This window comes from Podarcis raffonei, chromosome 1, assembly GCF_027172205.1.
Source record: "Podarcis raffonei isolate rPodRaf1 chromosome 1, rPodRaf1.pri, whole genome shotgun sequence".
NCBI lineage: Eukaryota > Metazoa > Chordata > Lepidosauria > Squamata > Lacertidae > Podarcis > Podarcis raffonei.
The window spans coordinates 46,461,765-46,605,943 of record NC_070602.1 but is presented as its reverse complement, the minus strand read 5'-3'; the positions used below and the strand labels follow the sequence as shown (position 1 = coordinate 46,605,943).

General features: G+C 41.5%; 2 protein-coding genes and 1 long non-coding RNA gene across 8 annotated transcripts in view; 2 read left to right on the top strand and 1 right to left on the bottom strand.

The window, feature by feature from the left end:
* MAP3K9 (mitogen-activated protein kinase kinase kinase 9) overlaps positions 1–38,881 on the bottom strand; it is a 39,936-nt gene extending 1,055 nt beyond the window's left edge. Inside the window, exons 1-11 of one of the 4 annotated variants that reach the window (XM_053384575.1) lie at positions 38,280–38,881; positions 33,504–33,917; positions 23,975–24,155; positions 22,042–22,190; positions 17,650–17,825; positions 15,245–15,485; positions 14,226–14,348; positions 13,594–13,750; positions 8,372–8,481; positions 6,514–7,317; positions 1–3,478 (exon numbers count right to left, since the gene is read on the bottom strand). The exon at positions 1–3,478 is cut by the window's left edge and continues 1,055 nt beyond it. In XM_053384575.1, coding sequence (XP_053240550.1) covers positions 3,006–3,478; positions 6,514–7,317; positions 8,372–8,481; positions 13,594–13,750; positions 14,226–14,348; positions 15,245–15,485; positions 17,650–17,825; positions 22,042–22,190; positions 23,975–24,155; positions 33,504–33,917; positions 38,280–38,703 — 3,252 coding nt within the window. In that variant the 5' untranslated portion in view covers positions 38,704–38,881 and the 3' untranslated portion in view covers positions 1–3,005. The remainder of the gene's footprint in view (positions 3,479–6,513; positions 7,318–8,371; positions 8,482–13,593; positions 13,751–14,225; positions 14,349–15,244; positions 15,486–17,649; positions 17,826–22,041; positions 22,191–23,974; positions 24,156–33,503; positions 33,918–38,279) is intronic. The other 3 variants (XM_053384582.1, XM_053384591.1, XM_053384600.1) reach the window with 3 other exon arrangements.
* Positions 38,882–53,206: 14,325 nt separating this feature from the next.
* Positions 53,207–132,020, top strand: PCNX1 (pecanex 1). 3 transcript variants are annotated; one of them, XM_053384560.1, is made up of 36 exons: positions 53,207–53,485; positions 68,988–69,196; positions 69,837–69,942; positions 71,123–71,168; positions 72,117–72,206; positions 75,940–77,625; positions 85,759–85,888; positions 91,790–91,974; positions 99,722–99,812; positions 101,825–101,882; positions 103,373–103,590; positions 104,422–104,575; positions 105,412–105,444; positions 105,640–105,811; positions 107,484–107,594; positions 108,694–108,785; positions 109,674–109,783; positions 110,161–110,266; positions 110,620–110,712; positions 111,461–111,611; positions 111,915–112,056; positions 112,325–112,502; positions 113,152–113,260; positions 113,660–113,789; positions 114,986–115,044; positions 115,765–115,980; positions 116,403–116,656; positions 117,595–117,825; positions 118,118–118,218; positions 119,447–119,597; positions 120,646–120,876; positions 121,321–121,595; positions 122,420–122,628; positions 123,445–123,884; positions 125,382–125,522; positions 131,504–132,020. In XM_053384560.1, exons 1-36 carry the CDS (start codon positions 53,333–53,335, stop codon positions 131,642–131,644), a joined length of 7,002 nt encoding a protein of 2,333 aa, XP_053240535.1. In that variant the 5' UTR covers positions 53,207–53,332; the 3' UTR covers positions 131,645–132,020. The 3 variants fall into 3 exon arrangements, with proteins under 3 accessions (XP_053240535.1, XP_053240525.1, XP_053240539.1); XM_053384550.1 differs by having other exon boundaries at positions 85,756–85,888; XM_053384564.1 differs by lacking the exons at positions 85,759–85,888; positions 91,790–91,974.
* Positions 132,021–137,407: 5,387 nt separating this feature from the next.
* LOC128402476 (uncharacterized) lies at positions 137,408–140,822 on the top strand. Its single transcript, XR_008327709.1, has 3 exons — positions 137,408–137,877; positions 138,044–138,129; positions 140,527–140,822. It is a non-coding gene; the product is annotated as an uncharacterized LOC128402476 (long non-coding RNA).
* The last annotated feature ends 3,357 nt before the right edge of the window (positions 140,823–144,179 follow it).

The window sequence follows — 144,179 nt, the reverse complement described above, 5'->3', positions numbered from 1 at the left end:
CAGAGTTATACAAATGGAATCTCCAGGTATGCACAGCAACCTCCAGAACCACAAGAATTTGGGCTGACAACCTAGGATGCCTGCCTTCTCCTCTCAGGAAGAGCTTGGGAGAAGAGGAGCAAGCACCTTTCACTCAGCCGTTGTGGAAGTAGTGAAGAAACTGCAAGAAACTCTTGCAGCAGAAAATGAAGAGGGGTGTTGTTTGATTGCACAGAGGACCATGCAAAGGTCAGTTACAAGTAGGAAACTTGCATACTGTGGGCTTATAGAGATTTCATACTAGGAAACTGATGTTCCTGAAGGACAATTTGGTGTCCTAAAAGGCAACAGCTTTAAAGAAATGGTGTACTGAAAGCTGCATTTGATGCAGAATGTACATCAGCTGCAGAGCTGGGATAGCTCAGTTGGTAGAGCATGAGACTCTTAACCCCAGGGTCATGGGTTCACGCCCCACATTGGGCAAAAGATTCCTGCACTGCAGGTTCTTGGACTATGATTATTTAAATCATAATGGTAATCACACAGTTTTAGTAATGGGCCTGAATTCTTTAAAAAGGTATAGTGCCTAAACATCACCATGAAGTGGGAACAGGGAACCTGTGGCCTTTCAGATGTTCTTGGGCTCCAACTCCCATCAGCCCCAGTCCTCATGGCCAATGGTCCGGAGTGATGGAAACTGTAGCCCAACAGTATTTTGGGGGCCCACGGGCTCCCCCACCCCTTTCCTAAAGTTCAGAGTTCAAGGGCAAGGGCAAGACCCTGCCAGGGCTCGTCTAATTTTTTTTAATGGATGCAATCTAGAATAAGGAAAGTTGCTGACTTCAAATTACCAGTACCAGAGTTAGGAATGAACCACCCTTGACTTGCAGGTGCTTATAACTGCAGTAAGTTAAATGCTAAGCAGGGCTTGACTCTCATGGAGTGAGCCATTTAGACAGTCTACATGTCTTCAAGAAAATATAGATTATATTGGCTCATCTGGACTGGCATAGAGCACAAACTCACCTTGAACTAGCAGATCACTTACATAGCACTAAAACTGCCAGAGGGGGACTGCTTCCTCAGCATATAGAACTCAATAAAGTTACAAAGTTGTATAGCCCCACTTCTATTTAAGGTGCACTGATATGGTTCAACTTGCACAATAAGACTACACTTCTGCTGCATGAGGTAGCTCTTGGTACAGATGGAGAAACTGAGGCACATATGGCAAAAGTGATTTGCCCAATGTCATACAGCAAGCTGGTGGCAGAACCAAAATTAAACCTGAACTAGCACAGATTTTCAGATTTTTATTATTTAGATGCTAGACAACAATATTTCTACAAGTTTACACAAAACCCCTTAAGAGTGACCACTTTTGATTCCTAGTAATGATCTATACCCACTTTTTCAACAGAGATAAGTAGTAAACTGCTATAGATACAATTCATGACATGTCAGGAACATAGGCAAAAGGGATTACAGCCTAGGAATAAAAAAGGAAACTTACATGAGAGAGGTTTTAAACACCTTTTTCAAAACTTCAGATAGGTCTTTATTTTAATATGGCAACAATAATTTAAAACCAGATGGGAGAAATAGATCTAGTCATACAAGAGTGTGATAGCAGCAGGGGTCCAGGGATTTTGGCTGGCCTCAGTAGCTTGCCAAAATTCATGCACACCAAAGGTCCTGGAAGGGGCCTTACATGACAAAATGCTGAACTTTGGAGGCATAATGTAGTCCTCCTGAAATCTGAGATGGTGGGGGAGGAGATTGCAGAGGGGGGGGGGTAATAAGCTCTGTTATGCTCTGAGCACTATTTGATACTAGACCAGTGGGACTGCATGTGCTCTTCAGTTCCTGCTGAGACCTGGAGACTTCTATTTGCTTTCCAAGTATCCCCAAGTCTTGTCATTAAGGTCAAGTGTGCAAGCTGTTTCTCTCCACCAGAATCTCTATAATGCTCACTGTGATTTTTCTTTTTGGAATAGAATAGCCATGTACATGGTATTGGGGGTGGGCTATTTGTCAGCTCAACAATGGGGGGACAAATTGATTATTAAATCTGGAAATTACTTACCTAAATGAAGTAAGATTCAGGGGGGAAAGGGCATATCCTGACTGGCAGTTTTTCATGCGATGTACTACCAAAATTTGTGAAAGAATGCAATGTTTCATATCAAATTACAAGATTAATCATTGTGTTTCACCACTTCCTGGTTGTGTCTCATTAAACTTCATGCTCATGTATGATGGGTCCAAGCCAAAATCTCAGAGTCCCACCTCTAGTTCTCCACTATCAGAGCTCCACCCCATTGCCCCAATCCTTTTGCACCACTGCAACCTGAGACATCCCTTTTTTATTTAACATTTACTTTCAGAAACTAAGAAACAGGTGGCTCCGCCTTTTTTCAGCACGATGCATAAAAAGTATAGAGGTGGGTGCTATGGGTCATTGGCAAGATCCTGAATGCCCCACCCCCCCAGCGGCCAGTTCTAGGAGGAGGAACTGTATGCATACCAAAAATGAGTGAACATTTGTTCTGGGACATCAAGGGAGAAAAGCTCAATCAAATGCAACAAGAATGCTGGTTCAGACACACTTAAACCTTTATATATATTCCTGCATTGTAACAGTGTAGACAAACACTGCTTATCATTGCATTTAAAAGGTAGGAGTTGAGGTTATTACAAAACCCATACCAACAGAGGGTATCTGAGTTCTTGACGGTCAAGAATGGAGGCTTACTTGCCCACATTACTTGTTGCAGTTTAACACTGTAATGAAAATACAAGGAAGACCACAGGAAACCCCACAAGAAGAGTCAGCAGCTCTGTGTAGCTTAGCTACATGTACTTACAAAAGGCCAGGTACCCCAATACCATATCTGTTAGTGGACACAGCACTGTGATATGACCTCAGCAGCATCTCTCTACTTCACCTGTCTTCAAAGTGCATTCTTAGTGCAAGAAGTAGAACTGAATCTAAAGGAGCTTACCAATCCCTTGTGGATTTCATGCTAGGACCAGAACTCTTGCTTGAGTTCATATGCTGCAGGTTTGCGTGTTCTGAGTTCAGTTCTGCATAGCGGCACGGTGCTGTCCTGGCTCTGCCCTTCAACATCCATGTCCAACAGTGTCCGCTCCTCTTCAGGCAATCTGACACGGAAAGAAAGCAGTGCAGGCCTCTCTTCAACAGTGCTGCTACTGCTGGCAAAGCAGGAGTCCAGGTTACTGGGAGTTTCAGTACTGGAGCTATTAGCAGAGGACTCGCCCCTAGCATTACTGGGGGATACAAACCACCAGGGGTCAACCCGCTGCCTGTTAGCTGAAGGGCGTGGCCTAGGTAGGAATTCCAAGGTCTTGGGTCTCTCCAGCATGGAGTCTTGCTGAGCATTATGGCGCCTGGGGGTTGGAGGAAAGATGAGGTTGGGGTCTGGCAGTCGAGGGACTTCATTTGGACCCTGACTTGGACTGGGAGTTTTTAATACACCTATTCCCCCACCAGAAGGAGGAAAAGGGGGGGGGACACAATGAACAGAAGAAAGGAAGGGGGAGGAAGGGAGAGAAGAAAGAGAAACCAACTGGTTAGACAACACTGATGAAGAGAGACACCGGGCTCATTAAGTAAACAAAGGGTGATGTCAGACAAAGGATTGATTCAGTTCACCTGATGCATGCAAACCACATGGGAGCTGCAATGATCTTCATGCTGATCCCTGCAAGCTAAAATGGTAGATGCTGGCAGTAGCAAGGCAGCAAGGCTGACAGAGTCCAGATATGTAACTGTCTAAGGATTGTTGTGTGAACGCACAATATGCATCTCTGTACCTCCTTTTTCCTTGATTTTTCTTCCCACACCAGCATCTTAGTGCCAAAGTGCAACCAGCAGTATGGATGCAGCCATAGACAGGGAAGAGGACAGCATGCTTAACGTTGAAAATATGTTGGATGCTCATAGTGAAACATGAATCTTATGAAGCTAATTTGCTTCTTTACTACAGAAATGTTACAATTACATTTTATTTACCAACTGTTCACAGCTCTTAGGTAGCTGTGTCTACCACTGGCAAACATATCCCAGGGCCAGAGAAAATCAGTGAAGATTCTGAAGTTTCTCCCCATAACCATTGCTGTCTCTAGGTAATACATACATATTTTCAGGGGAGGGTATAGGTTTTATAATTAGGAAGTGTTAACTTGTGCCCAGAAGCTCCCATTTTAGAACCAATTTTGCAATTCAAAAAAGGCAAATGGAGAAGGAAAAGACTCAGCTTGGAATAGATCCCATTTTTAAAGGATGGTATTGGGGAGCTGCCATTTCTACTTGCTGAGGAAATTTCACAATTCTTCCCAGAGGGGGTTGTGCAAGTGGCTGGGTCAGTGTACCCAAAACAGTCACACTCTACCAGATATCTTGCACCCACTTCAGTTTGCTTATTATAGTTGGAACTGTACAGCACTGAAACAGAATGTTAAGGCAGAATGAAGTGGTAGGAATGGTTAATCCCAAGAGATGACAAGTTAATGTTAACTGATTAAAGATTTATTTCCTTGACTGTCTGGATTTCAATCAAATTTATCAGTTAATTTATAGAATTCAAATGAATCTTTGTATTGCAAAGCCTAAAAGGTGGAAGAAAAGGCAAGTTTCCCTTAAACTGTAACTGTAGTTACACCTTTAACCAACACTACCATTCACTGTTTGAAGTAAAAGGAATGTTCAATTTCCCCCCATTAAAATAGGGAACAAAGCACTCCTATTACAGTTAACACATCTAGACCAAACTAACTTCAAACTAGAGTCACATTCAAGTTATTCTTAGGAGTGTTACTGAAGTTTCATGCTTAAGCTGCTAGTTATGAATGGCAACTGGAATCAAAAAGTAATCTTATGAGACAAGAAATGTAATTTTATTTTGCCATTCTTACTGTGATTTATTGTATTAATTTTATACTGTAAGCTGCCAAATCCAAACCAGATCAGTATATGAATGCTAAATAAAGAAATCAGGCATAGAGAAGGGAAGGAACTGATGCAATATAATTTATATGGCTACAGGCTTTCTCAACAATGTAAGAGTATTTACTTTGCTTTAGAAATTATATTTTATAATCTACCAGACCCTGTGTCTAAAAGGTTTCTTATGACAATAGCTAATATTCAGTTTAGGAAATAAATGCCTATATTGGATTCTTTTGCTTTGATAGTCCAAGCCTGTGTTGAAAATAAATCCCTCATTGAATGTCTATTACACTGTTAGTAAAGGGAATAGATTAGGATTTAATGTTGCAGCGGTGCTGTTCTACCCAAAGTAGTATTTCTTTTGAAATATGGCAGAGGGGATGTTCAGCGACTTGTCATTTACCAATAAGACAATAAATCAAGAAGCAGAAATTCCTACTGGCATGAAATTTAAGCACATTCAAACAATTATGGTGAGAGACTCTGAATCACTTCCAATGCCAAATCTGATGTTATTACATGCACCAGATAGGGTTAATTAAAGACATTTTTTAAATGGGAAAGGAACTGGGTTTGAGGAAGAGAAGGAAGCAATCATTAGGGTGGCAAGAATTCTTGAGAGGAAGAAAACACTTGAGGAGAACCTGGATACGTGCAATTTGTGTGGCGTGGGAAAAATGTGTTTAAGGAGGGAAACCATATTAAGGGAAATAGAGGAGGCGGGGAAGCTGGAACTAGCAGCCACACAGAAGGCTGCAAAGTACGAGGAAAGATGACTGAAGACCACACAAAAGCAGCCTTCATTACTCCAGTGTTTGGGGGATTCTTCTCTACTGTCCACCCTACCCATACATGGAGGACACCTCCATCCTCTGTTGTTGTAAGCATCTGTCTGTCTTGAAAGACAATGGACTGCGCCTCTGGGGGTGAAGTCAAACCACTGTGTTAGCAGCACCAAAGTGACCTCCCCAGAGTGCAAGCCAGGGCAGTGTGTTTGGAGGTCCTGGGCTGCCCAGATGACAAGACCCCACTCCCTGCCTCCCTGAGGTGGTCCAAAGGAAAGCAGAACAATACATTTGGCACCAGCTTGGCTGCAGGAGTTGCCAGAATTAGGCATACAAGGCACTTTCCAACCATCTTAGGGACTCCACTCCAGATTTGTGTAGGGTTTACTCATTAGTCTTGTGGCTAAGGAACAAGGCTGCAGAGATTCAGGATCGGAGTTTTCCTTCTCCTAGATTGGCTACTTACCCAGGTTGATGAGCCCCACCTACCCCTCACTTCCCTCTACATCTTGTGCAGAAACCGCCCTCTTGACTGCCAAATCCACTACTGGTCTCATCCGCTCATTCCACAGAGCCTGTATTCGCATGCAGGGGAATTCCCTAACTCACTGAGGGTTTGAGATCCTCAAAGTGCAGAAGTAAAAATTATACATAGTGCCTCTCGTTTCCTTCAGCTACTGCCTTCCTTCAATCTTACCGCAGAGGCAACATCTGCAGGAAGTGCAATGGCAGGAGCATTCACTTTCTGGAGTTCAAGGATGGAAAAGAATAACGTACCTGATCCTAATGCTGCTGCAGAAGAATTCCTGGAAGGGGATCCATTGGCAAGCGGACCAGTCACATTTATGGCACCATCAGAGGGAGTCCGTCTGTGCCCCCTTTGGCGGGCTTCAGAAGAGAGAGTCATATGTGTGGGAGTCAAGGACTGGTTGGGATCTCGCTTGAACCTTTCAACACAGATATTAACTAGTGGGTGACTAACTACTGGCAAGGGAGCCTTCACTGTCACGGGGCTGACTGGCATCTCATAGACCACAATCTCATCGCTGTCTGAGCGTAACAGGGAACGGGTTGAGTTACATTCAGAAATGGAAGACAAAGAGAGAAGGGTCAGGGAGTTGGATGGCTCGCCCAGCAACAATGTCGGCTCCTCTTTTTTGAAGAGCTTCCTTGAAGGTGGGCTGGTGCTCCGACGGGAACGTCCAGCCCGCTGGAAAATACTATCACGTTTCTTCTTCTCTTCCTTGGGGGCATCCAGCTCATCCTGGCTTAGCAGCTGGCACTTGCCAGCCTCCAAAAGATCAAAGCCCAGGCCAGCAGCAGCTAAGACAGCCCCACAGCCCAGAAAGGCAAGCTCGCATCGTTTGTGCTGGGAACCTCCACGTTTCAGGCTGTTAGTGGGGGTGAGCTGAGGGGTGCTTGTGGTAGAGTTCATAGGAGTGGTTTCCTCATTGGCATCACTGGACTGGCCATCCCAGTCCTCACTTCTCTGAAATGGGATGCAGAGGTATGATTGGTTAGACCCAGGTGATTGCTGCATCTTGGTCTCTCCGTTTTTCAAAGAATCACTGTCTTCATTCTCTGCAAAAGAGATACAGACACACACACAAAAGAGTGGGGCCTTGACATTTTAACTATGAATAAGAATGGGTTATGCTTCATCTTGTGTGTAAAAATAGAAACACCCTGCTACTATGGAAAAACATGTTTGCATTTTGAACAAAGAATATGGAAACTTCGCCCCTTTCAAATGATGGCAGCTGTCAAATGTACATGCCACATACAGTTTATTGGATTCCAATTTCAATATAAAAGCAATATAAGTTCAGATGATCCTCACTAAAAGGAGTTGAGATTTGAAATAATGCACAGCTAAAACAGAAATGAGCCACTTGTTGCTCAAAGCAGCCACACATGTTTCTAAGGACAGCTCCCTTCAGCCTAGCCGCTGAAGCAACGCAAACAGAACAGAGGGAGGAAAAAGGAACCCTCCAATATAAAAATCATGCATGGTTTGTGTGAGAGGGTGTGTGTACACATACACACATAGCAACTTCTCTCAAAATAGTCCACCACTTCAATGGATCATATATATCAAGGAGAAAACACCTGAAGGTGAATGACAGCACACAAATCTACCCAGGGAACTGTCTGAGAAATCACATTTTATAACACTGGAATTTAAGTTTTTATTTTGCCATTTAATCACTATTTTAATAGTGTGTTGTGCTGACTATGTGGCATACTGTATAGTTTCTTATTGTTTTAAATAACCATGTACTTAAAAGCCATAAATGGCTTTGGACTCAGGTAGCCTTTCCCCACATGTACTTGACTATGCATTAAGATAATTGTTGGACATCTTTATCTGAGTGTTCCCAGTTTCTGAAGTGACCTGATAAATCTGGGAGGGGAGAAGGGGAATTGCATTTGGTCCCAACCAGGCCAATGGTGTGAACAAAACTTTCATGATACTGTACATCTTATTTTAAAAAATAGGTGCAAGTCTTGAAATTTAAGACTACAGAAGCAGATTCTGAGGTTTGCTTTTTTGTAAGAGGTAAGTGTTGGTGGACAGAAACAAACATGAGACTGAATACAGTGCATTTAAGAAATTCATTTAACAGGTACTTACCCATCTCTGTTAGGCTTGTAAATCCTGGGAAAATGACTGGTGTTCTCTGAACTTTCCCTAGATTTGGCGCACTAGATGACCACTGTTTGGATCCATCCAAACACTTTAGACTAAAGTAAAGAGAAGAGAAGACACATTTAAATGCAGATACTTTATTTCCTCTGTCTGTTTTTATGACCAATATTTATCTCCTCATTCTTAACTATTCTACTCTATCACAAATATTAGTTTATTTAGAAAAATAAGCTCCCATGGTGACATATAGTTTAAAAAACCAAATTCAGTGATATATAAAAATACAGAAAAACAGCAGCATCACATTCAATAAGCCATATAAAACAAAGATAATTATTATGCATGCAAGAATATGTGGATGTTAAAAAAAGATTGCCTGGACTCAAAAAGACACAGCATACATCACACTAGCTTTTCTAGCATCTTTCCAAAATGTAGCATTTTGTCACCACCCTCCTAACTGCAGATGGTAGTGGGACTCTTGAGGGGGACTTCCGAGAGCCAAGCCTCAAGTCATTTAGGGCTTTGCGTATAACCATCAGCACTTTGAAATGTGCCTGGGAACAGACCATCAATCAACTGTTTATACAGCATATCTTGCCAGCTCTTCTAGCAGATCCTAGTTAGAAACTTAACAATCATATTCTATACCAAGTGAAGTCAAGCCTATAAAAGCTTGTTTAAAATGTATGGAGGCAGTCCAGTCTTAAGGTTACCAGGGTAACCTTACCCCCCCCCCCCGAGTATATGGTTACCCTTTGATGCATTTTCCATCACACCAGTAAGGCCCAGGGTCAGGTTAGAACATGCCTTTTAGCACACAGCTTTCCAAACTGTGTGTTGCAACACATTAGTGTGTTGGCTGCAGTGTGTAGGTGTGTGGTGCGAATGCTCCCCACGCTCCTCCCAGGGCCGGAAAGGGGTTAGTTTAACCTCTGGTTTGCTAGTAAAACTGAATTGCTGTGTCACAAAAAGATGCATGTCTAAAAAGTGTGTCACCAACATGAAAAGTTCAGAAAGCTCTGCTTTAGCATATTGTACCCTCACAATGAGCCTGTGAGATAAGCCCAGAAAATTCCAGTGAATTTATGCCAGTTTTATTTATAACCATATACTCAAAATCTTATTTTCTTTGCAGACCAACCTATTACTGAAGGAATCAACCCAACAGAAGAAGTTCATGTATTGCATATTTGCAATAAAAATTATATTTTATGAATTTGCCTTTGCAAGTACACTATTCTCTTCTATGTTTCATTCATCCTTAGAGATATAAAATTATAAAATATAATTATAATTATATATAAAATATATAATTATATATATAATTATAATTATATAAATTATATAAATTATAATATAATTATAATAAATTATTATTATATAAATTATAATATAATTATATATAAAATATATAAGAGATATAAAATGTTATTTATCATCTCATTTATACTCTGCTTTTTCTCTGAACAGCTCAGAAAACCTTTGATATGATTCACAGCTGGTTTCTTATCTAGGCAGTTCATAGGGCTAAATCTGTGTATGTTTAGCATTTGAACTGCAACATAAGCCTTACATTCAGAGCATTATATAAGGAGGACCCCAATTTAAGTACCTAGATAAACATCACTAAGCAGGCGACACATACAAAAGTGAAGTTAGCATGCTCACTTCAAAAATAAGAAGAGCCAAGGTAAAGTATGTAATTTGGGAGAAGGTTGTATTCTTATCCTCCACTCAGTTAGAAGGTTTACGTTGCATTTCTTGGTTTTGCCTACTACAGGCAAAACCCCCTCTCATATATAGAGACAAAGTGTAGCCTTCATCTTGGTCTTGAGAGTTACACAATATTCTGGGTTGTCCTTTGTAGCATGGCAGAGCAAATATTGCTTCCTTCATAAATGAAAACAGAGGACGACAATTCTTTGGCAAGCCTCAGCTGAGGAACAAAACCTGTGAGTTAAAAATTTTTTTTTTTCTTATTCTGGAAAAAGTATTCTATTTTCCTGGGTTGTAAAAAAACCAAGGTGGTCACTAGAGGGTGCTAAAAACAATTCAGTCTCTTCCCTACATAGCACAGCAATTAATTTACAATAAAGTAAATTTATACCTTGATTCCATAGTGCCCTGGAATAGGACTTACTCTGAGACATACTGAAAATGAGAGCCTATTTGAGCAGTGGGGTCAAGTATAAATTCCAAAGTATATAAAAATAAATTTCTGCCCGATTCACTGCCCACCTGAATTTCTGGCAAGCTAATATGTGGCAACAGTGCCCTTCCTGCCAATTCCATCATTGCTGCACTCCTTAAAGCAATCTCTCCCTGCCTGCTCATCACCTTCCCACATGGTCTTCCAGCACCATAGTGCTTCTTCCCCAGACAGAATAGCATGTTGCTGGTCTGCTCTATTACTTTCAAAGAGATGCTCCTTTCGGACCATCGATAGCAGGACTTCTGAACTATCACAGCTCTCCCCAGTTTTAAAGAGGCAGGAGAGGGAATATATTCCCATAAAATCCATTTTTTGTGCTGTGAGTGTTCATTATTTCTTATTTAGGGAGCACAGCCCAAAAATCTTTGAAGACTTTATTGTCTAAAGACCCCTCCCTCCCTTTACATTAGGGTTGACATACGTCTAGAATTTCCCAAACATAGCCAGGATTTGGCTGTCAGAAACAGTGTCTGGGCAGAAAATACTGAAATGTCCGGAAAATCCAGACGTATGACAAGTCATTTAGGAAGTGTCGATTTTGGTGAATTTCCTTAAATAGCAGGAAAACTGTTTTTTTTTTGGGGGGGGGACGGACTCAACAACTTTGGTGTCTGGATTTTCTCTTTTTAAAATATGTCAACCCTACATTACATGAAGATGGAATACTGCACTATTGCATTGAAAAATCTGAATGTCTAAAATGTAAATAAAGAACACTTGACATGATTATGTGGAGAGACTTTGGTTTTGATGCCTGACATAAGAAACCAAGTAATTCTTGGTTGGAAAGACCAACTAGCCTGAAACTTGAAAAATCCTGTTCTCAAGTAAAACTCAAAGAATAAACCGCACTACTGCTAGTGACTGCTACTTAACACCACAATCCAAAAGGAAAGCATGTGAGCCATCTCTCAAATTTGATGGGAGTTTTACTTGCAGAACCTGTTTCATCCGCATCCCCCATTTTCTGACCACATATACCAATTGTGTATCCAATTCAGCAATAAGCATCTTCTAGATTTCACTCTTACATATTTATGAAGGATGCGATCAGCTTTTGGGCGGATAGCCCAAAAGATATAGAGAACTGATTACATTAATAGCTGTTACTTTTCGCAGCGATACAGTGCTCCTGAGGGTCCTTGTAGTAATCACAATTTTGCCAACAGAAGGCTTAAAGATGAAGTTTGGCTGCTTTATTCTGAGCAAATGAGTCTGAATCATAAAATATTCCTCCGTCATCTTCCCTCCTCAAGGTAATCCTACAAACTGGTTGCAAACGTTACAGGCTGATAAACCACAAAACAGTAATCTGGGAGAATCCACTGCCCGAGGAGTCTCCACTAGATATAAGTCAATTATATCTAGTTATATAAGTTCTATATTATATTATATAAGTCACAGACTGAAGGAGTCCTTCTGTTTGTTGAACAGGGCTGAATCCACCCAATATGATTCTTCCATTATTCCTACCTACCACAACAGCCATTTGTATCAATAGATTTAGGATCTTGACTCATGTATACTTTATTACATAATGCAATCCGAAGTATGAGAAATGTAACACAAAACTCAATTGAAATGTGTGCCCGTTTGTCTCCTAAGAGAAATAGGTTTGTCCAAATCAAAAATGATACTACTGTATTAATAGGACAGATATTGCAAAGATGGCCAAAGCCCAAAGCACTCAAGAAGAGCTGGATGTTCTGCTTGGGTTTTTTGTTGTTTTTTTCAGGACAATTAGATGCCCAATTCTCTCCCAGCCAATTAACAGAAACGACTTCTGCCTTTCTCATTTCAGGAAAATGCCAGAAGTCCATCTATTTTCTTCTGAAGGACAGCAGGAGGGTCATGGTGAAAATTTTGGCTAGTTACCAAAGCAAGCCAAGATTTGTTGAACTTTGTTTTGAAAGTAAGCTGCCATGTACACACTGTTTTTGGCTTCATGGAATATTTGATTGCTGTCAAATAGACAACTGCCATTATTTGGCTGGTCAAATGACCAGATGGCCAACCCTATGACAATGAAAGAATAATTTATAGCTTGCGCCAGTGACTTTAGCCAAATTCTCTCTGTCTGCATTCACCTAAGTGCCAGACTACAGGACAGGAAAGAAAGGCATTTCTATACCTAGAAACTGAGTAATAAACATAATTCTGATTAAATGGGGTGGGCAAGGGAGCATGGAAATACTAAGATTACAGAACAATCTTTGAAGTAGCAGAGATGGTACTGGGAAATCAGACTGGCTAAGAGGAGATGGGATTTTGAACATGAATCTCTTGCAGATGAGATAGCTGATTTTGTATTTTTTATGCCTCTAATCTAAAAAAAATAGGAGGCAATCCTCTCCCCGTGTGTTAATGATCAACTAAAGAAATGATGCTTCAAACACCATCAGATTACATTGTTAAAATTGAGAGCAAAGAATACCAAGACCTTCTCTGAGATAGTTGTACCTTTGTGGAATAACCTCCACACAGATCCCCATGAGACCATATTGTTGTAGTATTTAAGGGAACATTTTTTTGTTTCAGGTTTGAGTGGGGAAAGTTTCAAGTATTAACACTCAAGAATGTTCTGTTTTAATTTTAACAAGTAGGCAGTGATGTGAACCCTTTTTCTTTCTCTCTCTTTTTGCTATCTGCAGTGGAGTATAAATATTATTATTTATTCAATTTATATACCACCCTATACCTGCAGGTCTCAGGACGATTCACAAGGTAAAATAACAATATAAAAACACAAAATACATAATCAAAATAAAAACAAAAACAATCCAATACCCCCCAACACATTTTAAAAGGGCATATTACTATTTATTAAATGTATAATTTATTATTGGAATAAATAACATGAATGTAAACTGCAATGAATGTAAACTGCTTTGGCAAACAATTATACCAGCTAAAGTATGGCAGGTTTGTGGAGAAAAAAGGAAGCTGGACTGAGGCTTTATGGCACAGTGGCAGCTAAGATTATGCTTCTCACCCATCCTCGCCTGCTGTTAGCTCCTTATGACAAAGAGAACTTGGGCCCCACGTGCGACCTTTCTTCTTCTGGCCTCTTTTTTCTTCTTCTCCTCCTTCCTCTTCCTTCTGGCATACAGAGTTGCGCCCCCATGTTTTGCAGCTTTCACTGGGAGTTACTGGGAGGGGGACAATAGGACAGAAAAACATGAGCATGCATTTATGCCATTATTTTGTATTACTGCAAGCAAATAATCAGACGCCCATAGATTTTATTCTTCACCCTATGTTCTTACCCAGCACTGATCAGTACCATACTGACTGCCCATATAATGAAAATAGACTACAGGGGAGGGGAGCGGGTATCCTTACTGTGGAAAAGATGGCCATTTGCCACTTTTGATCTTGATTTTTTAAAAGGTATTAATCTAATGGGTTTTTATTTTATTTTAATGTTCTTATGTGGGTTTTTGTTAATTTGTTGTTGTTTTTTAGCTGTAAGTCATTTTGAGTTGAGACCAATAAAGTATTATTATTATTATTATTATTATTATTATTAGCCACCCCGCTATACAGGAAGCATTGTGGAATCCTGTCCTAAACAGAAACCATAACCTATCGGCACTTAGCCAAATTTTATAGCAAACTACTTACACTGGATGGCTCTGAGCCTAGGAATGATGGTAGGGCTGGCAGGAGGGCTGGAGCAGCTACTGATCAAACTTTTCCTTTTATCCATCGTTGGAGAAGCCTGTACAGTGAACTTGTGCTGGAAATCTGTTAATAAAACAAGACCTGATATACTCATTCGTCACTTCACTATGACATCACCTAAGGAAATGAATTCCTTCTTTCTGCTATAGCATTTTAGCAGCATTGTAATATGAATTTAAATTTAAATCCCCAGTGAGATGTACATTTTTCACTAAATGATCCAGTATGTATTTTTAGTGAATGCACCTTTTTCACACAAGCCCAAGAGGTGGTAATAATCAATATGTCTTTCTTTGTCAACAGTTGCAAAGAGTGTTTTGGCAGGTATGGCTGTTTTCTACTCAGTTATAATAGGCACAGGAACCAGTGCCCAGTACCCTGCCTGCTCCCAAACAAGAAGGTGACAATTAAACAAGCAATTAAACTGCAGCCTGTAGAAAAATCACAATGCATTTTCAGGTAATCTGCAAGGCTATAATAAAGTAAGATGAAAATGTTAGCGGTCTCTTGCAGAGTACACAGTGAAGAATGAAGAATTTTTAAAAATGCATTATAGTTACAACGAAAAGCATGGGGAAGAGGCGGCTTAGTGGAAAAATGTTTGTTAACTTTGCACATACCCCATGTGATGAGACATTTGCCAGTCAGATACTTATACTAAAAATGTATTTGTAGTAGTCCTTTTTAGATATTTCAACCACTGTCACCAAGGTCACACAGAGCATATTCTATATACATGTCTAGAAGGAAGCTACAGCAAACGATTACCGTACTTTTCCATGTATATGCTTTTTTACTCTAAAATAATGTTCAAAATCTGGGCTCATCTTATACATGGATAATATCTCCTCCCTATTTCCCAAAAATAGGGGGTGTTTTACATGTGTCTTATAGACGGAAAAATACGGTATATGAGTGCAAGACAGAACTTTGTTTAGCCCTGTTATACTGGGACATACCAGAAGGAAGACTGATGCGATTGCCATCTTTCAACTTGAGCCGGTTTTTCCTGAACTTGCCCATACGTTTTTTCACACGCGGCTTCTCCTGACACAGTTGGTGGATAATTATGTTGAGTTCCCTTTCCAATATGTCAATCTCCCGCTCTGCCAGCTCCTGCTCCCGTCGCCGCAGAAACTCCTCATGGTTCTTTTGTTCAACAGCGGCTCTGGTTAATTCTTCTTCCCATGTCCGCAGTTCCTGCAAAGAAACAAGGCAATATTCCAGATTAGAAGTATCATATATTATCTCAGTTGCCCACTGAAAAATGGCAGCAATTATGATTGGTAATCTTTAGTTCTAAGGCCTATGAATGAAAACACTGGAAAAGGTTTACATCAGAGGTGAGGAAATGCATCTGGCTGGATCCTTAACTCTCCCACCTCGTGGGCCAAATTTATCAACCACCTGGTGTCACCATGACATGACGTGACCTGTTTTCCTCTTGTGTGGTGCACAGCACTTTGAAGCCCTGATAATCAGCTGTGTGGTGCACAGCTCTCTGCAGGAACCACCATCAGCTCTATCTGCTGGTGGATGGCCACACCGACTCGGCCCCGGACACACTGACCAGATGCTTGGAAGCTGTGGCTGGATGGTTTTGTGGGAGCCAACTGAAACTAAATCCTTCGAAGACAGAGGTCCTATGGCTGGGTCGGGATGGCATGGGGATGAGGGACCAACTCCCTTCTCTTACGGGGGCCCAATTAGTGCCATTGCCTTCCGTTAAGAGTTTGGGTGTAATCCTTGATGCCTCCCTTTCCATGGAGGCCCAGGTTACAGCAACAGCCAAGGCGACATTTTTCCACCTTCGCCGCATCAAGCAGTTGGTCCCTTAACTTTCCCACCCTGACCTGGCCACAGTGATCCATACGACGGTCACCTCCAGGCTTGACTACTGTAATTTGCTCTACGCGGGGCTGCCCTTGAAGCTGTCCCAGAACTCCAGCGGGTGCAGAATGCTGCAGCGAGGCTCTTCACGGGGTCTCTGCCATGGGAGCGTATTCACCCAGTGCTTTTCCAGCTGCACTGGCTCCCGGTGGAGTACAGGGTCAGGTTCAAGGTGCTGGTTTTGACCTTTAAAGCCCTTCACGGCCTAGGACCCTCGTACCTACAGGACCGCCTCTCCTGGTATGCCCCACAGAGGACCTTAAGGTCCATAAATAGCAACACCCTAGTTGTCCCAGGCCCTAAGGAAGTTATATTAGCTTCAACCAGAACCAGGGCCTTTTCAACACTGGCTCCGGCCTGGTGGAACGCTCTGTCTCATGAGACCAGGGCCCTGCAGGATCTGATTTCTTTTCTCAGGGCCTGTAAGACAGAGTTCTTCCGCCTGGCCTTTGGCTTGGAGCCAATTTGATTCCCTCCCCCTCTTTCTTTTTCCTTTCTCCTCCTGTGATGAGGCTGCATTTTAATGTTTCAGTATTTTAATGTTGTATTTTAATCTTGTTTTTAAGTTGTATTCATTCAACATGTTTTTATTATTGCTTGTTAGCCGCCCTGAGCCTGGCCTTGGCTAGGGAGGGCAGGGTATAAATAAAAATAATAATTATTATTATTATTATTATTATTATTATTATTATTATTATTAACAGTCAAATGCTGCGACTTGCAAAGACACACGTAGCACACAATACACAACGCTTTGCAGGTGCCACTGATCAGCTTATTGGTGGTGTCTGCAAACTCCTTCTTGGTCCACCCACATCTTTAACTTCTCCATGTTTAATTTCCCAGGGATAAATGGGGAGGCCTGGTGAGCCTAACTGAACTCACAGGTCCTCATCACTGTGCTGTCAAGCACTGCAGAGAAATGGTAATCAATGTGCTGTAGCTTCTGACAGTGGTTTAGTTGCGTATACGTATCATCTGAATAATAAGTCTAATTTATTTTTTAAAATAAAAGTCATTATATTGATCAGACTTTAAATATAGTACTACTGGATTATGCATGTCTACTTCAGTATTCCACTTCTACCAGCAGACTGAGGAAGAAATCTGGAGGAATCACCTTTTTTACAACCTTCCTATGTTCTTTTGACAAGTGCTCAGTCTTCAGGTAGAATTATATCTTTCATGTAGCCAAATAAAACATAGTGTTACACAATATCTCATATTTGATAAAATCCTTAACAAGAATTTGCTTTCAAAATTGAATATTCACTGGACATTTCCAAAAGATGTGAATATTGGCAGTTTCTGCTTGACAAATTTAGACTGTGAGTATACATTCATGCAAACCATTGACCCAAGATGCATTATTTCTACCAGCATTGCAAGATCAGCTCTGATTAAATAAAATCACTTAATTAATATAAAATACAATAACAACATTAGTATAAAATCAATATCCAGCCCCATTTACCTTTTCTTTGGCCCTGAGTTGGTCAAACATCTCCTGGATCTCAATTTTCCAATCTTCTTGCAAGGAATGGAATGAGTCCTTTGGCATTTCAAAGAAACCAGACTCCTCAATGTTGGTTAGATGGTTTAAAATATTGGCAAAGGAGGGCCTTGAATGTGGGTCAGCATTCCAACAATCTAAACAGATAAAGACAAGACAGAACAACAATCTACTTCAAAAGTTGCCAGGTTGCAAGAGTATTTCTGGGCCATGGCAACAACCTGTACTCTCTCAGTTGTTGATATCTTTAACCCTCTGGTCTACCACTCTTGAATACATATGATTATACCCCATTTGCCAACTTTTTTCTACACAACAGAATCCCAAATAATTTAAATTCTACACTAGAAACTAGCACGTTAGCATTATTACAACCATCTCTAAACAAAACTTCTTGTCATAGATCTCTCACATCACACCTACTTTGCCCCCATATTACAAAGCTTTCCAGAAACAATGCTAATTAATGCACACCATTCTACATCAATTACTCACTTACAGGTTCTCAATGCCTAATTCAGAAAAGTAAATTATATACTCACCACAATTTGCCCCATCATTCCTAAAAGTAAAAAGTTTCACAAAAGTACTTTGAATTTAATAAGGATCTATCTTGATGCCTTTTCATTCAAATATGTCACTACTGGCCTTTCCTACACCTCTGACTTTATACATTTCCTTACACAAATTTGAAATTACCTAAACCAGGGTGGTCCAATGCATGGCCCGAGGCCTTTTTTTGGTTGCCCTCAGCAAGATTTGCCCATGAGTGTAGTCATGATTTTGGTTAGGGGGAAGGCTTTGGGGGGGGGCAGAACCTCAGATTTTATTGATTTGTATTGATTTAGGGGGGCAGCTGCCCCCTACCCTCCCACCCTTAGCTACGCCCATGCATTTGACTCCTGAAGACCTTGCGCTTCCTTCCCAAAGCCAGGTAAGCGAGGCATTGGGCTCTGGGAAGGACATGTGTGGGCTCTGACAGGGCCATAGAGTTCTCCCGCCTCCTTCCCAAAGTCTAGTTAGTGCTTTCCCAGCTTGTCTCGTGCCTTGCTTAGCTAGCTTTAAGAAAGCAGTACAAGGGATGTGCAGGGTCAAATTTTGGCCTTGGTCCCCCATCGCCTGTGCAACAAGGCAGTATGAGGTCCACAGGTTCTATGTCAAAGTACTCATGCGGCCAACTTGGTATGAAAAGTTGGGCTGCCCTGATTTAAATACAGCTGATTTCTTACTTAATAACTTACTTGATTTCTAGTAAACATCCATGTTATTAAACCCACTGATTTCCATAGGGTTGTGCTTATAAAACTTCTGAAAGCATACTTGCTAAAGCGGAATCCCAGTAGTTATGTGAGTTTGTTACCTATCCTACAGAATATGCAAAAACTATGAAAATGAATGCTTTCTGGAGTCTTAGTTACAGAGTTGTCATCAGACAGTAACAATTTAGCTTGTTTTTATTTCTACTTCAGTTGTTAACTAGTCCCTGAACAGTGCAGTGAAACAAGATGAGAGAAAGGAAACAAGGCCCTGCATTATTACTGTTAGGATATTTCCGTTCCACCTTAAAAGGGGACAGGCTGTTGTGAGTCACAGCCTACGTATTTCCTGCTCACAGGAAGTTTCTGTTTTTGTATATAGCTGTTGTTTTTCTCTCTGTGTGTCTCAACATGCAGGCAGGCAGTCATGTTTTTATTTGTTCTGACCAACGCTGAATAAAGTTGTAAATAATGCTCTCCTGAGTGCATCTTTCGTTGTGCGAACTCTGCAAAGGGCGTGCACCAGTCCTTGGAATGTGGACAGATGTTTCTGAGGCTTGTGTCGCTAATTGACTGATACTGCGTTTCTACGGGAGGTTGATGGATCGTCCGGAGATGGCGTGGGGGCATGATGGCCTTTGTCTCCCTGGCAGTATCCCAACAACAGGGTTATTTTGGCTCACTTCACTTTTATTTCAAGATATTCAATAGTGTAACAAAGCAGCATGGTTGTTGTTATTTGAGAGTCATGCAGTGCAGAACAGAGAACTACTAATGATCTACACAAACATACCTACATTTAAAAGCCATTTAAATTGGATGGTCCCATGGACCCCCCCATTTCTATTTGGTTTTTCTTCACTGGGTTTTGTTTTCCACTATTGTGTCATAATTTAAAAAGCATCAGGAACTTCAAGGGCCTCATTTTGGATGTTCAGATATAAATATTTACACAACCCTTCAATTAAGAAAAATAATGGTTAAAGAGGGACGTGGGTGGCGCGGTGGATAAAACCTCAGCGCCTAGGGCTTGCCGATTGCATGGTCGGCGGTTCGAATCCCCGCGGCGGGGTGAGCTCCCGTCTTTCGGTCCCAGCTCCTGCCCACCTAGCAGTTCGAAAGCACCCTTAAATGCAAGTAGATAAATAGGTACCGCTTTCTAGCGGGAAGGTAAATGGTGTTCCGTGTGCTGCGCTGGTGCTGGCTCGCCAGAGCAGCTTCGTCACACTGGCCACATGACCCGGAAGTGTCTCCGGACAGCGCTGGCCCCCGGCCTCTTAAGTGAGATGGGCACACAACCCTAGAGTCGGACACGACTGGCCCGTACGGGCAGGGGTACCTTTACCTGTACCTAATGGTTAAAGTTGCAATCATAACCCCACTTATCTAGGAATAAGCCACATTGAATTCAATAGGACTTATTAACAGGAGTAGACATAGTTAGGATTGCACTATTAATTGGATCAAAAGTGCCACAGAAAAGGGGGAGTGCTACTTTTTTGCAAATTTTCCCTATTCTTTTCTCCCCTGTTATTAACCAGTTACTGGCAATCAGCAAAATAGATGTATCCTGAAGCAGCATTGTGCCTGCTTCTTTGCATCAGGATTATGACAAGAAAGGAAACATGGCATACTGTAAAACGAAGTGCTGCTGCCAACAAAATGCATGAGTGAGTAAGCAGGATAACTACAATGCAGGTGGCCTGTGCCTTTTCAGTTCCCCAGGCTTGAAACTGTCACAGTATTTGCACTAATGAGGACTGCAGTGATATCCAAAAACCTCTTTAGAGACAAGAAGGCAAGTTTGGTATTGTTAGCTTAGTGAAGCCCACCAGCGTAGTTAATGGAAGAACAAAATAAAAACTGAAGTTACACAGTGAGAGAATTAATGGGTTTGAGCAGCACTTTATAAAAGGACTGAAGTTATAAACAAGATCTTCATCTAGTTTTATTATTTAAAAATCTTGAAATAACTGCAATGCATTCCTCAGTTCTAGTAGAAACCACAAGAAGCCCTTTTGTTTTTAAAGAAATAATGTCATCTCTATTCTCAACTTATTTTGGTTTTAAAATTAAGACTATTGGCCTATTGCTATAAACTTAAAATGTTCAGTATTTTCTTAGGTTCTCAAAAGTGAACACAATGCATTATATAAACTGTATAATAAAACAAACAAGTGGGACCTGCAACAAAACATTACAGTGTGGAGTGCTTCTGTTCAGGGCTCCAGTCAGCCACTAACAACTTCTTAAAGCACACTCCATACCACCTCCAATTTTCTATCTCTTGCTCTCATCAAATCAATGTTCTGTGCCCACTGAGTATGCTCAGCCTTTATTGAATGGTTTGGGGTGTTTCCCCCACACCTTCACTTTTTTCTCTCCCCCCCCCCCGAACTTCTGGAAACCTTGGGTTCCTCAAGCCAGTCAACAAAAGTCTTACAGTGCAATGCTGTTTAGTCAGAAGTAAGTTAAACTGTTGAGTGAGATTTACACCAAGATTAAGTATACCGAAATATTTTTCTGGACACTGTTGGGGGAGAAATGTACTCATGTCAAAATTCAGAGCAAAGATAGTAATTCAAAAGCTGTATAAATGTAATTGCTTTCATGACAGTATAACTTGCCAACTGAGAATTGTAGATTTATATATGCAGCCTTTAGGAGTCAATAATGGATTACATCAAGTGCAACTCAAATCCTGGCACAATCTTTACTAGGTGCTACCCTCTCACGTGCAAAAGCTTCATCCATATAGCAATCTGCTATTGCAGCAGAATACATACAGTAGAAGAACAGCTTTCTTAAGAACATAACAGACTCCTGAATCAGGCCAATGGTCTATCTTTTCCAGCATCCTATTCTCACAGTGGCCAACCAAAGGCCTGTGGGAAGCCTGCAGACAACAGCACAACAGCATTCTGCCCACCTGTCATTTCTGGAAACCGGTATTTTAGTAGACAAAGGAAACAACATACTACCTACTTTGTTGAAAAACTACAGAAGCCAAATTGTTTTGCATCTTCATAAAATCAGTACTGAACTGTGTCCCAATAGTAGCATGTATCTTGTCAGGTCCAATGCAGTCAACACTTACCTTCCATCAGTCTGGCAAAAGGTTCCGGGCAGGTTGAAGGGATAGGAAGGGCAAGTTTATTCATGGCAACACCATATGCTACTGCTAGGCCATCAATTCCTCGAAATGGTACTTCCCCAGTTAGTAGTTCCCAAAGCAACACACCATAGCTATGAAAAGAAAAGTTTAATAATGTAATTCTCTCTTAAAACCAACCAATTCTCCTAGAAGTGACAGCAGCAATTAAGTACACATGGATGTAATGAATGAGTTCTGTGGAGATGTCACAGAGGGGATGGTCAGATCCTGAGGGGTTTGGGGAGATGGATGAACTTGTAAGGGTCCTAGGGGAATGGGGGAGGAGAAACCGGGACTCCAGGAAGTGTCTGAACCTAGGTAAAGGTAAAGGGACCTGTGACCGACTCTAGGATTGCGGTGCTCATCTCGCTTTATTGGCCGAGGGAGCCGGCGTACAGCTTCCAGGTCATGTGGCCAGCATGACAAAGCCGCTTCTGGCAAACCAGAGCAGCGCACAGAAATGCCGTTTACCTTCCCGCCGGAGCAGTACCTATTTATCTACTTGCACTCTGATGTGCTTTTGAACTGCTAGGTGGGCAGGAGCAGGGACCAAGCAACGGGAGCTCACCCCATCGCGGGGATTCGAACCGTCGACCTTCAGATCGGCAAGTCCTAGGCTCTGTGGTTTAGCCCACAGCGCCACCTGTGTCCCATCTGAACCTAGGTAGAGGGCCTGTATTCTGGAAGATAGACGGGTACATCCAAGCAAGTTGGTGAAGGAATGTTCCACCCCTGTGACATCAAACATTCCTGCCCAGACGCCTCTGCCTCTTTCTGTCTAGGGAGGGAGGAGCCTCCCCTCCCTCTAGGGAAGCAACTGAGAGTAAATCAGATGCTGAGCTGGCACCAACACCATCTTCCTTGACAAAGACACCTCAGAGACCAAATCTGTTTACTTGCCCAGTGTGCAGAGTATGGCTACTGTGCCTGCTACGATATTCAAAAGGAAGATGCTAGGGGCATGCCACTGCTGGATCAACATCCTAGTTTGCTAATAGCCTTCTGTCTACACCTTATATGTAACTGCTTCACCTTATAACCTGTGCCACGACCATGAACCAATCCTATTTATGCACTGAAGTCTTTGGCAGAAACAGAATTGGGATTTTTAGTTCTTTGCCCAGCAATGAGGGCCAAGATAACGGACAAAAGGTTAAGACTATAAATATAATACCTACACTATAAATATAAACACAATACTTGGAACAAAACTGGAACATCGGGTTTTTTTAAAAGGGCATTTTGGCGTTTGGTGATTCCAAGTTTTATCATCTTTGACAGAAAATTTATGAGTCAGGAAGTTTCATGCTGGAAAGAAGGGCATCTAGTTTAAGTAACTGACTTGAACCTGTACCTTGTTAAGTTGTGGGCAAACATATCAGACGACACAGCAATTCTTCCAAAGCAGCTCTTTATTTGTAAGCTGGAATAGAACTAAGCTGAGGAGCTCAGTCAGCCTGCTTATATAGAGCTCCAGAACAATGTAACTGTTGCCATTTTCTAAAACTATCCAATCACTGAACGTCACTTTTCGATCCTTCATTGCATAACTATCTACAGTATCCCCCTGCTGCCCCAGGGTGAGACTTCAGTACATAACATACCTGTTGGTAGTTTGTCTATTCTCAATACAGAAAACTAATGTATAAGCCAATGTACATCTAAATAAAAGTGTAAGAATTTAGAACAAAGCAATCAGAAGCACAGAAACAAAAACAGTATCAAAACAAGATGTGGGGGGGAGCGATGCTTTGGTAAATCAAGTGTTTAGGAATTCTGTTCAACAAGTAAACATAATTTCAAGCACAGAAAGTTAAAATAGGTTTCCAGGAGCTGCAAGTTAACATTCCAATGTGTTTAGTGCCAATATACTTACCTCCACACATCACTGCCTTTAGAAAACATGGAGGAACGGATGACCTCAGGAGCCATCCAAGCATACGTCCCAGCAGCACTCATTTTGGTCGTCCTATGCCATTCCCTGGCTAAGCCAAAATCTGTGATCTTCAAGTTCTTGTTGTTTAGGTCTCCATTTTCCACTTTCTCAAGTATCAATACTGGCACACAGGGACGAAAAAGGTTAATGTTTAGTGAACATACAATTTATACTTAATGCTTCCTCTAAAAAAAAAGTCCTTTTTTAGATCTTGTCTGTAGGTGCAGGGTTGGGTGGGGTGAAGAAGTGACAGAAGCTCTGCTACAGCACATGTCACACTGAATGTATCTAAAGTGTAAGGGTAGAGGAGAATTTCTTTTGCTCAGCATTTTTATTTAAGGTTATTTTTAAATTGCTTGAAATATAAAATCTCTAAGTAGTGTACATCAAATTATGAACACAAATATTACAAAAATATACCATAAAACAATCAATACAAGCTACTGATAAATATGCTATTATATGTTCCATTATTAAATCGTAATCAATACCATTCTTAAGCAAATCAACCTAATTCACATCTCCCCTAATGGGAATGTAATAGACAAGAAATGTACTGGTATTACAACTCTGATTCTATGAGATAGCTATGAGAAATATATTTGGCCTCTCTACTAAAGAGGCTCTCTGGAACACAGACAAAGTGGGTAGAAAGTGTCATTCCTGGCAAGCAAAAAGCCAGGCTGAGAACTAAGACACCAGCAAAGCAGCAGGCTGTATTCCTATGAACTTCCCACTATACTACAAGAACAAATACCCAACATCAAGGCACTGTATGGTAAAACATTATTATTATTATTATTATTATTATTATTATTATTATTATTATTATATCACCCTTTATCAAAAGATCACAGGGTGGTTCACAACATATACAAAATAAGAATACAAAATACACAATAAAACTAAAACAGCCCCAAACACATTTAAAATGCCAAAGACTTTTCATCAGTCAAACGTCTGGTTGAAGAGAGACATTTTTATGGTAGCTCCTGCAAATCGTTGGATATCTTATTTATAAAGTCTGAAAAATTTCATACATGTTTTTAATTAGATTTGTCAAACAGTCATCTATTAAGTACACTTTTTAAATACCTTTCTACAGAGGTAAGATGGAGGGGATAGAAACAAAGTTTTCACTTTAAAATAGTTAATTTTAAAAATAAAATAAAAACTGATTTAAATTGGGGGGGTGGGATTGAAAACATTATGCTTTGCTTTTAAGATACATAGCCTGAGATTGAGAGAGCCCTAAATCTATTTTCCTACAAATCTCATCCACCAACTCAAGGAGACATTCTCAGGCTGTCAGTCTTAGTAACAGCAACAGAACTTGAGGGAAAAGAAGCTCTTTGGGTATACAAGGCCCAAGTCATTTAGAGCTGCATAGATTTGAAGAGTGTGTCGAGTTGTACCCAGGAAAGCTACAGGAATTTGAAGCAGACACTGCAGCACTGATGTAATCTGCTCCTGACAAACCACTCTCTGGCAGGATGCCAAGCTATGTATACCTCGGCCCAGTGTACCTGAAGGAGTGTCTCCACCCCCATTGTTCAGCCCGGACACTGAGATCCAGTTCCGAGGGCCTTCTGGCAGTTCCCTCACTGCAAGAAGTGAATGAATGAATGAATGAATGAATGAATGAATGAATCTTTATTTGCGTCAGCCATCGGCCATAGCAGTAAAACAACAATACAATATACAAAGAATAGAAATGAAAAGTCAATTATATAAAATACATTTTAGGGTTTTGAAACTGCGAGAAGTGAGGTTACAGGGAACCAGGCCTTCTCGGCATTGGCACCCACCTTGTGGAATGCCCTCCCATCAGATGTCAAGGAAATAAACAACTATCTGACTTTTAGAAGGCATCTGAAGGCAGCCCTGTTTATGGAAGTTTTTAACATTTGATGTTTTATCGTGTTTTTATTATTCTGTTGGGAGCCACCCAGAGTGGCTGGGGAAACCCAGACAGATGGGCAGAGTTTATTTATTTATTCAATGTACCAGTTGAAGCCAGTAAATGGCGCCTTGGGGACAACACTCTACAGTAGCCAAGCTGGAATTTTCCGAAGGCTCCAACTCCCATCAACGTGAGTGCCAGCATAGCCAGTGGTAAGGAATGATTGGAGGTGCAATCCAAAGCATCTGGAAGATGCTAGGTTGGGAAACGTTATGCTACAGTAGCCCAAGAGGACTTCAAGGTTACAAAAGAAACAAATGAAATCCCTACTAAATATTTCTCTGTGGTGCAGTTCTGTTATCCCCAACCCATGCTTTTAAGATTGCTCAGTCTCCAGAGTCCAATTATGGCCACTTTGGGTGCTTTCAGTTTCTGGCCCCTGGGCATTATTTTGTTTAAAGTACTGCACTTGAATTAGAGAATGCTGGGGATGCCATGCACAAAATGGCTCCCATGGAAGCATGGCATAACACGAATTAGAGAGACAACAACCCCAATAGCTGACTTCCCATGGAAAGCATAAGCTTACACGCTCTCTCACTTTCATATGTAAACATACGCAAACATACACAAACACAAACAAACACATGCCACACAAAAAGAAAAGCTGAGAGACTGGAACACCTGCCCAGAGTGCCAACAGAAGCCTTCATGGGCACCATGGTGCCCACAGGCACTGGATTGGTGACCCTTGGTTTACAACCTAAAATGGTTGAAGACAACTGATCTAGGCCACTAGGACCACACTTAGAATTGTAGAGTTGGAAGGGACGCCGAGAGTTATCTAGTCTAATCCCCTGCAATTCAGGAATCTCAACTAGATCATACATGGAAGATGGCCATTGTATCTCCTCTCAATCTCCTCTTTATCAGGCTAAACATACCCAATTCCCTCAACAGTTCCTCATAAGCCTTGGTTTCCACACCCTTATCATCTTGGTTACCTTCTGCACACATTCCAGCTTGTCATATTCTTCTTAAATTGAGGAATGAGGACATGATGGGACCTTATGGAATAATGAATACCCATTAATGAAAGTCCTTTCCATAAGATCCTGTTCAAAATTAACTTTAGTGAAAAGCTGAGATAAAGCGATATTCTGTTCTCTTTAACCTGAAATGCTTCCATTTACACCAACAAAATGCCAATGTAACTGCACGCTGAGACAGATATGTGACTGCAGATATTTTGGATAGATGCAGCTAAACAAAAGCAGATTCAAACCCAAAGCTCCATCTACAAACTTCCCATCTAAAAGGCATCTTACCCAAGAGGGATCACAGTGATCCTGCAAAAGAACGCCTTTGGCAACTTGCATTTCACTGCACTTTAGCTGCCTGTGCTGCTTGATAGTTATCCATTTTTCATCTGCCTCTCCTATTGCTGAAACACAACACCAAAATGAATTGTGATAGATAGTAAATTGCATGCAGTGATGTCAGCAGAATGCATGCAGTAAGACAGACAGAGGATACTGAGTAGCAGCAAGTTCAATGCAGTTTCAATGAAGCATATTTACTCCTGTAAAAATGGTATGAAGCTAAGAAAAACTAGCAGAGCCAGTTAGAAAATATCATCATAGGAGGACCAACTAAAATATTATGGAGTAGAAAGCCACCTCTGTCTCAGTTTTGATGGCTGAGGCACTTGGAGAAGGATGCCAGATTATTATTTCAGCAGAATGGCAATATATGGAAAGCAAGCATTTCTTTAGGTATGCTTGTAACCATGTAGGGCTTCAAGAGAAGCATCAGGACTCTGGATAGCTTAATCCTTCCTCCTGGGTGGAACCAATAAAAATCACTTTCTTTAAATAGAAATATATATATATATTCAAAATGGTGAAATCACTACTGGTAGAAACAATGCTGGGACTAGGACAGGTAGGGGAAAGGATTCATTTCATTGTTTTATATCCCACCTTTCCTTCAAAGAGCTCAAGAAAGCATACATCCAACCTCACCCAAATTTCATCCTAAAACCCCGTGAAATTAGTCCATATCTCTCAGCCTAATTTACCATTCAGTAATATCCATGGCTGAGTAGAAAACTGAATCAGGATCTCCCTAGTCTACTATGACATTCTAATCACTACATCAAGCTGCCTCTACAATGATTAAGCTCTTACTCCCCACTTCCTGATGCTGCTTATGCTACCCACAAAGGCTATTATTTACATTTTTTATGCTGCATATGTTTAATGAATTCACACAATTAGCATCATATTAACTTGGGTAATTAGGCTCTAAATTCATTCAATATAATACAAGGTAGGGCTCCAGACACCTTCCTAAACTTTGCTACAGAACTATCTGTCACCAAGTAGAAATGGATATGAGTAATTTTATCCTCAAAATCTTTAGCAAACATGTCACAGCATACCTCTGAGGGTTCTTTCACCTTGACAATCCATCTGTGAGACTGTTAAACCACAGAGAAAAGTTCCAATGGATAATGCTCTGAGAATACGCACGTAGTGGAGAAAAACTGTTTTTCAACTCTATCATTGCCACAAAGTAGGTTAAAAATGAAAACTCTGTTTGGTTGCATCCTCGCTGAGTTTTGGGCTGGTTCATAGCCCCCAGTTCACTGGTAAAGCAGGGTGCCAAACAGACTTTGTACATGTCTGCATTATAAGCTGTGTTTTAAGCTGTATTTTAAGCAGTATTTTAATTAACTGTTTGTTTGTTTGTTGTTTTCTATTACGTTTTATTGTAATTCATATTTGGTGTTAGCAGCTCTGAGCCGAGCCCTGGCTGGGGAGGGCGGGGTATAAATAAATAAATTATTATTATTATTATTATTATTATTATTATTATTATTATTTCTTGAATAATATGAGGAACTAAAACAATAACAGGAACTGAGCACTGTTATACTTAAGCTGTTTTAGGGCAGGTGCTACCAATTTGTCAAATTCTACCTGTGCTTATCAGGTATGCATTTCATTTTACAACTAAGGAAGTTCACAATTGTTCTATTGCAATACTTAAGTCTGTAGCCCTAAAAATTTTACATCAACATTCTTACTCTACCAGCCTGCCAATATGCTACCATGAAACACAAAGTTGTCAACATATTAAAAGACATGCACTCTAATTATCATGTATAGAAGGTCCTCAACTATCCTATTTCAGAAATGGCAATTCAAACATTAAGATTTTGTGCAACAATATGAAAGCATTAGAGGTTGAGGAGTCTTCCCAAAGCAGTATGCAAAGAAATTAGAGCTCCTATTCACCTGTTCTTAAACAGATGGAATTACTTTGGTAGAACAATTTCTGATTACTCCTATGGAGATTAATCAGACACTTCAAAGAGGAAAATAATGCTTAATATATAGGTTAAATTCCAGCTTGGCAGCCACTTTACACAGTAGACCTACAACTTTCACTCTTTTAACCTGTGCGCATTCAGCTTTACACGCCTAGCAAAAAATAATTTTTTTTAAAGGGATGGACGTCCAGGAAAAAAAGACTTTGGCAATCCCACCCACCACTACACCCAATGTGTTTGACTATATGCAATTTTAACTTTATGTGCTAGCCCCAGAACGTAACCCCTGCATAAGTTGTGTGTCTACTGTACAGTACTGGAGACATACTTGTTCTAAATTAGTAAAGCCCACATTTAACCAATTATGAACTAAGAACAGGAATATGCCAGTTTTGCAAGTGAGTTCACAGAAGTAACTCTTGCTCACTTACCTACCTAGTGTAACCCCATTGTAACTTAATGACAATCCTTACCTACTGCAGGTGACCACACAAGTGGCTGTTTAAGAGCCTGAACCCCATCTTCAGAAACAAATTTGGGATGAAAATCCCAGCAGCTAATTTGTTATTGCAAAGCAAAACAGACTTATTTGCAGGTGAGAAGTAGCAAACAAGTGCCTAAACTTTTTCCTGTACACTTCTTCCCAACCAGACTACCTGGTACTCCAAGATTCACATCAGTTGCCAGAAAAAGCTAATGATGTTATTTTTCCTAAAGTGTTGCCCTTAAGATACTTTTACTCCTATATCCAGATTCATGTACTGTGGAAAAATAAAATGAAGACAGAGAACTTTGAAAAAATGTATGATGTCTGCTTTGCAACTATGAGGGACAGAAACTGGATTTAAACAAAAACTTGTGGCCACTTTGTTACACACTATGGATAAGGACATGTCACAGCTTCTTGCTTGTAGTGGAATTTGTCACATTCACTTCATGTAATATGGCAAAAATAATGCTACTGAGCACAACTGTTGTAGCCCTACTATACTTTGCTAGAAAACCTATTTGGTCATGTTTTGTAGTTTAATATTGAATTTCACAGATATTTAACTAACTAGTTTTACAAAAAAAAGGTTATTTAGTCACATCTCTTATCCAAAGTTGTGAAAATGTGAACACATCTTATAAAGCACTTATCTGAGCACTGAACTAACTAGTTCATGTAGATATCTCCTTAATACAAGGAACAACAAATACCTAAATGGTTCTAAGACAAAATTATTTCCAAGGTCAAAGAGATTTAACACACATTGACAGCTAGCATCCTGCTAATTGTATTGGAAACTGACAGAGAGGAGCTTTGCTAAGAGGTTTATTTTTAATTAGTTACACATCGGCTGCCAACAGTGTCTATTTTCTCCACAGTTAACAAACTTCACTTCTAACCAGTTTAATAAAACTCCTCACAAATTTAAGTGAGAAGCTGGTGTTGCACACACAAATGACAGGAGGGTTCTAACAAAATCAATTTTATCATCCTAGATATACTATACCAAAGAGGAGGAAAAAAGGAATCAAAATTAAGTTTGTTTGCTTTCTCCTCCACATCTAGGATGCCTGCTCACCAGGAGTCTCACAAGGCTATCCCAATTTGTGTTATACTCTCAATGTTACACATTCCCTCTCATCCACATGCTTGATTCCATCTTTCTAACGTGGAAGGAACAGTTACTTATTAATGCTGCTATACTGACCCATATTGAAAATTATCCAGATAGAGTATGCATGAAGTTCTAAGATAATTTAATCAGAGTAACTCTCCTGTGAAACCGTTACTTAACAAAACATGTGGAACTGCTTCAAATGTTATACTTTTAGTCTATACATAATTCAGGTCCATAATATAGATAACATTAATCTCCTTTCTACATCATTTATTTTAAGAGTAATTTGCTAAGATGCTTTTTACAAATCAGATTTATTCAGATATGAGAGAAAAGGCTTCAGTAACTACCCAGAGTTGCTGCCTAACCATTCTACTGTTGCCAGTCTCACTCCACCTTCTGGAAATATCCTATGGGCTAGACTGGCAGCAGGAGTAGACCAGTATAGTGGTATCTCTGGTTAAGAACTTAATTCGTTCCGGAGGTCCATTCTTAACCTGAAACTGTTCTTAACGTGAGGTACCACTTTAGCTAATGGGGCCTCCCGCTGCTGCCACCGCACGATTTCTGTTTCTCATCCTGAAGCAAAGTTCTTAACCTGAGGTACTATTTCTGGGTTAGCGGAGTCTGTAACCCGAAGCATCTGTAACCCAAGGTACCACTGTACTTGCAGCTTTCATATGGCAGCCCAGTGTTATCGAAAACTGCATATATGACTGTGTTGTCAAAGTAAGGGAAGTCATTCTTTCTTGATCCAAGTGACGAGAAAAGTGGTAAATTACAGAACTGTCTTCAAGGTTCAAAGACTTCATAGGTAATAGAAGTCTTGAAGTCTGGACTCCCAGACTGCTGATATGCTTCATGCTCATAGAAATGGGGCAGAAGGAGAAAAGACAGAAGAGGGGGAAATCAATCTACATCACAATGTTCTTGCCACTACCATTTTTGACATCCAAACAAACAAGGGCAATTAACCTTCCATCACCTTCACAACTCTGTTCTAAGTGTCACAAGTTTCTCTTAACATACCAGAGATGACAACTGGCAACAGTGCCTTAAAAGAAAGAGCAAGAAAGGAATTCACAATTGTGTTGGTAAAATCTTCAATACAAAAAATAAACTTCTAGGAGAAGGCTGTTCTCTAAACCACGGGAAAGGAACCATTAGGCCAGAAGTGTCATAGAATCATAGAACTGTAGAGTTGGACGAGACCCTGCAGAACATCTAGACCGACCCTCTGCAATGTAGAAATATGCAGGTGTCCCATATGGGAATCGTACCCGCAACCTTGGTGTTATCAGAAGAAGAAGAAGAAGAAGAAGAAGAAGAAGAAGAAGAGGAAGAGGAAGAGGAAGAGGAGGAGGAGTTTGGATTTGATATCCCGCTTTATCACTACCCAAAGGAGTCTCAAAGCGGCTAATATTCTCCTTTCCCTTCCTCCCCGACAACAAACACTCTGTGAGGTGAGAGGGGCTGGGAGACTTCAGGGAAGTGTGACTGACCCAAGGTCACCCAGCAGCTGCATGTGGAGGAGCAGAGACGTGAACCCCGTTCCCCAGATTATGAGACTACCACTCATAACCACTACACCACACTGGCATGCACTGTGTCATGAAATACCTTAGGAATTATCCTATAGCCTCCCCATCTCAGCTCCCTTCCCTAGCCCCAATCAGCAGTTGGGCTTAAGTCAACCTTCACATGAGTGGCAAAGTATTTTATCTAAGCCTAATTACAGTGAATGAGGATTTTCAGCTGCAAGGTAAGAGGAGAAAGGGAAGAAGAGAAAGACAAAAAATACATGGCTCATCACCAGTTCTGGCCAAACCCACATTACCTATGACCTCGCCAATTGCTGACTCCAACCCCATCCATTATAACTCCCAAGAGTTCTCCTCTGGGGAGACAACCCTCATAATCAGAAAGGTTCCCCATCCTTCCTCTAAAGAAGAAGAAGAAGAGGAGGAGTTTGGATTTGATATCCCGCTTTATCACTACCTGAAGGAGTCTCAAAGCGGCTAACATTCTCCTTTCCCTTCCTCCCCCACAACAAACACTCTGTGAGGTGAGTGGGGCTGAGAGACTTCAAAGAAGTATGACTAGCCCAAGGTCACCCAGCAGCTGCATGTGGAGAAGCGGAGACACGAACCCGGTTCCCCAGATTAAGAATCTACTGCTCCTAACCACTACACCACACTGTTTTCTTGCCATTCTCTTTTTGTTCATTAGCAGTTCCTTATTTGTTTATTATATCCCACCATTTCTCCAATTAGCTCGCATAGTTTGGCATACATAGTTCTCTGTGCTTTAATTTAACTCCTCTGTGAGGTAGTTCAGGCCACGACACAATGACTGGTCCAATACCATACAGTAGGATTAATGGCTGAATGGGGATTTGAATCTGGGCCTCCCCAATCCATCTGTCTAGCCACTACACCACTGGCTCTCTTAAGAGTAAGTCTCATGGAAAACTTTTATGCCCCTGCCTCTCATTCTAGCCTACTCATCAATTTTGTCCTCAAGCTTATGTGGCTGGAATATATTTCAAGTTGCTAACATTTTATCTATGCTGTCCACTTCTCTGTAAGTCCCAACATCACACCCGCTATACTCCCCACTTACTGTTGCTGGACTTCAGATCCCGGTGTATAATAGGAACAATTGCTTCATCATGCAGATAGTTCATTCCTCCAGCAATCTGGACAGCCCAATTCACTAGTATGTCTGGTGGGATTCTTTTACCAGACAGCACCCTATTCAGTGACCCTCCACGGGCAAACTCCATGATTAAGCAAAGGTTAGGTTCCTTTAGACATACGCCTTTAAGTGCAATTATGTTGGGGTGTTTTAGCATGGCAAAGAGCTTGGCTTCTTGATGGACATTCTCAATAGCCTCACTGATGTCTTCATCTGGATCATACCGAGCTGCCTTGACGGCAACTTCTTCTCCAAGCCAAATTGCACGATAGACCTTCCCAAAGCCTCCAATTCCAATGATTTCCTCCAGAACCAGCTCAGAGAAGTCAATCTCCCGTACTATAAATGGAGAAACAAAGAAATATAAGTTATTTTAGAATATTAAATATTGTCAGTAGATAGCTTCAGCATTATTCCTTGCCTTAAATAATATTATTCTGCCATTTAAATGTAACAGTTTCGGCTTGTGTCAACAAATTCTTAAGTTCTTATTGCTATCAGAACTTGTCTGGAAAAATTGTACCAAGGTAGTATCATTAAAATGCCCTATGCAATTTTGTTGTAAGCAACAATTCTATATACCTATTTTAGGTCATTTTATAATAAAGTTTTATTGGTGGCTTGAATTATAAAGTTGGATATATTCAGCAAAAATACAATGTTTCGTTGCTAAAAAGATACACACGTTTCACAGGTAGCTACAAATATATAAAAGAAAACAAAATGTATTTCAACTTTTCTTTGCTTGTGCTTAACATGTAGTTATTTCCATCAATATAAGCAATTGTTATAGCAATGAAGTTTTTTGTAAAGGCAGACATCTCCCTTTACTATTCTTTACTACTTTAGTTTACCTTGTACTACTCTTTTCATATGAGAAGCGTCGGCTATAAAAATGTATAGCTGCCAGCAGCCTAATTCAAGTGTGCCAAATAAACAGAACATTTTACATTTTCGTTAACTGGGCAAGTACCACACGTAACCTATTGGAATCAGTACTCATATTTAATGGCACTTTAAGGTTGCAACATGATATAGTACATATACTGCAATAAAACTATGTCAGTATGGTAAGACCTCCCCAGAAAAGGCAGCAGTATTATGAACAATTTGTTTATATTTTAACTCGCCTCCCACCTGAGTTTCAAGGCTGGTTATTTTCAGGTTAGACTACTGCAATGAATTTTATGAAGTGCTGCCCTTGGAGCCTGGTACTATTACACCAGTGTTGTATCAACTGCATTAATTCCCAATTTGTTTCTGGCCACAATTCAGACTACCTCTAATGTTTTAATAGTTTGGGGACTTTATGCTTGAAGGATCAACTCCCCTTGGATAAATCTATCCATATGCTGAAGTCTACATCTACCTCCACCCTGTAAGATGTGGAGGACAGAACACAGGCCTTAAGGCTATAGCACTCAGACTACACAGGACTAGTACGCATCTCTTTTGATGGTTGGTCAATTACATGAAACCTATTGTAGCCCATCTGACTAGGAGTCACTACTGAAGACTCACTAAAAGAGTTCTGAAACTTAAAATACAAAGCCACTCAGGAAATTTATGTTGAGAGAAAAACAGGAAATCTGCATGCCAGTACCAGGAAACATTATTGCCAACTCGCATACTTTCTTCACTTAGGGAAAAGGAAGTCGAAGTGTGTCATAATGCCTGACAGACAGCAGGAAATACAGTTCTGAATTCCCTACTTAAAAGTGCTTGAAATTACATTAAGTCCTTTGGTGAGCTATTTCAGGAGTAGTGAGAAGCTCTATTACATTGAGTAATACTTTGATGTGGCATACCATGGGAGAATTTATCAAACTGTAGGCCAAGGACCACTACTGGCCCTCAGCAGTACGACCTACCCCCATCATGCAGTAGTCTTTTCTACTGTCTTGGGAGTTTGAGCCATTTGGCTGTGCAGATGCTAGCAGCATCAGCTATAAAAGTAGTAGTGTAGTAATCTGGGAAATAGAGAGGAAGGGAATGAGAGGAAAGATGTCATAGGAGAAAGTATTGAAAAGAGGAGGAAGGCTGAAAGAAATTGGCAGTTTGGAAGTGGGTACAGGATACAAGATTGAAAGGAAAATATGGAAGAAATAAAATGTTTCTAGAGATATACAGAGGGTGGGGGAATAGATGAATTATTCACTACTTGAAACTTCTGGATCAGCAACTTCTGGCTAAAAGGGGAAGAGTGAGTCATGATACCTCCAGAGCCAAAGCCTGTGCTTAGCTTGAGGAAAGCTGAACTATGGAACTCCCTATAGCAAGGAAACTGCTGTAGTAAAGAATTTAGCAGTTTCCAAAGAGAAATGAGGCATTAATAGAAAATGGTATCAGTGATTGACATGATCAGCTGACAATCTCCACCTCCACTTTCTTATTGGCTCCGCCCCTGTACCCCTATTTTGGGACTGGTGGGCCTCCATAATTTGGGCCCTGGAAGTGGAATGTCTGCTGTAAGATGCACACTAAACATCTCTTGAGCATTCTTAGAGGGAAACTGAGGATCTAAACCAAACAGTGCTGAAGGGACAGCTCCTTTAATGTTACAAATGGTTGTTAACACGGCAGCCGGTATTCTTAACGGTCTAATGTAACCTTGCTGTTTTTGTGTTCTGAAGTGCCCATGATTTACCCTGCCTCAAATGCAAATAGAGTCTGAAAATAAAACATGGTGCTTTTTTGTGGGGGGAATGTAGGTACAAAAAGCCTAGCACACACCATCTCAGTTACTTTGCAAAATAGTATGTATAAAAAAAAATAGTTTAAATACATATAAAGTCAGTAAGAATGTAATGTTTAAGAGACACTATGCCCTCAGAACTTGCCTTTCACAGTTACTTGCAAACAAGTACTCAAATGACAAACCAATTCAAGCCCTTGTCTCTAAAGTAAAGACCAAGGTATATAACCAGGTCAACTTTTAACAGGTGAGCACTGAGCAGACTGCATGAACAAGTCAAGAGAGATGGGCCTCTGAACCATTAGGTAAGGCTGTGTTGTATGTTTTCCCTCTCTAACATCTACTGGCCTTCTAAGACAGAAAAAGTCTCATATGCAGTTTGTGATAGCAGTTACAGGAACTATGCTGCTGCTAATTGCCTGGTTTCCTGATCCTAATACATCAGTGATAATTTGTCCTATTCCTTTCCTACCTCCTAGAAAGAAACACCAATCCCTGGCCATGAATAATTTATAGATTAAACCCCAAAAGGAAGATACAAAGTTTTACAATCCCTTGCTCACAATATATTTATAATGAAATACTAATATTTCAAATATAATTTCATACAATAGAATAAAAGTCACAATCCTGCATGTTTGTGCTTCAGTTCCTTTGCATCTGCTTGCATTCAAGGACAGCAGTGCAACATCAACATTGACAGAAGGAAGACATCCTCAAAACAAGCCCACTCAAAGGCAGCTGATGCAGAAGAACTGTGAGCAATGGGTTAGATTTAGAAGTATATCCATGTGTAGGGGTGAGAAAAAAGGAAGGCCTACAAGACAGGACATACCCAAAGATACAGGAAGTTGCAGTCTCTTTGCAGCTTTATTGTAAGAAGTAATGTATCTTCCTCATAAACTCTCAAAATATGTTTTCTCTGCCTTCACCTAGCACTGAACTTTAGGCTATGCATTTCTTAACTCCTTCAGAACAAGTTACTTTAAAAATATGTAGTTAGCAAAAGTAAGAGTAGAATGTGGAGAATGAATCACACTGTGATGGATTTGAAAATGGAGAAACACCCTGGACATAACAAGATGTCTGACAATGAAGAAGAATAGTCAGCTGGACAGATGGAAAATGCAGCTATATTCTATAGTTTTCATCTCTACTGAGAGGAAGGACAACTTTTGTTTTCATGAATTATAAGGTAAGCACACATATACCCTCATTCAGTAACAGATGACAGTACTGAAAGCTGTCCTGGGTCTATCACCAGGTAGTTACAGTGAAAATACCATCAGACTGAATAACATTCATCTGACCTGAAGCAGCCTGGCATTTAATTAGCTTATTAAGACACCCAGATGAGAAGGGGGGGGACAGAAGAGCTCTTCACTGGTGTTAAGAGCAAAGCTGAGACAGAAAAAGCAGTGGCAGGATAAATATAACCCAGCGCCCAGTGCCACGCCCCTTCCTTCCCTACCTCTCGAAGCAGCAAGGTATATGGGCAAGTTCGCATCCTTGTAGTTTTGTTAAACAGGGAGAGGTAAAAAAGTAGGTACAGGGAAAACTGCCACCTCTAGGTAAAGATCCCACAATCGATCAAAATGAGCTAAAAATCACATTTGATTAACCCACATGCAGCTTATACACAGTGGCATAGCGTGGGTTGTCAGCACCCGGGGCAAGGCAAGTAATTTGCGCCCCCTAACCCGTGGATTTTAGAGAGAGAGCTGCAAGTGCGCCCCCCCCCATGTTGCGCCCGGTGCAGCCGCCCCCCCTGCACCCCCCACGCTACGCCACTGCTTATACAGATGGCACAGGTCGAAAACTCAAGCCACCTCGTCCTCTAACGCTGAAGGGTCGTCTGCAGCAGGGAGCCCCTGGAGCTGGGAGTCCAGCCTCTCCCAGGAAACAGGGGCCTAAAGGAATTAAGGGATAAGCACTGTTGGCTTCTCCCCCTCCCCACCCCACCCCCGTCATGCCCTCCCCTTCTCCTCCCGCCTTCCCTCTCCTACACTGTATGGCGGGCGTCTGCGAGTAGCGGGACTGGAGCTCGGCGGCGCCCCCCTGGCGGAGGCAGAGACGGCTGCTGCTGCTGCAGCTGCTGGTCACGTAATTGCTGGGGAAGATGCCGACGCGCTGGTCGAGCTGGCCGGTCCACCAGCCTTCGTCTCCGGACACCTGCGAGTCCTGCGAGAGCACCTGCACCACGTCGCCCGGGCGGAGGCTCAGCTCGTCCTCGCCGCACGCCTCGTACTCGAACACGGCCGTCCACAGCAGGCCGCCGCCGCCATCGCACGAGGCCACTCCCGACGCCGCCGTCCTCCAGCTGGCCGTGGCCGCCGCCGCCGCGCCCTCATCCTCTTCGCCGTCCGCGCCGTCCGCCGGCAGCGGCGGGTGAGCGGGGCGGCGCGGGCTGCGGGCTGCGAAAGGCTCCATGCGGGGAGAGGAGGAGGAGGAGGGCGACGAGGGAGCGGCTCCTCCATAAGGGGGGAGGCGCTGCCCGCGGGAGGAGCCGCCGAGAGCTCATGCGGCTGCCGGCGGCAGGTACGACCCTGAGGGGGCGCCTGGGCCTGGAGCGGAGAAGAAGCGCCTCTTCAGCCCGGGTGACGAGGCGGTGGCGGCGGCGGCGACACCCGGCCTCCCCGCCAGAGCCGCGTCTCTCTCAGCCGTCGTCGGCTCCACCACAGGCTGAAGCACCAACCGCGCATCCTGAGGCACCTGACTGACCGGCAAGCCGGAGGAGGAGGGGGAGGGGCGGCCTCTAAGGCCCGCCTACTCGTTCAGATCTCCATCCCCGTTCGCGGTTGCAGCAGTCCTTCAAGCTCCTCCCTTTACCTGATTGAAGACCGGCTGCCCAGCCCCCGCCCCCTGCTTAGCCGCAGCCCACTCAGCCGCGTACAATCCCCGCCCCATAGACTCTTACTCGCACTCCCCCCCCACCCGCACGCGCTCCAAAGTTGCCCTTCCCATTGGTCCGTTCCGCGCCGACGGTGGCTTCCCCTATTGGCTGGAATTTCGCCTTCTCCGCGCAAGGAACTAAGATTGCATCTTGGCTAAATTATCCTTTCCTTCAGCACTTCTCAGATAGAGTATGTACTGGAGCTTTCATTGGGCTGCGAATAAAAGCGCGTGGCTCAGAAAATGAAATACCTGTAGAGGGAAGGAGACGGGGCGGGGAGGGGAGACGCGTTCTATTTGGACGGCTCACAGGAACAACGCTTCTTTGTTTGCCATTGGCTCATTACGGGAAAGTATGTCCAATGGTTGGTCTATAATTCTATATTTCATTCGGCAAGGCCGTGTGGCATCTGCTAGGAAAGCTCAAAGGACTGCAGCTCTCTTACCTCTACTGCCATGAGAATAATTGTGATAATGATTTTTATTAGTTTTCAATTACAATAATCCAATAATAGCCTCATTATATCAATGCCAAAGGACAATACAATTCCCAATGTCAATCATTCAAATACCAAATTACATAATTTAGGTGGCACCCCACGTGCTAGAATTGATGGTTTGATGGTTTTCTTTATTTCTGCAGTCCAAAATCTTATTTCAATTACATTCCAGTCACAATAGTAATCCCTTATACAACAGCTGCAATATTTATAACTTTTACTCGTATTGACGCATTTAATGATTTATAAGTTGACAAGAGAAGACCTCATACTGTATCCTTGTTCTTCCTGTGTATGACATTTATTCTGTCCATGTTGTTTCTTCCTGTCCTTGTAAAATATTATGTCTATCTTGGTTGTTGCTACTGTCCGTCATGCCTTGAGCGGAGTTGGTGTCCCAATGTTATTCCAAAAGTTTCTCCCTCACTGCCACAAGATAATTGGTGCCTTAGTTCCTTGTTTTCAGGCAGCATGTGATACACGTTGGAATACAATTTAAATCCCTATGCACAAGGGTTATCTTTACAAGAACAGTCTCTTAAATGAATGTATATTAAATGCATAGAATTTCAGGCTGATTCATGGGAAACAAAATATATGTGCTGGGTTTTTTAAAGAGATGTATACAAATAAAGAGGAACACCATCAATCTCTTGCTCATGTATGCTATTGAATCGATCTTTCAAAATATGTGATTTCCTCCTTTATGGGTTATTTTATTATGCAAAATACATGTACACCAAAAACATAATATGAAGTTGGTATCATTAACTAGAATTACAAAACCACTAATCTAAAACATGCATTTAACTAAAGAAGGAAATTCTTTGAGGATGTGGTAACTTCCAAAGCATCCCTACACAACAATGATCAGCAATCTGTTTCTCCAATTCCTCTAGTCTAGCAAAATACTGTACTTTAATAACTAAAAAAATAAGCAGCACTGCCTTCTTGTGGTTGACATTGCAATAGCTTTTCAAACCTGATGTAAGAATTGTTTTTCTTGGCAAAGCAGAAAAAGACTGCAGTCCTCAAGTGGGCATCAATGCAAGCTCAGTTCACATTAGTGGAACTTTTCTTGTGCAGCACTGGAGGACGGGTAGAAACTATTCTTAATTAAATTGTACTTACCAATAGACAAACAGGGAAATTAAATCTAGAATTGCTTTCCTCACCTTCTTAAGTTAAATACTGTCCTAGTAGCAGGCTGCAGAAGATCCCATTGCTCAATGACAGTTTAGGGGCCTGAGGTTTGATTGGGAGGGAGCGAGGACTTAGAGGCACAAGTGCCATAGCGCAGCAGTAAAGCATTTGGTTTCTATGCAGAAGATCACAGGTTCAATCCCCAGCATCTCCAGGCAGCACTGGGAATATCCCTACTCTGAAACCCTAGAGCAGTGGTCTTCAAACTTTTTTCTCTAAGCCACACTTTCAGAATAAAAATTTGCTTGCGCCACACCTATTTTTGTATTGATAAGACATACATTGGAAAACAAAACTGGTTGCTGAAGTTACTGGAGGCAAAGCTGATATAATGGATTAGAGGAAAACTCATTGCTGACATTTATATAATAATTAGACAACCCATTTTGGACTTTTTTGTAAAAAATAAAATGAATTAATTTGAGACATTTGGGTCTGAAGATTGGGAAAATATTGCTTAACAGAAAGTAAAGCAGTTGGATTCATCCTAGAGCAGGAGTCAGCAAACTTTTTCAGCAGGGGGTGGTCCACTGTCCCTCAGACCTTGGGGGGGGGCCGCACTATATTTTGGAGGAAAAATGAACAAATTCCTCTGCCCCACAAATAACCCAGAGATGCATTTTAAATAAAAGCACACATTCTACTCATATAAAAACACCAGGCAGGCCCCACAAATAACCCAGATATGTATTTTAAATAAAAGAACACATTCTACTCATGTAAAAACATGCTGATTCCCAGACCGTCCACGGGCTGGATTGAGCAGGTGATTGGGCCGGATCCAGCCCCTGGGCCTTAGTTTGCCACCCATGTAGTGATTGTTTTGAATGATTTCTTTTATGTAACCAACAGGTGGAAATTGGTAATCCGTCTTTCTTTCTTTCTTTCTTTCTTTCTTTATTCTATCCTTTCCTTATTCCTTCTTTTTTGTTTTTCTTTGGTGTCCCCTGCTCTGGGCTGTTATTAGGGTCCAAGAATTACACACAGATGAAGGTGGTGGATGGACCCTGAGTGAGAGGCAGGGAAGGGAAGACCTCCCAGAGTGAGAGCCTGGGAGAAGAAAGGAAAGCTCCCAGGTGAGAGCTGGGAGGGTCCATCTCTTTCTGTGAGAGAGACAAGTGTTAAGACTTACCTATGAGAGAGAATTCTGTGTTTTCTTTTTATTTCTCTTTTTTTTTGTTATTTAGATTGGCTTCTTCTTGTATGCTGAAAAAGCTTTAATAAAATCTTATTTTTAAAGAGGAAAACAAAAAGAAACAACTCCTAACAGTGCCTGAATTATATAACATAGAACACAACCGCTTTATAATATGATCATGTGACATCCAAAAAGTATAAAACAATGCAGCTACTTAAGAACAGGAATCATTCCTAAAATTTAATTTTAGTCGTACCTTGGTTCTTGAACGCCTTGTGACTCAAATGTTTTGGCTCCCAAACGCCACAAACCCGGAAGTGAGTGTTCCAGTTTGCGAACGTTTTTTGGAAGCCGAACGTCCGATGCAGCTTCCACTGCTTCCAATGAATTGCAGCAAACTCCTTTTTTTTCAAGTTGTGTTTTATACAGATCAGTTTCATTTGCTGTGAGACATTAGTGTTGCACGCAGTATTAGGTTAGGAAGAAAAGGGGGGAAGAGGGGGAAAGGGGGAAAGGGGGATGGTGAGTGGGGTGGGGTCAGGTGGTTATGCTTCTATTCTTCTACTTAGTATATGTGTGGGTTTTTGTGTCAGCATCACTTATATGGGTTCTCTTACTATTTGCTTGTTGTATTTCCTTATGCATCCTATGTTTTTATGTTGTAGCTCCAGCTCTGGGATTGATTTTAATGATTATAAATCACATAAGTAAATGTAACTGAAGATTCTGCAGTGCACTCTTCATTCACATGGAGAGCCCCGATACATGCATGAATCTGGGTTTTTGCACTGCTTCCAATGTAAACTCAGAATTTACCCCAGAGTTTTCTGCAATATCCTAGACATAAGAGAAATCTGGGGCACCCACTCAGTTTGCAGGGAGACCTACAGCCTATGGTGGTTAAAAAAAATTAAAAAATTAAAACCATGTTAAACCAGCCCTGACTTCAGCAAAAAAAGAAAAAAGAAAAGTTGGAAGTTCCTTAGTTGATTATAATGTACACTAGCAGAATTCCTGACCTGGAAACTAAAGTAAGAGCGGTCTCATCAAAGCAGGAATCCTGAAGCAAACAGAAGCCAGATGCCTCGAGCACATTTCACAGTCTTTTCTGATAAAATTAATTTGCACTCATTTGTGTAAGAAAGCATAAATAATTTAAGAACCATTACTGTAGGTCATGGTAGAGTTTTATGTGGGCCGCAGAACACGTAATGACAACTGTATTTAGTAGCACTAATGCAAGAAAAACACTGTTAGAAGTATTTATACATTTCTTTACTGGATCAGGCCCACATGGAACAAGAGAGCTTGACCAAAAGTCGCCTCCCGCCCCCGTTTCATCATTTTGACTTTTTATAATGTTTATGTTACTAAAATTTATTCACTCTGCATTCCAGATCCCCGTTATGCCAAGCTGTGTAGGGTTTCCATTGAGCAGAGGCAATTCTCTGCTCACTTCTGCTGGCTCAGCCAGCCTCCTGTCAGTACAGACCTCCCCCATGCACTCACCAAACGGGTGGTTCCCTGTCAGGGGACCCTGAGGGAAGGTCTTGAAATGGGGCATGCTGAAGGCAGGGTGGGATTGGTTGGCATCCGTCTGTCTTGGGAGACTATGGAAGAGTGCGCCTCCGGGGGTGAAGTCAAGCTGTTGGAGAATTACAGCACCTGCCAAGGCTGTAGAGACCAATAAGGGAGAGACAGGTTTTGTTGCAGATGAAGTTGGGGCAGATGAAGGGGTCTGTTTGTGCTGATTCAGGTGTAGCATGGTGTTTCTTCTCTCTGCACTCCTGCCAGCAGCCATTTCTCTTCTGGCCACTGCTGTGGTTACACTACCAGTCTGTCTCCAGGTGCTGCGGTCATCTGCAAGGCATTTTTTGCAGGCAGGAGACGGAGCTGAAAATGAGCACAATGGCCCTCTTCCCACTTGTGATTCTTGACAAGTGGTATTCAGAGGCGTAGCACCTCAAATACGGAAGCATTATTCTTGTCAGGCTTCAGGGAATCTGATTCCCCTCCCTCACGGCATACTGCCAGTAATTGACAAGAAGCTCTTACCAAGATATTTTATTCAATACTCACAGAGAGAGATGTATAAATGCCGTCTCTCAGATAATGGCATTGCTCCAAGTAAAGTCCCACCCCCTCCGTCTCTCCTATTGGCCCGATTGGCTTGCTCTGCCACTGCCTGGGAGACAGGGAGGTCTGGCATGCTTTCCAATGACACTGAGCCTGTCAGCTGTCTCTCCCCTGGTGCTTTCTCTTCCTCCTGCTCCTCTCTCAATATTTCCCAGCTTCTCCCCTCTGTAGCCTCTGAACTGTGACCTTCTGCAAACCACTGTTGTAAATCTATGCCAGGCATAGGCAAACTTGGACCTCCAGGTGTTTTGGGACTACACTTCCCATCATCCCTGACCACTGGTCCTGCTAGCTAGGGATCATGGGAGTTGTAGTCCCAAAACATCTGGAGGGCCGAGTTTGCCTATGCCTGATCTCCCTCTTCTCTGGGAAGTGCAGGAGGAGGGCAGTCTCCACCATTCTTCCTCTGACAATTCTGCATGGGTTGTGTTCAACTTACCTTCATTCAGAGTGGACACACTGAAATTAATAACCATGATTAACATGTCTCTTCAATCACAAATTACTCATTCCTTGGCGCATGCATTGAAATGTAAATTGAATGCGAGAAGGGGCTGTTGCTGTGGGATCCAGCACCCAACACTGGTGGATAAGTTCCTTTGTCCTTTTAAGAGACACCCTAATCCTGGAGACAGGTCAGTGATTTGTATGCTGTATGGTAGTCATCTGCTCTGGAGACTCTCAAGGAGCCTAATATGGATCCCTGGGCTTATGCATGCTATCCAAGGCTTATGAACTTCAAATAAATGCAGCAGATCTAATCATTCTTAAGCATGGTATAAGTCTGGAGCCAAACTATAAGACACCAACTTTACTCAATTATCTATTTAAAAAATGAGAAACTACTGCCTGAGAGAAGAGGATATTTGAAAATTATATTCCATTTTAAAAATAGAATGTAAGTGGATTAACTTACTGCTCAGGATAATAAACATTGGACTACAACAATAAAGCGGTAGTCTAATAGTCATAACAGTTATTTTTCAGTTATTGTAAATGAGCAGTTAGCATTCGCCTGCTGTCTTTTTTAATATGGAAATACCAGCTGAAATTGTTTGCACTGTTAATTAAAGGTTGCTATGCAATTATATGACTCTTCTAAGCTCCCCCCACCATAAATGTGAGTTTTATGTTTGCCTAGCAACTAAAATCCAACATAGTCTGTTATCCCTTTTACCTTCTGCATGGTTCTAACTACTGATACACTGTATTAGGGAATTTATTTCACCCCTTTCTAGTTAAGACATAGTCTATAGCAGCTTTTGATAGCAAAATAATCACATAACAGTATTTTCTGCATAGGTCTAGTCATATATTTCAGTTTAGATGGAATAATGAAATAAATTTATAGTTACATTATGAGTTCTTTTATGTTTCTTTTTATGTTCTACACACAATGCCCTAATGTTACCAGCATTATTTCAGTCTTTTTTTATCTGAAAAGAAAATAAGCCAGAGATCCAGTGGATCATTAGTATTATTCCTCAAGCTTGATGACAACTGCTCACACAGCAATTAACTTTCCCTCACAGAGAAGGGTGGAAATGTAAAAATGTTATTTGCTGGATTAAGCCCCTTACTCATAAATCATGGACTTGTAAGCTATTCCTCTGTGGATGTTGCATACTGAGTAGTCACAGGCTTGTTGCTTGCCCAATCTGTCTTTTCTTAAACTTTGCTTTCAAGAAGATAAGTGCACAACATGACATTTCCAGTAACCTTTCAGAATTCATTTTTGGCTATTGTTCTCAGTGGAAGTGGAAATCTTCTAACCAGCAGGAGTTTTCCTTAATTGGCTACTCTAGTCTTAAAGGACCTCAATTAACCCAGTAGAAGACTGAAACTCTGTGTGTGAAGACATGTTAATGAAAGAAAACAGTTGACAGGTAGCTGCATAAAGGGCTAATCCTTTGCCCTCCTGGAAGTATAGCAACATGACATTCTGATCTGTTCAGCCCTGCAGTGAGTTCCGCCAGTTCTCATCCAGGCTGTTTTTCAGTGTCCTGGATCAACATGTAATTCCAATTTGGGTTCCACATTTCCCCTTCATCCTTGTATTGTTACTGGCCACCCCAATCTTTGCCGAGTGGTGCATGAGATTCCAAGGGGCCTTGGAACTCTTTGGGGGAAATGAGGCATGGTGGAGTCTGCTGTGTCTTTGAAATATGATTTATTTACACCAGAAGCTTTTAATGGAGAGAGATGTCACAGCATTCGCATCTCAGAAAGAGCCCATCCTTCAAAGCAGCCTAGCATTGAATTCCCAGACATCTCTGTGCCTCTCTCCCAGCCTGCCTTCAGTCAGCCCACCAAGATGGTTCTGGCCTTCACAGCAGCTCATTGAGTTCCCCTCCTTCTTTCCCAACCTCTAAATTTCAAAAGGGCATATTTTTCATGCCTCCTGTAACCTCACCATCCCAACTCTGCTATTTACTCAGAGCAGAGGGTCAATGACTGACCATTGTCCAGTAATTACACCTTGATGGTTCTTCTGCCCAAGAATTTCCTGGTTTTGCATGCATAAATATAATGTCTGGCGTCTTCCCTCCAAATATTATCTAAATAAATTCTACAATTTATTAATTTCTAACATTCTCTAACTCTAGCAGTTGTGGGTGGTCTTGCACCCCCAAACTCTGTTACCCTAGATCTAGAAACAGTATTAAGGTGGTATAGTCCACATCCATTTATTTCTAGCTCATCAGAACACAGTTACATACACACAGTAAGGTAAAGGGACCCCTGACCATTAGGTCCAGTTGCAGACGACTCTGGGGTTGTAGCGCTCATCTTGCTCTATTGGCCGAGGGAGCCGGCATAAAGCTTCCAGGTCATGTGGCCAGCATGACTAAGCCGCTTCTGGCAAAACCAGAGCAGCGCACGGAAACGCCGTTTACCTTCCTGCCGGAGCGGTACCTATTTATCTACTTGCACACAGTAGTGGCTGGCATATATTGAACCTGGCAGGGCTGCTAAGAAACCAAGGGGGCGTATAGCCATGAGACCACAGGGGTATGGTCAGTTGTTCTGGTTTGCTTCCCATCTGCCCCCCCTCCCGGATTTTTTAAAAGATATATACATTATAGATACTGTGGACACTTTTACCCTCACCAGTATCCTGTAAAGTAAATCAGAGTGCATTTTTCACAAAAAATAAAAAAGAACAGCAGCAGAACCTTGAAGACCAATGGATTGTGGCATAAGATTTCTTGAGCTACAGTCAACTTCACCAGCTCCATCATTCTTGGAAATAAATGAAAACATATGTAATAATACTATTGTGAGTTGGGGGGGGGGATTCTATTGTTGAATTAGCCAGGCTAGCTTATTGGTAATGGCCCCAGTTACTGGGTTGTGAGAAAGACAAAGGCCAGACTAGTGTGTAAGAGAACTGGGCTAGAAGGCGGCAGAAGTCTGAGAGTGAGAGCCATGCTTGATTACTGCTTGAATCCAAGGCTATGGCAAGACTATTGGCGAAACCTATTGGTGTTTCTCAAATTTCTGACTAGTTGCAGGACCTTAGCCAGACCTAGCAGAGTAAACGCAGAGTTCACGAAAGCAATTGGCAACTTGGCTGCAGACAGGATGGACGAAGCAGGAACTAGGAACTTGTAGTTAGGTGTTTATTATATACAGTGGACTATTTACAGGAACAGAACAGAACACAGATCTTTAGCTAACTCTCTCATACATGACTCACAACTCTTAACCTCCAACTCCTACACTGACACACTGAACTAACAGTTAGTAGGCCATTAATTATCACTCCCTTGAGAGAGATTGACCAATCATGGAGCTGTCTCCATGCCTCTGTATCACCAGGCAGACTTACTCCTTCACATGACCTTTTGGCTGTTTGCCAAACCTTAATTGACTCTGTGTGATTAGCTGCACATATTCATATTCCCAACAAAGACTTTCTGAGGTGTTAATGCTGTGAGCCCCTCCACCGTTGGCTCAGGTGTATAGACACGTAAATAAACCATATATCACAGTCTTCACTGCCCCACATTCCAAGGAAACTGGACCCTGAGTAAGCGCTTGGAACCCCTGGAATCTTGGACGGCTCAAAGATTTGGGTGGCATGCAACAATACATTTGCCAGCCTTTAAAGCACTGTTCCCCCCATCCCTGCTGTAAACACAATTAACTGGCTACCTCTTTGAGTGAAAGCATACCAGAGTAATATGCCCAATACTGCCTAATAAGGAGGAATTTTAAATTAGGTCTCCAGATCTTTTGGTGCAGCTGCCTAAAAAAAAGAAATGAAAAGATGTAAATGCAAGACTTTTGCCAATTGCCTTAAAGAGAAGGAAAATGTACTGACATTATTAGGAATGATGAGCTTCAGAAATAAATGACGTTAGTATGCACAGGGTGCACCTTTTTCACCAATATGGTCTCTGTTTGTTTTTAGTAGGATGATTCCACAACTGCCACTGCTGGTCAAAAAAATAAAATAAATGCATCCCAGCATAAAGTTTTGCTGCTTCAGGATTAGCAAACACATTTTCAAAACACACAATGTAAGTCCTCCAACTATCCCCATTCATAAAAGCAAATTGTCTTAGTAAAAAAAACCATTTGATTTTACAAACAAGACATTTGCAGTGTGTCCAGTGGGGGTCACTCATTCAGAAAGGCAGTGAGAGAAAAAGAAGCAGACAGGGAACAAACAGTCTTGAGGCTGGCTGCATAGGTGTGGTCTTTCAAGAAAACAGCTCTGAGCATCCTCAGAACACAAGTCAAATTGGCTCCTGGATCTACCTACTAACAGACTTGGTAAGGTTAGAATCCATGGCTGGATTGTCAGCACAAAATCAGGAGGGAGGGGAAAACTGCTTAACCAGAGCTAAGAGCCAGTAGCTCTGATAAGATAAAAAAAATTACAATCACATAGTTTTTCTGCCTGGAGACAGATGGGTGGGACATCCTGGCCACAGCAATACTCTTGGATTGAGATTGGCTGAGTGGTGCAGAGAGCTGATAGGCCAGAGCATGGGAAACTGACAAAAATAGCCCCTCTCAGTTAAAATGGATTACAGAAGGATGTGTGGGATAAGAGTACAGCTTTGAGATCTTTTGCGGGGAGGGGGACAAAAATAATTTTACTTGGTAGGGCTGAGCCCTGTTTTTTTTTAAACATATTTTTTATTAAAGATTTCTTGGTTTACAAAAGTATGTGCAATGTCTCTTTTTTCAAGTTACATTTTCTACAGAACAGTTTCATTTGTTGAGACATTAGTGTTACATTAGGAAGAAAAGGGGGAAAGAGGTGGAAGGGAGCATGGTGAATGGGGTTAGGGTTGCTTCTCTTCTACTTAGTGTGTGTGTGCGGTTTTGTGTCAGTGTCACTTGTGCGGGTTCTCTTTACTATTTGCTTGTGTTTCTTTGATTGTGAGAGAAGTTGGGGTTGGCCTAGGGTGTAGCTGTTTGTTTGTGATTGGCTGTGGTGAACTTTGTTTTCATGTGTGAGTGAGTGGTTGTTTTTGGATCAGGTTAGCCATATTGATCCACTTTCACAGAATTACGATTCCGATCGATGCCCTCGGCAGTGTTGGATGGACGCTACGGCAAAGTACATTATGAAGATAGACTTTGTCTGTGTGGGCAACCCTGTGTGGAGGACCTGTGCCACTATTTATTGGTGTGCCCGTTATATATAGACCCAAGAGACAGATTCATGAAACCCCTGTTTCCGAATGGAACTCACTTGAATAGGGTGGAAAGGGTGAAATGGCTGCTGAGTGATACTGATGACTTTGTAGCTTATAAAGTAGCACTCTATGCATTGGCAGCTAAGAAGATCAGGAGGAAAAAACTAGATAAAATAGTGGTCAACTGCAAAGAGGATTCAGATATATAATTTGGCACATTTTACTAGAGAATCTTCTGCTATTCTATTTTATGCAACAAACCATCTTAGTAGTTGCGACCATGGTTTATATTGTATGTGTGGTGCCTGATGATTTTTATGGTTATTGCTGTTATTCCTTTTGTTGTTTTTCTGAATGATGCCATGGCCTATGGCTAGCGCAATAAAAGTCTATGATGATGATTCATATGCTGTTGGCGGATTCTTGTCGTTGTCTTGTTGGGCTGTGTATGTGATAAAGGGGAGCCATACTGGGGTGAAGGCATCTTCTCCTATTTGTCCCCATGTCAGTTTCAGTTTATTGGCTAGTTTTTCCAATAAGCCTGTTTCCCATAATATTTGATACCATGGGCTGAGCCCTGGTTGTCTTACCATACCAGTGCCCATAAGTACTTCCTGCATTTGGGGGGGGGTGTACCTGCCTCTCCTATATATTTCCTAGGGAAATTATAACTCATGTAACAAACAGTGAGTGTAGTGACTAAGAGGCTGAGCAATGAACAAGGAATTTAGTAGTCTGAGTATCCCCTCTTGCATGAAAACTCAGCAGCTGCCCTTAGGCAAACCACTTTCTCTGCTCCTCAGCTTGTCATCTGCAATATGAAGATAATAATACTGACCTACCTTACTAGGCTATTGTAGTAAGTACAATATAATTTATGTGGAGTACTCGGAACACACACACACTGTATATGTGCTAAGTCTTATTAACAGTATTATCACCAACGGTATACTAACAACAGCACTTGCATCAATTACATTATCCCCCAGCTGAAGTGCATCAGCTGTTAAGGCTGCTGGGGCTCCTTACAGGTGAGACGCCTGCGGCAATTATCCACCTCATTGCTCGCCCACCCACAAAGCTTGCCAAAGTGACATATGCTTAAGAGAAATCCAAAGGAATGATTTAGGGCTCCTGAACTTGGTGATACAGTCTAGGTTCAAAGCTCTTCCTCCAAGAAGGAGCAGAAGGGACTAAAGATGGAGTCAGGCTGTTAGCAAAGGTGCCAGAGCAACTCACAGAAACCACTGATCTTTGTTGCAAACATGCTTCCTTATAGGAATAACGCACTTGAGCTGGTCTATGGAGGGTATTCCCTTACCTGAGCTTTTGCCCATGGGTACACTGTCCCAACACTCACAATTAATTCTATAACAGGAAACTGTCCAGTTATCATTTGCACCAGGCAAAAACACTCCTCTCCTCCCAGGCCTTTGGCTAATTAGGCAATCTAGAGCCTTTTAAAATATGTTGGGGCAGGGAGTGTTATCATTCTGTTTGTTACTATGTCTTTTTATAATGCAAACCTCCCTGTGATCCTTGGACGAAGGGCAGTATAGAAAGTTAATAAATAATCATAAATCCTGTTTGGATCAAGCTGCCATTTGTTGGATATTGTCCCTACATCCTCCCAGCATGGTGATCTTTGATGAAAGAGTAAGCACCCCTTGTCACAAAATGGACTAAAACTCTCATCATCCAGACTGGCTGGGGGAGATGGGATTTGGAGTCCACGCACAGCTACAGGGCCACAGGTGCCCCATCCCTGCAAAAAGAAAAAAGGGGAAAAAAGTAATTGAGATACGTAGGAATGTGGCAAGCAGATGCCCGAGGCTGGAAGACAGAACCTCGTCCGGGGTGGCTCACCGCTCCGAAGCCACAGAAGGAAGTTTCGAAAAGCGGGGCGGGCGCTCATCAGTCACTGCCGGGAAGAGCAGCAGCTCCGGGACCGGACTTTTCAGCGGGACAACCAGGAGCAAGTGTACGGAGGGCTGCCCTGTCGCCATGGCAACAGAGACGCTTCCCTGTGTTCTCGCAGGAGCACGCAACCTCGCGAGATGAGGGAGGGAGGCTTCGGGCGTCTGCAGCCGCTCTCCGAAAATATAACCGAGTTCGTTCATTTCTTCTAGTCTGATGAATCCAGTTCCGAGTGGAAACCCACGTTAGTCTTCAAAAAAAATTCTGCAGGCTTCGGAAACATCCCCCTTCGGGGGCCTGGGGAAGCGGGGTGCCTCTGCAAGGGTCACTTTCTGCACAGGTGTAAAATCAACAGGGGATGTAGCCTCCGGGGAGATCTGGGGCTGCAATCCCAACCGTCTCTGTTGGGATTGCAGCCCCACATCTCCCAGTTTCTGGATCTGCTTTAACTAAGGAGTGACTATGAAAATGCAGTCATAGCTGTCAACTCCCCCCCCCTTTTAAAGGGAAATTCACTTATTCCGAATAGGATTCCTCGCAAGAAAAGGGAAAAGTTGACAGCTATGAATGCAGTTTTGCCCATCACACTACAACCCTCAATGTTTGTTCAGCGTTGGCAGCTAAAACTCTGCGGTTGCACGGATCAAAAGACCAGTTTCAGCGGCCCATGCGAGGTGGGTGGCTGTGTCTCCGAGAAACTAAGCTGCAATCCTAACACCTCTTACTCCTGAGTCAGTCTCATTGGATTCAACAGGACTTGTTGCGGAATAGATGTGGTTAGGATCGCAGCCGTGTGTGTGTCTTCCGTATTTCGGCCCCAACTTTGGGGCAAAGCGGCAAAATAATTAAAATAATTAAAAACCAAAAAATGGCCGAAACTCAAACCATTGTTTTATTTTAAAAATTAAAAAAAGACATTCATCTGGGAGGTATTCGCTTGGCGGCCTTTTTCTGGCAGGAACTTCTGTCGTCTCACGGCTGAAAGCTTCCCCAGTGCTATGCATCGGGGCCAACAACAACAACAACAACTGAAACGCTGGGAAAATACGACGCGGGCTCCGAGCTGCCAACCCAAGGCCGAAAGGAGCGACGTCTGTAATGCCTGCGCTTCTGGGTGCTTTGCTGCATTCCCAATGCAGCCCGGGAAACCCGCCGTTGCCGAGCAGAGCCCTGGCTTGTGGCGGGGGGGGGGAGTCCCTCCAGCCGTTCGCCTGCTTCGCTTGGGGGCGAGCTAGAGAACGCGCTGAGCCGCCGGGGCGCCGCTCTTCGCCTCGGCGGCTCCTTGTCTCCGCGCGGAGGGAGAGGCAGAGCCAGCTAAACGCGCGCAGGGCGGTGGAGAGGGGTGTCTGCGGCCTGGCCGCGAGCGCCGCAAGGGCCGCCGGTCCATGGGCAGCCGAGTGGCGGGTGCGCGCGCGCGCGACCCCGGGGCCCGGACGTAAGATGGCGGCGGCGTTGGCGGGGGGTGGGGGGAGGAGGAGAAGGCGGAGGAGGGGGTGGCGGCTCCTGTGGCTGTCGCGAGGCTCGGGCTGTGGAAGCGGCGGGCAGCTGTGGCCGGGCTCGCAGGGCGGATAGAGCGAGCGGGGGCTCGCGCCTGGCGGGACCCGGGCCAGGGCGCCATGGGCTCCCAGGTGCTGCAGATTCTGCGCCAGGGGGTGTGGGCGGCTCTGAGCGGCGGCTGGTACCAGGACCCGCACCAGGGCGCCGGGGTCAACGCGCTGCACCTCTACCTGTGGCTCTTCCTGCTCGGCTTCCCCTTCACGCTGTACATGGTGAGTGAGGGGCCCGGCCTAACTCTCCTCGGTCCCTGCCTCTTCCCTTCAGGGGGGTCTCCCTTCCCAGGCGGACTGCGCTGGCTAGCTGCCGCCCGACCCCCTCAGCCGCTCTCTCCCCTTCACCCCGCGTTTCCACTTTATTTCCGAGGCTTTTTCTGCGAGGCGGAGGGTGGTTCTGTTCCACAGGTACCGCTGCCAGTCCGTTCAGATGGAGCGCTTGCATCTGGCGCGCCTGGAAATGTGAAATCGGCCGAACGGGGAGGCTGCTTCTCCTGCCACTTAAAAACGTAAACAGAAAATGAGTAATGGAAATGTGACATCTGGCCCGTCGGGTGTAATGGCTCTTTGGTGGTTTCTCCCTTTTTTTTTTTGTTTTGGTTTTAATATACTGTAAGGGTTGATCCGCTGGTTTGGGGCCGCTTTATGCGCAACAGAATTTATGCACAAAAAGTGCTTTGTGTAAGTGTGGAGGTGATGCTCCGTCTCTTGTGTAAATAGTAGTGGGTGGCAGTTTTACACGTGGGATCCTCTTGCTGTGTGTCTTGTGCCCTCTGAATCCTCTACTGGCTGCAGCTTCTCAACATGTGTACACTGCCCTGCACGCAGCAGCAGAGGAAGGCCTGTGCATAAATCACACCATTGCACATCTTTGCTGTGATTGTTATCGTTGTGGTCCCTAAAAGTACAGAAACAGCTGGAAGGGAAATGTTACTGCTAATGTTGCAAAATATATCTGTGAGGTCGGGTAGAAGATGTTCTCTCTTGCACAGAGAATACCACAGCTGGAGTTCTGATAAATACCCGAAGGTTCAGGCCCTGGCTACTCTTTTTATCTTTGGTTGTGCTGATGTCTGTTGCTAAGTTTAACTTGTATAAATGTGAGTTAAAAGGCTGAAGTATAGAATGCATTTATGTATGCCTTTGGTGGAATGTTGTCCTGGTAATAACAAGTATAGGAACACTTGTCTTTCTTCTAATGTGGAGGGTCAGCACTTAACTATTAGGATAGGACAAAGATTGCACACAATTCTGAAAAGCTACGGCACTTTCTGCTAGTATGGTTTAAATTTGGAGCCATAACTTTTCAGATGTTTTTGGATTGCAACTCTTAGGCACTGGTCAGGGATGATGGGAATCATACTTGAGCAATATCTGGAGGGCCACAGTTTCCCTTCCCCATGTATACTGTGAGTTAATACATGGGATGAATTATGTGGGATAGCAGTGAATCAAATTCTCTTGCCATTTGATATTATATACATATTAAATTACTATTAACTTGGGTCCAGTCATATTAGCTTGTAGCTATCTGTATCTGGATGTGCAATAAATTTGACAAGTGCAGAGTTTGAGACTCTGCTGCCCAGTCCTGGCCCAGCTCCTTTGTCCCTTTATTCTACCTTAAGGCACCTGCCTCCATGATGTATGTTGCTAGTATGCAGGATGTTTCTGAGAATCTTTTTTTCTAAATGCTTGCCTGCTGACATAATGACACTAACATTCTGGTGCCACTTTTGGTAATATAGCTTTCAGGATCCAAAATAATTAACTGAGAGTGTTGTGGAGTAGAATGGGGAAATGGGCACCTCTAGCTAGGGCATTCATATAGTGATATTATTTCACCCCCACTTCCATCGATGACTTTATTTTGCCTACTATGCATGAGAATAATTTTTTTGTCAGTGTGGTGTTGCTGTGGCAACCAGACACTGATCACATTTCATTCCTGGTAAATTCAAGTAAACATACAAGGCAAAAGCTGACTTGTAAAAGATGTATGTGTGGTTCATCAAATGAGACTCCAGGGAGAACCCTGCATGAGCTTGCAACTATAGGAGTGAAGAGCTCAGTGCAAGTGTCTACTTGTTTCATTAGCAATTACTGCAGTTTGACAGGAGAGTAAACTCCTTGCAATTAAAAAAGTATTGGGAAAGACTCCATGGCTATGGTTACATTTCTGAACTTCAGTCTTCTTGGCTTATTTCTTGTTATCACGCGTGTGGGGGAGGCTTTATCACATGATTGAAAGCAATATATTATTGGCAAGGAAATGGGAGACAGTGACAGCTCATGGCTTTCTATCCGAAGCTGTAATGTGTAATAGATGAGCAATCATAGTTTGCTTATGACTAAACATTTTCTAGCAAAAGCCGTTTCTGAAAGTTGCCTTATCAGGCAAGTTGTCTTTCTGAAGGATAGCCAAGTGTAACTGGGATCCAGTACTCTTTTGTTTCTCTGGTAATACTACAGACCATTAGAAATCAAACTGGAATATTTGGAATATGTTTTGGGTTGATTTGTACATAATTTGATACATGTATTTGCCTCAGTATGTGCCCACTTGCAGTTAACTTGTGCCTGTTGTGTGTCTACATCTAAAAACTTTGTAGTAGCATAGTCGATGTGGGAAGGCTAGATGAGTGATACAAACATGCTGAAGCAATTGCACAACTGTTTTGTCAACCTTTGTACTTAACCACTCAAGACACAGGCTCACTGTGTGGTTGCGAGGGTTTACTGGTGTTGGGTGATCCTTAAGGAACTTTTGTGTGGCCTCCACGCTCTTCTTAGCACCTCCCAGACTTAATGCTTCTTTAAAATGTGTTCTTTCTAGTTCTAGTGGAGAGAAGCATGAACCTCTAGAGTGGCATTTTGAAAGGCCTAATTAAGGGGGAAAGGAAGAACTCCTCCAAATGTGCTGTGTTTCTAAATCCAACAGTTTCAGTGTGGTCATGGTTTAAGGGATGATATCATGAGCACGAGCATTTTGCAGTGACAGTGTTTCGATTTCTTTTTTAGCCTTTTATATAGCAAGAAGACATGTATCAGCTGTTGCTGGCTCATTGCCCACTTTGTAAATGCAAATTGTTCTTGGTGCCTCAGTAGGAAATGCAAAAGATGTTGTCTACCCTTCTCTTAAAACCTATTGTACATCATTGGAGAATGCTAACCCAAGCTACTGTGACCGTAGGAAGCTGCCCTACACCATTAGATCATTGGTCTGTCTAGCTCAGTGGCTCTCCAGGGTTTCTTATAGGGGTCTCTCCCAGCAAAGCATATGTTCTACACTGCCCCGAACTGGAGTCTGCATGGGTAGGATATAGTTTGTAAAGGCCTGCTTTGCCAGGAGAAAAATATACAAGGTGATGGAATCGAGTTGACATTTCAGAGCTGTTGCTGGAGCAATGACTGTTTTAGAATCCTCTTTCTTCAGATGCATAAGAATAATTATTGTTAGTCTCTTGTGCAAATGAGGAAAAAGCAGGAAAATGATAATCTATTAGATTCTTTGGGGGGAAATAATTGTTGCAAAGCCTTGGATGGTAACAGGAAATATATAGATATAGATCAAATTAGTTGTAAGTTAAATGGTTTGACTCATTATTGTCTGTTTTAACTTTTTCATATTTTGCCATGTGTGTAGTCTAGACATATTTTAAATAGATAGAACCACTGTGGTCATCTCATTCCTTACTTTTTGAAGTGCTGCTTACTGTAGGCATTCTGGAGCTGTGCCCTTGAAGCAGTTGCACAATACAGAAATATTTACAGCACATTTTTGAGGTAACTGGAGTCGTTTAGGATGTGGTTTGTGACTGTGTACAGGATTGGTTAGCTTCAAAATTACAGTTTCTCATTTTTCAAGCACATTTCAGGGTAAATCCCCCTGCCCCAGTTGGCACAGTGGCATAGACCAATAGCAAGGGTTGGTGTGGGTTTATTACAGCCCAAGCTCTGCCTTATTTGTAATAGACCCTTCCCACTATGACCGGCAGTTTTAGCCATGCCTGTCTTTTGCCGTAAGATCTACCGCATTGCTTATTGAGGGGCAGAATGAATGGGGCTAACTGCTGTACATGGGTGTGGCTATGTTGGCTGTTGCATAAGAAATATCCAGATGTGTGCCAGGAAGTGTTTCACCATTGTTGGTGTTTCAGTTTGAGTCCTAAGCTTACGTATTTTTTCTTTCAAAAAGGGAGTTGTAGGGGGCAACCCTTTAGAAGGAACAGTAGTAGGAACAATTTCGAGAATTCAGTACGCTCACCTGAAGTTTAGCTCACTTTGATTTGATTTAATATTTGCATTCCACTTTTCCAACAACAAATTTTTGCGCTCAAAGTGGCTCACAGTAATCACAATAGCATGAGGAAAAACAGACTTCCATAATTGGGTGTAGATTCTGTTAATGATATGAAAAGCCTGAAAAAGTGTACAAAGGTGACTATAGATTTTTATACTTGATTGAAGAGCTTTGTCTGCATTATGAATTGATTGTGTGTCAGTGATGAATAGAATCTTACCTGTGTCCTAGTAGCAGTTCCTATTATGCAAATATGTGGGAACCAGTGTACTGCTGTCAGCAGTTGTATAGCTGCATTGTACAGGTTACTTTGCTTCAAAGAATGACAAACGTTCCTGTAGAGTCATAATGTCACACATGGAGATGTATTGGTACAGAAATTCTTAATTAATCTCTAACTTGGCTGTCTTCGTTGCCATGTGCGGGCTAAGCAGTTCTCAGCTTGTGTCCTCCCTTGTTTCCCCCACCCCCCCACCTGCTCATTTGCTACTGTTGGCCTTCCATATGAAGCAAAATATGTGTGTGTGTGTATACTGAGCCAGTTTTGTTTTGTTGGTTTGGTGTTTGCTTAGGGCTTTTTATGTGCCTTTACATAAGTGCACAAAATGCTGCATTAGTTCTGTACATTTCTATAAGCCTAAAAAAGTTTTTGAAAGGACTATATTTGGAAGTGGCAGACAAGCAGAACTCTTGTCAACAGAGTGGTAAAAGGAAATTGCATCATGAAAGCCTGGAGGTACATTGTCGGTGTAGAGATAGATCTTTGCTATGCTAACATAAGGTTTGCTTTGAGTTCTGCCACACAAAGAAATGCGCAGACCCTTAATGGGCATGTTAAGCTTCTCCAAACTGTCTTATAAAAAGCCTAATAAATAACTCTGATATTTAGCACACACAAATGTGTTATGTTTAGAAATGCTGGTTGTGTTTTCCCTCCCCCATTGTCCATTTCACATCAGCTGTTGACTTGTTCCCAGGCTACACAGACATAATGATGTAAACACACACACACACACAGAATTCAGTTTACAGTACTTTAAATTTGGATGCAGACAGAGGAAGGGAGTTGGCAGGGCATGAGAGGAAATTGTGGTGTAAAACTGGGAAAGAATAAAAATGTGTAGGGAAAGTAGAGGATCTCTATTAATGCAGAACTTAATTTGCAGGTTTAAATGGCTGAAGTGGCAAACCGGAAATAAGAGTCTTTTGGGGACAGCCATCTTATCTCCTCAAGAATGTCCCTGGGAATGATGCTACGTTATGACGTGGGGTCATTCCCAAGGGCATTCTGTTCCAGGAACGTGGCTGGAGCAGCTGCACCACTGCTTGAAGCAACAGCAAGGCTTTTATTAAAGTGAGAAGAGAGATCTCTTGGTGTATTTAAGGCAGACTTCCCCAGCCAGGTGTTTTGGACCCCAGCCAGCATGGTCAGTGATCAGGGCTGATGGGAGTTGTAGTCTGGAGGACACCAGGTTGGGGAAGGCTGATTTCAGGGTAGCATCATAAGATTAAAAATTCACCCTAAATTGCCAATTGTTCCTTCCAGTTTTGAAAGAGATTTTCAGTCCAGAACTAGTAAAAAAAAGGGGGGGGGAAGCTTTATGTTTGTTTTTGGTGTATAACTCAAATTGATAGGTGTTTCTGGTAGAAAAGTGTGGTACAAATAAAATAACAGTGAAAGTACAGTACAAATGTATCTTGCATAGGGTTATGACCTGGGGATGGTTTGTATATGCAAAAACGTTTATATTTGAACCATCCCTGTGTGAACATCATTACCTTTCTGGAGCCAGTGCGGTGATTGGGCCTTGCCCCCCCCCCAAGCAAAAGAGACATCTCACAAGAACACCCCAGAGTGCAGTAAGCAAGGCAAAACTTAGAGCAAAAAGAGCTTTGAAACTCTCTGCATTCCATGCATTTAATATGTGTGATTCCAAACAACTGGCCTTCAACCATGTAAGGTTGAAATCACATTAAATGTGTTTAAGAGGTGATTGTAGTAATAATAGTTTGCCATTGTTTCCTGGAAAGCCCTATATGCAGCTTGGTACCCAGGCATTTAAAGAACCATCTTTTCTCATGTGAAACCTGCAGTTCATCAGGGACTGCTTTAAAGGTTCCCTTCCCCTCTTTGGAGGTTTGATGGGTGGTGACCAAGGAGAAGGCCTGGTCTGGCTATGGAATAACTTTCCAGAGATGCTTGCAGGGCACTTGCTTTGTTTGCTTTGAAATTATTTGAATAAAGCTTTTTATCTGAGCATCGATACTGATTTTATTTTATATAGAATAAATTGGTAATTGGTAAATCTTTAAGGTGCCATGTTTCCAGCAAAATACTAATACAGTGATCCCTTTGGAAACTGATTTTATTGTTGCTTCTGATGTTGGATTGCTGTTTGTGTTCTTCATATAATGTTTTTTCTTTCTTGTGCTTTCTTGAGTTTTATTGATAATTTGGAATTAAACTTGGCTAAGGAATAACTAATAACAAATATTGTGACAGAGGGAGAGTCTTTTAAATCTTTCCACACCAGCACATAATTTTATAAACCTGTAATACATTTTCCCTAGCTCATATTTCTTAAAAATAAATACCCATAAATATTTCATCTGTAGTGTCCCATAGATTGGCAACCTGAATTGTGCACATTATTCCCAGTATGATGCTGCCATGCATTTATGTCACTGTGTTACGATAGTGGCAGCTTTATTTCCAGTTGTGTTCCTCGTACTGTACGACGCTTGCCTTTTCACCTCCTCAGCATATTTAGCTGATGTCTTTAGTGAACTGTTCACTCTTGTTCCAAAGATCTTACTTGAGTAGCCATAACCAGCAACTTTTCCTTTCTCTCCCCTTTCAACTAACTCCCTCATCTTTGAAAGATTTCTTTTTCTTCAAAGAAGAAACTATGTAACTATGTTACTATGTCGAATGTCCAGACAATTTTCTTTTCACATATATGTTGAATTTGATACTGTCATGGGCCACTGTTTATCTGTATAAAACCCATCTTTAATCAGGTCTGATGAGTATTAAACTGGGTCAAAACCCCTCTTGTCAGGTCTATGACAAACACTTTTTCTCGAAGGTAAACTCGAGGGGTCTCTGATATACAGTGCTGCAAAAATAATTTAAAAAACAGAGATCAAACATTCAATTCTTAGACTCTGGGCTGAATAAATATTTTGGATTCCTAAGCATCCTGGCAACGACATACATGGGCTTTAAAAAAAATCCATGGCAACTTCGGTTTGACAACTTCAGTTTTGTTTATGAGCACTCTGAGGAACCTTTACCATGTTGATTTGCATAATTAAAGGAGTTGCTGCATTTAAGTAGATATATCTCTGGGGGTGTTGAGGCAATTGGGTATTGCAGTGTTGTTTTCATCACCATGGTGCTTTAGGGCGGGGAGCGCTCAAGCTTGATCCAGTCTGGCAAGGTGAAGATGTTTCAATAAGTTATAAGGGGGCAGTCCTCCTAAGTCAGGGAAAGGGTTAATATGCAGGGGAGTCTAAGACTCAGAGCATTAAATTACTGGCGTGGTAAAAAGGTTGAATTATTAGTTACACATTTTAAAATGAAGGTTTAAGTCAAGGTACTCTTTGTGAATGAGAGATTGATGGCTGTTGGTGAAATCTCAATACAGAACATTAATCTATTAATAATAGATTTGCCAGAGCAATCTTGTTTACCAAAGAACTGATTCGCATGGCATGTTCAAGGCTTATGAGTAGCTTATATGGAAGTGCCTTTAAGCTTCACTTACTGGTGTGTCAACAGTAGCCTTTTTGGAGTGATGCAACTGGAACTCTAAACCAGGGGTCAGCAAACTACGGTTCCCGGGCCGGATCAGGCCCACCTGGGTCCTAAATCTGGCTCGCAACATGAAGCTGGAACTCACCGTGAAGCTGAGACTCCTGGTGATGACGATGGGAGGAAGAAGCCGAGCGGCGGTGTCTCTGCCAATCAAACACCGTGCCTGGTTTACTTCAGCGGAGTCATCCCCGTGCCGCGCTGAGGTAAACCAGGTGCGGTGTTTGATTGGCGGAGCCTCCGCTGCTCAGCCTCTTCCTTCCGTCGCGATCACCGCTGCCCTGGTGCTCCTATGGGCCAGAAAGTGGAGCGGACGAGCTCGCTCTGCCTATCCGCTTCACGAAAAGCAGCAGCAGTAGCAGCAGTGGTGGTGCCCAGCCCCTGGGAAGGTAAGCGCAGAACCTTCTTTCTCTAGGCGGGGAGGAAGCCCATTTTGTGCCACCGCAGCCAGCCCTTCGGCAAATGAGGCAGGGGGCAAACTGAGAAGGCGGGTGGGGAGGAGGACTACTTGCCCCCCTCACAGTGTGCATTGGAATTCGTTTTTGTTTGTTTGTTTGTTTTTTAAGCCCGGCCCTCCACAGGGTCTGAGGGACAGTGGACTGGCCCCCTGCGAAAAAAATTTGCTGACCCCTGCTCTAAACAGTATTCCCAGTGTGGCCACACGATAGAATTGTATAATGTTATTATAATATTGTCAGTTTTGTATTCAGTCCTTTGTCTAATGATCCCCAATAAGGGATTTTCCTCTTTCGCAGCTGTCACACACTGGGTCAACCCCAGTGTTCAAATCTCCTATTGTTCTAGGCATGGTTTGCAACAGGAATTTCATTAATGTGAGCAGTTTCTGAGCTTTGGGCGCAGTATTGCGCCCAAGATTTGAGATTAAAACTGCCATTGCTAGAAGGAAAGGAGGACCTTTTTTCTGCCTCCCCACTTCCAGCCACTCTCTCAAGACTGGAGAAGGGACCCTCATAAGAATATTAGGAGGGCGGGCAGGAGAAGTATGGCCCTTTTTGCCGTCTTCAGATGAGGACTAGACCACGTGAAAAATGAACATAAGATTTTAGCCACAGTTTATTATTTTTCAGCTTTGTATTCTTGTTATAAAAAAAGTGTGCCGGCCCTAGACACTCCATTGTGGTGCCCGTAACCTAGGTTTAAGGCACCATTTATCTCCTAGCTTTCTTATCTCAGTTTCTAACACCGGTCAACCCTGAACAATTTGGTATCATCAGCAAACTTGGCTACCTCACTGCTCATCTAATGATGGATCATTTAACTGCGGAACAGTCTCCCTCGGAAGATAGTGGACTCTCCTTCCTTGGAGGTTTTTAAGTAGCGATTGGATGGCCATCTGTCAAGAATGCTTTAGCTGAGTTTCCTGCAATGCAGGGGGCTGAACTAGATGACCCTCGGGGTCCCTTCCAACTAGTAAGATTCTAGATTCTATGAGCAATGTCAATCTCTGGGCAACTCCACATTCTCTACACCTGTAGATATGTTACATATTTCTACACCACTTGATTTTTAAAAACTTCAAAGTGCTTTACAAAAGATAAAACAGTGAACAGTAGTTATGTTGAACAAATTTCAGTAATGTTTCCCCCCCCCATTGCAACATGGACATCTTTTTATTTGCAACATAGTATTGTTTAAAATATAATCACGGAAACTTATTCTCTCCAGTTTCTGCAGAGCACTAACATTTTTATTATTCAATTAAAATAGTATTTATTATAAAGACATCTGAAGGCAGCCCTGTTTAGCAAAGTTTTTAATGTTTAATGCTGTATTGTGTTTTTAATATTTGGTTGGGAGCCGTCCAGAGTGGCTGGGGAAACCCAGCCAGATGGGCAGGATATAAATAAATAATTTATTATTATTATTCTTATTCTTATTATTACTATTATTCTCTTCATACCTTGCATGAATCTCCTGAATTGTCTGACAAATTTCTAGGCTTTCTAGCCTGTAAATTTGAAGGTACCTAACAGTAATTTGTGTGCTTCTATTCTCATATATCTGGGATGCGGGTGGCGCTGTGGGTTAAACCACAGACCCTAGGACTTGCCGATCAGAAGGTTGGTGGTTCGAATCCCCGCGATGGGGTGAGCTCCCGTTGCTCGGTCCCTGCTCCTGCCAACCTAGCAGTTCGAAAGCACGTTAAAGTGCAAGTAGATAAATAGATACCGCTGTGGCGGGAAGGTAAACGGCATTTCTGTGTGCTGCTCTGGTTGGCCAGAAGTGGCTTAGTCATGCTGGCCACAAGACCCGGAAGCTGTACGCCGGCTCCCTCGACCAATAAAGCGAGATGAGTGCCATAACCCCAGAGTTGGCCACGACTGGACCTAATGGTCAGGGGTCCCTTTACCTTTTTATTCTCATATACAGTAGTACCTCCGGTTAAGTAACCCTCTGGTTACGTAAACTTCGGGATGCGAAAGTGGCAAACCTGAAAGCATATTACCGGGTTTTGCCGTGCATGCAAGCACAGAAGCGGTCTACCGCCGCATGCGCAGCAGTCCTCGGGTTGCAGAAACCTCGGGATCCGATCGGACCTCCGGAATGGATCCCGTCTGCAACCGGAGGTACCACTGTATACCTATACTGAATAAATATGCAAAGCAGTGATCTGCAATTTTTGACTGGCTTTGCTAACCAAGCCACCAATTGTGCCTGTCAGGTTCCTCCCTCCTTCCCTGTTCTGATTTGGACCACTGTCACTGAGCATTGGTTGAGGAAGTTCCCCCCTGTAGAAAAGAGAGCTTGGCCTATGATCTTGGCTGTTGCTGGGCAGTACAACTTGAAGTGCTGCTGTTGAAAAATAAGCCCATCATCACCCTTCCCTAACTCAGAGCAGGAAAAGGGGGAAGCTGCTTACTGTGTAGCAGTGGTACATGTAATTATAAAGGTGCAAATATGACCTTGGTGGAGAAACAGCAATGTTTAGTAGTGGCTCAGAACTCTTTAAGGGGTTTGTTATTGATAAAAAGATTTATTTGATGCACCAGTATGTGCTTGAACTTTTTATATACAGACATTCAATAGTTTTTACTGATCCTTTAAAAATCAAGACTATGGCTCATTTTAAACACAGAAATGACTGCTAGGTCTGTAGAATTCTATGTCCCTTTGTGACTGTACAGAATCTGAAAAGTTTTGTAATGATACCTTATATATGGCTATAACATTGCAGTAGATCATAGTGGTCCAGATGTGTAGCCTAGAATAGGTCTGTACTAAAGCCTAATTGGGCTGCTTTGTTGAGCGAGATGAATTGTTCCAATGTTTAATGTGGCTGGAAGCTTGTCCAGTTGCTGCATCTTCAGAAACCTACAAAGTACAAAGATAAAATAATTATATTAAAATTTCTTAAACATGTTCAGTTATGATAGCTTGATCTTCTCTTCTATTCTACCCACTTATTATTTAACTCTCATTGCCACTGGAATGTTTAATTGGTTATGTTTTCTTACACTTTTATTTATTGCTATATTCTTAGCTGTGTGTGTAACAAAAAAAATAAATGCCTGAAAAATAAATGATTTGTACACATTTGTTAATTGGGCTAGAGAAGTACTTTTGCAGAATAATGTGAATTTTGAAGTTTCATAACACTTAGCTACCTTTATTTAAATAGCAAACTTTATTTAAAACATGTATATTTTAGATTCCAGGGAGGTATACAGTATGAAACCAATACAATAAATGCATAAGCAATCAACAGATAAAATATTTGGCTGATATGCTAATCTCTAGAGTTGAAGTAAAAGCTGTTTTTTGTTGTTGTTTTTGGAAAAATGGTTAATTGATGATAGCACTGTCGGAACCCAGTAGACCTGTTTGAGTAGGGCATTCCATTACAGTGGTACCTCAGGTTACATACACTTCTGGTTACAGACTCCGCTAATCCAGAAATAGTACCTCGGGTTAAGAACTTTGCTTCAGGATGAGAACAGAAATCACGCGGCGGCAGCAGGAGGCCCCATTAGCTAAAGTGGTGCTTCAGGTTAAGTACAGTTTCAGGTTTAGTACGGACCTCCGGAACGAATTAAGTTCTTAACCCTAGGTACCACTGTACTGGGATGCCATGCCAAGAAAGCCCCCTCCCTCGTAAATGATTGTTGTTTTTCTGGTGGAAGAGGTACCGGTAAATGGAGAAGAGCCCCAGCAGATGAATTTAGAGTATGAGTATGTTGATATGGGAAAAAGTACTGCTCCATTAATGGGGCCCCAATATGATGTTGTTAAATTTTTATACAGTACTGCCCTTCTTCAGAAGATCATAGGGTGGTTCATAACAAAAAAATTCAAAATGAGAACACAAAATACATGATAAAAAACAAAACTAAACTAATGATCCGCTCCCCCAAACACATTTAAGAGATCATACAATATTTAATCAGCCAAAGGCCTGGTTATAGCAAAACAGTAAGTTCAGGCTACATCTAGACAATCAGTTGTTTATATCTAAGGGAGTCAAATATTTTGAAGGGAAAGATAAAAGAATAAGAAGTAATTGTACTGAGTAAAACTGTGGTTGAGACTATCAGTTAAATGCATTATATAAAATATCCATTGTGAACCATTCATCAAACACTCCTGCAAATAACCTTTTCATTATATTAAACATTATATAAATGGAGAGTGCAAATTCTATTTTTAACAGTACCAATTCAGAAGCCCACTTTCCTCTAATGCATATTTTCTTGCCAAATGGTCTCTGTGCCAAGTCATTTCCCTTTTATAAGGCTTCCTAAAATATACTTCCCACATTCTCTGTCCTTCCAAGATAGTATGGGGCTGGGCCAAGGCTGGGCCGTGCAGCATCCTAATCTAAAATCAAGCTTGGTCAATGGATCTGTAGTCAGTGTTGCATCCTGCTCTTTTCTGTGTTGGAAGGAGTTTCTAGCACCTGAGCATGCTGTCACAAGAGGCTTAGTATGTGAAGTCTCAGGTGCTGGGGTTCCCAGTTGGGGCCATGGAATCCTTGACTTGACACTAGCACATTTTTTCTTTATGTAGCTATGAACTTGGAGTCATATTGGAGTCTGAGGGCTTTTGAATCATGAATGGATGGTTGAAACGGATGACCTTTAGAGTAGAGTGGATCTGATGTATGTAGCAAGCTGGATAGTTGAAGAAAACGGAAAATTAATTGGGTATCTAGACTCATAGAACTGTGAGGAATGTACACCAGGAGCTTGATAAAAGAGGCTGGATCTGTGCAGTAATAGCTAGAGGACGTTGCTGGAGTGAATCTGGCACATACTGTATATACGTTGTGGCATAAGAAAGTACCAGGTAAATAAAGTGACAGGAGTGTTGCTAGTTTTCCTTGGTGCATATTTCCCTGGTGTTGCCTTGTAATATCTTGAATAAGTACTGATGACCTGACACATTATATATGTGTGCATGTACTGTCTCATACTGTTTAAATTGGGAAAATGCATTGTTAGAAACTGTATAGTGTTCTTATAATTGCTAGGTGGTTGCCTTGGTACCTGCTTACAACTGTAGTTGAATGAATAAAAGTCATTTACATCTTGTCAGGAAAAAAAGTTTTTAATTAGTGTAGCCTTCTGACAGCTTTCATATGCATTAAGCTGCTGAAAAGCGATGGCTTGCTCAGGGTCTACAGTTTCTGATCTGTGCATAATCATTTGTTCATTAGAAAAAAAGGAGTTGGAAGAGGATATTATCAGTTGGGATGATAATGATACCTGTAATGAAAACACACATTTGATAGAATGATAATTAAGGGAATTTTGATGAAGAATCATACCCTCCCTGTATAATCTTGTGCAAAATCATCAGTGGATTATTATTTTTTAGTAAAAATTTTAAAATTTCATTTTGCAATATATAATAAACCTCTGCTGCCTTGCAGGTAAGGGTAGCTGACTTTGAGTTGCCTGTGTTAATGTGCGTGGTTCTTTTTGCTTTTCTTATTATTTGTCTAAAATTAATCATTACTTTCCGAGGTCACTGTACTTAGGTGATCCAAGGGTTATTTTATTATTTTGCTTTGCCGTCTACTAGTCACCTGAGCCAATGATCATTACCAAGGGGTTTGTTGTTTTAAAAGGGGGGGGGGGAAACCATGTAAAGCAATTCATGAGAGGCCTGTAGAATTTCTGCTCCAGGTCCTACAGGTGGAAGCAAAAGTATGTCAGTGGTTCCATTACATGCAACCTTAGTACCATAACTTCCTTCCCTTTCTCTCAGGGTAACATTTAACAAAGGATGCATTATAGCTAAAATGGATTGGTGTGTCTGTGACTAATCCTTTCTACCTCAGAAGCGGGAAAAACTATTTGTAAACGTAAACAGAGGCTAGGGATTCTTTATATGGCGAAATCTAAATTCTTTATTGAGAGTAATGAAAGCAATATGAGGGTGGGAGAAGGAGGAATGAGCCTGGGGGTTGATTATGGAACTGTACAGCAAAAGTCTTGTTTCGTGTTTCCCTATTTGCCTTAAGGAAGCTATTTAAGTCTTCAGGTGAGACTATTTCTGGCACTGTTACTTATGTTATTTTTTGTGTGTATTGTAGTCATGACCTAGAAATGGGCGCTTTGTAAAAAAGTCTTTTGGATAAGACCACCTTATCCCTTATATGTCCAGTAGATTATTGTGGCTACGTTTCTCCTGCAAGTTTCAAAGATCTCAGAAGCCTGACCAACAATAACTCACAGCAGGACTTTTAGTGTGGCTGCCCATGTAGTTTGGAACTCAGTTCCTGTTGAGAAGTAACAGGTGCTGACTATCAGCTCTTTCTGGAAACAGTTGACAACATTTTTACTTTGACAGGCTTTCATGGCTCTATAAATGGGTATAGGCTATGAATACCTACTTGTTTTGTTTTTGTTTTGTTATAAATATATATGGGGACTTTGGTTTATTTAAATGGTTTTTAAACTTTTTTTGGCTATTTTTTCTTGTACATCACGTTGAATGATTGTACAGAAGATGATTAATAAACTGATGATGGTGATAATAATAAATGCAAGATTTGATATAGAAAAATATTGCAGCCCAGAGCTAAACCTAAGAAACATTAATCCTCTTATTGAAAATTTCAAGAGATCTCATCGCTTTTGTCCCTGTGTTGTTGCAAATAAAGATGTGCTCTTCAGCCACTTTGAATAAGAGGTATCTATTTTAAAATACACAGGGAGGACATCCTGCTTCAGAAAATCACTCTTCACAAACAGTGTCAAGAACAGTCATATATAGGAGGTGGAACTAGCATGTTCATTCCCACTAACCCCCTCACATGTTTACTTAACTTTTAGCCTACCACCCAAAGAGGGCTGTCTTTTCAGTTGAATACATTTACTCAATTCAGCGTTACTTGCTAACGTTAATGAACTTGTGTGTGGTTAAATATGTGAATATGATTCAGGATTCTTCCCCATGACCCTAATATGTATAACAATAAGACCCGTTTTGGACAACATTGCATAGAATGCAGTATAAAAATGATATTTATAGAAGATATATGCAGATTGCCATACACAAACTTCAAGATCCTTGTGATAGGTGACTTTTTTGCTTGTATCCTTAATGACTTCATTTATTTTTGTCTCTTTTGAAAGGCCCTTCCTTCTTCTATGGTGATAGTAGCAATCTACTGCCCTGTGATAGCCGCTCTATTCATTGTTCTGAAGATGGTAAACTACCGTCTGCATAGGGCACTTGATGAAGGTGAGATTGTGGAGAAGAATGCCAATGAGCGTATGGATAGAGGTGCAAAAACAGAACAAGGGAACTCTTCTGCCAGAAGAAAGGACAGTAATGGACCTAGGTAAGGAAACTTAAGTCCATGTGATGGATACTCCCCACCCCCCTGTCATGACCTAAGACTTAAACAGCTTAAAGCATGTTGTAGTTCTGGTGAGGGGTATGACCTAACTGAGTGCAGCAATCCAGTTCTGTAGTCTTAACCCCTTCATGCACAAACTAGCACTCATGCATAGTTATGTTTGACTGCAATTTTCTGCTACTTTAGTCCCCTTGAACGTAGTTCATCAAGTCCATCCATTCTGTTAGAAAGGTCTAATCTGTTATTCTGATTTACATCCTAAATATAGACAAGCACTGTTGTCTAAGTTTATTTCGGTTGGAAGGAATTGAGCAAAATCTCTGCAGCCATATTTGAAACTTTGCTGCAAACTTTGATTGTAGTAGTGGTGTTTCTGTACCTGTAGTCCTCAAGGTGTTGTTGCACTCCTAACTATTAGCCTCAGCCATCATATTCAGTGATAGGAGTGATAATTGGAGTTGTTGTCTTACAGCATCTGGAGTATCAAAGGTTTCACAACCCTTAGTAGATGAACTCATTATCAGCTGTCTAAAGACTTGCCCCAGATGTGCCTTCTGACTTATTTGTTATGAACAACCAGAATACTGTAATAATCAAGATTTCTTAAACATTTCATATTTAGTGATCCTGGTGGAGGGATTGAGATGTCAGAGTTTGTACGGGAAGCCACTCCTCCTGTAGGCTGTAGTTCACGAAATTCCTTTGCTGGCCTAGACCTAAATAACCAGGTAAGAATTAATCATGCAACAACTGCTTTCTTTTTATATACCATTATAATGGATACTGTTGTTGTTCCAGTTAAGCTCAGCAGAAATATGCTCTAATACATGATGTTACCTTTATTTTTAGTTCCGTCTTCTCTGTCTGAGGACAGCTGAGAATCTCATTTTGCTAGTCTTCTAAACATACTTTATTAGTTTCTTGGTTTCAGCTTTGCAGGTTTTAGAAGATTCTTACATTTTCAAAATTGTGTGGATCAAAAATTGCGTAATTTCAAATGTTTCTAAGTTGCATGTTGAAGTTGTTCCTGCAGTGAAGTAACGTTGTTGGGGTTTTTTGTTTTTGGCTGCTGCCCTTTATATGTTTTGTTTTTAATCCTGAGCTGCTGTGGCTCCTTGAAACACATAATACACTCCTATTCTTCAGATGTTGACAAAACTTTGTGAAGATGAATTTGTGAGAATGGAAAGAGATTAAACCTGTTTGTTCTTTCACACCTAATTATTGCTATTGTCTGAGGCGCAAATGCTTTTGTGAGTGGCAGGGAAGGTGTGTTTGTGGAAAGGAATCTAGTTTTAACTCCTATCACTAAAACAGCAAACTAAAGTGTCCTCATGTATTGCAGTTATTTTGTGGCATTAATTGCCGGGGTTTCCTTGCTATCATGCCAAATTAATTACTTTGCTTTTTTCTCTTTACAAAAAAGTATTCTGTGAAGTCTTGAAGAATCAGTTTCTAGAAAAGGAGCAACACAGTAGCAACATAGTGGCTTTTTCAGAAAGAGAAAACAAGCAACTATGAGTTGCATCTAGTGACAAGCCACTTGGATCTAGTGAAGGCTTTCCATCAGTAGAAAAGGAGGGAGGTGACTTTTGCCAATTCCCCAGATCTGCTGCAAAAGTTTGGGGAACCCTTTAGAACAGCATGGGAGGTGGGACAGAAAACTGCAGAGGGACTTGGTGAAAGTCATCTCTCCTCATTCCACCTGCACAAGCCTCTGCTGGATCGAAGAGGCTGCGATCTGCACAAGGAGCACCAGGGGATGCAGCTCTTCAGTTTTATTATTCTTTATTATTCTTGCAAGTGCCATACTCCTGCTGCATACATGGGAGAAATTGGGTATTTCACTTGTCTTTGCGAGTCGTAATTGTTTAGGCAGGTAAATAAACTTTGTTGCTTCATTTTTAGATTGGATCTGGCTTATCTCGGCGTGGAACTACAGCTACCATTAAAGGTAAGGCCTAGTTATTAAATTCATCTTTAAGCACAACTGGTATCAAGTAGCCTTTTCAATTTATCAACATACAGTTGGTTCATGGGCAAGTGATGCATAGTGTAGGACTATCTGTAAAGATCGCCAAGACTTAGCAGAAAGTGTTATAATAGAATGCTATTGCAGCTTGTTCACTTAAAATGGCTGCACCCACCCATAAAGCAGATTGACAGGAGCCATATTTTTCTCCACTTCACATTTTCTCCTGTAGTCAGTGGTTGCAAGATTATGCTAACTTGCTGCTTGTATATGATCTGGCACATCAAATGGAAGTTTTCTGTTCTGCCAAAATATTTTGGATTAGATGACTTTATAAAATAGAAAATTAGCATTTGTTTGTCAGTGAATATATGAATTTCTGGATGTTTCATAAGTGTGTTCTGTGACCACTGAGACTCTAAAGCTTGCTGATCAGAATGTCATCAGTTCAAATCCCCATGATGGGGTGAGCTCCCATTGCTTTGTCCCAGCTCCTGCCAACCTAGCAGTTCAAAAGCATGCCAGTGCAAGTAGATAAACAGGTACTGCTGCAGCAGGAAGGTAAACAGTGTTTCCATGCGCTCTGGCTTCTGTCACAGTGCTCTGTTGCGCCAGAATCGGTTTAGTCGTGCTGGCCAAATGACCCGGAAAGCTGTCTATGGACAAACGCCAGCTCCCTCAGCCTGAAAGTGAGGGAGCACTGCAACCCCATAGTCGCCTTTGACTGGACTTAACTGTCCAGGGGTCCTTTACCTTTTTTGTGCTCATTTGGTACTTTGGCAGGATGGAATGTTGTAACTTACTTAAATAATACCACGTGCAGTACTTAAGTATCCCAGCTAGAAATAATGCCCCTCAAAGACGCATTCTCTTCTTAGGTTTGCAGGATACAGCTTTGTAAACTAACACACTATTTCTGTTGATGTGCAGGTGATACAGACACTGCAAAGACTTCTGATGATATCAGTCTGAGTCTTGGCCAAAGTTCTAGTCTCTGTAAAGAAGGGAGCGAGGAGCAAGGTAAGGCATATTATGTTGTTATGCAAGCTGTCGTATATTAAGCTCATTGAGATGCTATTTAGGTCAAGATCAACACTGTCTAGAAATTAAAAGTTTTGCATGGTGTTATTAGTTTAGCTGCATATTGTGCTGTGACCAATTGATAGGTTTAAGCATGCGTCATAAATCCGTTCCATAAGCAAATTGATGGTGTGAACCCCTTCTAATAAATTAGCACCCTTTAAAGGTTTTCTAACGCCTATTCTATTTTTCTGGCAAAGTGTGAAGGATGCACTTTACTGTGCTTTCCTCTGTGGATTCATATGCATAGAATATGAGTCTTCATAGACATAGGTTTGCAGTGAGTTAAAATGAAACACTGATGAGTTTCTTTAAAGTTTATCTGGAACAAAATTAGTGAAGAGATCTTCCCACATGACCATATGGCATTTTCACAGGCTTCCAGTTTGCAGCATTTTTTTTGCTCGGTAAGCTTATATACTTAACATGACATTCATACAACATTAATGATTGGATGTGCATAATTCTTTGCGTTGTGACACAAGACTTCACCAGAAAGTCAACTCATTACTTATTTTTCCTTTTTAAATATATTTTTACACACATACACATTTCTGTTTTCTCCTCCCTCCCCCAACAGTGGGAATTGCTGAACTGAGTGTATGTTGATCTCGGAACAGACATTGTAAAGTCCAGTCCACATATTCACTTACCAGAATGCACATCATGACCAAAGACATAGACAACTGTTCTTAGATTAATTGTATGTACCAAATAGTATGGGAAACAGCCCTACTGGAAAAATTAACTAATAAACTGAAACTGACACGGGGACAAACAGAAGAAGACACCTTCACCCCGGTATGGCTCCCCTTTATCACATACACAGCCCAACAAGACAATGACAATAATCCACCAACAGCATACAAATCAATATGGCTAACCTGATCCAAAATACCCACCCACCTCACTCACACACGAAAACAAAGATCACCACAGCCAATCACAAACAAACAATCACACCCTACGCCAACCCCAAACTCTCTCACTACCAAAGGAACACAAGTGAACAACACAAACAACGCTGACACCAAACTCTACATACACTAAGCATAATAGAAACACTGCCACCCGACCCCACCCCCATCCATCTTCCCTCTCTCCACCCCCCCTTTCTCTTTTCTTTCTTTTTTCTTCTCCCCCTAATGCCTCAACAAATGAAACGGATTTGTAAAAATGTTACATGGGAAAAAAAAATACGAGGCATTACACTTCTGTAAAACAAGAAAATCCTAAATAAAATATTAAAAAAAAAAAAAGATTAATTGTATGTGATGAAAGCCACTACTTATTATCTAGATAAATGCTTCTTAATACGTATATCAACAGTTTAGTTCTGTCACTGGAAAAAGCTTCCTATAAGCACATAGAAGAGATTGAAAACAGTCAGGAAAAATGTGCTAATTTGATGGCAGGGAGGGTATTATCTGTGGGCTTGTTTATATATTTATGTAAATGCAATGCTTTGCCTCTTGATCTGGCCCCAAACATTTTGTTCTCCCTTTCCTAATTTGTATCCAAGATCCATGAAATAATATTTATTTCAAGATCTCTACCTTGTACCGCTTTAATGCTTCCATTATTTAAGCTTTCTATCAATATGATGCATGTTACTTTTAACAGTGAAGAATTGCTGGAATTGACAAATCAGACTTACTTCCATGCTAAGTTAGCTTTGCATGCACCAAGTCATAAGTCTGTCCAGTTTTGTTTTTGTTTTCTACAGATTTTTAAAATAATGCACAGACATTTTGCATTTGAATTGCACATTTTATATGCATTCTTCCTCTAAGATAAAGCATTTTGGATGCTTTCCTGGCTCCCCAGGAAAAAAAATGCATGCATTTTTGTGTTAAATGTATTTTTTGAACCAAAGCAGCATCCCTAAATTTGGAGGTGCATAATATGATTGATAGCTGTATTTTGATTCACATTTTTCTCCCACATGTTCTGTACGCGCTAGGTAGGTGCACAAATGATTCTTCTTCCTATTGTTATTAATAACATGTATAGCAGTGTTTCCCAAACTTGGGTTTCCAGCTGTTTTTGGACTACATCTCCTATCAGGACCAGTGGTCAGGGATGACGAGAATTGTAGTTCAAACACAATTGGAGACTCAGGTTTGGGAAACACTGATTATTTATCCAGACCTTTGGCTGATAGCATAAAAATTTCTGGGAAGTTATCAGCATGAATCACAGAGGTTCAATGGCTATAGCTGACGAGACACCCTTAGCTGGGCATAAGTTCACTTTGCCACAGATCACCTGTGTTTCCACCAACAGCTGGAATGTCCCCAGATTGCATACCTCTCAGGAAGAGGGTTACCCCATCTAAAGCTGGTTCCTGAAACTGATTCACAGGATCCCCTTTAGTTCATTGACCCTTATCCAGCACATCAATTTTTCCAAACCCTGATTCAGCACGTGAACCCCTCCTGATTCAGATGGCATGGAAAGATAGGGTCATGTGGCCAGCATGACTAAACCGCTTCTGGCGCACGGAACATCGTGACAAGAGCCAGAGCACATGGAAACGCCGTTCACCTTCCCACACCTGTTTATCCGCCGTTGGGCGGATTTGAACTGTTGAGCTTATGATCAGCAAGCCCAAGTGGCTCAGTGGTTTAGACCTCAGCACCCCCTATACTCAGCGGAGTATATAGAGATATCAAGAGAATCAAGAGGGTAGTGCTCTCCCTGCCTTTCTTCTGATAAAGGTCATGGGTCAGGGTGATCAAGACTGTTTCACTACCATACCTAGGCCTGAAGCCAGACTGAAGTGAATATGGCTGGCTTGATTTAAAATGTAGACTGAACTAATTTATCATTCATGCCAAATAAAAGAGTTGATTGCAATCAACACTACTAGAATTGTGTGGAAAAGAAGGCCCCTAAAAGATGAACTTGCAGCCAAACCATTATTTGATTTCATTGTCTAATGCATTTTCTGTATTAGAAAAAAATCCCTCAAAAATAAAATGGACTTGATATCTTCACTTAAAGTAGCATGCACAACAACATTCACTATGTCTGTTCTGGCATTACATTCCAGGGAGAACACTCCACCTTATGTTAATCTTGGATGTGGCGTATTGTGAATTGTAAGGGGAATATAACAAATGAACTGAGTTGTACCTTATTTATTTGCACAGGTAGTTTGGAAGATAACCACATTCAAGTGGGTGCAGTCCACAATAAGTTCCTCCACAATAAGTGAGAAAGTGCGCAAGAACCCCAGACAGAGTTGTACCCTGAATATAATGCCCGAGAAAGACTTATCACCTACACTACTCTTAATTTAATAGAACAGTCACCTTAGTTACCATTGTTCATTGCACTGCATTGATGGGCTCTAATCTTTTCTCAAATAAGATTTGCTTATGTAGTGGAAACTTACAAAAAGTGATCCTGTCTCTGCGTAATTTAATAGTGGACACCAGAGTAAATGCTATGTGTACATGTTAGATTAAAAGGGAATATATTTAAAAATTTTTATAACCACTATTTAAATGTGAACAAGCAAACAGCAATTGTTTCATGTAGGAATTTACAAAAATATAATCAAATTGATTGCTTTCTTTGCCCGAACTTAAGCTATTAAACATAAAGCAACTAGCTTAATTTGCAAACATGCCTATACAACTTTCTTTTTTATTTATTTTTAAAACAGATTTGGCAGCTGATCGGAAGGCATTCCATCTGGTCTCCATTGATTCCTTTGTGTCCATTCAACCATCATTATCATCTGCACAGGAGTTGCCACGGGATAGCACTGACAAAGTGTGCCTCCCTAACAACCACCATGTAGATCAATCTATGTCCAATGCATGTGACACTGAAATGGCTTCTCTTGTGCCTTTGCATTCGCACTCCTATAGGAAAGACCATAGGCCACGAGGGGTGCCCAGGACTTCTAGTTCAGCTGTTGCTTTTCCAGATGTTTCGCTGAACGACTTTCCCCTCTATCAGCAAAGGCGAGGCCTGGATCCTGTCAGTGAACTAGAAGCTTCCAAGCCTCGATCTGGATCCAAAGAATCCTTAGCTGAGAACTCCTGCATTTCTGGAGTCTTTCAACTGGATGATATTCTGAAATGTAGCAGCCCACAGCTGCTGGCCAGAAGCTGCAAGAGCAAATCATTACAAGCGGACAAAAGTATAGACAGTCTAAGAAGCCTCAGTACTCGAAGTAGTGGCTCAACGGAGAGCTATTGTAGTGGCACTGATCGTGATACTATCAGTACTGTCAGCAGCTACAAAAGCGAGCAGACGAGCTCCACTCACATAGAAAGTGTGTTGTCGGAGCATGAGGAGTCACCTAAAGAGGAGAAGAAAAGCAGCAAGAAAAAGGACTGCTCTGTTGATTCTGATGATTGTAGTTTTGCTACTGACAAAAGGACTAGTAGCGAAAGAACTGCAGTAGAGATGAGCGTTGGCAGTAACATTCAAGAGCAAGGCAGCTTGAACGCATCAGAGGAGGTACACAATCAGAGGGCTCTTAGTACCTCTGCTTCAGAAGAAGCAAATAAGAATCCTCACGCAAATGAACTGACGACACAAGCAGACCAGCCTCCTGGGAAAACGGTTGAGAAAAGAGATGAGCAGAAAGAGAAATCTTCTGTGGTTGACTCGAGAACTTGTAAGGAGATGGTAGGGAAGCAAAAGGACGGGGATGTACGGCCCAAATCATGTAGCTTAATTCACCGAACAGCTTCAGCTCACAAGTCCAGCAGGAGAAGGACAGGGGAAAAACGGGCTAGTAGTTTTGACACAAGTCGACACAAGGAGTATATTTCCTTCCGAGGTGTCTCTGGTACCAAACCCCACAGTGCAGTTTTTTGTCATGACGAGGACTCAAGTGATCAGAGTGACTTGAGCAGGACCTCAAGCATGCAGTCAGCCCACCAGTTCAGCAGTGATAGCTCGTCCAGCACCACCTCCCATTCGTGCCAGTCTCCTGAGGGAAAGTACAATGCCCTAAAGACCAAATATATTGCAAAAGAGAGGGGCACAGACTTGGAGTACACTTACAAAATCCACCTGGCCTCTGAGGCAAATGGCAAAAAGCACTCAACACGACGGACTTCCAGCGCAAACAGTGCCAAGAGTCGTACCAGGGTATTAAGCTTGGATAGCAGTACTGTAGCCTGCTTGAACGATCCAAATCTAATGATGCCAGATACCATAAAACAACTAACGACTTCTAAATCTGATTTGGATGCCAAAGAGGGAGAGGTGCTTGATGAGCTATCTCTGTTGGGAAGGGCTTCACAACTAGAATCAGTCACTCGTTCTAGGAATAGCTTACCAAACCAGACTATTTTTGCTGAAGGGGAGGAGCAGGAGCAGGGAAGTGTTGGTAAGTAATCGGAGTCCTGGATGTAACCCTGCTGGTCATTGCAATTGTTTTCTTAATAGCACCATTTCCATTGTAATGAACTCCAGGTTTCTGTTTATGAAGCTAATGTCTTATATGGAGCCTCTGTATCTCTTGGATCATTTTCTGTTGTGAAACACTACAAGATCGCTTCCTGTCAGTATTATTTAGAGTTCTTTCGCTTTTGTAAGTAGTTGCGTGGTTGTCTCAACCGAACATTATTTCAAAGGATGATACCTTTTGAAGAAAATGTGTATGTGCAACCTTCTAGGATGGTTTAACTAGCATAATTACTTGCCATAATTTTGCTTTCCCTGAAATAATTTAGTTACTGTTAACAAAATAGCCTAATGTTGAAAGTGCTTGCAGTCCTCATCCAGTAACAAATCAGTATGCAATACAGTTACAATTGTGGTATTTTATATATATTTCTGATCATCTTCCCTGTAAAATTTGGCTTCACACCTTATTAGAGTGGCCGATCTGTGTGTACCATATAATTAGGCCTTGGTGTAGCTTTGTCTTCATATCCAGAACAGCACTTATTTGCACTAGGATTAATATCACCATCAAACTGTTGGATGTAACTTCCACTTTCATTTTATGTTTACTAAATGTAAAACTGAGCTTGTTTTCACCTTCTGAATTGCCTATTGGAGTAGTTCTTGTACTAAAGTAGGCCTAAAGAAGGTGCACACAATTTGCTAAAGTGGATTTACATTCATTGAAGGCACTGAGATCAGCTCTTTGTACTCACACGTTCTGGAGTCGAGAAAAACTTTTATCTTCCGTGCTTTTTCATCTTTAAAGTATGCCGTGAGCTATATCTTTCCTTTGTTTAGTCTTTGCTAGTCCTGGGCTAAGCGATGGCTCAGATTTTGCCACTCAAGTTTTCTTTTACTTTTTATTGTTATTATAGACGTTGAAAAAAATAACTTAATACTTGGGAGTCTCAGTCTTAGAGGACTGGTCCGTAGGCATAGGGGCTGTTTTGTTTTTTCTTGCAACCCTTCAAATGTATATCAGGAGCTTATGGGAGACACTCACATAATGTCATCCTGAGTATGAACATGCGCCTTCACATAAGGATTGTACCTAAAGATGCCAGCTTACATAATCAAGTATGTTCCTGTTTGAGCAACAGCCACGCAAATGGCAGCAGTCCCCATATGGAGATGCTGATTTATAAAACTGCTTCTTGCCCATGGGAATCTCCTGTGAGCTTAATAATAATCCCATGGGCTTTTGTTTGGTTGTTTCAATTGCGTTCCTGCAAGACATGGGTATGTATAAATGAAACTGTATGCATGCTTTTGTTGAACTGTTCACTTTTTGCTTAATTTACCAAATAGCAGATGTTTGGTATTTTGTAGGAGTGTGTTTAAAGTTAAGCCTGAATGCAGCATATTGGGCAGAATAATTTATTTTATCTTATGAAACAACTGTAACAGTTTATGAAAAATAAGCATAAAATTGCATTGGGAGAATCAGTGATGCAAGCATGCTTAATTTTCATCTAAGATTGCATTCTTGCCTTTATTATGCCTTTGTGGCAGGTTATTCCTTGCTTCCCATCTAATGCCAGCAAGAGATTAACTTGAATTTGGATTAGCAAGTGTTCAACCTTCACTTCTCTGATCGGCACACTGCTTAATCTAACCACAGTTAGAATATCTCTGTCTCGTGTACTCCTTCCCTTTTAATCATGATTAGACATGGGCTTGAAAACTCTGATCTGAGCTAACTGTGATACAGAGGTGGTACTAACCAGCTTTAGCTCCAAAAGTGAAAAGAAAGGAAGTGTGCAAGTTATGCAGGAGCCCATAGGGTGCTCCCACTCATGGTTAAGAACTTGGGTGGTTTTATGTCTGTGTCAGGCAAATGTGATGCAATAACCTAGAAACAAAGTTGGGATATTCATTGTAAACACCTAGGCAACCTTTTTTTCCTGTGAAGCGCCACATATTCTCTGGAGTAATTTGTTGGAGGCAACTTGGTGAAAGTGACTGAGGCCAGAGGTAAAAGTGACTACCCAGAGAGTAGCTGGGGCAGGAATGGATTGGTCTTGTCAGAGTTCTGACCTGATAGCTTGCAGAAGGCTTTTGAAATTAGGGCCACAAGTTGTCCTCTCCTGACCTACAAGGGGTAATAACTGACTAATGATTGGGATTTACATAGTACTTATTCTTGACAGTTAATCATACTTAACTTGGCACAGAAGAGTAGTTTACAGATAGTGGCATTACATGCAGCAGAGAGGAACTATTTCATTGCCTGTTTTAAAACTTCGGAATGGTGTCAGACCTTCGCTATGAATCTGTGAAAGATGAGTCTCATAATTGGACAAGATAGAATCAAGACTGCAGATATACTTTGTGGTGTACCTACATCCTTTTGAAATCAATTGGATATCGTTGTTAATTCTAGTTGTGGAAGTAAATTAACAAATTATTAATTTATACATCCTCATATGGAGATATCAAGCGGCATATTTATTATCTGTCAATAATGGTTACTTGGACGAACATTGGATACACCACCCTACCACTCATAGCTGCTAAAAGCAAACTAGAAAATATTGTTGTCAGTTAACATGGGAATTCTTTGTCAAGATGTGAGATGAAATTATTGCTCTGTGCACTTCTGTTGCCTGGTTGGCTGGAGACAAAAACCTTGCAAGAAGTTGGGTGTTGGAAGTATAATCTTGAGGGTCATAGAAAAGAAGTTTTGGCTCCTAAGCTTTCCTCTTTGCCAAACTTGCTTTAAATTCTCTCTGCTTCTGCTGCTTCTGCTTCTCTTCACTTCTGCCTTGAAAGGTTACCAAGGATTATTCCTGTACCCCTGGTCATTTTGCTGCTGTTGCCATGCTAAGCTTGACTTAGCGTGTACCGTATTTTTTGCACCATAACACTCACTTTTTTCCTCCTAAAAAGTAAGGGGAAATGTCTGTGCGTGTTATAGAGGGAATGCCTACGGGTGGCATGCCTACGGATTTTCCTCCTCTAAAAACTACGTGCGTGTTATGGTCGGGTGCGTGTTATAGAGCGAAAAATACGGTAATTTGAACCCAGGCTTGTGTTTCAGTTTTCCCAGCCCAAACCACAAGCTGTAAACAAAGAACAAACCTCGGTTACTGTTCACAGTTAGTCTGGAGAGAGTTAAACTATGAGACCAGCTTAGCGCAGCGCAGCAGCAAAACAATCCGGCAGCAGTGAAGTGGCCATGAACTCCCTGAGAGCTTGTGCTAAGCACTGGTTTCGTTTGCAGTCACATGCAAGTCAGGCTGTTTTGTATTTCCATGCACATAACTTTTTGGGGGCCAGCACTTCCTCAAAGTCAGCATCAGTGCCTGATCTCCAGCAGGTCTCCCCTCCGTGTTAACTATGTATGTCCATGCACACGAAAGCTTATACCAAGAACAAACTTAGTTGGTCTCTAAGGTGCTACTGGACAATTTTTTTATATATTTCGACTTCGTCAGACCACCATGGCTACCTATTTGAATCTATGTCCTTAATGGTTATGCATCCTTACTGGAATTTCCTGTATTGGTGCCACTGGTTTTAGAAATCAGTTTGTGACTTAATGAGAGCTCTGCCCAGTGCTGTACTTACTCTTTCAGTGACCCTGCATAGATGTCCATACTTTAATCTAAACAGAGCAAAGGTAATCCTCATATTTCAGTGTTCTTTTTTTTTTCTAGCCTCACTGTCTGGAATTAGACTGTTTACAACTTGCTTTCCTAATGCTACATTCACGTGCTTCATCTTTTCCATAAATTGTGAATCCTGTTCCAACATACCTGGCTTTTTTGTTATGTAGAGGTCAGCTACTTTGATGTATGCCTTCCCTTGAACATGCTACTTCTTTTGATGGTTTTCTGCCTAAAGTTCATGTAGAAGAATAGAGGGTGCTTTCATGTTCAAGGGACAGAAGGACTTTACAGAGACTTACAATTTTGCAGTGTGATTCTGAACAAAGCAGTGCACAAGCAGATTAAATGGGAAGGCTAGAGAGGATATCTGTTAACAACCACTACATCCTTTTCTCTGGCAGATGTAATGATCTCTCATACTTTTGCTTTGGTATAGAATCTAAGTGGAAACTGTAAGCCGCTGTTATCTAGAACTTTGAGAAGTTTTCTAGGACAAAGGCTATAGAAGATAGTACTGATCCTGGAAGAGAGTTAGTAAAACACACATTTGTGCTAATAGATATGAGGCCGTGAGTGTACTGATAATAAATATATCAGAAGCTGCAAGTTTGTCACTGCTTCTCTACCAAGCTTTTAACTGGGCTATGCATTTGCTTTGTCAAGTTGATGTGTTAAGTATCTGCCTGGAAAATATGTCAATACTTATAATTAAAATGACTGTTTGAACTTGTAATTCCTTTCTTAATGTTCCATAGCCACCTTGGATTCATTATGATTTGCATCAAAGAACAGCTTGATCAGTAATGCATATAGGGTTCTATGCAGGTACAATGGGGATGTTTAGAAATAATGGCTCCATAATACAGAGGGGCAAGAATATGTTGTTTGTATATTGCTCCACCACAAAAACATGCTTTGGCACTAAGGAGTCGTGTACAGAATTCCACAATTCTTTGTTGTTTTCCATCTAAGGAATGTATCTTGTATGCAAGATACAACAAGATCATGCAGAATTAAAGCTAGTCTGGTTCATTCCATCCTTGAGAGGGAAAACACCAACAGAATGACCTAAAGGTATATTAAAAATCCTATTTTGCAGCTTCCTATACAGCATATTTTATGCCAGGTGTGGGAAATCTATGATCTTCCAGATGTTGTTGAACTATAATCCTTGTCATCTCTTACCACTTGTCATACCGGCTGGGGCTGGTGAGATTGGCATCCAACATCATCTGAGAGACTTACAAATACCCATTCCTGCTTTGTGTAGTACATCATGTTCTTATGTTGTCTCTGTCATTTATTTATTTTTTAAATTTATATCTTGAAGTGAAATTCCTTATATACTTAATTTGGCTATTTATCCTCCATTAGTTGGAGCTTTTGTAAAAACACATTAGTGTTTCAGTTCTGTCATGGTTTTTAAAAATCCTGTTGCTTTCCCTCAAAACTCAGTAATTGGAAGTTTCTGCTACCTGTGGGAGAAAGATACAAGAAGTTTTGCTTGAATTTAAGAATTCATTATAACTCAAGAGAAATCTGGGTTTTTTATATAGTTACAGAAAACCAGGGTTTAGTTATTATAGCATTAGCTATAACAAATATTGGAGGAGATCACAAATTTTCTGGGCCTATAGATGCACATACAATTTTGAGAGATGGCCGTGGGCACACTCAGGTATCTTCCTTTCTGGCTGCCCCCAGGAGACAGACAGAGACACACTCTGCCTTTTCCTGGGGTCTGGGTAAAATAGAGCTCCATTTGAACTAAAATGTATCCTCTTGAATTTGCATGATTTTACGTGGGGTCCCACCAAAGATATTAAAAGAACTTAACACTGGTAGACACTCAGTAAATATTCTAGATGACAGCACCACTGCAACAAGGATTTAAGGCACAGATCTTCATGAATATTTTACATTAGATGACAACAAATGCACCAACAAATCATAGAAGACATCTGTTATGACCTATGATTTGATGGTGGTTTTGAAGAGATCCCTTGGGTGGGAGGGAATCAATATTTTTGCTTCACAGTTGATCTCGACAGCACCAAATCCATGATTTTTGCAGGTCAGTCAATGGAGACACATGTGATCTATGATTTTATTTTGCGGGGAGGGGGCATGTAAGGACCAAGCAATTCTTTTGTAAAACAGTGCATACACTTCCTCCTCTGAAAATTATGTGGAAAGCTTGCTGTGCTGTGGGGAAGTAGGTGGGAGAGTGAACATGCACAACCTAACTAGGAGAAGCTTCAACACTATTCTGACAATGACACTGCATCCCTTTGGATGACTGGTAGATTTTCCTTTTTTGTCCAAGCAGTGGCACAGCTAGGTACTATAGCAGCAGGCCTTTACATGAATTGTATCTTGATCTAACAGTAAATCTGTGCTTCACTTTTATATAGGCAGTGCTTGAAAAGTTCTGTGCTTAATGAATTGATCAGATAAAGTCCCATTCAAAGCTGATGAGCTACAAGAGAGGATTCTGCTCTCCAGCACTGAGTGGTGACTGAACTCATTAATAGGATTGCAGCAGAACTTGATGGTGTCTTCAGACAATGTTAAACCGTGATTTAGCACCAGTTGAACTAGTCCTGTTTTTGCACTCTTCCCTACCCCCTGTCCTAGACTCTGATTTGCCACAGGCTTTAATCCAGAAAAATGACCTTCCTTTAAAAGAGTGATGTATGGTTAAATGGGATTGGGTGTGTTCCTGCTTGCATAATGCTTTGATATTCATTTGCCGTTTTTAATGTAATGTTATGGTAAAATGTCAGTTTATAGAACAGTAGATAACAAACTTTGTAAACTACCTGCTTACTTGATTTTTTGCAAACCACTTAGAGGTTTTATTTATGAATGTTTAACATTGTCAATAATACGAAGTTAAAAACAGGCATTTAAAGAATATCAAATATGTAATTAAAATCAACAGCAAACTAAAATCAAAACACGTCAGCATCTACAGATCTGGATAGGCTTGCCTAAACAAACATGTTTTTAGCAGGCTTTGAAAAGAGTACAGTGAAGTTGCCTGCTTGAAGTCACTAGACAGAGATTTTAGTGCCGCCGCACTAAAATATTGTTTCTTACAAGTGTGGAATGAATATTAAGTGGCACCTGTAACACTGTCAGTTCTATAGACTGAAGTGTTTGAGTGGGCATATATGGGGTAAGGCAATCTTGCAAGTAAACTGGTCCTCAGCTGCTAACAGCTTTATATGCTAAAAGTAACACCTTGAACTTTGCCCAGTAGCAAATCTGTAACCTATGCAAGTCTCTGAGGAGAGGTGTTATATGCTGGCAGGGTCACACTCATGTCACCAACCGTGCTGCTGCATTCTGAATTTCTGGATCAATCACAAGGGAAACCCCACATAGAATACATCGCAGCAATCCAAACTTGAAGTCACTAATGGCTGAACTACTGGGGTCAAGCTCTACCAGATTCAGGAACATCCATACCTGTTGTACCAATGGTAAAAGGCTCTTCTAGCTGCAGAGGCTGCCTGGGCCTCCAGTGGCAAAGCTGGATTGAGAAGCAACCCTAGACTATATACTTGTTCCTTTCAGTGGAGTGCAACTCCATCCAGGGAAGGCAATTGACTGATTCCTTGGACATGGGAACCACTCAACCACAGTGCCTTGGTCTTGCCAGGATTCAAGCTCAGTTTATTTTCTGTCATCCATCCCACCATTGGAAGGAGGCTGGATTGATCTCCCTGCAAAACAAATTCTCTGACCCTTGGAGCTTATGTGTCATGCTTGAGCATATTGGAACCAGGATGGATTGAGTTAAATCATCAAAAGAAAAGACACAATTCAGATCGTTGATCAAAAATTATCCATTTTATAATTTATACATTTCCAGAGCAAGTATGTTTGTAATTGGTTGCTAAAACAATTCAAGCATATTGTTTTGGAACTAAATGGAGTGAGTGTTTGTGCTCCATGCTGTAAAATCTTGCTAATGCAGCACACATGCTTTTTGCACTACAGAATTTTATTTTCTTGGAGGCTAAGGGACAACTGTAAAATTTATTTTTCTTTTGACTTTTTGTATGTGCTCAAAAGGACTTAAGGCCGAGGTCCAAAGAATAATTAAATTTAGTTCCTAAATCCAGAGTCGTTAACTTTCTAATACAGAAAAGCATATTGTGCATTTTAGAAGTTCATGGGTTCAATTTAATATATAAGTATAGATTGTTTTTGCATTTAAAATTAATTTAAAATAAAGCTATATTTTAAAAGGCAGACATAAAACAATATTGGTGGGTTTTGTTTTGTTTTGAAATGATAATTCCACACTTAAACTCTATGTGAGCAAACTCAACAATCAGAACAATTGTTCCTTCTGCTGCCAGGAAGTTAATTTGTGGGGGAAAGCATGAGATGCTCTGTACATAACTGGACTGGGCTCCAATTTGACTTGGTCTGTCTTGATGCAGCAGCACAAGCCAGTGAGGAGGTGGTCACAGTTCGTCGTGAGCGCAGCACATTTAGGCGTCAGGCAGTACGGCGCCGTCACAATGCAGGGAGTAACCCTACCCCTCCTTCATTGCTCATCGGCTCACCCCTAAGGTATGGTATCCGTGTTCCACTGTATCTAACATGCATGCAGCTGATCACTGCTTCCCACTCCCAATGGTGTTGCAGAATTGCTTTGTTTTGCCTTCCCTTCCTCTCCCAACCAACCAGTATCTTCGAGCTGTTACGGCATGCGTTTGTGATCTTTTTGGATTGCGCATGTGTACACTGCACTGTTCATGTCTCTCTCCCCCAACCCATTATCGTCAAAACGAGTAGGCCAGTGAATGACTTTGAGTCAGCTAAAATGCTAACAAACTGACATTAAAAACTAGCTCTTTCATTTAAGTTTGTCAAATCTTTCAATGTTTCATTAAGTTGCATTAAATGATCCGTCTGTCTGCCTACTTCTGAATCTGAAAGCTTTCGAGAGCTGTGAGGTAGGTGAGTTCAAATTTTATGCAAAAAACCCCCCCAAAACTGGCTAAGTCTTTCCTATTCTTATTAGCATAACTTCTGAGGACATTACCAATAGGATGATCCAAATCTAATTATTCAATCATTTACATGTGATACGTGCTCTCAAGCCATTCACAATTTTAAATCCTTGATTCAGGTTGATTGATCACAAGGATTTCTGCATCAAATCCAAGCAGAATAACTTACTTAATCAAGACTCAAATACCAAAGGATAAATATCTCAAATTCCTCTTAAAAGATTAAAAACGATAATTAAAAATTATATCTGTTTTAAAAGTCTACAATTAAACACCTGATTCTAAAGAACTGCTGCAATTTTGATGCTCATAAAGAAAACTTAAGAATGCCGTGTGCTACGGATGCCAAAGGAACGATGTTTTAGGAAAAAATAAATATGCTGGTACAGGACTGGAAAGATACTTTGAATTCTTTGGATCAGATTTTTAAGCAGAATGAAAGTATAACAAATGTTATGGAATGAAATTGCAGAGTAAAGTGCAGAGCGAACATATAAACATACAGTATATATATATATATATATATATATATATATATATATATATATATATACCATAACAGTCAGGGTTGTTGTTTTTTTACAGCAGTCTGCATCACCATCCATAAAGCTTTCAGACCTCTGGCTTTATGACTGGACCACACCCATAGATTTACAAACCTATTTTGTCTCAGGTTGCCTTTAAACAATTTGGAGGACTGAAACAAAGCAAAGTTTTATGTTCACTAAACCAAATGTTGGCACAAGGCCCTTGTTTTGTGGTATGATTATTTTGTAAAGCTAGAATTCAAGGAAGTCGAACCCTCTTAGATGTTTTCTCAATGAGAGGAACTAAACTGGGTAACTCCAGGAAGGCATTTGATATTCCACAGCCATCATGCTTGTTGCTGCTGGATTCTTAATTTTTGAACCTTTATGAGGTAGAATGTACTTTCCTCAGTTACACAATACCTATTTCACATTTAATTGTTTCCATGAGGCAAGACTCAATTAAAATGTCTTACTTAACATTTCCTGATAAATAATAGACAATGTCATCAGGATAGTGCTGGTTCTTTAAATGGAACTAGCAGACAGACTTGTAAAATTTGTTAGTGTGTAGGCCAATAATTTATCATGATTTGTTGGAATGACCATAGAAACCAATCAGCTTTACACTATGGGCTGGCCCATGCAGCCAGTGGGGGTAGGAGCTGGGTAAACTTGCCCCATGCCTCGGAGGGCTAAGCTGGTTGGGGACCTCTGTGAGGGACTGGCTGCTTTTTTGTTTGAGTTTATATCTAACAAGACTCACGCCTTGGGCCTCAAGACGTGTACTGCACAGGCCTGACTATGCGTGGTATTCTGTTAAATTTTTACTCTGTTGAAATTAATAGACCTAAGTTAGTCATGTTGAATAATTTCAGTGGGTCTACACTGAGTAATACTTAGGTGTAAAGTAGGGTGGTATTCAACTATCATAATTTAGTGAGCATTTGAGATGCACACAAAAATGAACTCTGTATTGGCAATACTAAAAAAAAAACACTCTCCTTACACCTTCACCTCCTTAAACCCTGTAAAAATCATTACTGAAAATCATATTTTTTTTTTATTGATTCCTAAAGTGTGTAGAATTAGGCATACTGCCCATCTTCTATATTGCATTTGTGCTTAATGGAAAAAAGAGAATTCTCAAGATGGTTGTTTGCTCTTCTAGGACCAGAGTCTTAACATGAGACATCTTGAGGTGTATTCATACTAGAGGTGTAATTACCACTAAGAACATGTATTGTGTTGCATCTAACTGTGTGGGAATACATCTGTGAGAAGTAGCTTTATGCAACTTTAAATCTGCCACTGTAGGATTTTTCTAGTATGACTAAAATTGCCAAAATTCATTAAGAGCTACTTTACACGGGTTCATAATTGTTAGGGAAGCCATTTGTGTAGCTTATGCTCCAGATTATGCTTTCAGTGGCAGCTTTTATAAGGAAAGAAGAGTTCCTTAGGCAAACAGTGCGAGTTACTTGATGTAGCTTCTGTAATGTTTACACATGGTTATATAGAGAATTAAACATGAATTTGCATCTACTACTACTGTTGTTGGGACGCGGGTGGCGCTGTGGATAAAACCACAGTGCCTAGGGCTTGCCGATCATATGGTCGGTGGTTCGAATCCCCAAGGCGGGGTGAGCTCTCGTCTTTCGGTCCCAGCTCCTGCCCACCTAGCAGTTCGAAAGCACCCCTAAGTGCAAGTAGATAAATAGGTACCACTTTATAGCGGGAAGGTAAACGGCGTTTCCGTGTGTTGCGCTGGTGCTGGCTCGCCAGAGCAGCTTTGTCACGCTGGCCACGTGACCCGGAAGTGTCTCCGGACAGCGCTGGCCCCCGGCCTCTTAAGTGAGATGGGCGCACAACCCTAGAGTCGGACACGACTGGCCCGTACGGGCAGGGGTACCTTTACCTTTTACTACTGTTGTTGTTGTTTTACTAACAAGCTAGGAACTTCAACAGAGTGAATCCACTTTATTGAAGTTCTGTCTTGTTGAAGTTCTACATTATCCATTGTCTCTCAAGACAGAAGGATCCAACAACAGCAATCTTGGTAGTTCTTTTTCTGCTTTCTTGAAGAGTATACCTTCTGTCTCTGCGTGGCAGGTGGCTAGTGTGTAGTCCTTCAGGTGTTGTTGGACCACAGCTCCCATCAACCCCAGCCTGCATGGCTAAGGGCCAAGGATGATGGAATTACAGCTCAGCAACTTCTGAACAGGCCACAGGTTAGTCACCTGTCTTAAAAGGTGCACCTTGGGAAACAGTGAGGCAAATCCATATTTGAATAATATGAGGTTGTAATACAGAAGTAGGAACGTGGAGTCCTCTTCGCTCCCACTGCATTTAAGAAAGAAAAAAAGACATTGAGTTTGTCTCATTGAAATAATGTTAATGGGAACATAACCTCAGACAGCAGAAATATGTGATACAAGTTTTCTGATTATAGCAGATAACTATTTTCCCAACCTTTTGCTAACTATTCTTGCAAGTTATTGTCCTCTCCTTGCACTTTCGTTATGCCTCCTTCTAATACCCTTTTCACAAATCAGGATGTTCCTACGTAACAAACTCAATGCTTTCTCATTTGAAACCAAAGTTGCCACCACTTGCAGCTAGTGAACCCATGCTCATCTTTTACCCTGTCAGAGAAGTGAAATAGTATATTTTAGGAGTGGCAGAAAGAATCTCAGGGCACCTAATCACTCTGCTGCCTACAATTTAGATACCAGACCCTAATAAATGTTTGGGAGTTTTCCAGTTCTGTGTAGAATTAATTCCTAAACATTTTTTAGTCTTTAGAAATGTGGAATAAATTTTTACCAGGTTAGGACAATAAAAATATTGTAATAATCCTTTCTGCTCCTTTCAAGTGTCAGAGTTGCTTCAGCCAATTGTAGTCTGTTGTAGAATTAATCTCATTTTTTTCAATGGTGAAGTAGTTGTGGTTGTTTAGTTTTTGTTTTTTTCAGAAAATCTAAAAAAATGCATTTACTTACTTACTTACTTACTTACTTACTTACTTACTTACCGTACTTACTTACTGCCCTTCCTCCTGAAGGAGGCCACTTTGCACTTTCTTTTTTGGTGAAGAATTACTTCATATTCCAACGCAAAACTAAACAAACAAACAAACAAAATATCAGCACTTACAATCTGAAACTTATTGATGAATCTACTGAAGTTCATCAATTGACTTGTTTCTAAGAAGGACAGTTACTGAGGTTGGCTGCCTAACTTTCCAAGGCTAGACCTATTTTCTCACAACATTTGCATGTACCTCTAGTGACCTGGATGCAATCACTTCCTCCTGGCTACTGGAGACTGGGTGTTGATTGCCCAGGATACTAGACACAGGCACTGAGGGACCACATTGGCAGAAGCTGCCTGGGCTGATGGGAATTCAAAACCACCTGAAGGACATCAGGTTGGGGAAAGCTGTCCTTAGAGGTACTGTATATGCTGAAATGAGGTCTTATTCCCAATAATTTCAGAGAGATTTACATCTAGGTAAGGCTGTCGTTTAATAGGAGCCTTTGAGAGGCTACCCAAGCCCAGCTAATTCCCTATCTAAACTAATCAGTAGATGCAAATAGGAAAACAAAAATATAACTGCTGCTAAATTACCAACCATTAATGTTTTCTGGGCCATTCAGACTAACATTGTTCTTACTGGCCTGAATGTGGCATGGCAGCATTTGTCTGTGTGACTGCCTTGAAAAATTGAAGTGAATGTAATGTGCCTGCAAGTGTTTGTTGATAGTATTTTATATTTATTGTGATTCCTCAGGCCTTACTGAAAGTTTATCTGCTATTCACTTATAACAGTAATAGTTCTTTAGCTTCAACTTGTAGGTGAGTTAAAAGAATAATCTTTATAGTGTTTTTTGCAACAGTAGGAGTTAGCAAAGATTTGGGGGGAATAGCACATTATTATTTTGCTTTCTGGGGGTTCTTGTTGCGAAGTCATGTAATCAAAAACCACACATTTAGCAGCAGAAAAATCTAATCTGACTTGTGTCCTTCTCTCTTAGAGAATTAAATTTAAATGCTATTTTAAGGAGGTATTTAATCAATAGTCTCCCATGGCATTTGCTTAGAATACATTTCTGGTATTAACATAACATTAAAAAAAATTGAAATCTTTAATTTTAATGTCCCCAAAATTACCCAGCGGGGTAGGTTATTGCTGTTTTCATTTTTTATTGCCAGTAGTCCATGATAAAAATGGGATTTAAATTAGAAGTAAAATCTATTTGATGGGCTTCAAATTTCTGCAATACAGAGATGATCAGTTTCACAGCAATCCTCAGTCGCACTATTTGTTCAAATTCTCAAAGCATAAACTTTTCCGTCACCTCTGATATGTCAACATATGAACATTGAAATGAAATATATTGAAATATTGCATACAGCATAGTGTGTACAAACGGCTACTTTTTAAACCTGTTTATAATTCGGCAAAACAACTGCATTACAAAACCGAGGCCCATTTATATTATTATCATCATCATTTTATCTTTCAAGAGTTTGACTTTGAACTTGCATGAAAGAGTGAACTTTGCAGTTTGTTAGCATAAGAAGAGCAAATGTTACTTTTAAAAAGAAATATACCACCGCTTGATACCTCTGGCACGGTTCTCCACACTCAAGTACTGTTTAGGACCCTGTGGGGCTTTGAAATCTCTCGGGACGACATGAGGGGCTATTGAGAGTGCTGATATGGCTGAAATTTATTTATGTATGTACTTACTAAGCAGCCTAACTCCCTGGACATGTAACATGCTCTTGGTGCACACTGACTCATTCACTGTGGTTATACTACTTGTTTAACCTTTTTTAAGTATAAAAAAGTGTTAACTTGGTTTCTAGCTGCTGTTTCTGTGTTCTTCCCTGTAATGTCTCCCACCATCCGTGTTCTTTCGTAGCCTTCAAGATGTTCAGCAAGGACTGCAGTCCACAACCCAAGTCAAAGTCCAGTCCCGCCCCCATTCCCAGGCAGCAGTGCTCAGTGCTAGTGCCTCCTTGCTGGTGAGAAATGGGAGTGTCCACTTAGAAGCATCACATGACAATGCATCTGCTGTCGGCGGCAGCAGTTTGCAGGATGAACTTGGTATGCAGGCCTTATCTAACCTTGGTGCAATCAAAGTGTTTATGCAGCAGATTTGTGGCTTATAATGCACTGTGACTTGGCTTTGTTGATTTCTGAATTTTCAGGGCGTGTGACAGCAAATTGTTCTGGTCCCCCCTTTTTTTTCTTTTTCTTTGGAACACTTTGCAGATTAAATTTACTCCAGGACCTGAATCGCTCTTCTGAATTAGAACTTGAATGCTGCCTTGAGTACTATGTACTTTAGTCACATCACAGTACCTTAGGATTCTGTTCCTAAACTTTATGCAGTGCTTTTGAAGGCTTTAATTGGGCATGAAGCTGTATGTGTCCTACACATGCAAGAATATATTATTACGTATTCAATGTTAATTTCCAGAATGCAGGTGATATATTTCAAAATCTGTTGCGTTCAGACCTACAGCTGTAAGTTGTAGTTGTTCTTAACAGCATGGGCATGTTAAACTATTTTTCAAGAAATAACCACAAAATTTCAGTTTTGTAGTAGAAAATGTTGCATTTGGGAAACAATAAAGATTGAGAACTCATGAGTTTCATGTCACCCTTATGTTTAAATAACTGAAGCATTGTAATGGTGAAAATTTGACCAGTATTTTTAATGAACTGATTATGAGTTAAGAATGCACATTTGCAATTTGTCATAGGAGTGACAAATGTTGCAAAGAAATGTTTCATGTTGGACTGCTCTACATTTGCACCAGAGCACAAAATGTGGCATTTGGTCACTGCTAAATTGTCGGATCTTTTATACAGAACCTTATTAATATTTTAAGAAGTAGAAAAACATTTAGTGCTTGACAGCTTTCCCTTTTTAATTTATGTGAGGGATGAGGGAATTGCACAAGCCATCATAAATATAAAAGCACTCCTGGATTTCATTCAAGTGTTAACACTTTCAATCTTAAAAATATCATGAAAATAATATTTTATTCTGGGCTTATATTGATATCTCTGATCTGAAGTCAAAGGACTCACATCAAGTAATCAGGATAAGCCTTCACCCCCTATCCCATTCACAGTATGCACATAAAATTAATAGTGTTTTCTTTAAAAACAAATTATTTTCTTTTTGAGAAGTTTTAGTATTTCATTTACGTAGGTGAATTCCAGATGTCTCATTTTTCTGGTCTGTTAACTCTTTTTATTCTGTGGCAAAATAAAGCACTGGAATTTGGTGTTGTCTTTTTGTGATTAATTGAGAATAGTAGTGAAACAGGAATATTTTATTTGAAAGGGACTGCCTTGAGGATTCAGTGGGTAGGAAGAAGAGCCTTTCCACTAAAAGGACAACTTAGAGACTGCAACAATCTTAAGATAATATTAAATAGCTTACAATATGCTATACTCCTAACCTCACAGGTCTTAGCCACATTTTTCTAGGAGCATGTCCCATTAAATTTACTTCTGAATAGAAATTGCATTAATTTGTTTTGTGGAGGCATTTCAGATCAGTTTTTCAGTCCAATAAGTTTGACTCCTTATTTTCCCCCCCTTTGATAGAGATTCTGCCTGTGGATTCAGCTCTCCTTTTTAAAATTTATTTCTTGTGTTGTCTGAGTAGGTATGTTGAATCTATGGGCTAAGTTTCTTCATTCTCCCATGTGAATGCCACCACCAAAAAGCAACAAGCACTTACATTTTGTATTAGCATCAGAGAACTTCCAGATGGAGAGTTTTTCAGCAGATAGCAAACAATACAGGAAGCCATGCTGGTTGTAATTAGTCCAAGGCATGGGTGAAAAGAACAGGAGGGGTCATGGAGCACAGTCTGAAAAGTGTGGTTCAGTGCAGACTTCCCCTACTAGGAGTCTCTTCCATGAGATACCATATCCCCTACACCATCCTTTGGGAGGAAATTGAAAGCAGACAATAAGTTTACAAGGTCATTTAAAATGTGGTGTCCTTGAGACTCTGGGAAAATAAAACTAAGCTATTTCCTGTGTAATATTTCTAAAACTGAGTTTAAGGGAGGGGGTCCTTGTTGGCTGGACTTGGAAATTCTCCCACATTGCTTGGCAACCCTAGTGGTTTTCAGGCTGGAATCAGCTTGTAGTGATAGTCTGTCATAATCCTGTTTTAAGAATCCTTAAACAAAAGAGGGTCTGCCAGTGGGGAATGTCAGCCTTTCTCTCCCCCACCCCTTTCTGAAATGTGAGAAAAACTATTTAGAAGGTTTGCCCAGATAATCAGGTGCCATCTACTTTTCTGCTGAAATATTACAGAATCAAGTTATGCTTTGTATAGGGTCTGTCTTGTGCTAAGACTGGGGCCACAAGCATTCAGATGTGAATGCTGTTCCTAGCTCCCAATGAGAATGCTGTACAGCTACCACCACTGGTTCCAGGGCATACCTCATAGACTGTAGTTTTAATTGTTGTATGGTGTGAAGGATATTTGGGACGTTGGCAGGACTGAATCTACTTTCCTGTTCATACGTCATAGAATTGTAGAAGTTGAAGGGATCCCAGGGGTCATCTAGTCCAACACCCTGCAATTCAGGAATCTCAAACTAAAGCATCCATGACAGATGGTCGCTCCATGACACATCCTACCTCTGCTTAAAAACCTCCATTGAAGGAGAGTCCACCATCTTATGTTTTTGTTGTCAGCTGCTCCTTTGTTAACAGATCTGGCTTTAATAATGTAGCACTTGGGAATGAAGAGCCCAGGAGCCAAGCACTGGAGGTCCTGATCAGGGGTCGGCAACCTAAGGCCCATGAGCCACAAGTGGCCCATGGGGGTTGTTTAACCGGCCCATGAGCCACCTCCGAACCGAGCCGCCTACTCAGCGAGTCCCAGAGGGCTGAGCTAAACCAGCGCAGCGTGGGGACTCGCTTCTGCAGCACCGGAAATTGCGTCTGTGCAGACGCCGGAAATTGTGAACGTGCGTGTGATCTGGCCCACAGAGGGATCTCCGCTGGAGTGAACTGGCCCAGGCGAAGTAAACCTTGCCGACCCCTGGTCAAGATAGTGAAGACCTGAACGTCTACCATGTACATACTCTCTGTGCTCAGGTAGTTGAGCACAAAGGATACCCAAACACTGCAGAAGCCCAGCAAGCTGAAGGTGATCAGCTTGGCTTCACTGAAGGACCCAGGCAGCTTCCTAGCAAGGAAAACCACTGAGAAGCAGATTGCAGCCAGGTAGCCCATGTAACCAATGGCACAATAAAACAACACAACATACCCTTTGTTGCATTGCAGAATGATTTTTCTGGGCTGGGAGAGCATGTTGGAATCTCAGATGTTGGAGGAGAATTCCCTAGCCAGGGAGTGCAGATGACCAGTTGGACACTGGAACAAGAAATGACAGTGGAGCTGGCTAGACTGTTGTCCATCCATCACCTCCCTTGGTTCCCTGGTGCTGTGGTGAGGAAGGCCAGCACCATAGTGATGCGTTCTGCCAAAACAGAAGAAATTGCAGTTGAGAAGATGATGTTGAAGGCCATTCGTTGGTGAAGACAGGTCTCTTTCCTTGGCTGGCCAATGAAAAGGAAGGAGGGAGGAAAGGAAAGGAAAGGAAAGCAAGAGGGAGATGAGGACATTGTCTCTTGTTTTTCTGCCTGAAGAACTATGTCTTCTCTGGATCACAGTTAGGATTATTGTTCATTTGCCATTTTGGTCTTGGACAAGTATGAGGGACTTCCTATTCATAATAGTTCCTGCCTTAGAATCAAGGGTGAGCCTGCAACTCCCAGCTTGACGGTCTCTCTTCTCCTGCATTTTATCTTTCTGTAGACTTTGACTTATAAACAGGATTCCATCTCCAGATTCAGTAATATGTGAAGGTGGATTCAGATGACAAGGAGACTATGCTTCTTAAAAGCTTAACTGTATAGCAGCTATACGGCAGTTGTCTGTTGCCTTGAACCACATAGTTAAGCTCAATATTAGCAGTTCTCAGCGCTGCTTGGAAGTACAAGGAAGCAGACAGAGGGCTGCTAACTGCTTGGTCAGAGGATCCAGATAGCTCTGTTCCTGTTTTGTTAACTCAATGTAGTTACTGTAATACCTAATAAAAATAACAATAATTTTATTTATATGCTGTCCTTCTGGCTGGGCTTTCCCAGCCACACTGGGTGGCTTCCAGCAAAATATAAAAAATAATAAAATGTCAAGCATTTAAAATCCTGATACAGGACTGCCTTCAGGTGTCCTCTAAAAGTTGTGTAGTTCTTTATCTCCTTGGCATCTGATGGGAGGGCATCCCATAGGAAGGGCACCACTGCTGAGAAGGCCCTCTGCCTGATTCCCTGTAACTTCACTTCCCGCAGTAATGGTAATTCACCTACCATTAATTAGCGCATTCTGTGTTTTAAGAGTTCAGTATTTAATATACCGTCTCTTTGCGGGACACAAGTACACTGGGGTGTAACAGCTTAACACTGACTTCATTCCAGAGTCCCATGGATGCTCTGTGGCTGAAATCAGCTTTGCTGGGAAAAAGTGAATGATGGCTAGAATTGAAGTGATACTGCACTCAACAATAGTGATCAACTTCTGTTAAGTTGTGGACTGGTACACTACCAAATACTCTCAAATTTATGTTGATATATTCTGATCGAGGGTAAAGGAAGAAGAAAATTATTCCAGGTTGCCAAGCCTGGAAAGGCAAGGTATTTTAAAATTAGATTGGAGTGGGGGGGGCCTGTTTCTGGGGCAATTTGAATTATAGGACAGAACAAACTATCCTTAGACAATCAGAGAGTATCATTTTCATTAAGCCTCCCTCTTATCTATTGCACATTCATTCTGATTTGCTTGTACACATGGAGGTTAGATTATATTCAGTCTTCGTTGAACATTCATTCTGATTTGATTGATTTCTCAATGCATTTCCCTGTCACCTTCATAACCGCAAAATTTCAGTTTCTTTTTTAAAGTGGATTTGTTGCAGTAGGTAGAAAGAATGTTTTAATCCACTTGAATTCCACTTGAATTCCACAAACCTAAATTTCCTGATATGTCCTTTAATCTCTCCCACAAAATGGTGATAGTGTGGAAGTGCCTTAGCTGCTAGGGACTGGGGGAAATCTCATTCATCTTTTGCCTTAAGTAATGCGGGGGGGGGGGCTTTGATATTTTTCACATGGTGTTTATTATCAAGTTCCCTTCTCCGTTTTGGTTCTGCAGGCATGGACAGGGCACTGTTTGCTTACTGAACTGTGTAGGAAAATTGCAATATGTTTTTGTAAGAGGGTTGCCAAGAGTTAACAGCTGCATCTAAGAAACAACTTTTCACATGTAAAATTCGGTGGAACGCACATATATATATATGCCAGATTGTATGACTGATCTTCACTGGGATCACATCTTCTTAATAGCTTGGTGTTTGATAGTTCTGGCACATCCTTTTTTATATATGTGAATGAAAATTATGGGGGAAACACACTAATTCAAGCCTTAGAAATAAATGCACACTGTTTAAAGTGTAGCTCATTCTTATATTTTATTGTTTGCTTTCCATTCCTAGATTGTGTTCTGCTTTAACAGGTGGTAAATATTCTTTCTAAATATTTGACCTTTGTGACCTTCAAAATAAGCCTGCCACTAATATGATGTTACAGGTGTACACAAGTATGCAGGGGGAAATGTGCTATTATATGGGAATGTTGAGTTTGTGTTTGCTGTACTGTATGTCCACATACTGTGATTTCTAACCATATGTGTCAGTGACAAAATAATCCAGGAGTAGTCTTCGCTCATGAAAACATACATTGCTTTTGTATGTGCAAAGAACCCAAATTGTGATGTGTCTTTCTATAAACATGCCCTAGTCATCTCCTATACCAACTCAGCCCCTTCTTTTAAAATCATTTGACCCTTCTCAAATACTTTGGGAGGAATAAAGCATGATACGCCCCCAAGGCCTGTCATTGCTATGCATGTGTACATTTTTTTTAAAAAGTTACAGCTTTAAAAATAGTGATGAAGGGAGCCAAACTTTCTCAGTTAAAATTTATGTTTGTACATTTGTATTAACATTTATTGCAACTCTAGATTTAGGGTTATCTCATTATATTTTGTCAGTGAGTCATGAATGACAATAGGGAACAGGTACCAAGAATTATCTGGGGCATTCAGTACATGGAGCCCTGCCTGGAGCATTCAACAAGTCCTGGTTAGACAAATGTTAAAATAAAAATATCTCAACAATTATGAAGTTTATAGATTGGCTGTTCTGTGTGTGGTGAAGTGGGAGCAGCATAGAGGGGAGTTCAAGCTGGAAATATTGTCCATGTGGCGTACACATATCACTGCCGTATGCAGTATCTCTAACGCTTATTCTCAACAATCAGTAGGACCTAGTATTAAGGTTGCTGTTGGTTTTTGCTTCAGTTTTAGTAGCCTGAATTCCCCATAGTAATTAGTCTGGCTCAGCTTGTTGTTGGGCATGCATTGTCAAATGACTGAAAATGTGCATTCTTAAATGGAGTGTTGTTCCACTGAATCCAGATTTTTTTTTTGTACTTCCACAAGAGCTACCTCATATGACAAAGGAAAAAAAATGTTCACACCATGTATTCTGATGGTGAGATGTCATCAGTGAAAATGGGACTGTGGGTGTTTGCTTGCTTTTGGTTTTTATGGCCTGTGGAAGTGTGGAAAAGAAACTGGCAAAATTTGGTGCTGTGAATCCACCATTCCCTGTTTAAGAATGCAGTTAGCATTTTGAAAGGAAATTGTCTGTGCATAAAAGCAGAGCAGAACTGGCTTCTGCTATTTCAATACATAAATAATATTGTTTAGATGAAGGCATGTGTGGAGCCTCAAATCATTCTACTTGTCTTCCCGTCTTATATTTGTTTTGACCTAGCAATATCTGATCAAGGATCTGTTCAATTCCAACAAAAGGTCCATTTTTCTTGAACTTTCAAAACTTGAAGTGGCTGTGAATTCCATATATTAATACGTGCTGCCCAAAGAAGTCCTATATTTACACGAATCTAATGTGCCATCAAATCTAGTGCGCACCTCAGTTTTCAAAACCTTGAAACCAAAATAGGATTTGCTATGTCAGTAGTGTTTTTGAGGCTTGCAATCAAATCTAATTCACCATCAAATCTAATGTGCACCCTATTTTTTGTGATGTAATTTGGCCAAAAATGGTGCGCATTACATTCGAGTAAATACGGTACTTGCTTTTGTCTGTCCCACAGATATTATCAATCAATTTCTTTGAATGAACCCAAGTTCTAGCATTATGCATGAGAAAATTCTCTATTATTATCATAATTCTTGTGCCAAGTTATATGGAAAGATATGGTAGTAATTTTACCTTGTAAAATAAATAAGCTGAACATCTTTACCTCTTCCTGATAGAGGTGATAGAATGCAATAGTCTAAAGAAAAAACACCATAGTTAATTTTTCAATGACTTAGTGACTGATTTATTTTCCTGTTTCTGGACTGTGTCCGCTAGGTATGAAAACCTAGCTCAAAGAAAGACCAGGGACATGCTAAGGAAAGATGTGTGCATTACACAAGTCCATAAGTAACTCTTTGCTTACGTACATTAATCTGCATTCTTGGTTGTGACCAATTTGGTCTCATGGTCCCTGATCAAGTAAAGTCCTCCATTAACCGTTTATGAAGTGTGTGGATGTAGCTATAAAATACTTATGTAGATTTGTATTGTGTACAAGTAACCTATAGCATATACTTTTTGTTACTACAGTGTAGAAATATGCTACAATATTTAACCTATCCTGACTTTCTCTTTTTGACAGGTAAGTTCAGTTCTACACTCTACGAGACAGGGGGCTGTGATATGTCGCTTGTGAATTTTGAGCCTGCTGCAAGAAGAACATCTAATATCTGGTGTGTTTTTGAAAACCAGTATCTGTGGTTTAGTCAGCAATGCTGAATATGCAAACAATTCTGAAAGATTCTTAAGCGTCTGTGTATTTTTGCAAAAGTCAGAACACTTTCAGAATTGTGATTTGATGTACATGGGAACCTTTTGGTAATTTTCTATTTTGTCAAAGAATACCCATTATATTGAGACTGAGGAAGTTGCAGGTTGAATGAAGAACTGAGAACCAGAACCAACTTCATTCTCATGTTTATATAGTGCAGTGGTGGGGAACTTTTTGCCATTCAAATGTTGCTGGACTTTTTGCCATTCAAATGTTGCTGGACTATATCTCTTCTCAACCCCAGCCAATAGCTGAGAGTTTCCTGATAGCAAGGGAGTTGTAGTCCCACAGCATCTGGAAAGGCAGATGATACAAATGGTCAAGGCACTTTGCATACTTCCTTTGCACACAACCCTTGAAGACTAGGCAGTATTTCAGAACAATCAGTCAAAGTGTTAATTACATTTTAGAATGTTTTATTGCTTAACTTTGTGTCTGGATGCATGGCTTTATTCTGTTTGAGTGCAAAATGTTTGAATTTACATATGATTTCTAAGCTGCTGCCACCACCACAGGGTGGTGAAGCTATCGTGTTTTCCCTAGCCAGGGTTTTAGATAGGCTTTGCCAATTAGGTCATGATACCCTTTCAAAGAAAGAGAGAATAATCTAACAATCTTAGAGCAAAATGAGTACACGAGATCCTTGGACAGGATTTCATATCCTTTTTTAAAGGCAGTAAGCTGAATAAGAGTCATGGTGCTTGGAGTAAATGACTGCTTTGGGGGCATAATGTCCTCTGGGACATGCAGATTCCACGCCCACCCAACCACCCAATAAAGATACAGTGGTACCTCGGGTTACAGACGCTTCAGGTTACAGATTCCGCTAACCCAGAAATAGTACCTGGGGTTAAGAACTTTGCTTCAGGATGAGAACAGAAATCGCACGGCGGCAGCAGGAGGCCCCATTAGCTAAAGTGGTACCTCAGGTTAAGAACAGTTTCAGGTTAAGAATGGACATCCGGAACAAATTAAGTTCTTAACATGAGGTACCACTGTATGTTTAATACAAAATCAAAGAAAAATAGAATGCAGTGAAATACATCGTTTTCTGCCATTGCTTTGCATAAATAGCAGTGCATAGCAGAGTCATGCAAACCAAAGTATTTTCAATGTGGAATTGTCTTTATGGTACAGTAGTAGCCAGCCCCTAGCTGGCACCCAATCTTCAGGAGTTTTCTTTTTGGCTCTCCAAATACATATATTTTTAGTTTTAGCTGCTCCTGTGGGTCCTCTGCTGTGACACCCTGATGTTGAAAGCTTTTTTTTGACCCAACAAGCCCCACCCCCAATTTATCCATTTAAAAATCATGCAACACCTCTTATTTACTGATTATTTTCATGGGTCTCCTGCTGTAATTCTGTGATACCAAAAGTTTTTGTAACCCCTAAACCCCAAATATGCCATTTATTATTATTATTATTATTATTATTATTATTATTATTATTATTATCCAGGACCACTTTTCCACTTCCGCCACTCCCACTTTGACATTTGGCCCCGGAGCATTGGCCATGGACCTTTATTACCCTCTGCCTGAAAAGGGCTAGCAATCACTCAGATAGGACTAGGTATTCAGCCCAGCAATGCAACCCCATATCCAGCCATCAATATATTAATGCAGAATTAATGGCTTGTTACAAAATAGAAATAGAAATGCTCGTTATACAGTGCTCCTTTTTTCTTAATGTCAGCACGGTTGGGTAATAGGGTGCATTGTCCTATCAAGAAGGTGTGTCATTTCTTTTTCCCTTGGTGAAAACAGTACTGCCTTTCCAGTAGCCAGTTGATTTAAAATGGGGTAACTGATATCCTACAAACTACAGAAAGAGTAATCTCTTAAACAAAAGAAGAGACTTGAATTGGAGAACAGTGTGTGGTATCAAACTAAAGTAATCTTCTTGTTATTATAGTGACACGGATTCTCATGTATCAAGTTCTACCTCAGTTCGTTTTTATCCACATGATTTAGTAAGTTTTTGCATTTGCTCCTTATTTTATTGCAAGCAGATGATCAAATGTCACTCTTAAGTTGTTGAGATACAATTAAGTATTCTGTCTGTCAATTTAGCACAGGATCCGAGTGGTTCAAGTTGTCAGCAGCTGGACAATGCCATGCCTTCACTGCTACAAATAATTGGAGAATTGCAGCCATGTTAATACTTTAATAACGTGAGACCTGAAGTGTGTTTAATTAAAATGCAGTGCCGCCCAGCTCTTAGATCTAAGAAAGTGGTGTCCAAGCCCTGCTCAATACAGAATGGATTGTAGACTATCACTGCTAATGATTTGTAAGGTCTTTGAAGACTTTAGGTTCAGCTTGCTAGATCCTCACCTCATCAGCTTGAAATACCTGGAGTAACTGAAGTTGTCAAGAGGAAAGAAAGGCCCCTTCTACTCAGGCTTGTGTGTTGGATGTTACTGGATCTGCAATTCCCATTGTCGCTCATCATTGGCCATAAATAATAAATTTTTATTTATATCCCGCCCTCCCCAGCCGAAGTCGGGCTCAGGGCGGCTAACAACAATAAAATAATACAACATTCTAAAATCATGTCATTATAAAATTAATTCAAATCAAATTGATGGCAACCATTGGGCTAGAGTTCTGTGAAGATTGCCAAAGGAGGGAGTCAGGCCAAAGGCCTGGTGGAACACCTCTGTCTTGCAGGCCTTGCAGAAAGATGTCAAGTCCCGCAGGGCCCTAGTCTCTTGTGGCAGAGCGTTCCACCAGATCGGAGCCGCAGCCGAAAAGGCCCTGGCTCTGGTTGAGGCCAACCTAACCTCTCTGTGGCTTAGGACCTCCAAGATGTTTTTGTTTGAAGACCATAAGTTCCTCTGTGGGACATACCAGGAGAGGTGGTCCTGTAGGTATTGAATTTATATACTGCCCTATACCTGGAGGTCTCAGGGCAGTTCACAGAATAAAACAAATGAATTCAGGTGATTGTTAAAGTGGCTCATGAAGGGTTGACCACTTCTGAATTCTGCCTTCTGGCTGGATCCAGTTCCCCAACCCTTCTGCAAAAGATGGGTGTTGTCGTTCCAACAACATCTGGGAACTCAAGTTTGTGGAAGACTGATCTAGGTGGAGGTAGGGTGTGGTTTGCATGTGCGCTATCCCTGCAGTTCCATAAAGTTTTATAAAGGGTCAGTGCTTTTGCTTCCTGGAAGAAACCAGCCAATCCAGACACAGGTTGGAAGTCTACCATGAACCCATGCCAGGGTTGAGCATGTAGTCTTCAACCACTGTTAATCAGGTGTGCCTTCCTGAAATGAGATAAACCGCATCCTCCTCCACCTTCCCTTCTCCCTGAACCATACAGATTTGCAAAGAAGATGAGACCAAGGGAGTAGTTCCCATAGAAGATCTTTGGCGTATGGCACTTTTATGTTCCTTAAGATCTATAGTTTATAGGCTAAAGAAGTGTGAATGCAACTTATTATTGACTTTATTGTAGCTCTCCCTACCCCAGATCAGGCTGAACAGGCTGTTGACCATAGATACAGATCTCCTCGAGCATCAAGACATTGACCTAAGCCCTGACCTGCAGGACCATCTGCAACCTCAAGAGGAAGCCGCCCAAAAAGTCAAACACTATTATCGCTTTTGGATCCTACCCAAGATCTGGATTGGTATCAATTTTGATAGACTGACTCTCCTAGCCTTGTTTGATAGGTGAGATCCCATGAGCACATGCTGTTCTAACATAGTTCAAGTAATTATTTGCATCAGGTTTCCTTTTGCTTGGCTCGTATGCTAGTGATTGATGCACTATTCAAAGCATTACTCAAATCAGGTGGTGGGTACTGTTAGAAACGGGGCCAAAATGGGCCCAACTAAGAACAGCAGTAACAACAAGGTGTTGAGTGTCCAGTGGAAAACCGGGGAGAGGGAAGTTAAATGGAGGACCCTGGAAGAAAGCATGATACACAGGTACCCTGAACATGTCCACTTCTATCAGGAGGAAAGATGTACTGCAGCACTTGAATTTAGAGCACTGGGTTGTGCAGATAAGCTACCCTCTGGTGTGCACTTTTAACAATATAGTGGGCATTGGGTTATCCAGCAAGCCACCATCATTCTGCTCAGCAGTTTGCTTTCTCTGCACTGGAGTATCTATACTGCTTTACAGACTTCTTTTTCTTGGAGTACCTTCACTTGTTTTTCTTCTGCAGAACCATTACAGAAACCTTATACTGCAGTGTAGATTTTTCAGGGAGGGGATGAGTATGGATGGATTTATCTGTCTTGTGGTTGGGACTAGGACTGGGTGACATTTTTATCCTTTCTGACTGATTCTATAGAATGCGTTTGAACAGCCATTTGAACTCCAATAAAATCACAATAGATTCAGCACCTGAAATTTGCATGCTTAGGCATTCTCAGACTTTTGAGATACAGTATCATAGGTCGTTTTCTTTAGTTTCCTTGAATTCCTGCAGCCTCTCTTCCAATTGTATAAACCTATTTCGCTTCCCAGTACCATGTGCTTTTCCTTTTCCATAGAAATCGTGAGATCCTGGAAAATGTGTTAGCTGTCATCCTAGCTATCCAAGTGGCTTTCTTGGGTTCTGTACTTCTTATTGAAGGCTTCTTCAAGGATATCTGGGTTTTCCAGTTTTGCTTGGTGATTGCCAGCTGCCAGTATTCCTTGCTCAAGGTAACTTCTTTTGACACTGTCAATTTTAAATATTCATATTCTGCCAGCATTTGGACAATCTATCTTGAGTTAATAATAAGCCTGGTCTTGGCTCATCTTTGTTGGGTGTGCATGCAGTCCCTTTGCAAGCAAACCAGGAAGCCTTCTGCTAACCACAGTTTCATGGTTTGCCCAAATCAGGAAACAATGGTTAAGAGTTTCAGAGCAGGCCAGGACATTAAGCCAGCTTCAAACAAGTGATGTATATCCTAGTGTGTTCTGAAGCTATTAACCACAGTTTCCAGGTTTGGATGAAATGGGAAATTACATATTAAGCCAATCAAAATATTGCAAAATAGTGATCAAGCTTTCATCTTCCCCAATCAACTGTTGAACAAAGAAAGTGTGTGTGTATGGAATCCAGCCTGTTGAAAAGTACTGGCGAACTCAAAGGCTTGCTCACTATTATGTGACATTTTGATGGGTCCTAATAAAGGCATTGCTTGGGTATGGATTTTTCCTTATGAACCCACACAGCATTCCTGGGATGATCTTAGAAAATTGGTATGATTCTTCTGCTCTTACCTCTTCCGTTAAGTTATTTTCGATATTTTAAAACTTTCACTTCAGACCCCAGCTTCTCATGCTTTGTTGAATGCTGCTTGAGAAACTAACTTCGGGGGTGGGAGCAGCGAGGGGATGAGGGGCTGTGACTGAAAAACACACCATGAGAAGCCTTGATGTGTCCATGGAAGTTCTGTGGATCCTACCTGTTAAAAGAGTCTTATATTGAAAAGTAACCTTGAAAATAAGCCTTACCTAATATTACCCTTTCATTTTTCTGGTCTGTTTTTTAGAGTGTGCAACCAGATTCTTCATCACCTCGGCATGTAAGTTTTACTATATGGAACAGAACTTTTTATTCAGAAAAGGCATAGCTAATACTCTGGTGTATCTGAGTTTAACACACTGAACTTTCTAATTTAAAGCGGCATGCGTAATAAAGTTTCAAAACCAAATTTTGAAGAAAACAATAGTTATGATTTGCAACTTTGAGTTGCAGTAACCAAGCTTGTTTTTTTCAGGGTCATAACCGAATCATCGCCTATAGCCGCCCTGTTTACTTCTGCATATGCTGCAGCCTCATTTGGCTGCTGGACTATGGCAGCAAGAGCACTTTCACTGCAAGGTTCCGACTATATGGGATGGCTTTCACTAATCCAATTTTGCTGCTATCAGCAAGGGACTTGATTATAGGTGAGCAATTTCTTTATGGCTCTGATGCATTGTATTTGCTTCTTTAGTTATACAGTGGTACCTCGGGTTACAGAAGCTTCAGGTTACAGATGCTACAGGTTACAGACTCCACTAACCCAGAAATAGTACCTCGGGTTAAGAACTTTGCTTCAGGATGAGAACAGAAATCACGTGGCAGTGGTGCAGCAGCAGCGGGAGGCCCCATTAGCTAAAGTGGTGCTTCTGGTTAAGAACAGTTTCAGGTTAAGAACAGGCCTCCAGAACAAATTAACCCAAGGTACCACTGTAAAAGTATTTTTATGCTGCCGTATCATAAATTAACAGGGTGGTGTAAACTCCATTAAAAGCTATGTGGATGGTATGCATAGATCGTTTGCCCATCGTGGAGACCATATAGATTTCTGTTCTTTAATGGAGATACAAATAAATGGAATCCCTTCCTTTCTCATTCTGTCTTTAAAAAGTTGTTATAATTGGAGAGGAAGTAGTTGTCATTGTCACTTCCATGGGTGGCGCTGTGGTCTAAACCACTGAGCCTCTTGGGCTTTCCAATCAGAAGGTCGGTGGTTCGAATCCCCATGACGGGGTGAGCTCCCGTTGCTCTGTCCCAGCTCCTGCCAACCTAGCAGTTCGAAAGCATGCCAGTGCAAGTAGATTAATAGGTACCACTGCAGCGGGAAAGTAAGTGGCGTTTCCATGCGCTCTGGCTTCCGTCACGGTGTCCCATTGCGCCAGAAGCGTTTTAGTCATGCTGGCCACATGACCTGGAAAACTTGTTTTTAGACAAACACTGGCTCCTTCGACCTGAAAGCGAGATGAGCGCCGCAACCCCGTAGTCGCCTTTGACTGGACTTAACCGTCCAGGGGTCCTTTACCTTTACCTTTTATCATGAAAGTCATTGCACGATTAGAACTTTGGTAAACATGGAGAATTGCCATGCAGTGTACAGAGGATCTTCAGATAAACTCTTGCTCCACTTCTCTTAGCCGTCTCATAACTGGCAGCTGTTGTATGGTGGGAATGACAGCAACTACCAAAGTGCCACATATTTGTTCATGTTAGTCTAGTTTTGATTGCAGGCTACATGTCTTGGAGGGCTGTCATGCTGAAACATGCTGTCCCTCTCCTGTGGGGACACTGCAAGTTATCTTCTTACTTAATGACATCTTCATAATCCATCACCACCATTGTCTCCATTCCACATCATTTTTCAAGCTTTCCCCTTCTCAGTTTAGCTCCTTGCAACCTTCACAGTCTTCCTCTGTCTCAGCCCTCTCAGGGATGTTCACTTTCCTCTTGAGCATATCTGGATAAGGTGAAGAGGCAAGAAGAGTAAGGCCTTCACTTGGCCTGACAAACATACAGATGCAAACATACTGCAGTGCTTGTTCTGAAAGTGAGTAGGGTGTTTGCTACGTAGGAAAAGGAGTCTGAAAAGAGCTGTGTGCCTCACGTCACAGCAGGTAGTAATTGTCAACTGTTTTGAAATAAAGAACAACAGCTATGTGAAATTATTTCTTGTGCAAGGGTGGTATATGAATTCAATAGATAATAATAATAATTAATAATTAAAGAACACCTATATCCTCCATAGTTAAAAGTGGAAGGATAACAAATAGTTCTGTATGTATTTACTATTTTCTTCCTATCATTTTTTTTTGTCTCTTGTAGTGTTTACACTATGTTTCCCTATAGTGTTCTTCATTGGTCTTCTGCCTCAGGTGAACACATTTGTCATGTACCTCTGTGAACAATTAGATATTCATGTCTTTGGTGGCAATGGTGAGTTGAGCTTCCTCGTTTCATGGATAATTCAGCAAATGACTTTCAGATCTGTTTAGAAAAGGTAGTTTGAGGGCTTTACCCAAAGGATCAATTTAAGTACATTCCTACTTCATTTTAGCCTTTACAGATGGTCCTTTAGGTCCTCAGTTTAAGCAACTGCCTGGCATTCAAATGGTTTTGTTTTCTGTGCACTAAACGGTCTAGTACAAAACTGTGGTTCAATTCAGACATAAATGCCAAATCATACTTTGATGCCATATGAATATGCTTGGAACAAGCCTTCCTCCTCCATGCACTGTCATTTCCTCTCTTCCTGTATTAGTATGCTGCTTTATAGTGCAAATTGTAGTTTGCCCGTTCAGATATAAGGGCAAACCATAGTTTGCCACAAACAAGGGAAAGGAAGAATGAACTGCATGGTGCGAGAGGACAGGGAGTGCAGCAGGCTTGTTCATGTAGTGCCAAACCATGGTTTAGCATTCTCTCTGCCCTCAGCCATTAAGGAAGTTGTTGTCAGTTGCACTCCAGAAGCCAGTCAGCTGAAAGCAAAATTGGAAGGGGCTTCTACACATTTCAGAGTAATGTTTCATATATTCAACTGTATGGCAATGCTCTCCAGAAGAGGCTCAGAAAGTTTGCCTTCATGCATACCAGACATGCCAATGACTTTGTTATTCAATAAAATCACATTTTCCTCAAAAAGGTATTATTGCCATTTGAGAGCTGATGAAATGTAATATCCCTGAAACAAAAATGCTTTCTGATGGAAAGTCTATAAATCCTGCATAGCAAAGGAACAGCTGCATTGTGGGGTCTGTAATAGCTCGTATGGTCTACTTAAGTTGGTTCAGGCTCATTAGGAAAAGCACATCTTTGAATTAACTTTTCAGTGAAAGAATACTGTGCAACAGTAATATCACGCAATAAAAGAATCCTCAAAAGTAGCATAAGTTTAAGCGTGAGATAATCTGCTGTAAATCTTTATAGTGCTGTAGTAGAAACAAAAACCAAAGGGATAAATTTTCTTGAAACCTAAATATGTGTTCTTCCACTGTTAAGGGTTTCTTTTCCTAACAAACGTTTTCTTATTCTCTAGCGACGACAAGCTTGCTTGCAGCACTTTACAGTTTTATCTGTAGTATTGTGGCAGTAGCATTATTGTATGGATTGTGTTATGGTGCCCTAAAGGTGAGTGCTATATTTTTGAGTAGTAAATTTAGGCTTGATACTTGTACCACTTCATGAAACTAAAAGTTAAATGTTATTACATGAACTTCCTAATATTTGTAAAAGGTGGATGGATGGAGATTGATTTTTCTTCTTTCCTTGAAACACCAGAATTTTTATTATACACAGCCACAGCCCCACACCATATGATACAACCCAACAAGGGAGGCTAAGGGACTACAGACCACAGACAAATTTTCTTACTCAGTACAAAATCAAAATGGAGATACATAACAATATATAAAACATTCACAAATCCTTAGGAAAGGATGCTTATTTCAAGCTCTGGTAAAGCCATGGAACCCACCATAAATGAATACCGTATTTTTCTGTGTAGAAGACTATATTCCTTCCTAAATTTTTGAAGTTTAAAATAAGGGGTCGTCGTGCTCGCTTCGGCAGCACATATACTAAAATAAGGGGTCGTCTTATACACGGATAGTGCATAGTACATTTTCTTAATTTTGATTTCCCCAAAATAGGGGGCATCTTTTACATGGGGGCATGTTATACACGGAAGAATACGATAAATATCCCTTGTGCTCCACAGCAACACTAACAACATGGTGTCAGCTTGTATGCGAAAGCTGAATTGGTGCACGATGCCATCCATACCTGAGTAATTGATACCCGAGATATGCATACATATTTATACCCACCCTGTTTTCTTGACTGTAATTTGTTTTAACTGATTTTGATATTGTCCTTCAAGGTGGATGAGAAATGTAATTAATTTATTTAAGGAATACTATTGATGCAGTTTATTTCATAGATACATAGGATTTCTGATTCTGTAATCTTAAAAATAAAATAAAAAATTGTTTCCATGGACTCTGATTTTGCCCACAGGATTCTTGGGATGGTCAACATATTCCAGTGCTCTTTTCAGTATTCTGTGGCATGTTAGTGGCAATATCCTACCATCTCAGCAGACAGAGTAGTGATCCTTCTGTGCTTTTGTAAGTAATAATTACCTCTTTGTATTTTACGTAGAAGTCTTATTGCAATAATTGTTTGTGTAAGGGAGAGGGAATCTGTTCAGAAAACATCGTGGGGAGCAAAAGGCCTAAAAAGTTTAAACAGCCTCCACCTGATGTAAACAGTTTTCAGATTTGGCTAACCTGTGACCCTCCACATGTTGTTGGATTTGGCATAAGCCAGCATGGTCAGTGGCCAGGGATAATGGATGCAATATGAAGGCCCTTTTCACAAAGTGCAAATAAGTACCAATAGTTGTTTTTTGCTTTTATATATATAAAAAACCTTGATTTGTTTTTCTTTTTGGACTCAAATCAGTGCACAATCATTACAAAGAAAACATTTACTTTTCTTTTAGTTCTTTAGTGCAATCAAAACTTTTCCCTACTTCAGAAGATAAAAATCCAGAGGATCCACTGTCTGAGGTTAAAGACCCCTTACCTGAAAAACTGAGAAATTCAGTGGTAAGTTGGCTCACTTTCGTAGCATACTAAGAAGACTGATATTACAAGGACACTTCTAATGATTCAGGCGTCCAGAGAATTATCTGTTGATGCTGTTTATGATGCCTTAAGTACCTCTGTCTGACAGTTGTGATACCAGTTGGTTATTTTCCTTTATATTAGATCACTAACAAGAAAGAACATTAGTTACTTCAACTGTCATGTCAATTTCTTGGGAAGGGGATTAAATTTCTTTATGAAGGGGTTAAATTATAGCATGTAGACAATGATTATCATGAGTACTTAAAACTAAAAGAGAGAAACAGTTTTCTGGAACTCTCTTAATTTAAAAAAAGTTATTTCTTTCTTCCTAGAGTGAACGCTTGCAGTCTGATCTGGTGGTGTGCATAGTCATCGGTGTACTTTATTTTGCTATTCACGTCAGCACAGTTTTCACAGTATTGCAGGTACCTTACTTTTCCCTGCCCCTTATTTTCAAAACTATCCTTACCAGTTTCTTTTGTATCTGCCTCTTGAACAGTGTCGTTGACTTCAGCATTTATAACATGACGGTGTTTGGGTTTGCTCAACAGCACGGGATATTGGCTTTTGGTTTAAGATGTAGGATTTCTATTGACTTTTTAATGTCCCTTGTTAGTTTTCCCCAGTTCTGCAATGCTCAGCCTGGCAAACTCCCCATCCTTCGGGAACTGTGAGGAAGGAACATGAGGCTCGCCAGAAGATGCAAAAGATCTTGTAGTTCTCCATGTTCCTATTTATTGTGTTTCCTGGAGACCGCTCTAGTTGGCATCGATCACACAAAGAGATGGATCTAATTGCATGAGCAATTAAAGAAAGTTAGGATGTTAAATAGTCCAGTGCACTGCATCTCAAAGACAAGTTTGCAGGGGCAGCATTCCTTGTATTGTGTGTATCAGCAAAAACGGAAACACAAGGAATATGACCTGTTTTAATGATACTCCCCTCCCAACAAAACTCAAAATGGTCCATTTGGAGACAGACATGGGTTGCACCAGGTGTTTCTGATATCTCTGGGATGTATCCCGAATAGGTGGGGAAGCAGTTGATGATGAAGGCACCCTTTCAGCCAGCGCTGCCATACTGCCCAAATTGAGAAGCACAATTCTGAAAGGAATTGCTATTGATTGTTTTTGAGACTGAGTCTCTTTTTTCCTTCTTAAATTTTTCCATTAGCCTGTCTTGAGCTATGTTCTGTACGCGTTGGTGGGCTCGGTTGGCTTTATGACCCATTATGTACTGCCACAACTTCGGAAACAGCTCCCTTGGCACTGTTTTTCTCACCCACTGTTGAAAACCAAGGAATACTATCAATTTGAAGTCCGCAGTAAGTAGTACAATTCTTCTTTTATGACTCTGCCTATTCCCTAGGCATTTACTGTGAACTATAATTAATTACATTGTGACTTTACAATAAAACTGTTCTTCTCGTTTCCTTCTATAGAAAACTTAGTTTCTTGCAATAAAGTTAAAACTTTGTAGCAATGGAAAGCAGTTCAGATATCTTATCTGTTATATAGGAGGGATGGTGGGAAAGAGGGGTCAGATAGACATCTGAGCTTGGTTTGTTTCCTGATACACTTTCCAGATTCCTATAGCGTTCTGTATTGTATTTTGTGACTCCTCTTAGATGCTGCACATGTGATGTGGTTTGAGAAACTTCATATATGGCTTCTTTTTGTGGAGAAGAATATTATCTACCCTCTGATAGTCCTCAATGAGCTCAGCAGCAGTGCGAAAGCTATTGCTAGCCCAAAGAGACTGGATATAGAGTAAGTAGAAAACAGCACATACGACACTTCCTTTACTTTAATTATGGTTTGTTTGTTTTTAATGTCCTATTGCAAAGGCTATCTCTGTTGCTTGACCAGTCTCTTGAAACTCCAGATTCTTCTTTCTTAAAAGGGGTCAGGCATATTTAATGAAAGATAGTAAAGTGAGAAATATATCAAACAATTTATTAATCTCCAAGAATGTACTGAATGCAGATAAAGTGAAGAGTAAAATGATCAGCTTGACAAATATATTTTCTCATTGCAGATTTGGTGCTTTAATGATTACTATTGCTGGTATGAAGCTGTTGCGTTCCTCTTTCAGCAACCCAACCTACCAGTATGTTACTGTCATTTTCACAGTGCTTTTCTTTACATTTGACTACAAACGTTTCTCGGAGACAATGCTGCTAGACTTGTTCTTCATGTCCATACTCTTCAGCAAGGTAATGTCAAATAATAATACAGTGCCCAAGCTCTGTGTTCCATAACTCTGTGGCAAAACGAGATGGCAGTAAATCTTGCAGTTGGCATAGCCATCTTTTCCACAGTCTTGAAAGGCAACCTTAAAAAGCCACCAATTTTATATTTTATGGTAGTCTTACGGTCTTAAGAGTTTAACTGATGATCTTGAATACATTAAAAGTGGTACCAAAACATTTGTTATTAATAATATTAGGGCATACACTGCCATCGTAATATAGAATCTCGTTCTCTCTCCTTCCTCTTTTCCATTGTCATCTGAAGGAAAATCTGATTTGTTATCTATCAGAATTGATATATGATATTTTATCATGTTATCTGATGAACTGCAGCTAGAAAGGAAGTTTATTCATTGTTGAATAGAGACTCTCCGCTTGTTTGGTTAAATATTTAATGTACAAATTTGACAGAACATGGCATTCTCTTACATTTCATGCCTCTTAAAACAGAACCAGTTGATCTGCTGTGGCCTACACGATGCACAGTTTTACAAAAAAAATTTGCTAGTGCATCTAAAACTCCTGGGAAATTGAAATCATACATGTGTCAAGAGTACAAGATCTGTGACCAAATTTGTTTTTTTTTTAACGTTTCCTTCTGTTTTCTTTCTAGCTGTGGGAGCTTTTCTACAAGTTGAGATTTGTATACACTTACATTGCTCCTTGGCAAATCACATGGGGATCTGCGTTCCATGCTTTTGCCCAGCCTTTTGCTGTACCACGTATCCTTTTTGAAAGCTCCAGATGTATTATGCTGACAGGGAAAAGAACTTTTGAAGCCTTAATATATTGTAAAAGTCTACTAAAATGTATGATTACAAGCCATCCCAATCTCTTCCGAGCAGTTTCGATTGCAAAGCACTGTGATATGAATGTTTGTGCGGTGTAGCAGAAACATTTTTTTGCTGTAAGCTGTCATGCTTCTGCACTAAGAACAGTAGTATATTACTTCATTTTTCTGTACAGTGGTTGCCAAGTGTAGTTTACGATGCTGTTGGACCTTTCTAAATGACACAAATGTTTGAGCTATTGTGGTTGTTCTTTTTTTATTATTCTGCCCTGACATGAAGAAATCAGAAAGAAAGAAAAGTTGTGGTTTCCTTGACTTTCCTTCCTTGCAGATTCTGCAATGCTGTTTGTCCAAGCAGCTGTGTCTGCTTTCTTCTCTACTCCACTAAACCCATTTTTGGGAAGTGCAATATTCATCACTTCTTATGTTAGACCTGTCAAGTTTTGGGAGCGAGACTACAAGTAGGTGATTTTGAAGGCATAGAAAAACCTCCTTCTGTAGTAACGAGAGATTTTTTTTTAATAAAATAAAAATAAGTTATAATATGTGATGTTTCTGGATGCATGATGCTAAGTTCCTAAAGTATGCCCTGCAGAAGAATTATGATTCTGTGCAGTCACCACTAGTTTCTTACTGTGGAAAAATATCCCTACTTCATCCTACCTTTAGCTGAAATCAGCAGAAATACTTCTGAGGTAAACCTCTGGAATCTCTCCCTGGTGAACTGTAGAAGTCAGAAATAACTCATCTTGGCTCTTAGATGTTTAGATGAACTTCTTGTGCAATCATGTAGTGAAAAATGATTTCACTTGAAAACCCAACTATTTTAGTGTTATACTTTGGCTACATTCACACAAAATGCTTAACCATGGTTAATCTGGTTAGTTTAACAAGCCAGCTTCATAACCAGTGGTCTGAAGTTGGCTTGCTGTGAAACTTGCAAGTGTTTGTTTTAAACCAGGATCTCTGGTCAAACATAATAACTAGGCCAGGATTCTGGGGACAGGATCACAAAGCTAATATAGGAATAAACCCTGTTCTCTTGCTTGTCGCCTGTGATGTCAGCTAGTGAGCAGGCAGGTGTGGTTTGGGGAGAAAGGCCTGTGTACCAGAGGTTCCTCAGCCCTAATTAATCTGCGTATAAAACCTGGCCCAGTATACAAAGAGCTACTTGGGCTCACAGCAGCCACACAGCCTCCATGTAATTTTCCAGCTGGAAGACCTGTAGTGACAGCAAGTGCACATATTTGTCTGTTTGCTGAAAGAGACAGTATACTATGCCTAAACTTTGTTTCCACATCCAGAGAAATGCAGTGGAGTGCTGTGCCTCTGGTCTTAGTCTTGGAAGAGAGACAGACAGAAAAAAGAATGGAGGACTGGAAATAGCAGCAGTTAGCATTTAGTTGCATTTTCTTAGCAGGGGTGACAAACCAGGTTATGCTGGCTTATTTTTGTAAACAATTCATCTTTCAACAGACAGAACCTCAGGGAGTTGAGAGAGAATCACCTGCTGGGAAAATGCAAGATGGTGTTTTATTTTGGCATGGACCTTTTATTTCATTTTTCTTGGGGGAAGAAGGCATATGGTGGTAGAGAACCCATGAAGACTTGCCATGGTACATTTTGTAATAACTTAATATTTTGTCACTTTCTTCAGCACAAAACGAGTGGACCACTCAAACACAAGACTGGCTTCGCAGCTTGATCGAAATCCAGGTAGCCCTTTTTTTAAAAAAATACTTTTTATTGAATTTTACATTTTTTTCATAATAATATCATATCAGATAACAAAAAACAAATACAATTCCCAAAATTCCCCCTCCTCCCCACAACTTCCCTCAACTTCCTCTTCTGGTTTTTTACATATTGGCTTCTCCTGCTTGCTTTATTGTATCTTAATATTAAATTCTTTAACTTAAATGTTGTTATACTCTTATCGTTTTAACATCATCTTTGTAGCTTCTCTATTTGTTTTGTTGATTGTAAGTGTTTACTCAAACTCTGCTAGTGAGTCCATTTCTTTACATTGTTTCTGTAGATACAAATGATTCCCAGTCTTTTTAAAAGTCTCTATTGTCTTTATCTCTAATTAGTTTCGCCATTTTGGCGTATTCCATCAGTTTGAAATCCAGGTAATCCTTTATCAAACCAGAGACCTGCTCCTGCTAGTCCGGGCTCAAACAAGCCCTGTGGTAACCTTCCAAAGCAGCCAAATTGGGCTTGGTATTTGTCTAAATCTGATGCATGCCCCTAATAAATACACATATGTTTGTAGTAATACTTTTTGAAAGTGTGTTTAAATTAACAACAAATAGTTTGTTCTCTGTTATCAATAAAGGACAGATCTTTCAAAATGTTGTTTGCCAAAGAACTGTAGATATGAATCAAAAAGTTTAGTTTAGACTTAATGAGATCTGGATTTTTCCTTCCATATAGGTTCAGACGACAATAACTTGAATTCAATCTTCTACGAACACTTAACTCGATCCCTTCAGCACAGCTTGTGTGGAGACTTGCTCCTTGGGCGATGGGGGAACTATAGTACCGGGGACTGCTTTATCCTTGCTTCTGACTACCTCAATGCACTAGTACACCTTATAGAGATAGGCAATGGATTGGTCACCTTCCAGCTGAGGGGGCTTGAATTTAGAGGTAAAACTAACTAAATGAAAGTTCCACCAATCTCCTTGAAACTGTGTTGCAAGCTAGTTACTTAAGACTGGGCATTTGGTTTGATAGACATTTTAAATATGTGAATGTTTGGTAAAGGCAGCAGTTGTAAACAAGCTTCCTCTTCCAAGCTTAGTGTAAACAATTATATATTGGACAGTTTAAAACTTGACATTCATAAATTCTTGAAACAGAAGCTGATTAGATCTTTGTCATTATCAGGCAAATGTAGCAATTTCTCGCTTCTTTCTATTGGGCTGTAGCATCGTGGTTGCGAATCTGAGCTGTGACCCATGTGTGATATGCCTATAATAATTTCTGGTCTACTTTGTACAGCTGTTGCAGTTACTGCTTTGTTGCCGCTACTCTGCACAGCTGTTGTAGTTCCTTTTTCGTCATTTCAGGAACTTACTGCCAGCAACGGGAAGTAGAAGCCATCACTGAGGGTGTGGAAGAAGATGAAGGGTTTTGTTGCTGTGAACCTGGTCACATCCCTCACATGCTCTCTTTCAATGCTGCTTTTGGCCAACGCTGGCTAGCCTGGGAGGTTCTGGTAACCAAGTATGTCCTGGAGGGCTACAGTATCACAGACAACAGTGCTGCATCCATGCTTCAAGTCTTTGATCTTAGAAAGATACTCACCACGTACTATGTCAAGGTGAATACAAATCCTAGACCTCACGTTTGCTATTGAGAGCAGAAAGTGTGATTGTTAGTAATTGAGTACTACGCAAAAAGCAGGTGATCTGTAGGCAAAAGCAGTCGAACCATCTACTTCTTCCCATATTTATTTTTATTTTATTACTATATGTATATCCCACCCTTCCTGCAAAGAACTCAAGGTGGCATACATAGTTCTCCCCATTTTATCTTCACAAGAACTCTGTGAGGTAGGCTAAGCTGAGAGATTATGACTGGCCCAAGGTCACTCAGTGAGCTTCATGGCTGAGTGGGGATTTGAATCCTGGTCTCCTAACCCTCTAACCCCGTGGTTTCCAACATGGGGCACACGCCCCACAGGGGGGCAATTTGATTTTTAAGGGCTGGCAATTTGAGAATGAGTTATTAACAGTGAATGGCCTTTTAGGCTTCCTCCATGTGAATAAGAGTTCACTTTTTGAATAATAAGAATTATATGACACCGGAGGCGGGGGGGGGGGAGAGATCAGGATTTTAGAGATGCTTGAGGACTTCTGGTTCGCTGCGGACATGGTGGCGAGCTCCATGTCGTCCGCTTAAGGGGCGACAAGGTTCGGGCAAATAGAGCTTTGGGGGTGACCGTCAGGCCTCGGCACACCCCCGAAAACCCCCCCACGGAGGGGTCACAAGTAACACTAAACTGTGGTTTAGCGCTACATGAATGAGCTAGAAGGAACGAGTGAAGCCTCAGGCTCACATTCTTCTCCTGCTATATGGTTGGCAGAAGTGCTTCTTTCTTCACCTGCTCTAGTCATGCAATGGACACACCAGTTTGATAGCTTTGGCCACTTTACAGCATGTCTTTATTTCCTTTCATCATTTTTTTCAAGGATGTATACAAACCACCATAAAGAATTGTGGTGAAGTCTACATGCCTTTAACCTCTTGTCTTTACAGGGTATCATCTATTATGTAACATCCTCCCCCAAGCTAGAGGAATGGTTATCAAATGAAACAATGCAGGAAGGTTTGCAGCAATGTGCAGACCAAAACTATGTTGATGTGGATCCTACATTTACTCCTAATATTGATGAGGATTATGACCACCGCCTAGCAGGGGTCTCCAGAGAGAGTTTCTGTGTCATTTATCTCAACTGGATAGAATACTGCTGTTCTCGGAGAGAAAAGGTAAGCATCTTTTAATTATTCAGGGATCCTGGGAAGATATAGTAGTCCGTTAGTATTTAAATCCCAACAAAAGTTCATATTAAAAGTTAAAAGCTCACAAGGAAGTGATTTTTCATTGAAGCAATGTAAGGAAAAGAAAGAATAAAGAATCATGTTGGAGCATGAAGTGGAGAAAAATGTTCATGAGCTGATATTGTTTCAGGCCAAGGTTGATGTAAGACATAATAGCAATATTTCCTCTGGTGGTTACTTCTGTTTTCCCTAAGCCTTTCACTTTTTCCTTTACTTGAAGCCATTGAATGCAGATAAAGATTCTTCCCTGGTGACTCTTTGCTATGGACTGTGTGTTCTTGGCCGGAGAGCTCTGGGGACTGCTTCACATCATATGTCTAGGTAATGTAAATCTCTTACTCTAGAATTTTACAGAAGAGAAAGTTTGGGTCATTTAAATCATGTAATTTGCACATATGCTTCTATCCTTTGCCCTAAATACTTTGTTTTAAACTGCTTTTCATATTGTGGGCAGGATTCACTTAGCAAGTCCCATCAAGGTTTTCTGCTTGTGCAGTGGGCCTTCCCTCACTCCCCTCCACACACACACACACACACACACACACACACACACACACCAGCTTTGAAATTGATTTGGGGAGTTCAGGAGAACCCCCCAGAACAGCACAAGTGGGAAGGAGAGGGGGCCATTAGGTTTGGCAAGCTGAAATCTTTGCACTGATGGAATGATCAGAGGAGCGCAATGTTGAATTCTTCCCTGTATCTTTAAATTGCTGTACTCTGCCCTGGGACCTTTGAATGAGCATATACTTCACAGTGCTTGTATGAGACAGGCCTCAAGATCTGAGTAGCTGACAATTGCCTGCAGGAGAAAGTGAGAAATGACTAATGATTATTGCAGTGTATTTAACAGGGATGGCAAGCCTAGCGTTATGCAGAAAATGTATTTCCTCTGTGTGCCCAACATCGCTGAGGCAAGGTCTCATAAAGAGGGTTTCAAGAGACCTGTTTTCCAGTGGAAAGCTCCACCTGCTTAAAATTAATGACAGTACAGTATTAAATAATCTGCCTTTATGTTGCTGGTTTGTTGTGAAAATGAGAAACACAATCATAGTGCCTAACAAACCTCCAGGGATGGGAAGGAGTCCCAGATTCCACCTGACATTAAGAACAGGATAAGTCTAAGAGAAGCAACAATTGAGGGAGGTGAAATATTATGGGATGGTCAAACCATGGTAAAGATTGGTGTGAAATTGCTGTTTGTTTTTCAACAAATTAGGGACTGCAGTATAGTAAAAGCTTCCAAGTAAAACTACGGCTTTTGGCCTCATCAGCCAGAATGATTTAAGCTGCTGTCTGCAGGGGATGTTTTGCTCCTTGGGCACTCCAGCATTCCCCTTCATATGTAGTTAGGGCAGAATTTAGAAGTGATTGTTGGCAGTTTTCTCCTTCCCTGTTTACGTTTGTATGTAATGGTGGTTCTAATCTGCATTGGCAGTTGTGAGTATGGAATTGGAAGTGTTAACAAATTCTTTTCAACACTTTTCTGCTCACTTGGAATGTTGAATGCCTGCTTTAACATTTGGGGTTTCTTTTCCAAACTAAACAGTAATTTGGAATCCTTCCTTTATGGGCTCCATGCATTGTTCAAAGGGGATTTTCGTATCTCATCGATTCGAGATGAATGGATCTTTGCAGACATGGAGTTGCTGAGGAAAGTAGTCGTCCCAGGAATACGCATGTCATTAAAACTACATCAGGTATATAAGACTGTTTGCGCATGGATGCATCAGGGCTAAAAGGGGCGTGGGTTGTCTTATGCAAGCTGTGTTCAAGTGCTCTGTTGCACGGCTATAGTACGGAGACTTGCAGTTATAAAGGTACAGTTTGAGGGGCAAATGGAAATGATCTGTACAGTTTGAGGGGCAAATGGAAATGGAAATACGTAATGTAAAATTGGGTCTACCAATAAAGGACAGTAATAATTTGCTTATTGCTATACTTTGGGGTGGAGCATCCTTAATTCATTTACACAATTTTCTTTTGAAAGTTCAACCCCCCTCCCAGTTTATTAAGGTGAACTTATTCAATTCCAGTCTTGGGTGCCTTTTTTCCCCTCCCCCAAAAAGCCTACCTTTGAAAAATCTTGCTTTGACTGAAGTGGGCTGCTTTTTGCAAGTAACTTAAAAATATTTTTTTTTGTAGAATCCTTAAGTAGTCATATTACAGTCTTGGTAGCAGTCTCCAAAATATTTGATAAATTAACTCTTTTAAGAATTATGTTTTTAATGTGTATGGATAACACCATAAACAGTTTTGAGGGTTAGTGAGATCCTACTTGTTAAGCGGAACATAATTTTAGGTAAAAGGTAAAGGTAAAGGACCCCTGAGAGTTAGGTCGCAAATGACCCTGGGGTTGTGGCGCTCATCTCGCTTTACTGGCCGAGGAAGCCGATGTTTGTCCGCAGACAGTGTTTCCGGGTCATGTGGCCAGCATGACTAAACCGCTTATGGTGAAACCAGAGCAGCGCACAGAAACGCCATTTACCTTCACGCTGGAACAGTACCTATTTATCTACTTGCACTTTGAAGTGCTTTCGAACTGCTAGGTTGGCAGGAGCTGGGACCGAACAATGGGAGCTCACCCCGTCGCAGGGATTCGAACCACCGATCGTCAAGCCCTATGCTCAGTGGTTTCGACCACAGCGCCACCCGCGTCCTGGCATGATTTTAGGGTTCTTTAAAATGAAATGCTGCTCTTTTCACCGTGAAGAACCTACTGAACAATCCTTTCACTCCTCTGTTTAGGATCATTTCACATCTCCAGATGAATATGATGATCCTGCTGTTCTCTATGAAGCCATCACATCCCATGAACAAAATCTGGTCATAGCTCATGAAGGGGACCCTGCTTGGAGAAGTGCTGTCCTTTCCAATTCTCCTTCTCTGCTTGCCCTTCGCCACGTAATGGATGATGGCACCAATGAATACAAAATAATCATGTTGAACAAGCGCTTTCTAATCTTCAGAGTCATTAAAGTAAGTTGTCTGACTCACATGAGTTGCTTTCCCAAATATGATGGTGAGGCTGGTGTTTTAGTTACTTTTAAAAGCTGGATTTGTGTATTTATCTGACTCTTGCCTGCCCTTCACTCTAAGTGCCCAGGGCAAGTTGCAACAAATAAGTAATACCATTTTAAAAAACAAAACCACTAATTCAAAAAGTCATCCTATTTCAAGGTAGATCATTACATTTTGACACATAACAGTAAATGTACTGAGCCAAGAACTGCATTCCAAACTTTGGAAAAGTGTGAATTCTGATGAATAATCATGTGTATTTTTCTGCAAGGAGTGAAATAGGCCAGTTGACTTAAAGACGTAGACTGAATGAATTTTTTCTCTGTCTTTGTGTGCTATGTGCTTGCCACTATTTTTTACTTTCCCCAGTGACATTTCCCCCCTATTGCTGTGATCCTGTAGGTCAATAAGGAGTGTGTTCGTGGTCTTTGGGCTGGGCAGCAGCAAGAGCTGGTTTTCTTGCGCAATCGGAACCCAGAAAGAGGGAGCATCCAGAATGCAAAGCAAGCTTTAAGAAACATGATAAACTCATCTTGTGATCAGCCAATTGGATATCCCATTTATGTGTCCCCTCTGACTACATCTTACTCGGATAGCAATGAGCAGCTCAAAGAGATTCTCGGGGGTGCCATCAGTTTGGGAAACATCAGGAACTTCATAGTCTCTACATGGCATAGGTGAGTGGTTCAAGAGATCTCCAGAGAGCATTCACGAGAATCAGTATGTTCCGTTGAAACAGTCTCAGTACATAGCTTACATAACAAAAAGTTTTGGAGCTCCATAGCTTCCTTTTATGTAGCAAGGGTATGATTCTTACCGTGTTACAGGGGAATTGTACAGTTCAAAATGTATAAAGCTGATTCCAGACATCTTATATAATTTGAATTTTATATTTACACTGCTAAGTCATTAGAAAACGCAATGTGAATAGATTATGTCCAGAAATCTGATCTCAGTTGTATCGCTAACCTGCTGCGAGAGTTAACTGAGCATGGCACCTGTTTTCTATGTAAAATACATTTTTCAAAAGCCTGGCTGGGGAGCTGTAGAGGCCCTGGAGGCTGCTTACCTACAACTGCACGAGTAAACTCCTTGAAATCCATACAGTTCATCACAAATAAAACAAGGCACTTGCACAGCTGGGCGAGATTCTGCTTTCACTAGATAAATATATAACGCCACATTGATGCTCACTGTTGCAAATTGTCACGCACTATTTGCCAAATATATTTCAAAACGTTTTCTGGATTTACTTGAGGTAGAATAGTATTTTCATGTCGGAGTTCTCCCCCTCCCCTTTATAATGTGTTCCCCAATGTTATCATCTCTCTGCCCTTAAAGCAGCAGCTAATACTGGGTTGGGGCAGGAAAACACGATGAAGGACAAATTTAATGAGAAATTCCAGCAGGAATGGGTCTTTCTGACCAGGGTTGCATCAGCACCTGGTGTCTAGTTTCTCTAGTCTCATTTCCCCCCCTGCTGTGTTTCCATTGTGTTCAGGTTAAGAAAAGGCTGTGGTGCTGGATGCAACAGTGGGGGGAACATCGAAGACTCAGATGCTGGAGGAGCAGCGTCCTGCACAAGTAACAGTGCAACTGCCAATGACTCTCAAAGCAGCGTATCTCAAGGAGGAGGAGGAAACGTCACAGTTGGACAAGCCCCTGGAACAGGACTGCATCCTCCTGTTACGCCTCACCCTGCCACTCTAGGTAAATCTGAGCCAGGGCACGAGTCTACATTTAAGCGCCTTAGCACATTTGTCATGCTGTGGAAGGAAACAGCGGAGAGAGATACACACACATTCTCCATAAGGATCAGCATACAGAAAATCCTGAAGTTCTATAACCAATTATTGACAGGCGTATCAGAAAACGGTTTAATTTCCTGCGCCAAACCTCAAATAGCAGCTTGATGGTAGGCAAAAAAACCCCTCCATCTTAACCAGCATTTGCCCAGTGAAGGACTTGAGGCTGTTACACATCATATGCCTGCCAGAACAAGGCCGCCATTTTAAATTCCTCCACATGGTTGCTTTAAGCACCCACTATGAGCTCTGTGTATGCAGCAGCTCAGCACATGGGCTAGGCAGTTTTGGCAGCGTTATGTCTCAAACAGAACCCAAATCTGTGGTGGTATGGAAAAGCATTGCCCAGTTCAGCTAATGTGCCACTGTGCAGAAATAGCTGATGACATGGTAAAGCAGCTTAGACGAGGCAACTGAACGAAGACAAAAGGAGAAATGTAACAGTTCATTTTGAATCATGTAGTAAGTAGATGGTATTTATCATTTATCAGGTATGTTTTATACTTGTGTATGAATGAAAGTTGTACTTCCAGAAGGCGCTGAAACAGATTGTGGATTTGAATTATTTGACAAGTACTGAAACCTCGTGGAGCTTTTCTAATTTGCTGATCAATTTTACATCAAGAAAGAACTGGTATATTAAAGGCTTAAAATAAAGCTGTTAAGATACCAAAGACTTCCACTCACCCTTTGCTCTCATGGTCCTTTATTTCCTTATTAGGCACCAGCCATAGTGCTCATTCTGTGCAGTCCAGCCTTGTCAGACACTCTCCTGCTCGTGCCTCAGTTGCCAGCCAGTCGTCCTATTGCTACAGCAGTCGTCATTCATCCCTGCGCACGTCCACTACTGGCTTTGTGCCTTGCCGACGCTCCTCCACCAGCCAGATCTCCCTTCGCAATCTTCCATCGTCCATCCAGTCGCGTCTGTCCATGGTGAACCAAATGGACCCCGCAAGCCAGACAGGTGTTGCCAACATGCAACATGGCCTACCTTCCTCAAGCAGCTCCAGCCAAAGTATCCCTGCCTGCAAGCAGCATGCCCTCGTTGGATTTCTAGGGACAGAGGGAATGAGTAACGTTACTGATGCACAGCCAGGCACACATGTGAGCCCTGTCAACCAGACACAAACCAAAAGGGAGGATGTTAGATATAGAATTCAGGTAAATCAGCTTGAATAGTAGTAACAGTAGGAATAATAACATTTATTATTGTTGTTGTTGTTGTTGTTGTTGTTTAGTCGTGTCTGACTCTTCGTGACCCCATGGACCAGAGAAAGCCAGGCACTCCTGTCTTCCACTGCCTCCTGCAGTTTGGTCAAACTCACATGCTGGTAGTTTCAAGAACACTGTCCAACCATCTCCTCCTCTGTCTTCCCCTTCTCCTTGTGTCCTCCATCTTTCCCAACATCAGAGTCTTTTCCAGGGAGTCTTCTCTTCTCATGAGGTGGCCAAAGTATTGGAGCCTCAACTTCACGATCTGTCTTTCCAGTGAACACTCAGGGCTGATTTCCTTAAGAATGGATGTGTTTGATCCTCTTGCAGTCCATGGGACTCTCAAGAGTCTCCTCCAACACCATAATTCAAAAGCATCAATTCTTCGGCGATCAGCCTTCCTTATGGTCCAGCTCTCACTTCCATACATCACTACTGGGAAAACCATAGCTTTAACTATACGAACCTTTGTCGGCAAGGTGATGTTTCTGCTTTTTAAGATTCTGTCTAGGTTTGTCATTGCTTTTCTCCCAAGAAGCAGGTGTCTTTTAATTTCATGACTGCTGTATTATTATTATTAAATATGTTATTATTTATACTCCACATATCTGGTTAGGTTCCCCCAGCCACTCTGGGCAGCTTCCAGCAGAATATAAATACATAATAAAATAAATCTGATTCCCAGTCTTCTTTACAATCTTTAGAATCAGCACGCATCACTAGCCAGTGAGTGGTACGTTAGTTTTTGACCTCTTGTGTAATGCAATATTCTAGAGAATGGAGCTGAGGTTCTTATGGTAAAGTATCTGTAGAGATGATATACTTTCTACTACTTACAAATACCTGCAGGCTCCAGACCACGAAAGATACAAAGGTTTGAAAGAGGCACGCGACTTGGCATGTTTCCAACACAGCTTTTGAGCTTTAAGGCTGCCTTACAATGATTGTCATTCTTTTCCGCATACCCTATGTCGACTAGTAACCTTAACTGATCAATCTGTATATCTGAAGAAGTGTGCATGCACACGAAAGCTCATACCAAGAACTAACTTAGTTGGTCTTTAAGGTGCTACTGGAAGGAAAAAAAAATTTGTTTTGATCAATCTGGAGTTCACAAATCCTTCAAAGCATTACATCAACTAGCTGGCCTTCCCACGCTATAGGCGCAGCGTAGGAGATTAGGAATGTGTTCCTGTTTTATTCTACGTACCAAAGCTTATAAAATGAAGAGATTTGCATGCCTAGTATTAACTAGCATTGTTAACAAATTTTGGAAGATTGGGGAAATGGGTTTACAATGGGGGAATATTAAATTATGCACCTCCTTCCCTGTGTACTGAAGTGGTACTGTCCTAGTACAATATCCTTTTTCCAATAGCAGAAGTGAGAATTTAATTTCCATTTAAACAGATTATTCCAAAATATTTTAAACTCTTCCTGTTGCAGATAATGGATCCCAGCCAGGTATTGGAAGGGATCAACTTGTCCAAAAGAAAGGAACTGCAGTGGCCAGATGAGACAATACGGTTAAAAGCTGGAAGAAACAGCTGGAAAGACTGGAGTCCTCAGGAAGGCATGGAAGGCCATGTAAGTTGCTCTCTGCAGTGGATTTTTGGGATTGGAACATTCTGTTGGGATACTGCCAGGGAGATAAAGTCCATCGGAGCCCCCAAGCTCGGTGCCGGACGATCCATCGACCTCCCGTAGTCACGCAGTACCAGCAATTTAGCGACACTAAGCCTCAGGCTTAGTGCACACTCTAACAGCAGAATTCACACAGCAAAAAGTTGCACAGCATGAGAGCAGAACGTGCATATTTACAGTTTATTCAGCGTAGGTCAGAACATGAGAAGACATGACCGTCTGCTCCGACTGCTCAGGCAAAACCGGAGAAAACGAAAGGAACTTACAACATAAACATCCTGTGAGACAGGAAACGCGCAGGCTGTTATACAAACATCCTGCTCCCTTTTAAGGTGGAACGGAAATATCCTAACATCCTCCCCCTTTCCGTGTAACCTGTAGTACCTGTGGTTCAATCCAATTGCAACCTTTGTACGTAAACCTTAAGTTGTTCTCTGTTAACAACCTTAGACAACAGATCAGCAGGAATTTCATTTCCTGGCATGTAGGACACCTGAATGAGTCCTTTCTGAATACACTCTCTTGCACGATGTAGCTTAATCTGCAAGTACTTGGTCCTTTGCTTGCAACTCTCCGAGTTCAGCAAAGCCAAACAAGATCTATTGTCTTGATACACTTGTATAGGACATTTCACAGAAACCCCAATGTCCTTAAACAGTTGCATCAACCATTCACAATCCATGAGTGAAAATGACAGAGCATTGAGTTCTGCTTCACAGGAACTTAGGCTAACTGTTGTCTGCTTTTTGCACAACCAGTCAAACAGGCAGTGGTTGTACATGTAGCATACTCCAGAAGTGCTTGTACCATCCGTGGTGTCACTTCCAAAACTTGCATCTGCAAAGATTTCAAGACCTCCAGTCTTCTGACTGGTGAACCTCAGCCTGTAGTGCATAGTCCCTTTCAAATACCGGGCTATGCGCTTCAGAGCTTTCCAATCCTGAACAGTAGGATTGTTAGCATGTCTGCTCAGCAGGTTAGTGCTTACAGCAATGTCAGGTCTCGAACATCTAGCAATGAAATTCAACTTGCCTAGAATGCATCTGTACAGCGTTGTGTCAGAAAACGCTTCAGCAGTACTATCTACCTGGTAACCTGTCACCATCGGTGTGTCTGCTGGGTTTGCATCAACCAAATTCAACCTGGTTAATACATCAGTAATTTTCTGTGTTTGGTGTACCAGAAAATTACCTGCTTGGTCCCTCTCCACCTGCAGAGAAAGATAGTTGGATACCTCACCAAGATCCTTCATGTCAAAGTGCTCCTTCAGCTGAGCTAGGGTGCTTTGGTAAAAAGCCTGATTCTTCCAAAACATCAGAAGATCATCAACAAAACATAAACAATACAGTTTGTTTTGCCCCTCCTCCTTGACAAACACACACGGATCAGCTTTGCCCTGGTGAAAACCTAGAGAAAGCAACGTTTCAGTGAGTTTTGTGTTCCAACACCTGGCACTCTGCTTGAGACCATACAAGGATTTCCGCAGTTTACAGACCATTCCCTTCTGTATCTGCATCCCGTCAGGTGGAAGCATGTACAGCTCCTCCCCCAAAATTCCGTACAAAAAAGCTGTACTAATGTCATGATGGGAAACATGCAGTTTCTCCTCCGCAGCGATCTTGAGCATCAGCCGAATGCTCTCATATTTGACCGTGGGTGAGTAGGTCTCGTGGTAATCCTGCCCTGGTACCTGTGAAAAACCTCTGGCAACCAATCTGGCTTTGTGTCTGACAACCTTGCCATTCTGGTCTGTCTTGGCCTTGAAGACCCATTTGCTGCCAACCAGTCTCATCCCTGGGACTACCGGTACCAGTTCCCAAGTTTGGTTCCTGTTCAAGGAATCAACTTCAGCCTTCATGGCATTAAGCCAAGGCTCAGCATCTTTAGAGGTTAACTCCTGAACCTCTTTGAAGCTTGAAGGTTCCCACACCTTCTCTGAGCTACTAAGAACAGCAGTTGCCGTCTTAGCAAACTCATCAGCAAATCTCTTTGGAGGTTTGCCTTTGGTCGCCCTTTCAGACCTGCGAACCAGACGCATGTCTTCTGGACTCATCTCCTCTTTCTTAGGAGAAAAGTGACCAATGGTGAACAGTGGTTCTTCCAGTTCATTGTCAGACTCATCAGACGGTCTGACTGAGGCCTTTGCGCTCTTGTAGTCTGCTGTGTCATCACTGTCACTGACAGCAGCAGCAGCGCCGCCCACTGACCTGGAATCCGAACTCTGATCATCATCATCATCATCCTCAGTTTCCTCAGCTTTCTCAGCGTGATCTGCTTTCTTCACATCACCTTCATCCTCCTCTGGGTAACTCTGGAAAATTCCCACATTTTCCCCCCACTTAGGATTGTACTCAACACTCCTTGTGAACTTTATGGATTTAGAGTTAGTCATCCATACCCTGTATGCACCTTTTTCGTACCCCATGAACAAACCATGTGCCCCATGCTTCCCAAGCTTGTTGCTTTGTGGGGTGTGCACCCACATGTCAGAACCAAAGATTCTCATGTGCTTGGTGTTAGGTTTCTTACCAAACATTTTCTCATAGGGAGTGCAGCCAATAGGTGATGATAGTCTCCTGTTAAAAGAATAAACAAAATTCGCCAAAGCCTCCCCCCAAAACTTCTCAGGGAGGTTGGCATCATGCAACAAGGTTTTTATCCCTTGCAGCAACGTTTGATTTGCTCTCTCCGCAAGCCCATTCATCCATGGCGATCTAGGCGTTGACAAGTCATGCTGGATTCCCTTCTCAGTCAGGAAAGCTTGAAACTGCTGAGAAGTGAATTCCCCGCCTCGATCAGTAAACAGACAACCAATACGTTTACCATGAGCATTCTCCAACCAAGCACAGAATGCCTTGAACCTAGGAAATGCTTGCGATTTCTGCTCGAGCATAAACACATGAATGTACCTGGAAAAAGAATCAATTAGAACCATGAAGTACCTTGCTCCTCCCAAAGAGGGCGCTAGAGGCCCAACCAGGTCTGCATGCACTAGCTGGTAGGGTTTGGAAGCCTGCCTGCTAGACTCCTTGCCTTTTGGAGCAACCTTCACCTTGTTCTCTGCACAAGATACACATTTCATGTGAAATTTACAAGGTTTGATGTCCAAACCTTCAACCAACTCAGGCATCTTGGCTAGCGCTTGCCAAGAGAGGTGACAAAATCTTCTATGTGCATCGTGAATGCATCCTGCATGAAGAACCTTGTTAGTTTGTGCAACACAACAAGTATCAGCATTAGATATAACAGCATTGTCATCATAAGTTAGACAGAACAAACCATCCATCAACTTGGCATGCCACATGTCCTCTTTGCCTTTTCTGATGACACAGACAGTCCTCTTGAAGGAAACCTCAAAACCACGCCCAGTCAGCTGTGGTACACTAATCAAATTGTCCGCAGCTCCTGGAACAAAAAGTACATTGCTGATGGTAGTATGCAGACTTGCAAGTTTCACAGTCCCAACTCCTGCAGCTTGCAAAGTCCTTCCATCAGCCAGCTGGACCTCTCCATCTTGAGGTGTGAAGGATATGAACAGATGGCGGTCTTTGGTGAGATGGCGCGTGCAACCTGAATCCACAACAAACCTGGCCTTGGCCTTGTTTCCCACCGGCGTGGGCTTTTGCAGCTTGCCTTTAGCCTTTGGTGAAGCTGTGCCAGCAAACATAGCCTTGTTTTCCACTGGCGTGGGCTTTTGCAACTTGCCCCCCTGCTCCTGGCCATCAGACGTGCCTTTAGCCTTTGGTGGAGCTGTGCCAGCAAACATAGCCTTGTTTTCCACTGGCGTGGGCTTTTGCAACTTGCCCCCCCGCTCCTGGCCATCTGCAGGCTTTATCCTTTGTTTACATCTGGCCTTCCGGCCTCTGCATAGGCTCTGACCTTGGTTCTCACGAGAAACAGAGCTCTCAGCAGCTGACTCTTTGGCTCCCCTTGGAGGCTGGAATGCTGCCTGGGATGACGTGGCAGTCTGCTCCCCCTGCAGCTTGCAACCGGTGCCCTCAGCATCCCTGCATTCACTAGCATTCTGGGAAACAGCCAGGACCTCCGATGCATTCAAACCCTGGGCTGGGGTGATTGGCAGGTGGGCCTTTTTCAAAGCATCCCACATGTCACGTGCCGTGAGATTTCCAGCAAGCATCTTTATTTCCTCCAGAGAGACGGATAAGACTATTATATCAACGGCCCTCAAATTCTGGCCCTGCCATTTCTCTGTCCGAGGAACTGGAGTGGCTTCAGATACAGTATGCCAGACTCCAAACTGACGCAGCAAACTCTCACACCATTTTGCCCAGGTCTGATAATTGTGCCGATTTAACTTTGGGCACTCAGTGGCCTCCGAAGCTTGGAAAAACTCCATTCCAGCTTTTTACGTGAGCCGTTATGCCTTCAAAGACGGCTTATCTCGTCAGCCCATAAATCACGATGCCTCTGGCTCGGCTCCCAGGCCAATTACTTTTGCCGGACATCAAAGGCCTTTTCCGCGGCATCCAGAAAAGCCTCTGCTTTCACTTTCCCAGCACATACCTTTCAGCAGTCTGTCGCTGTCTTACTCTCCTGCAAGTGCCGTGAATCTGGGCCCGAAACCTGTTGTTGGGATACTGCCAGGGAGATAAAGTCCATCGGAGCCCCCAAGCTCGGTGCCGGACGATCCATCGACCTCCCGTAGTCACGCAGTACCAGCAATTTAGCGACACTAAGCCTCAGGCTTAGTGCACACTCTAACAGCAGAATTCACACAGCAAAAAGTTGCACAGCATGAGAGCAGAACGTGCATATTTACAGTTTATTCAGCGTAGGTCAGAACATGAGAAGACATGACCGTCTGCTCCGACTGCTCAGGCAAAACCGGAGAAAACGAAAGGAACTTACAACATAAACATCCTGTGAGGCAGGAAACGCGCAGGCTGTTATACAAACATCCTGCTCCCTTTTAAGGTGGAACGGAAATATCCTAACACATTCATCCTAACAGTCCCATTGAACATACAGCACAGGACTATGTATACTTCATGTTTCAGAATAATTTTGAGCACTAGGAAAAGCTCAATTTTGCAGCCTGTAAGTTATGCTACATATATGGTGATTTCCAAAATCACCATATTATATACCTTTCAGAAAGTATATAGAAAATGGAACTCTTGCATGCAATAAGTTACAGCAGTCTTGCTAACCTGACACCCATGAGTGCCGCATTGTCTGCAGAGTCTTTCATTGGTGTCCCTTGGCAGGTTTCCCAGACTCTGAGCTTTCAGGTAAAAAAAGAAGTAAGCTCTAGCCCTCCTTGAAAGAAAGTTATGAGGCAAAATGTGGAGGTAACTTTTAAGTGATTTTTGTGAAATACGAGTGTGTGATCTGGCCACATTGTATATTTTTCCTGGTACTGAGGAATACTCCATATTGTTATTAGATGGTAACAGCATCAGACTGTGTGTGTGTGTGTGTGTGTGTGTGTGTGTGAGTGAGAGAGAGAGAGAGAGAGAGAAATCAATATTGTGTAATCTCCACAATTGGGACATAATGGGAAGCGATAAGGTTTTCAGGAATGGATGTCTCTTTGAAATGTGCTCACTTGTCCCAAAAGATCGGTTTAGAGATGGGATTGTTTGCATTTCTTTTCTTTCAACACCTCTCCTCTTTCAGTTCTTCATACTTCTTCTAGTGGTTGTTACACTATAAACTACGTTATGAGAAGGAAAGACACCAGTGCGCCCTCTGTCCAACTAGCATACCTGCAGATAGATATTGAGCAGTGTTTGAGATGGGGCAGACACATCTGATGGGCAAGACATGGAAGCGTAACCTTGGTCCCCCCACCAATTAGAGAGAAGATGATCATCCAGTCTGGGTCATTGCCTTGTCTCCATAGTCTTTCAGAATGATGAAAGTTACACTCTCTAAGTTTTCTGTGCTTGTCCTTCCTCCAGGTGATTCACCGTTGGGTGCCTTGCAGCAGAGATCCAGGAAGTAGATCTCACATAGACAAAACCATCCTGTTGGTCCTGATTGAAGACAAATATGTTCCTGTGATTGAAACTGGAGTCCTGGAACTTGGGGCTGAAGTGTGAGCTGCTTGGACAGTTTAGCTGCTTCTTGTCCCTCCGCAAGGTTTAGAAATGAGGTTGGGTTCTCAGGAGGATGTTCGTCATGCCTCAAGTAATAGAAAAAGACTTGAAATCAAAGTGGTTGTGTGTCAATCTCTGGCCCAAAAATAAATAAGGGGCGTTGCTTTTATTTTTATTTTTCAAGTTAGCTACTGAGGAAAACATTTTGCATGAAGGGTAATGTTCTGTTTTATACTTCATTTTATGCATTACAGTGCTTTAAAAGAACCCCACATTTTCCAGTTTTAAAATAGGAACATCTCGCTTTTCTAATCGTTTTGCCAAAAATGGCCATGTTTTGTCACAGTAATGTGGATTCCATTCATCTTTTCTTTTGTTTTGTTTAAAAAACAACAACCGTGTAGCGTATAAATCTTGAGTTCAGTGTAAAGCAGAATGGTGGGTTTATTCTTGGCAAGAGTGACCAGACTTAAAAGATTCTTATTTCTTGTGAGTGAAACGTTTCAGTGAGAAAACTGCACTAATTTTTTTTTTATGGCAATGCACTAAAAGCAAAGGGTCTGAGGTTGCTCAGAACATTTATTTCTATATGTATGTATAAATATATAAAAAGAAACAAATACCATTATTTAAATTGCCTTTGGGATTAACCCCCTCCCGCTCCATGTTCATACTGATGGTAGGACCTGTGCCATTGATCCGTTTTTCTGGCTTAATATACTAGATTGTGCATCAGTACATTCATATTGTCCTATTCACAATATATGGCGGAGTACAAATAATTGCAGAATAGCATGCCAGAGGTGCCACTCCAGGTGAAACCAATGGATGGCACAAATGTGCAGTAATTTCACCTTGTTACGAAGGGCCCAATCACACTACTGTGCATCTTCTGTCTCTACCTTTTGCTGCTTTCCAGCTCAGAGCCAACTAAAAGATGTTATTGGCATCCTTTGGAATAAATTTTTACTTTTTCAAGGGAAATTGGACGAGACCCAGTGTTTTAAATGGGATAGTGGTTTTCTATGTGCATTCGGACTTCTTCCTATATTCAGTCTGGTGAAGCAGCTGGAGGGTTGTTGTCGTCGTCGTTGTTGTTTTTATTTTTAATTCAAGGAAAAATACAGGAGGCACAGCCTGACTGTCATACCATTTGTACCATTTCGCCTTTTAGCTCCCTTTAGTCATTCTTTTCTGTGACTTGAATTTTATTTTCAGTGATTATATATTCTATAATAACTGTACTTCGAGTATAACTGTGAAATTGAATTATGTTGCATATCTTAGGTTTTACTGTGTTTAGGTTTGTTTGTTTGTTTGTTTTCCATAGTGTGTGTGTGTGTTTTCAGGGAAACAATTTACTCAAATAACATTGGGACAAGGAGAGGAAGCTGCAGCTTCTTAATGTGCTATTATTCTGTGTCTTGCCCCCAGCAGTCATGAAAAATTGTGTTATGTAGGGATTGTTTCCTGTGTGCGATCTGGAACTCTGCAGGGCTCGATAGGAAACTCAACACAGTCTGCAGCTGTAGCTTTTAGAAGCAGCCATCTTTTTATTCTCTGGAACTTTCCAAGTATTGCCTCAGTTTAAAAGCTTTATGGGTGATCTTGCAAGGGAGGAATTGCAGTAAAATTAAAAGCATTATACACCTAATGAAAGAGTTGAAGTACTTGTGACCTAATGTGTATTAATGTCCAAATACAACTTGCCCTATGCCATGAACTATAGCCTTTGCACTATGCAAAGTGTCAATACAATGTTGTTTCTAGTAAACTTAGGATCACACATTAAGGTCACACATTGAGCAAAGATTTTCATTTCCCAGTAATGTGAATTTCACTGCATGTTTCTCATGCATGTGAAATCACAGGCTTAACTTTGGGAGCAGGAGGTAGAACGTGAATGTAAGAAAACAATTGAAAAGAATTTGCTATTCTGGCCTGGGCTACAGCCTGTGTTCATTAATTATCACACGAGTTTCTGAATGTCTTCAAATTAGCACCGGGCTGTGTTGGCATTTTCATCATTTTATAGGCATGAGAGAAACCAGCCTGTATGTTGACAGGTCATTCTTGTATTCCTTCTCAATTGACACTTTTAAATTTCATTTATCACTCCTATCTTGAGTTTCCCAAGACTGTTAAATGATGGACAACCAGTCATTTAAAAAAAACCCCAGTGATCTCACACACTATTACACCCATCAGTAAAAGCATTTTTTAAAAAATAAAATAAAATGTCAGCTTGACTAAGGCAGTGACTTGAGTACATTATGACAGGTCTGTGCTAGATTTTTCTGAGAAAAAGTATTATGCTTTCCCATTTTTAACATGCAGCTGGTGACAAGTACCCTACAATTCTGCGACTTAGAATATTGCACTCTGGTTGCACTTGATCCAAGATTCAATTTTTTAAAAGATATGGTAATTTTAAGGCTTCTGATGTGTTCATATATAGATCCTTTTGTAATTTGGTACATTCAGTTATTGAACCCAAGTCCCTAGTATGCAAGTCATTAGCTCAACGTGGTTCCAGTTGCACCAGTATTAGGTAGAAATCTCATGCAGTTAGCAGTGAAAATATCTCAAAAAAGTATGTGACCACAGTTTCACCCTCAAGTTTTTTAGGTTGCCCATATTCCATTAATTGGGAAAGAGCTCTGGCTTTCTAGGTTCTTAATGTATGGTCACCCACTTAATACATAGGGAATTTCTATCCAAAACCCATCTGCTTTTCTCTTTGAGCACTACATTAGGTGGGTTTGTTGACCAAAAAGTAAAATTCTACACAGCCTTCATTATATGGAGGCATAATATAATCCAACATTTTTACGGATTATAACCTTTCCAGCAAAATGTGCAATTTATAAATAATAATAATAATAAAAACCTTAGCACTTTTCTAAACTCTGCCTTTCAATACTTGGCAATATTGTAAGTAGCTGGTAATCTGCTGGATTAATTTTTCTCTGTGCTTAGACTAGCTTCTGAGGATAGATATTTAGAAAGTTTGTGAAAATTAGTTTTTCTACAGGTGATATTTATAAATGTATAACGACTACCCGACCTGGGGGGAATCATGAAACATAGAAGCATGCTTAACTTCCCAGTTGATGCGCTGGGAAAATAAAGCAAAATCTTTTCTTACCTCATTTTGAAATGCTTTGATTTTTTTCTAAAGTACACAATCCTACTCATATCTGATATTGCAGTAGTGAATTGTAGACTTTTTTTGGTAAACCAGAAAATGCAAGGAAGTTTTCAATAGAAATGTTGCTGTTTTTCTTTTTTAAAAATCTCTTGGAGGAGCATCTGACACGTTTCTGATTTCAATTCTGTCACGACTTTACCTCCCTGTCTTGTTATTTGGGAGCTGATGGTGACAGAAATGTACGAAAACACTGGCCAGATGTACACTCTGAATGGTATGGCAAGAAGCCCTTAAACTTTGCTTTGGGACAAAATGTTAGGAAAGCAGGCATTGGAATGAATTATTGTGAGATCAAATAACCCAGTAATGTCAGTCTTCTTGTTAAAAGCCCTTTTAAAAAAAGTAATACCTTAACTAAATGAAGTTGTATAAATGGAAGACCTTTTCAGAGCATCTAGAAATACTTCATATTAGGTATGGGGTTAAGCCACCATGGTATTATATACCTAATTTTATTAAGGGATTTTCTTTTACCTATTATATAGGTTTCTACTTGTCTGGCCTTACTTGGTGTTTAAAAACATGATGCCCTTTGCTTTGTGATGCTAGACAGTGTAAGAAATTATATTTAATCCGTGCCTTAGTAAAATGATGGTGGGTACATAACACCTTGGTGGGAACTACAGACCTTGACTAGTTTTCACCCAGATTTGTTTAAAAGGCTGTTTTTAAGATGGCTGCTCCAGAAGGCTTCAGGGGGTGTAATGCAAATACTTTTTAAAAAAACAAAACAAAACCCTGCCATTGACTTTTGACTGTGTATACACACAGCCCTGTACAGTCGCTCGCTTATGACTTCGACAGATGGAATCTCATAGCTTGAAGGTCAAACTTGTTAGCATCCTTTTGAAACTTAGCCTGACAATGAACTGCAGGAGGGAGAAAATAGAGCAAGCAAGCAAGTAAACTGAGTTTGAAACGGGATTTGGAATATATATATATACCTTGCATCTACCAGCATATGGAGATCTTACCAGGGATAGGGGCATGTGTACTTGGTGTGTGCGTGTGCGTGCGTGCGTGTGTCTGCGTGTGTGTGCTGTTGGAAACAGCCTGTAAATATTGTAGCTGTTTAAAACTGGGGAAAGCTGAGGGGGGTTTGTTTTCAACATGCATCGAAAAGAACAGTATTGACAGTGGAAAGAAACACTGAAATAAAAAAAAGTCTTTTTCCTCTTGTTGTCCTTGGTTTTGTTTTCATTTTTACCTTTTGGTTTCTCACATCTGCGGCTTTTGTAGGAGCACCACCCACACTTTTCACACTTTACCTGTGAAGAGTAATATCTAAAAAATTGAGGGTCACCTCTTGATCCGTGAAAGGAGATGGTGATGTATTGTATGCCCACTGGCTCTGCTTGGTGCAGACTTCAGGGTTGGAAGTTCAGAGCCCCGCAATCCAGAGGGATCTGAAATGTCACTAGAGAGTTAATTGGCAGCTGATAGGTTGAGGGGTGCGCAAGGTGCAGGACCCAGCTATGAAGTTAAGCACCACACCACCCAAGCTCCAGTCACTTGTGATCTTCCTTTCCTACACTGGAACCTGTAGGAATGGCGTTCGCAGGGTGTGGGGCAGCATAAGACACACCACAGCGTGTTTAGCCGCCATGCCCTCTCTTCGACTTTTTGTCTCCTCAGCAGTGTACCGTGCCCTGTCTCTGACCTTTGTCTCCTTTGCAGAAGGGTTGCTCAGTTTCCTCTCTGATGGGAACATGACGTGGTGGAACAGGTAGCGCAAGTCACAGGGCAACACCCAGAGGGCTTGGGATTGGAGGAGGACAAAGGGCAGTCGTCCTGAATGTATCTGGCTGGTTTTGCATATCTTGCTAACTAAAAGAGCTCTGCGAAGCTCCTGAGTGTGGTTCGCACAGCCCACCTGCACCAGCCCACCTGCACAGCCCACTCCTGTCTCGTCTCAAATCCTTCAGGACCCAGAAATAAAAATGGGGAAATAAAAATGGTGGGTAATCAGCCTCAGCTGGTACTTTGCTTTGTAGTGCTCTGCGCCCCAAAGCTTTTGTTTATTTTAAAAAGCAAGCAGACTGGGTAGTCAAATGAATGTTCCAGCCACACAAAAGGGTTAAAAGAAGAAGGTGGGGGAGCATTTAGGGAACAGCACAGGGTGGCCAACGCAGCAAGGAAGAGACAGTGACCACCACTGTGTTGGAGGCTGTGAGAGAAGGCCTCACCAGAGGTGGATTTAGGGGAGCGCAACCCATTCAGTTACACTGGATGCCAAACCCTAGAGGGTGCCCTAGGGGCACTGAATTTTGGCATCACACAAGGTGCCGCTGAAATGTGAGGTGAGGAATCAGGTGGGGAACCTTTAGATTTCCACTTCTTGCTCAAACTCCAGCTTCCATCAGCTCCTACAGCGTGGCCCCAATAGGATCACTGGGATTTAGGCTTCAACAGCAACCGGAGGCCCAAAGCTTCTCCTTCTGTGGCCTACATCATATAAATAGTTACACTGCCTATAACAGCATTATGAAATCACTGCCATATTATTATTATTATTATTATTATTATTATTATTATTATTATTTATCATCATTAATTAACTTTATATAGCATCCTATACCTGCAGGTCTCAGGGTGGTTCACAAGAAAGAATTACAATATGAAAACACAAAATACACACCGTATTTATTCAAGTCTAATGTGCCATCGAATCTAATGCGCACATCAAATTTCAGTACCTTGAAACCAAAAATGTAATGGCGAATGTAAATGTGCCATCAAATCTAACGCACATCTTAATTTTTGCAATGTAATTTGGCCAAAAAAGGTGAGCATTAGATTTGAGTAAATGCAGTAAGGAAAACAGAAATGGCCGAATAACACCCCCCTCAAAAAAACATATAAAAAAGTTTAAAACTATTTTTTAAAAATTAAAAACACAATTAAAATCACAGTTCAAATTCAGTTCTGTACTGAAAAGTCACACTCACAAGTCAACTTTTAAAAACCAAATTGGTGTGATTGATCATAACCATAGCACAAATTTTTCAGCTATAATTTCTACCAGGTGACATTCACATCCCCCTTGTTTTTTGAACCAGAAACTTTTCTAGAGGAAACTGCTGGGCTGCTGCAGGGCTATAATAAGCATGCATAGGTTTCTTTCAGCAAGTAAGACCACTGGACCATCTTGATCAATACGGTCTACTCTGGCCATGCAGGACCTTGGACAGAAAATCTTTCTACAACAGCTACCTGTGGACCTTGCCTCTAGAGATTATGTACTGGATCTGGAACCTTCAGCAAACAACCTTATGAGGTATGGCTGAACAATGAATCATTACATTTAAAGTCTTTCAAAGCATTACATGTTTATTATCTGATTAATGCCTCTTCTATTATGGGTAGGCCAATAATACCTTTTTGCAAGGGGAAGGAGAGAGTGTTAAAGGTAACAGAATCAACATCTGTTGCTGCCCGAGTGAATTTTGGCTGAAATAAGAATTGCATGTTCACTCTCTTACCTGCTAACTAGGTAGAAAGTTGAGCTCAGTGTTGTCATCACTGTAGGGATGCTACTGAAAGCCATGAGACATAACGAAGACTCCCCAGGGACAATGTTTATAGAGAATAATAGCAAAGTGCAAAGCCCTTGGGGACCCTAAATAAGACGAAGAGCATCCCTCTATGGTAGCATTGCACAAGTAATTGATGAGTAGGAAGAGAACCAGTTTTGAGGACAGAATAGCAGAAGTTGGGCAAAAAGCGAGTGAAGCAGGAGTGATAAACTGTATGAAAGGTACAGAGGAGGAGGGCTTTGGGGGTGAGGAAGGCATGAGTGATTTTCACGAGGACAGTTTCAGTGGAGTGTAGTATCAAAAGTGCTCAAAAGCAGAACTGAAGGAGAGCAAGTCAGGGCACTGGGAATAAACAGCTTGTTCCAGGACATAAAGAGTAGAAGGGAAATTGGGGCTTAGTTGGAGAGGGAGGAGGGAGCTTACTACCCTTGATGACTTTGTATGCTGCCGAATACCCACTGTTGGAAACCACAGGAGAGGAGAGTGTTGTTGCCCTTAGATCTTGTTTTGCATGTTTCTCATGGACATCTGAGATGCGGGTGGCGCTGTGGTCTAAAGCACCGAGCCTCTTGGGCTTGCCAATCAGAAGGCTGGCGATTAGAATCCGTGCGATGGGGTGAGCTCCCGTTGCTCTGTCCCAGCTCCTGCCAACCTAGCAGTTGGAAAGCTGCTCACACCATTGCAAGTAGATGAATAGGTACCACTGCAGCGGGAAGGTAAACATTGTTAATGTGCGCTCTGGTTTCCGTCACAGTGTCCTGTTGTGTCAGAAGCGGTTTAGTCATGCTGGCCACATGGCCCAGAAAACTGTCTGTGGACAAATGCCAGCTCCCTCGCCTTAAGCGAGATGAGCGCCACAACCCCATAGCGGCCTTTGACTGGACTTAACTGTCCAGAACAGGATGCTGAACTAGATGGGCCACTGGCCTAGCAGTGCTATCTTGTGTTCTTATGGATCAAGTGGTTGGGCGTTTTCTTTCTTATTTGATTTAGAATTGGGGAAACGGTGTGGAGTTTGGATGCTGAAGGAGAAGGAGCCACAGGAGAAAGGTAGGTTATAATTTGCGAGGGGAGGGGATCCAGGTGGGACACATAAAAGGGTTAGATAAAGATAAGTAGTGTAACTTGCATAGTGGACTGTGAAATAAATACCAGCTTGGTATTTATTTTATTTGAAATATATCCTGTCTTTCTAGAGTCTAGGTGGTTTATTTATTGAGCAGGTGTGCAATATCACATGAATAGCACTCTTTATTTATGTGAATTGCAGAGATAAAAATGAACCAGGCTATAAACCATTTGCCATGAGCAATGTCAAAAATACAGCTTCACACCAACATGATTTTGCTCTTCCCACCTGCCAGTATACATAATTTCATGCCAAGGAAGCAGCGTTCTGCTGAATTAGGGGGAATGGGAGCCTTCATCAGTTCTTGGTGACATTTTTAGCACGGATTGGTCTGCCTAATCCTAGTGATATATTCACACACACACACACACACACACACGTAATTGAGTTAAATGTAAAACCTGTAAAATATCCAAGGTCAAAATATCCAAAGAGTAATATAGACAATTACGTTTATTTTTCAAAATAGCCTCGTGTATTTCAAGCTGGTTCTTTTTTTAAAGAAAATGATTATAATTGCTAATACATTTTTTTGATGGGGGGAGGAGCTGTTAAGTTCAAAACACATTTTGAAAATAAAACTGATTGCCTACACACATTCAGGTACTGTCTTCTTCGGATGTTGTTTCTGGAATGAATCTAAAACGCCCAGCAGGTGGCAGCAGCAATACAATCCTGCAAATGTGAACTACCGGTAATGATGCAATTCAATGCAGGCTTTGATTGCGAACAGTTGTGAGGCACTGTTTAATTTTGTTTAGCATAGTTATATCCCGCTTTTCTATTGGGGTCCTCAAAGCAGCTGGAAACTTAGTAAACAAAGCAGCTGCGTCTTAGAACCCCACGTTCGTAAACCGAAAACAACCAGCAGCCCCCCATGAAAAAGGAGACAACAGTCCAATGTTCTTCCCCGCGGGGCAGTCAATGTACTTTTTTGGGGGGGGGATAATCTGACTGGAGAAGGTCCTAGGGTCATCTCTACCTGTCTGGCTCTTCTTCTTTGCCACAGGGCAATTGCTGCAAGGTGACTGGAGGTGACTGGATGTATGGAAGTGAGAGCTGGACCATAAAGAAGGCTGATCGCCGAAGAATTGATGCTTTTCAATTATGGTGCTGGAGGAGACTCTTGAGAGTCCCATGGACTGCAAGAAGATCAAACCTATCCATTCTGAAGGAAATCAGCCCTGAGTGCTCACTGGAAGGACAGATCCTGAAGCTGAGGCTCCAATACTTTGGCCACCTCATGAGAAGAGAAGACTCCCTGGAAGAGACCCTGATGTTGGGAAAGATTGAGGGCACAAGGAGAAGGGGATGACAGAGGACGAGTTGGCTGGACAGTATTCTTGAAGCCACCAGCATGAGTTTGACCAAACTGTGGGGGGCAGTGGAAGACAGAAGTGCCTGGCGTGCTCTGGTCCATGGGGTCACGAAGAGTCGGACACGACTAAACAACTAAACAACAACAATGACTGGAGGCAGAATTGGGGAGGGCGAGGGCATCCAGACTCGAGCAGGCCTCAGTGCTGCCTGGGCTGGCCAGCCAGCCTTTCTTAGGAGGAAGCTACACTGAAGGTTTCTTTGAGAGTAAAGTATTGCCAGGATCTTCTTGAAGATGAGGCATAATATCCGGCTTCTTCTCTGCTTGTCTTGGTCTCCTGCCCAAGTGGGGGCAGTTCTGGATCCTTTAGAGGAGCCCACAGGGCCTGTGCTTCCCTCCACCTCCTCTCTCTGCGGTGTCCATTCCTCACTGCTTTCTCTAATTTTGTCTCCGCTCTTGCTTATAAATGGCCTTGGATTCCCATTCCAAAAAAGTTCCCTTTGATTTTGAATGTTTTGCATTAACATTTCTTTTGTTAATAACTTGCATGCAAAGATCCTTTTCCCTCCCCTCTCCCTGTGCCAGACCTTTTTAACTACTGCCGTTCTGTTTTGAAAGCATCCAGATGTGTGTGTGTTTTATATATATAAAAAAGGAGTTATTGTATGACATTTCTCAGGTTTTAAAGATTAGAATCTTAACATGAGATGGGTGAATCATGTCTAAGGACTCTCAGCAGCCTAGCGTGAGACTTGGTGTTGCAGCAGAGAAACTTACCTCATGTGGGGAATGAGGGAAACAGAATCCCAGCTCAAGCTAGCCACTGACAAGGCCATTAAATCTTTTTTAATAACGTTTCTCTGACTGAAGTGAGTAGTTCACAATGCATCCCCACTGCACCTGCTCCTGGAATCATATTTTCTTCCCCGTCCCACCACCCCCACCCTCAAAAACCTTTTTTTATTAAGTACTGTACAGTAATTTTCAAGCTGGTATCCACATTTTATGTGGGCTGAGGCAAACGGCTGTGACGATTCTGGTAAAGCGGAGAGAACAGTTTGCTTTTACACAAGCTTGTTATGCTATTAGTATAAATCCATAATGCAACACAATCTCTGCTTTAAAAGGGCTGCCAAATGGTGACTACCATTTCATCAGGTATTAGCCTACTAGAAAGGATTACTTTCTGCACAAGATGCATGCAGAGCTTGCTTCAGCTATAAGCATGTCCAAGAAAACTACAGGCTGTATACAGTGGTACCTCAGTTTTCGAGCGTCTCAGAAGCCAAGCGTTTCGGTTTTCGAATGCCAAAACCTAGAAGTAAATGCTTCCATTTTTGAATGTGCCTCAGAAGTCAAACAGCTTCCGCTGAATGTTTTTCAATTTTACCCCTTGCATTTGCAGACCACCCTTTGCACCTCAGTTATTGAATGTTTCGGAAGTCAAACAGTCTTCCGGAATGGATTATGTTCAAAAACCAAGGTACCACTGTACAAATTCCATAATTAAAGACATTACCTATTTTATTTTCACCAAACAGTTCCCTAACAGTTCATGATCACAACAAGGCGGTCAATGTCCCCACTGTGGAGGGACGTGTGGGTCCAGAATTGACCTCCACAGCCAGTTACGGACTCATTGTTAAAACCGTGTTTATGGAAGACAATCTTACTCGGCTACGAGTGATAGCCAAAGAAGAAGAAGATGATGATTCATAGAAGTCTTTTCCATCTTCAGACTTCGTCTTCTATACTTGTTGGCAGAACTGCCCAGCCACCCAATTCCTGGTTCTATGTTTTTAAAGCCAACAGCCGTGGGGTTGGTTGGTTGATTTTGCAAGCTATTCTCTGATAAATCTACTACATGTTTTGGAAAGTTTGTTCATGCAAACTTTGCACACTCCTTAAGATACAATAACCAGATTTTGTATGATAGTCCCCAACATCAAAGAGCTGGTTTTCAGCTTTGTTTGGCCATAGTTTTGAATCAAGATGGCAGACTGAAGCTTTCAAAAGTGCAGTTTATTGGTTTCCAAGAATTCCTAAGCAAAGGCTGATACTAGGCTGCTAGTAAAAATATGCCAGTTGAATTACTGCAGTGGCACCCAATTCAAAAAAGCTAATATGAACACACAAATCCATGTAAACAATATATATTTGGATGCAGTGAAAAGTCTATGGAAGGGGGCTCACAAAAAAGTCCATTTCCACAAGCAAACCTTAGTGGATATTTCCCCCTGTGGTCTCAAGCTATTTTCTTGTATTTGTCTAAGTCTTGTTTGGGGAGCCTTTTGGCTACATATACCCCTTTCGGAGGCAGCTACTGCCTTATAAATTAGACTCATTGCCTGAACAATTTACTGGCAAATAAAGTCAGTAGTGAACAGGGATCGTCCAAGACATTTTGCTGCCCACTATAAACACTCTGCCCCTCCCCACATAGTACCTGTGCAGAAGCCAATCGGACTGGAAGTTGAGACTGATAGATGACTAGACCACAGTTCTCAACCTGTGGGTCCCCCAGATACTGTTGGACTACAACTCCCATCATCCCTGAGCTCTGGCCTTGCTTGCTAGCTAGGGGTGATGGGAGTTGTAGTTCAACATCTGGGGACCCACAGGTTGAGAAAGGCTAGCTTAGAGGGTACAAGCAGGCAGTGGCAGAGGAAGGGGGGTTCGGTGGGTGTGGGCCACCCTGGGTGTCACCACGGGGGGGGGGAATGCTGGGCGGCATTCACCACAGGGCCTGTATCGCGCCTGAGCCATGCATCTCTCCTGGGAGAGACACAGTGGCTTGGACGCGCACAGGCTCCGCACTGCCCAAACGGTCTGCCCGCTGCCTCCCCCCGGCTGTTTACTCCTGCCTCCACCCATATCCCATGCGTTGTGAATTTAATACTGTAAGCTCCTCAGGGCAAAGGCCTGTCCTCTGTAATCTGTTAGGTGCCATGAGCAGTGATTATTATTCTCTCTTTTGCATTTGTATGACTAGTGGCTGAATATGTAAAAAACTTCCTTTAGAAATTGGGGGGGGGGTCATTTGAAATAGTTTCTCTTTTTTAAGGGCGTTTAGAAATTGCAAGGGGAGAGCATACTGAGTAACTACATGCAGATTTGTCTAAGGTCATTTAAAATGACCAAAGTAAAAGGTAAAGGGACCCCTGACCATTAGGTCCAGTCGTGGCCGACTCTGGGGTTGCGGCGCTCATCTCACTTTATTGGCTGAGGGAGCCGGCGTACAGCTTCCGGGTCGTGTGGCCAGCATGACTAAGCCGGTTCTGGCGAACCAGAGCAGTGCATGGAAACGCTGTTTACCTTCCCGCGGGAGTAGTACCTATTTATCT

Excerpts from the sequence above, each read along its gene's own strand:
- PCNX1 (XM_053384550.1), top strand. The coding sequence starts at position 53,333 with ATGGGCTCCCAGGTGCTGCAGATTCTGCGCCAGGGGGTGTGGGCGGCT. Across the intron at positions 110,713-111,460 it reads CAGTTTTCACAGTATTGCAG|CCTGTCTTGAGCTATGTTCT; the intron begins GTACCTTACTTT and ends TTTTTCCATTAG. Across the intron at positions 117,826-118,117 it reads GCTGTTCTCGGAGAGAAAAG|CCATTGAATGCAGATAAAGA; the intron begins GTAAGCATCTTT and ends CTTTACTTGAAG.